Source organism: Capra hircus, chromosome 29, assembly GCF_001704415.2.
Source record: "Capra hircus breed San Clemente chromosome 29, ASM170441v1, whole genome shotgun sequence".
Lineage (NCBI taxonomy): Eukaryota > Metazoa > Chordata > Mammalia > Artiodactyla > Bovidae > Capra > Capra hircus.
The window spans coordinates 43,535,942-43,651,236 of record NC_030836.1 but is presented as its reverse complement, the minus strand read 5'-3'; the positions used below and the strand labels follow the sequence as shown (position 1 = coordinate 43,651,236).

Genomic DNA, 115,295 nt, shown 5'->3' with positions numbered 1-115,295 from the left:
ACCTTTATAATCATAAAGGAAACTTTGTTATTATGGAACAATAACAACAATAATAAAATTTTTTGAAAAGCAACAAGGGAAAAGACTCTACTTGAGTAAAACTGTTGATCATTAAGCGTTAGCACTGAGTAGTATTGTTGTTGTTTAAGACAGACACTAAGACACCAGGACACTAAGTCGTGTCTGACTCTGCGACCCCATGGACCGTAGCCTGCCAGGCTCCTATGTCCATAGGATTTCTCAGGCAAGAATACTGGGGTGGGTTGCCATTTTCTTCTCCAGGGGATCTTCCTGACCCAAGGATCAAAGCCAAATCTCCTGCATTGGCAGGCGGATTCTTTTTTTTTATTTAATTTTATTTTTTCTTGCGCTGGGTTTTTGCTGCTTTTGCCCAGGCTTCTCGCTGTGGTGGCTTCTCTTGTTCCAGAGCACAGGCTGTGGACACTTAGGCCTCAGTAGTGGCGGCACAGGGACTCAGTAGACAAGGTGCACAGGTTTAGTTGCTCTGAGGCATGTGGGATCTTCCCAGATCAGGGGTCGCACCTGTGTCCCCTGCACTGGCAGGTGGATTCTTACCCACTGCACCAGTCTGGAAGTCCGCAGTCGGATTCTTTACTGCCGAGCCGCCAGGGAAGCCCAGCAAGGAGTATATATCAAAGTATATATTTTATTTATTTGTATATATATTTAAGGTTGCCCCAGATCAATTTCCTATTTGATTCTTTTAAACTGTAATGTTCAATGGAGGTTGTTTAAAATGGAGTTACAGGGATTTCCTGGCGGTCCAGTGGTTAGGACTCCATCCTTCCACTGCAGGAAGAGAGAGTTCAGTTCTTCATGGGGGAACTAAGATCCCACATGCCATGGGAGGGGTGGCCCAAAAAAAAAATAGAGTTTAAAAAAAGTAGTGTGAAGAAGCTTACCATCTTATAGATATATCTTTAAAAAGTTACAGTTTTGATCAAAGGAATCCTTCCTGTTTTTCTCTCTGGTGAAACATCTGTGATGCAAGTTTTATTTTGGGGACCACACATGTATGACGAAAGCTCCACCAGCACTTGGCGGCAGCTTTTGTCCTTCTAACGAGTAAACGAAGACCGGGAGGGTTGAATACACGACTTAGTCACCGACAGCTGCCTGTGGACCACGGTCCTACTCTGGCTTGCTCCTGTACCCCCACCCCATTCCTCCCCTGGTGGTGGTTTAGTGGGCCTGAAGTATCCAAGGGCCACTGTGTCCCCAGTGCATGTGTGTGCAACATGCAAGCCACAGCCGAAGGCCTTGAATGGCAAGTCAGAGTGTCCGAGCATCCTTGTTATAGATCTCAGCCCAGATGCCTCTCGTGGGAGCCAGGGGAGGTATCTTCTCCAACTCCCAGATGACAAAATGAGCTGCTACAGTCCAGTCATCCTCCTCAGGGCACACGGCATCCTCAGACCTTTCCAGAATCTTAAGAATGATTGTGTGTGTGTGTGTTACTTGCTCCGTCGTGTCCGACTCTTTGCCGCCCCGTGAACTGCTATGTAGCCCTCCAGGCTTCTCTGTCTATGGGATTCTCCAGGCAAGAACACTGGAGTGGACTGCCATTCCATTCTCCATAAGAATTATTAAGAACCTGAAAATTTGAGCTCTTCCACGTCCATCTGACCCATGCCTTGGCAACCTCTAGAGCAAGGCTGTGCCGGCTGCTTCTTGTTTGTCTCCCCAGGACCTGGCCTGGTGAATGGGGCGGGGTCGGAGGGGTGGGGAAGGGGGCGAGGGAGGCAACCTGAGAGGCAGGTACCATTCTTATCTCCACTAGACAGATGAGCCAGGACTCCGCTCACCGGGATGGCCGCAGCAGTCTCTCCAGCGGTTTCGCTGCTCCTCCTCCCCAAGGTGAAGGGACCTTTATAACCTCTGGTCAGATCATGTCCGTCCTTTGCGCAAAGCCCTGCACGGTCTGCTGGGCGCTCCTGTATCTTTCAGTGTTGGAACCCAAGGGCTTCAGTGGCCTTCCAGCCCCTTGCAAGAGTGCTCCCCATTCTCTATGCCCCCATCGCCTGTTCCGCCCCTGCGTGTCAGTCCTCCGAATGACCTGCACCCCTAATGCATACCTCCTTGTCACCTCTCTCTCTCCAATTTTTTGCTCAAACGTTCAACGTCTCAAAACAATTTTATAGGGGCAGTCCCTGGGGGTCCAGCAGTTAGGACTCCGTGCTTTTCACTGCTGAGGGCATGGGTTCAATCCCTGGTCGGGGAATTAAGATCCCACAAGCCACAGGGTGTGGCGCCCCCAAAAAAAGATTAAAAAAAAAAAAACAAAATTTTGTTGTTGTTGTTCAAATAGCACAACGAGGTCCAGTGTGACCACCCTTGTTAAGTTTGAAACAGCCCAATCCCCTACCCACATTCTCCAAATCCTTTGTTTTGCTCTGTATTCCCTTGTGACACCTAAGTCCTCCTATCAGCCTATGTAATTCCCTTAATTGATCACAATTTATTCTCCCCTACACCTCCATCCCCTCAAGAATGGAAGCACCACGAGGGCACGGACTTGTTTCTTTTAGTTTTGGTTTTTTATTTTGGCTGCGCGGGATCTTCGTTGTGGCTCACGGGCTTAGTAGTTGTGACACACAAGGTTAGTTGCTCTGAGGCATGTGGGATCTGAGTTCCTCAACCAGGGATTGAACCTGGGTCCTCTGCATTAGAAGGCAGGCGGCTTCCGTGCTGGCTCAGTCAGTAAAGAATCAGCCTGCAATGCAGAAGGCTGCCTGCAATACAGGAGACCCAGATTCAATCCCTGGGTCAGAAAGTTCCCCTGGAGAAGGAAATGGCAACCCACTCCAGTATTCTTGCCTGGAGAATCATAGACAGAGGAGCCTGGTGTTCTATAGTCCATAGAGTTGCGGAGTCAGACTGAATGACTGAACCACCATCACCTTTGTGAATTGGGTCAAATCATTAACCGTTTTGAGTTTCTATTGTCTCCTTTGTACAAACAGTATACTAATTATGTTTGCCATGCAAGGTGGATCTGAGAATTAAAGTAACTACCATATATCAGTATAAAAGGAATGTAAAGAAGGCTTCACAGTCCCCTGCATCCTCTGCATTAGAAGGCAGATTCTTAACCACTGGACCACCAGGAAAGTCCCAACAGCAGGATTTGGATTTTTTTTTTTAAGCTGATCACTGTACCTGGAACAGGGCCTACCACATAATAGATGCTCAGTAAATATCTGTTGAGTGAAAGGAACGGGGCAGAGGGTTCACTAACTGCTTTCTAGCTGCTCACGTGGCCCGAAAGCAGCAGAGCCGCATCAGTTTTGCTCCTAACCACCAGGGTTCTCAGCCCAGGCCTGACTCCCACCCTCTCCTCTGAGACCCCATAGGGCTCAACGCCCAGACCAGGCCCCAGCCAAGCAGGGCATCTCACAGGCAGCCTGCCCGCGGGTGTCGAGAGGGAGCTGGGGCCTGCCGTGGAAGGCAGGAAGCGCTGGGTCTCCGGTGGCCGTGCGTCCACTGTCGGTTCGGTGCTCAGCCCCTGTTTCAGTAAAATACTGACTCTTTTCTCTCAAATGGCAGGAACTCCCTCCAGCTTAGAGGTGTCTCCTCCCCATAGGCCTCAGGCTGTTCCCGACCTCCACCCAGATCAAAAGGGCTCTCAGAGGTCAGTGGTCACATTCCTTCGTTTTACATATGAGGAAATCGAGCCCCAGAGAGGGCGCAAGTCTGCTGGAGGCCTCGTCCCTGGCAGTCCCTGAGCTGCAGGTGAACCCAGTTCTCCTGGGACAACTTCCTGGGCTGCTTCTGACTGGGGGCCCCACCTGGCCCAGGACCTGTGGGAGGCCCTGTCTTCAACGGTGCTTCAACGACGAAGGTCAGAGTCCTTCTCCCAAGGACCCATGGCAGGTTTCTGCCACAAGTGAGAGTGCTTCCTGCTCTTCTGAGGGTGCCCTGAGTCCCTGCTATTTCCACAGCAGAGCTGGCAGACGTTAGCTGGATAAGTGAGAAGTCAGAGGGGACAAGAATCCGGGGCTGCAGCAGAACCTGCTTGGCTCTGCTGCCTCCCTGCCCTGGGGCAAGTCCCCTCCCCAACTGTAAAACAAGGAGACTGGATGACAATCTCTAGAATCTTCTGACCATGAAGTACTGCCAGTCTGCCTTGCCAAAGCTCTTGGCACCCTTGGTATGACTCCTGGGCTGGGCTAGCTGTGGCGAGCGCTCTCTGGTTTGTGCTCATGAGTTGCTGGCCGCTCGGGGCTAGGCTTTAGCCCTCATCCCACCGCAGTCCTCCAGCCCTTGCTCATGACCCTGGCTGCCCGCCTCCCAAACTAGCCTCCTAGTGAGAGTTTCCTGCCTCTCAGAGCTCTCGTGGGAACCGACACAGAAGCTCAGGGGGAGAGAACCGTTTGAAGAAGGGAACACTCCCTCCAAGGCCAGGGAGACTGTCTTTGCTCTCCAGTGTCGAGGATCTCAGCACGGTGCCCAGCCTGGGCTTCTCCACCATCCAAAGTGGACAGTCTAAATGTGACATCACCAGGGAGGCCCAGCCAGGGACACAGGGACAAGAAGGAGCTCGCCAGTGACTGCTGTCCAGATGTGGTTTCAGTTATCACCATGGCCCATTATACAGATGAGGAAACTGAGGCCCAGAGAAACTAAGGGCCCTATCCAAGTTCACATGAATGGTAGATGCAGAGCGGGGATTTGAACTCAACCTGTTTGGGACTTGGGCCACCTGGGGAAATCCATGTGCTGTGGTCTCTGTTGCCATACCCGAGAAGCCCTGGGAGGCTCGCCCACTCTTCAGGGTTCGGTTGTTTACTATTTATAGTCCCTGCCCTCTTCCAGAGGTTTAAGTCAGCTTCCCAGAAAGACATGTACATTCAAGAAATAGCGGAGAATCAGAAGCGTAAAGCTCTGGAGGCCCCAGGGGACCCGGCAAGATTGGGAGGTAATGGCATCACAGAGCCCCCGTGAAGTTGCCCTCTCCCTGGGAGGCCCAGCTATTTGCAGATTCCAGCTTTAATGAGAACCCCCACGGTGAAGGTGCCATGATGAAGTGAAAGTCAGTCCTTTTCTCCCTATGCCGTGGGTTGTCCCCATGACGTCACTACCCGTCCTTGCCCAGCATTGTTCATCTTTCCCACTTACAGGTCCCTGTGAGGCAATAAAAGGAGAGAGAGCCAGGCTTGGTGTGAGAGACACGTGGGGATTGAGCCTGTCCCAGCTGGGGACATGACCCGGCCAAGGGATATACTGCGGAAAGGCAGCTTCCTCATATCTGAATCTCAGCCAACGTGGTGATATCAGCCCAGCATCCGGTCCCTCTTCTCCTGCCAACAGTGCCCCGAGCCCTCTGCAAGTTCCCCTCCCTCACCCCTGGCCCCTAGGGGACCCCAGCCGTACCTATCTCACCTTGTCTCCTGGCCACAGTGACTGATGTCAGGAACAGGCACGTGACTCAGGGCAGACCAAGCAGAGCCAGGTCTGATGTCTTTGTTGGAAATAATGGGAAAGTAGCAGGGATGCCCCTCTTGGGGCAGCTAAGCTGGTGTTTCTAGTGGCCATCTTACCACCATGAGCAGGAGCTGCCTGAGAATGAAGCCAGTCAGGGACAGAGCAGGTAGGGTGAAGCACTGACTCCTGATGGCCTTGTGTGGGCATCATGATCAACCCATGCCTGAAGCTGGTATTCTCAAAACTTGTCAGTAACCTAAGCCTAGCCAGATCATTTATAAACTAAGAGTCTAGAGACAGCTCACTTCCCACCTCTTATTGAGACTCCTTTGTAAACATGAGAAATTTTGAGCAGTTTTCATCAAATATGTGCTGCTCTTTACATATGGACGCATTCATTAACCCTCTTTTCACTAAATGTATTTCATTAGAATAAAAAAACTCATGCCTGATCTTGCACTCTGCCATTTTTTCCCTAAAATTAATAATAGTAATAAAAGTAATAATGAAAAAAAACAAAATACAAGCCTGCGGTATGTGAACAAAAAGTCCATCAGTTTTCTATTAAGTGCATCTGTTAAAAGCTTAAAAGATATTTATGGGACTTACTGTGCACCAGGCAGTGTTCTAAGCACTTCATATATATTGCTTCTAGATACTTACGTTATTACCCCCATTTTACAATAAGCCAGAAAGAGGTTAGTTAGGTTTTTTTTTTAATTAAAAATGTTTATTTACTTATTTGGCTGCGTTGGGCCTTAGTGGCGGCATGCAGGGTCTTTGTTGCAGTGCACAGGCTCAGTAGTTGCGGCTTGTGGGCTTCGTTGCCCTGCATTATGTGAGATCTTAGTTCCCCGACCAGGGGTTAAACCCACATGGCCACCATTGCCAGGCAGATTCTTAACCAGTGGACCACCAGGGAAGTCCCGTTAGTTAAGTGACTTGCTTGAGATCAAGTTCCGGGCCCTGGGTCAAGTCCCTCTCCCCGTTCTTCAATGCCCTTCCCAAAGACAACGACCTGCCTTTCTTTCTCTGGAAAGCCTCTGATCTCCCCAACAGGAAGTGCTCTCTGCCTGCCACAGATGCCTTCACAGATGTCACCCTCCTGCCCTGCCCAGCAATATGCTGGGCATGCGTCCTACACCCCATTCGGTTGTGAACCCCTCCCAGCTGAGGCTTAGCTTCCACGAGGGCCCATCCTTGCTCATGGCAGGAAGTCGATAGCCAGCCTCAGCCGCACCAGCTGGCACCTGGCCTCTTTCTCTCCTTGCCGTCGTCTGAAGCTCGCTTGGGGTGCCCTGGAGAGGCCAGGCCTCAACCGAGGGGTGCACATGGACAGGGCCTAGAAAGAGAGGGGGTGACTGAAGACCCTGGGCATCTCTCTCACTCTAGGAGGTCTGGGAGGGAATTGGGACAAGGTAATCAATGCATCCTGGCCTCTCCCAACCAGCTGTGTGACAGTCCCCTCCTGTTACCTCAGTTTCCCCACTGGTAAAATGAAGAAGTTAGTTAGGGAGAGTCCCCCAGGAACCTAGGAATGAGGAAAGCGAAAGTATTTTACTCATCCAGGAAGTTGGTGGGGTTCCCTGCTGGCAAGCTGCCTGCATGCTGGACTTTCACTCGTGTGTTCGTTAATCAAGTACAAATCAGTCAATCCTAAAGGAAATCAGCCCTGAATACTCATTGGAAGGACTGATGCTGAAGTTAAAGCTCCAGTACTTTGGCCACTTAATGCAAAGAGCTGACTCATTGGAAAAGACCCTGATGCTGGGAAAGACTGAGGGCAGGAGAAGAAGAGGGCAACAGAGGATGAGATGGTTGGATGGCATCATCGACTCTATGGACATGAGTTTGAGCAAGCTCCAGGAGATGGTGAAGGACAGGGAAGCCTGGTGTGCTGCAGTCCACAGGGTCACAGAGTCGGACATGACTGAGCGACCGAACAGCAACAACGTTAGGTGGAGGCAGTGTTTGAGGTGCTGGAGATGCTTCAGAGAGTAAGACAGGCAGCGATCTTGCTGCCCAGGAGCTCACTCTGTCAGTCTGGTTGGGGGAGGCCTCCAAGCCTTCACCCATGGAGGTGCTCGAGTCCTGGGACTCATGGACAGGGGCCTTCCATGCGGGGTGTGGAGACAGACGGGGCTTGGAGGAAGGTGGTGTGTCCCCCCTCCAGCTCCGCCCCCTTCCCCCAGATGACCTTGCCTCTCTGGGCATTAGCTCCTCACCTTCTAAGTAAGAAGTTGGACTGGGTGGCCCTGAAGCCTACTCTGCCAGCCTGGCACGGCCATTCACAGTTAAACATTACCCACTCTGTGTCCCTGACTCCCTGCCACTCCTTGGGGACATCAAGCCATAAATGCTACCTTCTGTGATTTTCCTCTGAGGCTGCGGCCTTCTGAGAGGGGTCACAGGAACACTTGCTGTCGCCCTTCTGCCAGAAGCCAAAGTCTTGAGAGGGGAACACTTGGGGTCTACGTCTGGGGCCGGGAACTTGAGGTGGGGATACCTGGGCCCTAGCCCTACTCATCCCTCCCTCCCCACCTCCAGGTGTGTTTTCCTTGGTTACATCATGCCTGTGGCTCCCCCGGATCCTTCCCTGAGGAGCTTATGGCCTAATGAGCCCCTCAGGTGCCCACCTCGGGAAAGAGGCCTCAGCCCTCCTGGTTTCTGGGAAAGAGAAGTAATTCAGAGTAGTTGGGGCAGCCTCACTGCATGGGGTGCCCCCACTTTAGCCTCCTCCCCCAGGCCCTTCACACACAAGGAGGGCAGGCCCCGCCGTCATGCCCAATCCCAACTGTACCCAGGCATTTAAAATTATGAGGCGGCATAATTCTTCCTGTGTCCCCACAAATCTCAGGAATGGGAATGGAGTCTAGCCAGATAGTACTTCACAATATGCAAAGAGCTCTCTTCTCTTGTGTTGTGTGAAAGGAGAGAAGGTTAGCACTCCCCTTGACAAGGATGGAAGAGGCTCTCGGGCCTAACAACACGCATACGGTTAAGGCATTGCCACCTACTTCGTGGCATCTAACCATATTTTTTATGCTGGAGAGGGTGTGGAGAAAAGGGAACCCTCCTACACTGTTGGTGGGAATGCAAACTAGTACAACCACTATGGAAAACAGTGTGGAGATTCCTTAAAAAATTGCAAATAGAACTACCATATGACCCAGCAATCCCACTGCTGGGCATACACACAGAGGAAACCAGAATTGAAAGAGACACATGTACCCCAATGTTCATCGCAGCACTGTTTATAATAGCCAGGACATGGAAACAACCTAGATGTCCATCAGCAGATGAATGGATAAGAAAGCTGTGGTACATATACACAATGGAGTATTACTCAGCCGTTAAAAAGAATACATTTGAATCAGTTCTGATGAGATGGATGAAACTGGAGCCAATTATACAGAGTGAAGTAAGCCAGAAAGAAAAACACCAATACAGTATACTAACACATATATAAGGAATTTAGAAAGATGGCAATGATGACCCTGTATGCAAGACAGCAAAAAGGACACAGATGTGTATAGCGGACTTTTGGACTCAGAGGGAGAGGGAGAGGGTGGGATGATTTGGGAGAATGGCATTGAAACATGTATACTATCATGTAAGAATCGAATCGCCAGTCTATGTCCAAAAAAAAAAAAAAAAAAAAAGAGCTCTCTTCTCATTTCATTCTTTCCCATCTTCAAATCAACTTTGTAAACAGGTATGATTTCCTGGTCATCCACAGCATATATAAGAGGACACTGAGATCCCAGGTGCTAGACCTGGAGAGGAGAGTGCCAGGTGTCAGAGTCCAGTCTGACTCTAAAGCAGAAACAGGTTTCATGCCCACTTGTAGGCATGAAAGTGTTGGTTGCTCAGCCCTGTCTGACTCTTTGCAACCCTGTGGACTGCAGCCCACCAGGCTCCTCTGTCCATGGAATTCTCCAGGCAAGAACACTGGAGTGTAGCCAGTCCCTTCTCCAGGGGATCTTCCCAACCCAGGGATTGAACCTAGGTCTCCTGCATTGCAGGCAGATTCTTTACTGTCTGAGCTACTGGGGAAGCCCACGTCTCTCAGTCGTGTCTGACTGTCTGTGACCCCATGGACTGTAGCCCACCAGGCTCCTCTGTCCCAGAATTCTCCCAGCAAGAATACTGGGGTGGGTAGCAGGGGACTATAGTTGTCAATGCCCTGCTCATGACAGGCATCACTGATCAATTATGGCATGGCAGACATTGTTAATCAATTGCAGTGTTCTTTTCTTTTTCTCTTTTTTGGCTGCTCATGAGTCTTGTAGGGATCTTAGTTCCCCAGCCAGGGATTGAACCCAGGCCACGGCAGTGAAAGTGCTGCATCCAAAGCACTGGACCACCAGGGAATTCCTGACAGTGTTCTTTTCTAATAAGCTCAGAGACAGCTGTGAACTCCTCAACACATTATCTCTCAGGACACCATTATCTGTCAGAAGATGGAATCCACAGTATTTACCCACACCATCAGCCTTGAGCCCCTGAGACTCAGGCACAACCCCCAGATGCTCTGGTCAGCAGACCACAGGACTGACTCTTCACTGTATATCAGTTATGATGCTGTTCTTGGACAGGGATTAATGGCTGTACCATCGCCTGAACTGCTGTCCCTCCCAAGCATGGTCTGTCTTAGAGATACAGCAATCATACAGATTTGCCTGGGGCTTCAGGTTTTTTTTAGATCTTTAACAAAAGTTTTTATTAGATCTTTAACAAAAGTTTTTATTATGAAACATTTCGGGACTACCCCAAAGTGTGGTGGTGGTGGTCTACTCACTAAGTCGTATCTGACTCTTTGTGACCCCACAGACTGTAGCCCACCAGGCTCTCCTATCCATGGGATTTCCCAGGCAAGAATACTGGAATGGGTTGCCCTTTCCCTCTCCAGGACCCCAGAGTGTAGCTAATAATACTATAACAAGACAACTGTGTTCCCACAGCTGAAGCAATGATATGTCACAGACACACTGAAGTCTCTGCGGGTCCCCTTTAGTCCCTCTCCACCTCCACCCCCACCAAGCCACCACTCTCTGAATTTTGTGTTTCTGATTCTCATGCATATTTTTATACTTTTCCTACATAATTACATATCCTTATTATTCAGCATTTCAGAAATGGTGTCATTCAGATCTGGTTGCCACTTGTCATTTTCTTCCAAGTGGAAGGAATGAGCTTTTAGACATGATGATACACGCAGCTTTGACTCTTCCATCGCATCACAATTGTGAATATTTGTTGAGCCCTTGTTCTGCACCAGGCATGCTTTCAGGTGCCTTCACATACATCACCTTCACAACAAAATTATCTTTGTCCCCACTTAACAGATTTGAAAACAGAGGCACGGAAAGGTGAAATGATATACCCGAGTCACGTAGCTTGGGAGCTGTGCTCTTAACTGCTAGACGTCACTCTCTCTACTGCTGCGTGGTCTGTTGTATGAAAACACAGCCATTAGCCATCTGTTCGTCTATTTAAGAGCTGTTGCTTATTTTTGCAGACTTGTCTCAACATTATTAGTCTCACAGGGTTGGGGGAGGTGATTGTATTATCTTGCTTAGTCCCTACATCAAGCCTGTGAGCGGATATCTATATCATCTCCCTTTACAGATGAGGCAACTAAGGCTCAGAGAGGGTAAATCACCTTCTCAAAGCTGCACAGCTCCAACGAGCCAAAAGTGGGCTGTGAACCTGGCTCCTGCAATTGTGGAGCCCAGGGATGCCCCCACATCCCTGGTGAGCCCTCGGTGCCCCACTGGCTTCTCCTCTTGGCTCTGTCTCTGGCGGCCTGCCCGCCCTCTCCTACAACAGCCTCCCCACACCTGGCCTTCAGCCCCCCTCCTCTGGCCACACTCCACCATCCTCATCCCAGAAAAGGGGCCCAACCGGAAGGCCCGTTTGTGTTAGGAAATTCCAGCCACGTGAGCCAAGCCGAGCCTGGGATTCTGAGCAGCCGGTGGCTTTAGGAGAAACTGAAACTTGCCTTGTTGGGGGCGGAGTGGTCACCGGGGATTTAAAGAGCTGCCACTTCCTTGGGCCCCAAGAGGGCACTGGGAGGTCACAGCAGCTGAGGGACGCCCCACCGGTGTGAGCCCGTGTTCTCCTCCCCACCATGCACCTCTGCGGGGGCGATGGGCCTCTGACCAGGACGGTGAGTGCAGGGGAGCAGGTTCAGGGGCTAAGAAGGGGAATATGCCCCAGGGTGCCGGGGCCGGCTCTGTTCGCAGGGGCTGGGGAGTGGAGGCCTCACACACCCGTCTCTGGGCCTCAGTCTCCTTAGGGGTTTGGCTTGAGGGCTTTCCTGCTCTGACATTGCAGATCCAGGCTTCAGTTTAGAACTTGGCCTCTGATTACAGCTCTCTCCTCACCTACCTGTCCTACGCTGCCATTACAGGAGCCTCCTCTTTCCTCCCCGAGCTTTCTGGCCACAGCTCCACTGGAGGCCTTGCCTCTAGTCCAGAACCCAAGTACCAGAGGCTCAGGCCCTTCTCTTATGGCGGGTCTTTCCCCTCCAGGCTCCAGTCTCTCAGTCCCCCAGCACCTGCAAGGGGCCTGCTGTGGCCAGGAACTTAGGAGTTGCAGAGTCCTCAGTGAGGGAGGCCAGGGACCTGCCTGAGGTCCCCACACTCAGAACACACCTCCCAGAGTGACCTGAGGGAGGGGGTTGTGGGGTCTCCAGTGTTCCCTCTTGTCTGATTTTCCAGAGTCCTGGGCGTGTGGGTTAACTATTCATCTAAGCTCATGAACCCCAGTGAAGGGGGAGAGTCACAGCTGTCACCCTCTGCGTCCGCTCTTCTGTCAGAAGAGACTCATTCTCTCATTCTAGGCTGCTGGCCCACTAGAATGCAAGTAGCTTGAGGGCAGGAAGTACTGCCTCTTATGTTTGCTGCTGCGTCCCCTCAGCTCAGTGCATGGCACATAGTAGGTGTGCAAATATTTGTGGGATAAATGAATATCAGCTTTGGGCCTGAGCTGGGCAGGGGAACACAGAGTAGAATCGGAACCACCCCCCCTCTCGTCCTCACAGAAGGAGCTCAGGCTAGAGAAATCAACGCCTTAACGGTGGAAACAGTAGTGATTAGAACAACAGCGACTTTTATTAACCCCTGCCAGCTTTCCAGCCCGTGAGGAAGGCACCAGTGCCTCCATTTGGGGCAGATCAGGCAATGGGGCTCAGGGAAGTGAGTGATCTACCCAGAGCAACACGGTGCATAAGGAGCCTGTAGGTGTGAAGCGGGTTCTGTCTGGGGCATGTGCTGCCCCGTCATGAGCTGTGAGTGGTATGTATGTGAGGCTGGCATTCCACCGAGCTGTGCTGTGTCTTTGATGGGGTGTGTGGAAACCGATGGAGCCAGAGAGGGCTTCTGGCGGAAAGGGGACCCTCGGGGACTTGATTCAAGAAGAATATGGCTGAGACTTCCTTGGTGGTTCAGTGGTTAAGTCTCCAGGCTTCCAATTTAAGGGTCACGGGTTTGAACCCTGGCGGCTCCCTCTGCCTTTAGACAGCATCCCAGCTAGACCCTCACTCCTTGCTGGGTGTTTGGCTCAAATGTCACTGCTTCAGTAGGACAAGGTCTTTCCAAACACCTGAGCTAAGCTAAGATGCCACAGGCCGCATGGCGCTGACCCCTCAAAAGAGAAGGGAATGGCTTTACAGCTAGCCCGCTCCTATCGGGCCCCTACAGGACGCTGAGGAGCATCAGAGGCAGCTGAGGAAGAAAGAGAAGAACCGGGCGGCCGCCCAGAGAAGCCGGCAGAAGCACACGAGCAAGGCGGATGCCCTGCACCAGGTGGGGACGCCTCCCTTCCCATCCCCGATATCACTCACCCGGGCTGGCCACCTCTTCTCTGTCCAACTAATCAGCAGTTCCCCTGCACTGCTGTAGGTGCCAGGGGCCCTGAACCTGGGGAGAGAGAGGGCTCTGCAGCTGAGATTCAGAAATTCCTGAGTGCTGAGCGGAAATTGTGTGCCAGATACATGCTGGGCTCCAGGGGCATGACAGTGCATTCTCAGCCCAGGCCTGCCCTCAAGGCGCCCCCAGTCTAGAGGGAGGAGACAAGAAGTGGAGGGAAACAGGGAGAACCTGGCCCGGTGACCAGGTGAGGCCTTCATCCAAAGGTAGGTCCCTGAGCCCTGCCCACCCAGAACCCACCTCAGAGGTGCTGCACTGCGGTGATCACCCTGCCTGTCAGGGTTCTGATGTGAGTGGCCAAGACCGTCTGCGAGAAACTGGTTCAGGGTTAAGATGGGCTGGCTTTAGAGTCCCAGCTGCTGCATTCCATAGCTGCAGGTCTTTTCCTTCACTGAGCTTCGCTGTCCTCATCCAAAAATCCCTGCCCCGTGGCAGGATCCTTGTGAAGACTAAAGGAGGCCAAGGAGCCTGGTGGGGTGGAGGGTGGGGAGGCTCTACTCACACTTGCCTCTTCACCTTGGATGGTAACCTGACCTCAGATGCTAACCTGACCTTGGGGTTTCCCTTCTTCCTCTGTGCAGAAAGGACACACTTCGGGGGGACCGTTAAGAGCTGGGTTCAGGACCTGGCCTTTGGTTGGGCTGCATATGCGATAGTCCTTACTGCAATGAGTAAACTTCAGAGCCCTCCACACCCAAAGGTCCTACACTCTCTGCGACCCCACCCCCATTGTCCACCTTCCCCTCCCAACATCCTGCACCTCGTTCTCTGTGTTCCTTCCCTGATGGAGCATGTCCAGCCTCACGGGCTCCCCTGGCTGCTCCCTCTATCTTCAAACAGCAGCCCAGCTAGATCTTCACTCCTTGCTGGGTGTTTGGCTCAAATGTCACCGCCTCAAAAGGAGGAGGTCTTTCTAAACATCTGAGCTAAATAGACCTCACCTATTACTCTGCTTTATTTTTCTGGTTAACACTGACCTTGCATCACAAGTCTAGATGTTGACCATTGCTTGTCTTCCTCACCAGACTGTAAGCACCCTGAAGGCAGGGAACTCTTCTGCTGCCTACTGTCTCCCCATCACCTGGACCAGTGCCTGGCAGATAGAAGGAACTCAGTATTTCTCTCTGGAGTGAACAATAGAGTCAAAATAAAGTGGGAACTCATAGGTAGGAACAACATACAGATAGTTGGGTCAAGGTGATACAGAAATGAAGTCTGAGCTGGTTTTGAAGGATGAATAGGAGTTTTCCAAATGAAGGTAAGAAAAAGCATTGCAGGCAAATGAAATAGGGCTGGCATGAGCTTAAGAGAGTAGCACCCTGTACAATGCATGCGAACGAGGACTGATGCCCAGGATGGCATGCCTGGAGGCAGCTGAGACTTCATGAGCTCATTTATTCCTTCCTTCCAGAAATGCCTACTGAGTATCTCTCATGCGGCAAGCACAGTTCTAAGCACTGGAGATACAGCTGTGAACACAGCAGAGAAAAGTCCAGTTCACCCTCCTCAAGGCTCATATTTTCACGGGGGAGCCAGATAGACAAATAAATGACCTATGAGGCATTTGGGATACCAGATAGTGATAAGTGTCCTAGGAAGGATTAAAGCAGGGAACAGGGAAGGGAGTGGGACATGCGGGGTGATGGAAACCTAACTAGGGAAGCCCTCCTGGAGGAGGTGACAGTTGAGCAACCTGAGGGTGGTAAATGAATGAATAAGTGACCCAGTTTCTGGAGGTGTATTGATGCCTTTGGAGAATTTAGGTAAAGAGTGACCTAATGACATGTTTTTAAAGTGTCTTTCCACCTTCCACAGCAGAAACCAGCTTGGGAGGGGGGCTGTGGGTGGCTCTGAGGCCTGTTAGAACTTTGAGTCCATGGCTTAAGCAACATTTTAATATAAAACACCCTTGCAGCTTCTTCTTTTAGAAAATGTCCGTAAAAGGCAGGGCAAGGGGCTCAAAGGAAGTCACTGAGCCTGCTGCTGCTGCTGCTAAGTCGCTTCAGTCATGTCCGACTCTGTGCGACCTCATAGATGGCAGTCCACCAGGCTCCCCCGTCCCTGGGATTCTCCAGGCAAGAACACTGGAGTGGGTTGCCATTTCCTTCTCCAATGCATGAAAGTGAAAAGTGAAAACGAAGTCGCTCAGTTGTGTCTGACTCTTCGCGACCCCATGGACTGCAGCCCACCAGGCTCCTCCGTCCATGGGATTCTCCAGGCAAGAGAACTGGAGTGGGGTGCCACTGCCTTCTCCGAGTCTGATAAGCTGTGGAAATAAAGTTACTTCTGCATTTTCCACCACTGTTGCCATCATACTAATAAATGATTGTTTAGAACTTCACACTGATTACTGTCCCACCGGGTTCCCACCCAGCGCTCAGCAGAACAGAACCTAAATGCTGAAGAGAGCACACCTGTGCTGCCAACCTGTAAACCGTGAGCCTGGACTCTGCCCACAGTGCCTCGGTGGGCAAGTGCTGGATGTCGAGGAGGTCTGGCAATGGCACTGGGCAGCCTAGAAGTGTCCAGGACAGAGGGCATCTAAGTTGTCACAAGAAGGCCATGTCAGGATTAGACCGGGGAAGCGGGGCTGGAATTGTCCAGGCAGAGGAGACTGCAAGTGTGGCGAGGAAGCAGAGTCCATTTGAGGAACAGGAAGTGGGGGCATCAGGAGCAGCTGGAGAAATGAAACTGGGAGTGTGAGCTGAGGCCACCACACGTGGGGAGTCCTGGGAGACGTTAAAGGGCTTTAATGTCCCATTGGCACTGCAGCCAGCGAAGGTCTCCTCTGGGCCAAGAGATCAGGCAGTTTGAGAGGCGCACCACTTAGGAGGCTGGTGGAGCTCCCGGGTGAGCGGAGATCCCAGGCACCTGGCACTGGGGAGAGAGAGCAGACAGGTCTGAGGTGGTGGTCATGAATGTCTGGCCAGAGAGCAGCCAAAAGGGCATTGAGGTGGCAGCGGTATCTTTCCTTCTAAATTGAGGACCCTGGGGCATTGGGAACTAGGGCTCAAGCTGGGCCTCTGATTCTGGCTGACATAACCCTCCCCATCTATATCTGCTTCTCCCCCCAGCAGCATGAGTCACTGGAGAAGCAGAACCACGCCCTGCGGAAGGAGATCCAGGCCCTTCAGGCTGAGCTGGCCTGGTGGACTCAGGCCCTGCACGTGCATGAGCGCCTGTGCCCGCTGGACTGTGCCTCCTGCTTGGCTCCGGGGGCCGCTGGCTGCTGGGGCCAGGCCGAGCGGCCCCCAGGCTCCGTGCCCCACGGACAACGTGGCTGCCAGGAGCAGCTGGGCCTGTTCCGGACCCCAGCCTCTTCTCCCTCGGCTCCGCAACCCTCTCCAGACCCGCAGCCTCGTGGGTCCCTCAGCCTCCTCCTGTCCCCTCTGCCCTCCCTGTCCCTTGGTCCCGCTGCAGTCACTGCATCTCCTGCACGACAGTCACCCAGCCCTGCCCAGTCCGCCTCCCCTGCTGGCTCTGGCCTGCTGAGACCTTCCTCCAAGCTCAACACCCTCCTGCCCAGCCCCACAGCCCAACCTGCCCCTCTAGAGTTCCTCAGGCTGGAGCACCCCACCAGGGGGAAGCCAGGGTCCACACCCCACAGCCCCTCAGCTGCTCCGGGGCTGGGGTCTCTGCAGGGCAGGGAGCATAAGCCAGCTTCCTCAGCAGCAGATTGGCAAGGGCTGGGCGTGGATCCCAGCCCCCACCCCCTCCTGGACTTCCCTCTGCTCTCTTCTGCTCAAGTCCACTTCTAACCTGGCCCCCAGAACTGGGCTAGCCCCTTCCTCGGACCCAGGAAGCAGCCTCGGCGCACAGGCATCTCCTGTTGCTGCTGAGGGCTGCCTTTCTTGGCTGACCAGCTAACTAGGAGTGGAAAGGACACAGAGGCTCAGGGAAGCCAAGTGACTTGTCCAAGGTCACATAGCCTTTCTTGGGACCCGAATCATCACAATCTGCTCCTCCTTCTCCTGGTGGGATCCTGGCCCAGGCACCCTAGGGGCTGGGGTCCTAGAAACCTAGAGCCGGCCTGAGAGGTTTAAGTGCTGGGAGTGGGCAGGGACTCTCCCTTTTGCTCTGTGATTCCCAGGGCCACAAAGCCCTGTAATTTCTGAAAGTTTGCCCTTACTGGGGCTGGTCCAGAGTCCAAACCCTGGTGGGGAAGGGCCAAGCAGGAGCCCAGAAGAGAATCCTTTAGGCTCCTAGTAGTTTTTTCAATGCCAAAGAGCTGAACCTGTGGGTTGGAGTTGTGGACAAGCCTGAAGCAGTCCCCTCTGGGATTTCTACACGCTGAGGGTCCATAGCCACATGGTGACCTTGGATTCTGAAGGGTCAGCTCACCAAGCTATTCCCAAATAGTTCCCTACCTCTCCCTTCCTCCCAGGGCCATGGTGAATGGACTTCTGAGAGCATTCACGTCCTGCACAAAAGGCAGGTAGAAATAATGAGGGAAGGAGCAGGTGCAAACTTAGGTTTGAGCAAGTGCTGGACTTGAACCTTTTGCTTTGTGATTCCCTGCTTCCCAGGTGGTGATAGTGGTAAAGAACTTGCCTGCCAACGCAGGAGACGTAAGAGATGCAGGTTCCATCCCTAGGTTGGGAAGATCCCCTGGAGGAGGGCATGGCAACCCACTCCTGTATTCTTGCCTGGAGAATCCCCATGGACAGAGGAGCCTGCCAGGCTACAGTCCATGGGGTGGCAAAGAGTTGGACATGACTGAACGACTTAGCACTTAGCATGCAGTGAGACCTGTGTCTTCTTCAGTACTGTCCTCATCCCTGTGCAGCTCACAGACTCCCATTACCCTCCAGCCCCTCTGAGCAATGCCCCTGTTGCTCTTTGGCCTGATGGAGCAGGGGCCTGGGACCAGATAGGAGTGCAGTTGCAGCACCTGCTTGGGGATGGGGGTGGAAGTAGGGGATGGTGGGTTCTCATTCAGACTGAAGACAAACACTGTAAGGGGAGAGAGATGAGAAGCTCCAGCTCTTCACCCAGATTTACACACGTAAGCAGACACTAGGCTAGTATGTGACACACTCCAGGAAATGCTGAGCACATGGTACCTATGTTATGGTAAATAAAGTGTTTTCCAATTCTTTCTGCTTTAGTTAGTTGTTTAAAATTCTGACTGTACTTTGTACTATTGAAACCAAAAGACCTTTGAAAGAAAAGAGCATGGTTTAGAATCTTAGGTGGGCAATCCCTCATGGACCTCTTAATCCAACCTCCCTTCCCATTTTGTAGATGAGGAGATTGAGGCCTTAAGATGGGTTGGACTTGCTCAGAGTCATGCAGGAAGAGGAGGTGTCGTGGCCACAGGATTGTGGATGGCTACAGAGCAGGAGTCACCAGCAGGTTCAGGGAGAACAGACTGGTGGGAGGGAAGCCAAGACACTGTTGGTTGGAGGCTGGCTTGAGTCTGGGACAAGAGTCGATATGACGTATGGTGCTCGAGGACTCGTTGGGTGATGAGGACACTGTGGCCTGGCTTGTGTCTGTATAACCTAAAATTTGTCAGGCACTCTCTGTGTAACTTGGGTTAACTCGCTGATGCCTCTAATAACTCTGGAAAGTAGATATAATTATTACCCCATTGTTTGGAAGGGGAAACCAAGGCCCATGGGTGTAAAGGTCACATAGCTAGGAAATGGTATAGGCTTGATGTAACTCAGGAGCACTTAACTACAGGTGATTCTGCCTTCTACCTTCCTGGAACTTTCCCTGTAGGCCCTGAATAAAGGGGCTGAAACATGCCCATAGACATGACCCAAGAAGGTAAAATCCTACCTTAAGCTCAAAATAAGAGAGGGGAGTGACTTAATTAATGTTGGTACACTCATACCCCAGAAGAGATGGTAAGAACAAAGAATGCTTTGAAGAATATTTAATGAGGTGAGAAAATGCTCACAACATATCAAGCAGAAAAAATAGAATGTGCAACTGTCACTATAGTTTTATATTATGTTTGTTTAAAAATATAAACAGAATCAAAGGAGTGGGAGGAGGTGCTGTAGATTCTTGAGGCATATGAGCTAATATCTGTGAATTCCCGAATTGTAAACAGCCACCACTGTGGCAGAAGGCTTTCACATGGTTGAATATATCCTAGAAATCTATATCTGGGTGTGTCTATTGCTGCATAAAAAATTATTCCAAAACCCAGTGGTTGAATCAACAAACATTTATCATCTTAAAATTCCCGTAGAGTGGGAATCTGGGCACAGCTTAGCGGCTCAGGGTTTCTCACAGGCGTCAATCAAAGTGTTGCCCAAGGACTTTTCCAGTGGCCCAGTGGTTAAGACTTCACCTCCCAATGCAGGAGGGTCAAGTTCCATCCCTGTTCAGGGACCTAAGATCCTGCATGCCTTGGGGCCAAAAAGAAAAAAATAAACACGAAACAGAAGCAATATTGTAACAAATTCAATTAAGTCTTTAAAAATGGTCCACACAAACAACAACAAAAACCCAAGCAAATGAAACAAAACAAAACAAAACAAAAAACAGCCCCCAAATCTCAAAGTGTTGGCTGGAGCTGCAATCTTCCGAAGGCTCAACTGGGGGATCTGCTCCCAAGCTCACATGTATGGCTGCCTGTGGGCCCCAGAAGGTCCACTCCCAAGCTTATTCACCAGGTCATTGGCAGAACTGAGTTCCTGGAGGGCTGCTGGACTGAGGACCTCAGGTTCTTACAGGCTGTTGGGTGCAGGTATTATCTCCTTGCCGTGTGGGCCTCTCCATAGGGCTGTTGGACATGGCAGCTGGCTTCGCTCAGAACAAGCAAGCTGGAAAGTGAAAAAGGTGAGCGATCAGAAGCCACAGTCTTTGTGTAATTTCAGAAATGACTTCCTGTCAGTTTTACTATACTCTGTTGAGTAGAGGCAAGTTACTAGATCCAGCCCACACTCAAGAGGAGAGGATGTCACAAAGGCATAAAAACCAGAAGGTGGGGCCTTCCCTGGTGGTTCCGTGGATGAGAATCTGCCTGCCAGTGCAGGGGACACGGGTTCGATCCCTGGCCCAGGAAGATTCCACATGCTGTGGAGCAACTAAGCCCGTGTGCCACAGCCCCTGAGCCTGTACTCTTAGAGCCTGCGCTCTACAAGAGAAGCCACTGCAAGGAGAATTCTGTGCACTTCAGTGAAGAGGAGCCCCCATTTGCCAGAACTAGAGAAAGTCCGCGTGCAGCAACGAAGACCCACTGCAGCCAAAAACAGACAAACAAAAACAAAAACGCAGAAGGCAGGGTCATTGGGAGAATATTCGTTTTAGAGGTTGCTCATCACGCTGGGTGAGAACTAGTACTTTCTTGGATACCTTCTCTTTCCTTTTATCATCAGCACTAACCCACTCCAGTGTTCTTGCCTGGAGAATCCCAGGGACGGCGGAGCCTGGTGGGCTGCCGTCTATGGGGTCGCACAGAGTCAGACACGACGGAAGCGACTTAGCAGCAGCAGCACTAGCAGCTGGCTTTCCTTGGGGAGACTATTTGTTTTTAGGAGGAAACAATTTTGACCCCTTGACGGCAGCGGTAATGCCCCCAGCAGTGGGCAGAGATAATCTGGTAGGCTGGAGGCTGTAGCAAGGCTAGAGATGCTCAGCCTCACGTTAGCCTTACAGCAAACACAATGCAGACACTCACTCCTCGAGAACGACCTTTGAAGTGACGCATAACAGTCAGTGCTGAAATAGCAAGTATGTGCAAGCCAAGAGTCTTCTACGCTTTGAAAAGTAATCACTCACTGGAGGACTGAATGTAAACTCAATAAAAATTCTTCCAGCTGTTTTATTTTTTTCTGATATTCACCTCTATACAGAGTTGAATGGGCTTCCCTAATGGCTCAGCAGGTAAAGAATCTGCCTGCAATGCAGGAGACGCGGGTTAGATCCCCAGATCAGGAAGAACCCCTGGAGGATGGCGTGGCAACCCACTCCAGTATTCTTGCTTGGAGAATCCCATGGACAGAGGAGCCCTGTGGGGTACAGTCCATGGGGTTGCAAAGTCAGACACGACTGAAGTGACCAAGCACAGCACAAAACACAGTGAGCTGAATGGTAGCACTTGAAAAGATAAGTCCACCTAGAACCTGCAAATGTGCCCTTAGGGTTTTGCAGATATAATTGAATTAATAATCTCAAGATGAAATGATCTTAAATTGTCCAGGTGGGCCCTAAATGCAAAGACGAATAAGAGGAGACCACTGTAACAGGAAGAGAAGACAAAGAAGAAGGTCATATGAAGACAGAGGCAGAGATTGGAGTCAGGTAGCCCCCAACCAGGAAACACGTGGAGTCACCAGAAGCTGGAAGAGGCCCAGAAGGCTTCTCCCCGTGGAACTTCAGAAGGAGCTGGGAGAGCTGTGGGGAGGCTGTTGCTGTCTTCCAGGTAAGTGGTGTTGATGACCACAGCCAGGGGGGTAGCAGGGAGGTGGTAAGGTGAGGTCTGATTCAGGGTGTGCTTTACAGGTAGGGATGATGGGACGTGCTCATGGATTGGGCATGGGGAAAGGGAGGACAGAAGGATGACGCTGCAGCTTGAGACCTGAGCTACAGGTGGTTGGTAGTTCCGAAGACCAAGAAAGATTGGGAGAGGAGCAGTTTGGAGTGGATATGTTCGGGAAGGGAGACCAGGAGACCTGTTTTGGCCTTGTCAAGTTTGAGATGCCTACTTGTCTTCTAACTGAATAGAAAACAGTTTGGCAATTAGGGGAAAGGTCAAAACTAGGTGTATAGGGAATTCCCTGGCAGTCCAGTGGTTAGGACTCTGGACTTACACTGCTGAGGGCCTGAGTTTGATCCATGGCTGGGGAACTAAGATCCTACAAGCCACAAAGCACAGCTGAAAAAAAAAAAAAAAGACTGAGCATATAAATTTGGAAGCCAGCAGTATAAAGGTGTGTGGGTGGACATGTTGGGGACCAGATGAAATAATCTATGAAGGCCCTTGCCACTATGCCTCTATGAGGGCCTCCTCTTCTCAGGCCCCAGAGCCCTCTCAGCCTGGCACTCCTTCCCTCCTGCATGCCCAGAATCTGCCCCTAACCTTCCTCATCAAATGCTTCATTCTCCAGGAAGCCTCATATGACCTTCCAAGATAAAAAATGACCCCTCAGGCTCCTTGTCACACTCATGTGCCTTTCACCAGCATCTATCATTTTCCTTCTTGTGTGACTGACTGTGCCTTCCTATCTTTTTAGCTCCCTCAGTGGCAGCAACCAGTCAGGTCCATCATGAGTACATTTAAACAGCAGGAGGTAGTAAAGCATGATGGTTACAGAGTTTGAGCTCCAGGGCCAGACAGGACTGGGTTCACATTCCAGCTCCACAACCGGCTCCACATGTCTTCAAGCCTCAGCTTTCTTATCTGAAAAATGGGAATTGAAAAAAGTACCCGCCCGCAATCCACCCAATGTATATGTGTGTATGTGAATACATATCCACGCGTGCATATACGTGCTGTTGCTCAGCCATGTCTGACTCTTGGTGACCCCACGGACTGTAGCCCGCCAGGCTCCTCGGTCCACGGGATTATCCTGGCAAGAATACTGGAGTGAGTTGCCATTTCCTCCTCCAGGGGATCTTCACGACCCAGGGATGGAGCCTGTGGCTCCTGTGGCTTCTCTGGCTCCTGTGTTAGCAGGTGGATTCTTTACCACTGAGCCATCTGGGAAGCCCATACATATTTATATATACATGTAAATGTAATATACATTATATATACTAGGAAAGCACATGTTTACCAAAAGACATAAATGAGAGATTTTATATCAGCAATATTTATAATGGTAGAAAACTGGAAACAATCAAAAGGCCCCATCAAGAGTATACCCAATAAATTGTGGAATCTTTTATACTAGATAATGCTGCACAGTAACAGGGATGAACAAACAATCAACACAACTATCTGGAATAGTGTGAATAAGCTTCACAAACATAATTCTGGGCCACAGAAGCCAGAGAAAGAAGGGAAGACAATCTGTATGATCCATTTATCTAAAGTTAAAAAGTAGAAGACCATTAATCTATGTTGTTAAAAGTCAGGGTAGTGGTCACAGTTGGAGGACAGCCCCTGGAAGAGGACCGGGGGCCTTCGTGGTGGGGGGCTGACAATGTTCTGTTTCTTGATCTTTGTGGTAGTTACATGAATGTATTCACTGTATGAGACACTGAACGGTGTGTTTTTGATTTGTGCTCTTTCCTGTTATGTCTGATGTGCTTCAACAGAAAGAGGGTGGGGGGCTTCTCTGGTGGCTCAATGGTGAAGAATCCATCTGCCAGTGCAGGAGACATGGGTTGAACCCCTGATCTGGGACAATCCCATATGCCACAGAGCGACTAAGCCTGTGCGCCACGGCTACTGAGTCCGAGCTCTAGAGCCCACGAGCCGCAGCGACTGAAGCCTGAGTGTCCCAGAGCTCGTGCTCTGCAACAGGAGAAGCCACCGCAGTGGGAAGCCTGTGCCCCGCAACTAGAGGGCAGCCCCCAGCTGCCGCAACCAGAGAAAAGCCCGGGCAGCAGCGAAGATCCGGCACAGCCAAAAACAAATGAAATTACATATTCGAAAAAAAGAGGGTGGCTATAAGGAGCACATCACAGGCCCTGGCACACAGTCCATGATAGACAAGTTACCATGAAGTGAAAGTGAAAGTCGTGTCCGACTCTTTGCGACCCCGCGGACTATACAGCCCATGGAATTCTCCAGGCCAGAACACTGGAGTGGGTAGCCTTTCCTTTCTCCAGGGGATCTTCCCAACCCAGGGATCAAACCCAGGTCTCCTGCATGGCAGGTGGATTCTTTACCAGCTGAGCCACAAGGAAAGCCCAAGTTACCACCAAGAAATGAATGAAAGAACCATGCCTTGTCCTCAGGTGAAACCATTAACAATCAGAACCATGGACAGATCAGAGTCTGCATTCAAGGATGGTTGGAGGAAAAGGAAGAGCTCTCTGGTCTGACACTGGGGACTCCAGGCAGAAGAGAAGCTAAGACCTTTCCTCTGAGACAGTAGTTCCATGCCTTCCAAAGGACACTCTTATCATGCAGAAAGGAGAACATTCCTAGGGGACCATGGATATCTGTGTGTGTGTTCATGCAGAATTTTATCCCATTTTGAAAGGTCTTCAGTCTCTTGTTTTTCTAAGCCAGTGAATGCCGAAATCTCCCTAGAGAGGCCAGTCCTGGATCCAGGACATCCCCAGCTTGCTCAGGCTCTTGCAGGCTTTTCTCACTCTCTTGGGCTTGTATTTATCTAGTTAGTGGAGAAAGGGAAGACTCTAGGCAGGATAAAAATAACCCAGGACAGATCTTTCAGTCATGCCCAAGCTCCAGGAAGCAAGGCATATTTTGTATCAATTTAATGAGCTGTTTCATCTGGTAGAGATTTCCCTGTTACTGGGAGTATCCACACAGAGGCTGCACAAAAACCTGCCAGGATACTGCATGGAGGATTCCTACAACACGAAAAACTTGCCCAGGTGACTGCCAAGGGCACGCCAAGTCTAAAATTCTGTTGCTTAATTCAACACAAAATTTCCTTGAATGCATGAATTGCTTCTCTCTGCACTGCCCCTCTTGCAAGTATGTTTCCTTTTCCCTAAGCCTTAAAATATTGCATGCTCCATAGGAAATCTGAAAAGCAAGAGGGGAAATTTTCTATACCATTCACTGAATACTACTCAGCAATAAAAAGAAATGAATTATAGATGCACGAACCAGGGTGGATGGATCTCAAGGGCATTATGCTGAGTGGAAAAAGTTGATCTCAAAAGACCACCTACTGTAAGATTCCACTATATAACATTTTCAAAATGACAAAATTATAGAAGTGGAAAACAGATCAGTGGTAGTAAAGGGTTAGGGATGGTAGATGGAAGGGTTGGGGTGACTATAAAGGGTGGCATCTTTGGGGTATGGAACAATTCTGTATCTTCCATGTGGTGAATACACAAAACTACACATGTGATAAAAAAGATACAGACTTATACACACACTTTATAGCAATGACGATTTTCTGATTTTGATACTGTACTAAGTCATGTAAAGGGCTTCCCTGGTGACTCAGACAGTAAAGAATCCGCCTACAGTGCAGGAGACCTGGGTTCCATCCCTGGGTTGGGAAGGTCCCCTGGAGAAGGTTATGGCAACCCACTCCAGTATTCTTGCCTGGAGAATCCCCATGGACAGAAGAGCCCGATGGGGTACAGTCCATGGGGTCGAAAAGAGTCAGACACAACTGAGTGACTAAGCACATCACATAAGTCTTGTATGGACCTTTCTGGACTGCCTTTGTAATTTCTTGTGACTGTATAACTTTCAAAAAAATTTTTAAGAGCATAGCAATTTCCACCCTTAACATTTTAGCGTATTTCTTCAGTATGCTAAAATTCAAATTCAATTCAAAATATAAATTATTTTCCTCACATAGGATCATATTGTACATAAGTTTTATATCCTGAAATTTTCTCTTGAGAATATCATAGGCATTTTCTATGTCATTAACTACTCCACAAAACAATCACTTTAGTAGCTGTGTAACATGCCAATTTCATGGATATAACGTTCTTTACTTAACCACCCATCCTATGTGGAATGCTTGGGATGTCTCACATTTTTCACCACTATAGATTGCCTTGGGGCTTCCCTATAGCTCAGATGGTTAAGAATGCGCCTGCAGTGTAGGAGACTTAGGTTCGATTCCTGGGTCAGGAAGATCCCCTGGTGAAGGAAATGGCAACCGACTCCAGTATCCTGCCTGGAGAATCCCATGGACAGAGGAGCCTGGAGGCTACAGTCCATGGGGTTGCAGAATTGGACATGGCTAAGCGACTGAAACACAGACACACATAGATTGCCTCATGATGAATATCTTTGTGCAAAAATGGATACCTACACTTTGAGTTCTTTTCTTAGGTCAGGTTTCCAGAAGGGAGTTATTAAGTCAAAGGAAATACTTTAAATGGTCAATTTATCTTTATCATGGAATTCAGTTACCACATTGTGAGATCACTATGGAGAGGTCCAGACAAGGAAGAAATGAGGTCTCCTGCCAAAAGCAAGCAACAACTTGCAAGACCTATAAGTGAGCATTTTGGAAGCAGCATTTCCCGCCCCATTCCAACCTTCAGATGACTGTTGTTAAGTCATTAAGTTGTGTTAAGACTCTTTGTTGACCCCATGGACTGTAGTCTGCCAGGCTTCTCTGTCTATGGGATTTCCCAGGCACGAATACTGCAGTGGGTTGCCATTTCCTTCTCCAGGGGATCTTCCCAACCCAGGGATCGAATCCAGGTCTCCAGCATTGGCAGGCAGATTCTCTACTACTGAGCCCCCTGACTGTGACCCCACCTATACCCTAACTCCAACCTCATGAGAGACCTCAAGCCAAAACTCTCCAGCTAAGCCCCTCTTAGATTTCTGACCCATAGAAACTGTGTGAAATAATGTGTTTATCATTTTACTTATTTATTTATTTTTATTTAAAAACTTTTTGTGGCTGCACCCTGCAACCAGGCAAGGATGGAACCCATGGCCTCTGCAGTGGAAGCACAGAGTCCTAATCACTGGGCCACAGGGAAGTCCCAAGTGTTTATCATTTTAAGCCATTATGTTTTGAGAGAAATTATTATATGGCAACAGATAATTAATACAAGGACTCAGCTAAGTGATGGGGGAATCATATGGCAGGGTGAGAATTCTAGGCAAAGGGAACAAATATCATACAGAAAGGCAAAGAAACAAGAGAAAGGATCTTTGTGGGATGGACTAGACTAGGTCTTGAGAGACCCTAACCCAGCTGCAGAGCTGCCTCCTCCTCCCCTGGGTGCCCCATGGCACAAAGGGGCCTGATCTAGACAGAATATTACTCAGCAATTAAAAGGAGCTGTGGATTTAGGCAACAAAATGGATAAATCTCAAAAGCACTCTTCTGTGTGGAAGAAACTTTACACAAAATAGTATACACTATACACTCATTTATATGAAGTTCTAAAACAAGCGAACAATTTATAATGGAAAACAATTAGGGTGGTGGTAACCTCCAGGGTAAGAGTGGAAGTAGGGGCAGGGATTGACTGGGAAGGGGCATCAGGGAACTTTTTGGTACAGAGGAAACGTTCTGTATCTTGATAGCGTTTTGAGATACACAGGTGTATGCATTTGTCAGAACTCAGCAAATATATATAAAGATGTGGACATTTCATTTTACATAAATTGTACTAAAAAATACAAAGCTGTGGGGCCTCCCTTGTGGTCCAGTGCTTTAAGAATCTGCCTTCCAATACAAAGGACACAGCTTTGATCCCTGGTCAGGAAACTAAGATCCCACATGCCACGGGGCAACTGAGCTCATGCACTGAAATTAGAGAAAGCCCGGGCAGCAACGAAGATACAGCACAGCCTCATTTTTTTTTTTTTTAAAGAAAAAGCTTGTAACTCAGTGTTGATCTCTATTTAATGATACGTGTGATAAAGTGTTTAGGGGGAAATATGCTGAGGTATGCAACTTCTTTGGAATGCCTCAACAAATCATGGAATGATGGATGGACAGATGGATGATATATGATGAAGCAAGTACAATTAAATGGTAGCGATAGAGTCTAGGAGGTGGGTGTACAAGTTTTTTGAAATGTTTTGAAGATTTTCATGATACAATTATTTTTAATCAAGAACCACTTGGGATCCTCAGTACAAATGCAGAGTGCTAGCTGTGTGTAACTCTCTGGGCTGGGCCTGGGACCTAGAGTCTAGAACAAGCTCTTGGCATACTTGAACCTCCGGGGGCTCAGACTCCCAGCTAGGTCCAAACACAAATCCTTTCGAAAGAGCATTCTTCTGAAGAGGTCTCTGCAGCGTCTCTCTCACCTCCTTTCTGGGGTTCTCTGTTTCTGTCCAATGACAGCCACCACCTGCAGGAATCAGCTCTCATTACCAAATGCACAATGCCCTCCAAGATCTAAACTGAGCCCAGAGGTCTTCTGAAGCCTCTTTGAGGAGCCGTAACCCACCCTATCTCTTCCCTGAGCTCTGCAGGGCTCATACCCCGGTGGTCACTGGCTTCACAGCGACCTAACTGAAACACCCAACATGCAAAGAGAAAGCAACAACTGGCCAACCTGATACTAGTCTCCACCCTTAGGAGACCCCCTGCTCCCACCCCCAAGGCTACCTCTCTGAGTAGGGTCATATCTCCCTGTGGCCCTGGCAGGCCAATCTGTGGCCTCAAGCCTCCAAGGCTGAGGGCGGAGGACTGGCATCAGGCAGGTAATTGGCCTGGGAAGCCCAAAGGGAGGTGACAGAGACTCAGGGGAGGAGGGAACCCTAGGTGCTGCAGGAAGTGGAGCTGCTGATGAAGGGGCTCTGTCCCACCCTGGGGGAGGGAGAGGCGGAGCTGCAGAAGCCCAGAGAGCAGCAGCTGTTAAAGGAGACAGGACCCCGTTCTGAGCCTCTCAGGGGGAGCTGCAGGAGGTTGCGGGAACTCCCCTGCTCCTGGCACTCCTTCTCCCTACATCCCCAGTTTCTTCCCAAGTTAAGCTCAAGATTTATCCTGTCTTCTGGGGCTCCCTCACGGAACCACTCAGTGGGAGGGAAGCTAGTTAAGAAACCCATGTGACCAGGGCCTCCTCTGAAAAGTCCTATGGAGTCCCTGGGATAAAAAGACCAGGAAGGGGTACAGGAACCCCTAGCCGCAGCTCAAAGCAGGTGGGACAAGAGTCAGTACCAAAGAAATCCCCTGAAGGGCCAGATAGTCTGTCAGACGGTCGATCAACTGCAGCAGTAATGGCCCTTTGACAATGCCCCAGCACAGGACTTGGATGTGAGAAACACTTGAATTGTAACCGCAGCTACATCGAAGATTCTCTAAGTGTGGTCCCCGAGGCAGCACCAACTGTCTTCTGAGAATTTACTTTACAAGTTCAAGATATACATGCTCAGGCCTTTTCCCACTCCAGGCCTATAAATCAGAAATTGGGGGCTGGGGCTTCCTTGGTAGTCCAGTGGTCAAGAATCTGCCTGGCAATGCAGGGCACACAGTTTCGATCCCTGGTCCGGGAAGATCCCACAGGCCATGCAGCAACGACTGAGGCCACATGCAGCAGGACTGAAACCTAAGAAGCCCACAAAATTCACAACTTCAGAGTAGCTCCCGCTCTCTGCAACTAGAGAAACGCACCCAGCAACAAAGACCAGCACAGCCAGAAACAAATCAATAAGTAAATGTTAAAAAAGAAGAAGTTTGGGATTGGGCCCAGCAATCCTCAAGTACTCTAGGTGATTTCCAATGCAGGTTCAAGTTTGAGAACCTCTGGTATAATCTGATAGGCTCTGCACTGGCCTGTCCAGAAAACTTCCTTCATTCACAAGTCGATTCACATTGATCAAACATTTACTGCTGCTGCTAAGTCACTTCAGTCGTGTCCGACTCTGTGTGACCCCATAGACAGCAGCCCACCAGGCTCCCCCGTCCCTGGGATTCTCCAGGCAAGAACACTGGAGTGGGTTGCCATTTCCTTCTCCAATGCATGAAAGTGAAAAGCGAAAGGGAAGTCGCTCAGTCGTGTCGGACTCTTCGCGACCCCATGGACTGCGGCCTACCAGGCTCCTCTGTCCATGGGATTTTCCAGGCAAGAGTACTGGAGTGGGGTGCCATCGCCTTGTGCTAGACACCAGTCAAGCCTTACAAGGAGCCCAAAGTGGAGTAAACGAAAACTCCCACGTGCCAGGCAGACTGATCAGTATGTACAAGGCAGGAAAGAGAGCCCCAGGAAGGAGTAGATTTTTCTGGCTAAGGGATTAGAAAGGGCTTCACAGAGGAGGTGACCTTTGAGTTGGGCCTTGAAGGATGAGAGAATCAACAAGCAGAAAAGGAAAAGGCACCAGAAATATTCTTCTAAAACCTAAATCTAGCTTTTGTTTTGGGGGAGGGGGGCAAGTAGTTAATTTATTTCTTTACACATAACTGAAGTGATGTTACAGTACATAAGTTATTTACAACTGTGCAGTAATATCTTGCAGAATAAATTATCTAGAAGGCAGCAGAAGTACATCGTGAACTTGTATAAAACTGTACAAAGCTTAAAGGTACACTTTATGATTATTGGCTCTGTAGTGTTTCCAGTTTTGTTCTCAGAAAGAGAAACAAATGCCCAAGATTAAAGGAAAAAATATACAAACCATGTGGATTTGACTCCATTAAAAACACGTGTCCTGTCTCCGTGTCCCTGTGAGGCCACCGGCAGAGCCAGATCCTCGCTAAGCCTGGCATCCTCGTCAGCCCCGGTCTGAGGACCGAGCTTTGTGGTGACTGGACGGCAGGCAGCCTGCTGCTCTCCCTACCCTCTGACCAGAGGCTGCTGTTGCTGAGGGGTGGGCGCCTTAGTTTTACTCTCTCAGTTGATCAGAAATAGAACAGGGAATTTGAAGACTGCTGTCTATGCTGCAGCTCCCGAGATGCCCTCGCAGCTGCTAGAGAAGAGCCTGAGGCCATGGTGCCTGTGCCCGCGTCCCCAGCTCCCCGTCCCCAAATCTAGCTTTTAAAGGCATTTTGTTACTTTGGGGATAAATTTTAGTGCCTGAGCACAAGCTTCTTCATGGTCTCTCCCTTCCCTCCTTCACGGACCCCACCTCCTGCCACTCCACACCTCCACTTATATTTTTGAGTGAAACTGAACTTCTCACAGACAGGTACACGCAGCGTGCTAGTTCTTATTGCCAGGCCTTTGCTCACACTGTCTCTTCTTCCCAGAATGTCCCCTTCGTGGCTCTGAGGTCAATACGTCCCATCTCCAGGACTCATTTCAGGTAGCTCCTCCTCCAGAAAACCCTCCTAACTCCTGGCTTGTTAAGTATCATTCTCTAAGTCCCCCAAGGCCTGGAACACAGGTGCATCAGAGCCCTTACTACAATCTGCTTTATGTTAATCCCCGTTAGAAATGTGAATATTTTGTGAGCAGACGTCTTCAACTTTAGGACCTTGGGGCCCGGTGCACTGCCTGACATGATGTGGGCTTTCAATAAATATTTATATATTTAGTGAAGGAGAGAAAGAAGGGAGGAGAATGTTAAATAGGAGATCTAGGAAAAAAGCAATGGCAGGAGTTATGAAGAGTCTGACAGTGAGTACATGCCAAAGGCAAAGGCAGAGAATGTTCTTCTCCACAGAAAACCTGGAAGAGAGGAGACACAGCTTAGCAGCCAGGAATTTCTTGCCACCTGCTTGCTGGCTTGACAGATCTGGCGTAAGTGCTTTGAATCCAGTTGTCATCTGCTGAGCGTTGCTGTTAAAATGTTCCAGTTTGGCGGGCCAAGTGTGAATCTGCACATGTCTTCTTTAGCACTGTTAAGCTGGTGTCTGAATTAGGGTACAGGTTTATTAATTTCCCAGAAATTAAGGGCACATGAAAAGATGTTCAGTATCATTAGTCATTCAGTTCAGTTCAGCTCAGTTCAGTTGCTCAGTCGTGTCCAACTCTTTGCGACCCCATGAATCGCAGCACGCCAGACCTCCCTGTCCATCACCAACTCCTGGAGTTTACCCAAACTCACGTCCATTGAGTCGGTGATGCCATTCAGCCATCTCATCCGCGGTCGTCCCTTTCTTCAACTGCCCCAACCCCTCCCAGCATCAGGGTCTTTTCCAGTGAGTCAACTCTTCGCATGAGGTGGCTAAAGTACTGGAGTTTCAGCTTCAGCATCAGTCCTTCCAATGAACACCCAGGACTGATCTCCTTTAGGATGGACTGGTTGGATCTCCTTGCAGTCTAAGGGACTCTCAAGAGTCTTCTCCAACACCACATTTCAAAAGCATCAATTCTTCAGCGCTGAGCTTTCTTCACAGTCCAACTCTCACATCCATACATGACCACAGGAAAAACCATAACCTTGACTAGACGGACCTTTGTTGGCAATGTAATGTCTCTGCTTTTTAATATGCTATCTAGGTTGGTCATAACTTTCCTTCCAAGGAGTAAGCGTCTTTTAATTTCATTAGTCATTAGGAAAATGCAAATTAGATCTACAACTAGATACCATCAACATCTGTTCAGTTCAGTTCAGTTCAGTTCAGTTGCTCAGTCGTGTCCGACTCTTTGCGACCCCATGAATCACAGTACACCAGGCCTCCCTGTTCATCACCATCTCCCAGAGTTCACTCAGAGTCACGTCCATCGAGTCCGTGATGCCATCCAGCCATCTCATCCTTGGTCATCCCCTTCTCCTCCTGCCTCCCAATCCCTCCCAGCATCTGTTTTTTCCAATGAGTCAACTCTTCACATGAGGTGGCCAAAGTACTGGAGTTTCAGCTTTAGCATCATTCCTTCCAAAGAAATCCCAGCGCTGATCTCCTTCAGAATGGACTGGTTGGATCTCCTTGCAGTCCAAGGGACTCTCAAGAGTCTTCTCCAACACCACAGTTCAAAGGCATCCATTCTTTGGCACTCAGCCTTCTTCACAGTCCAACCCTCACATCCATACATGACCACAGGAAAAACCATAGCTTTGACTAGACAGACCTTAGTCGGCAAAGTAATGTCTCTGCTTTTGAATACACTATCTAGGTTGGTCATAACTTTTCTTCCAAGGAGTAAGCGTCTTTTAATTTCATGGCTGCAATCACCATCTGCAGTGATTCTGGAGCCCCCCAAAATAAAGTCTGACACTGTTTCCACTGTTTCCCCATCTATTTCCCATGAAGTGATGGGACCGGATGCCATGATCTTCGTTTTCTGAATGTTGAGCTTTAAGCCAACTTTTTCACTCTCCTCTTTCACTTTCATCAAGAGGCTTTTTAGTTCCTCTTCACTTTCTGCCATAAGGGTGGTGTCATCTGCATATCTGAGGTTATTGATATTTCTCCCGGCAATCTTGATTCCAGCTTGTGTTTCTTCCAGTCTAGTGTTTCTCATGATGTACTCTGCATATAAGTTAAATAAGCAGGGTGACAATATACAGCCTTGACGTACTCCTTTTTCTATTTGGAACCAGTCTGTTGTTCCATGTCCAGTTCTAACTGTTGCTTCCTGACCTGCATACAGATTTCTCAAGAGGCAGGTCAGGTGGTCTAGTATTCCCATCTCTTTCAGAATTTTCCACAGTTTGTTGTGATCCACACAGTCAAAGGCTTTGGCATATTCAATAAAGCAGAAATAGATGTTTTTCTGGAACTCTTTTGCTTTTTCCATGATCCAGCGGATGTTGACAATTTGATCTCTGGTTCCTCTGCCTTTTCTAAAACCAGCTTGAACATCAGGAAGTTCACGGTTCACGTACTGCTGAAGCCTGGCTTGGAGAATTTTGAGCATTACTTTACTAGCATGAGATGAGTGCAATTGTGCGGTAGTTTGAGCATTTTTTTGCATTTCCTTTCTTTGGAATTGGAATGAAAACTGACCCTTTCCAGTCCTGTGGCTACTGCTGAGTTTTCCAAATTTGCTGGCATATTGAGTGCAGCACTTTCACAGCATCATCTTTCAGGATTTGAAACAGCTCAACTGGAATTCCATCACCTCCACTAGCTTTGTTCGTAGTGATGCTTTCTAAGGCCCACTTGACTTCACTTTCCAAGATGTCTGGCTCTAGATTAGTGATCACATCATCATGATTATCTGGGTCGTGAAGATCTTTTTTGAACAGTTCTTCCATGTGTTCTTGCCACCTTTTCTTAATATCTTCTGCTTCTGTTAGGTCCATACCATTTCTGTCCTTTATCAAGCCCATCTTTGCATGAAATGTTCCCTTGGTGTCTCTAATTTTCTTGAAGAGATCTCTAGTCTTTCCCATTCTGTTGTTTTCCTCTATTTGTTTGCATTGATTGCTGAAGAAGGCTTTCTTATCTCTTCTTGCTATTCTTTGGAACTTTGCATTCAGATGCTTATATCTTTGCTTTTCTCCTTTGCTTTTCACCTCTCTTCTTTTCACAGCTATTTGTAAGGCCTCCCCAGACAGCCATTTTGCTTTTTTGCATTTCTTTTCCACGGGGATGGTCTTGATCCCTGTCTCCTGTACAATGTCACGAACCTCATTCCATAGTTCATCAGGCACTCTATCTATCAGATCTAGGCCCTTAAATCTATTTCTCACTTCCACTGTATAATCATAAGGGATTTGATTTGGGTCATACCTGAATGATCTAGTGGTTTTCCCTACTTTCTTCAATTTAAGTCTGAATTTGGTAATAAGGAGTTCATGATCTGAGCCACAGTCAGCTCCTGGTCTTGTTTTTGTTGACTGTATAGAGCTTCTCCATCTTTGGCTGCATAGAATATAATCAATCTGATTTCGGTGTTGACCATCTGGTGATGTCCATGTGTAGAGTCTTCTCTTGTGTTGTTGGAAGAGGGTGTTTGCTATGACCAGTGCATTTTCTTGGCAAAACTCTATTAGTCTTTGCCCTGCTTCATTCCGCATTCCAAGGCCAAATTTGCCTGTTACTCCAGGTGTTTCTTGACTTCCTACTTTTGCATTCCAGTCCCCTATAATGAAAAGGACATCTTTTTTGGGTGTTAGTTCTAAAAGGTCTTGTAGGTCTTCATAGAACTGTTCAACTTCAGTTTCTTCAGCATTACTGGTTGGGGCATAGACTTGGATAACTGTGATACTGAATGGTTTGCCTTGGAGACGCACAGAGATCATTCTGTCGTTTTTGAGACTGCATCCAAGTACTGCATTTTGGACTCTTTTGTTGACCATGATGGCTACTCCATTTCTTCTGAGGGATTCCTGCCCACAGTAGTAGAGGTAATGGTCATCTGAGTTAAATTCACCCATTCCAGTCCATTTTAGTTCTCTGATTCCTAGTTCAACATCTATTAGAAAGACAAAAAAAATTTTAACTGAAGATATCAAATGGTGATTAAGATGCAGAGCAGCTGAAACTCTCATATTCTGCTGATGGGAATGCAAAATGGTACAGCCACTCCAGAAACAGTTTGGTAATTCCTTATAAAATTAAACATATACTTACCATGTTGTTGTTGTCATTGTTGTTCAGTCACTAAGTAGTGTCCAATTCTTTCAGACCCCATGGAAGGCAGCACGCCAGGCCTCCCTGTCCTTCTCTGTCTCCAGGAGTTTGCTCAGACTTATGTCCATTGATTTGATGATGCCACCCAACCATCTCATCCTCTGCCACCCTCTTCTCCTTTTGCCTTCAATCTTTTCCAGCATCAGGGTCTTTTCCAATGAGTTGTCTCTCCATCAGGTGGCCAAAGTATTGGAGGTCAGCTGCAGCATCCTCCCTCCAGTGAATATGCAGGGTTGATTTCATAGCCCAGCAATCCTGCTTTGAGGTATTTACTTAATACATATGAAGACTTGGAACTTCCCTGGTGGTCAAGTGGTTGACTCAGCTCTTCCACTGCCTGGGGCACAGGTTTGATCCCTGCTCTGGGAACTAAGATCCTGCATGCTGTGCAGTCCAGCCAAAAAAACAGGAAAAACAATATGAAGGCTTAAATTCACAAAACAACTGGTACATGAATGCTTATAGAAACTATTCACAATAGCACCAAATTGAAAACAACCGAAATATTTATCAATAGGCAAATAAACAGTGGTATAGCCATGCAACAGAATAGTACTCAGCAATGCTTCCCAGGTGGCGCTAGAGGTAAAGAACCTGCCTGTCAATGCAGGAAATGAAAGTGATGCCAGTTCAATCCCTGGGTTGGGAAGATCCCCTGGAATAGGAAATGGCAACTCACTCCCCTGGAGTAGGAAATGGCAAGTTTTCTTGCCTGGAGAATCCCCTGGACAGAAGAGCCTGGCGGGCTACTGTCCATAGCATTGCAAAGAGTTGGACACGACTGAAGTGATTTAGCATAGCACTCAACAATAAAGAGGAGTTAACTTTTTTTTTTTCTGGAGTTAAATATTGATACATGCAACAACATGGATAAATTTAGGGAATTCACTGACAGTCCAGTGGTTAGGACTCTGCTCATGGGATGGCCAGAAAAAAAAAAGAAAAACTAACATGGATAAATCTAAATGCATTTCAATAAGAGAAACAACCTAATTCCTGGTTACACACCATGAGACTTCATTTATATGGCCCTCTGGAAAAGGCAAAACTTTAGGAATGAAGGACAGGTTGCCAGTGGTTGAGGGTGACAGGAAGGTTTAACTGCATCTTGAGGGAATTTTTTAGTGTGATGAAATTGTTCTCTATCCTGATTTATCCTTCAATCTAAGCATATGCTAAAAATCATACACATACATCAGAAATAGTGAATTGTATTATACGTAAATTTTTAAAAGTTGGTTTTTCCACTAGTCATGTATGGATGTGATGCTGCTGCTGCTGCTAAGTCGCTCCAGTCGTGTCTGACTTTGTGCGACCCCATAGACGGCAGCCCGCTAGGCTTGCTCGTCCCTGGGATTCTCCAGGCAAGAACACTGGAGTGGGTTGCCATTTCCTTCTCCAGTGGATGTGATAGTTGGACTATAAAGAAAGCTGAGCGCCGAAGAATTGATGCTTTTGAACTATGGTGTTGGAGAAGACTCTTGAGAGTCCCTTGGACAGCAAAGAGATCAAACCAGTCAACCCTCAAGGAAATCAGTCCTGAATATTCAATGGAAGGACTGATGCTGAAGCTGAAACTCCAATACTTTGGCCACCTGATGTAAAAAACTGACTCATTGGAAAAGACCCTGACGTTGGGAAAAATTGAAGGCAGGAGAAGGGGACAATAGAGGATGGACTGGTTGGATGGCATCACTGACTTGATGGACATGAGTTTGAACAAGATCCGGGAGTTGGTGATAGATAGGGAAGCCTGGTGTGCTGCAGTCCATGGGGTCGCAAAGAGTCGGACACGACTGAGCAACTGAACTGAACTGAAGGAAAAAGAATCCCAGGGAACAAGGCAGTCCTCAGGCCCAGAAGGGGTGCCCTCTCCCACTGTCTCATCTCTGCAGTCAGTATCTCTTCCACTTCTAGTTCCTTAAGCAGGGTCATCAGCCCATACAACTCTCCTGGTGATTCACCAAAGCACACTACAGCCTTCACATCTAGGTGACACACATCCCCATAATGACAGCTGACTTTGGCTTGTTCACCAAGGTATCCCTAAGGGCTCAGAACAGTGCTTGTATAGAAGTTACTCAACAAATGTTTGTTGATTGAGCAAATATTTAGTAGCTCTTTATCTCACTGGCTCCAAATTCCTAAATCCACTCTAAGTTAAATACTCACTTTAGCCTCCCCACCTCGTCCAATAATGTCACTTGCTCTAATTCCACTCCTAGAATTTTTGGCACTTAGCATTCCTGCTCAGGTGTTGGCTCCCACGAAAGGGTCTCCTGTTGTCTCAGGTAAGAATTCCTTCAGTAGCTGTATGCCTACAAAGGAGAAAAGGAAAGATATATCCATCCAAATGCAGAGTCCCAAAGAATAACAAGGAGAGATAAGGAAGACTTCCAAAGTAATCAATGCAAGGAAATAGAGGAAAACAATAGAATGGAAAGACTAGAGATCTCTTCAAGAAAATCAGAGATACCAAGGGAATATTTCATGCAAAGATGGGCACAATAAAGAACCCAAATGTTATGGACCTAACAGAAACAGAAGATATTAAGAAGAGGTGGCAAGAATACACAGAAGAACTATACAAAAAAGATCTTAATAACCCAGATAACCATGATGGTGTGATCACTCACCTAGAGCCAGACATCCTGGAGTGTGAAATCAAGTGGGCCTTAGGAAGCATTACTATGGATAAAGCTAGTGGAGGTGATAGAATTCCAGCTGAGTTATTTCAAATCCTAAAAGATGATGCTGTGAAAGTGCTGCACTCAGTATGCCAACAAATTTGGAAAACTCAGCAGTGGCCACAAGACTGGAAAAGGTCAGTTTTCATCCCAATCCCAAAGAAAGGCAATGCCAAAGAATGTTCAAATTACTGCACAATTGCACTCATTTCACACATTACTGCTCAAAGTAATGCTCAAAGTTCTCCATGCTAGGCTTCAATAGTATGTGAACGAAGAACTCCCAGATGTTCAAGCTGGATTTAGAAAAGACAGAGGAACCAGAGGTCAAATTGCCAACATCCACTGGATCATAGAAAAAGCAAGAGAATTCCCGAAAAACATCTACTTCTGCTTCATTGACTACACTAAAGCCTTTGACTCTGTGGATCACAACAAACTGTGGAAAATTCTTAAAGAGATGGAAATATCAGACCACCTGACTTGCTTCCTGAGAAACCTGTATGCAGGTCAAGAAGCAACAGTTAGAATCAGACATGGAACAATGGACTGGGAAAGGAGTACATTAAGGCTGTATATTGTCACCCTGCTTATTTAACTTCTAGGCAGAGTACATCATACAAAATTCTGGGCTGGATGAAGCACAAGCTGGAATCAAGTTGCCAGGAGAAATATCAATAACCTCAGATACGCAGATGGCACCACCTTTATGGCAGAAGGCAAAGAGCCTCTAGATGAAGGTGAAAGAGGAGAGTGAAAAAGCTGGCTTAAAACTCAACATTCAGAAAACTAAGATCATGGCATCCAGTCCCATCACTTCATGTCAAATAAATGGAAAAACAATGGAAACAGTGACAGATTTTATTTTCTTGGGCTCCAGAATCACTGCAGATGGTGACTGCAGCCATAAAATCAAAAGAGGCTTGCTCCATGGAAGAAAAGCTATGACAAATCTAGACAGCGTATTAAAAAGCAGAGACATGACTTTGCCAACAAAGGTCTGTAATAGTCGAAGTTATGGTTTTTCTAGTAGTCATGTATGGAGGTGAGAGTTGGACCATAAAGGCTGAGCACTGAAGAATTGATGCTTTTGAACTGTGGTGCTGGAGAAGACTCTTGAGAGTCTCTCGGACCGCAAGGAAATCAAACCAGTCAGTCCTAAAGGAAATCAGTCCTGAATATTCATTGGAAAGACTCATGCTGAAGCTGAAGCTCCAATACTTTGGCCACCTGATGCGAAGAGCTGGTTCATTAGAAAAGACCCTGATGCTGGGAAAGACTGAAGACAGGAGGAGAAGGGGACAATAGAGGATGAGATGGTTGGATGGCATCACCAACTCCATGGACATGAGTTTGAACAAGCTCCATGGGATGGTGAAGGACAGGGAAGACTGGCGTGCTGTAGTCCATGTGGTTGCAAACAGTCAGACACAACAATAAGCTGCATGCCACTCTGGGCCCTCAGCGTAAGCCAGTGGAAGCAACCCTGGCCTCATTACTAAGGATAGAGCCCAACATGGAGCTGGCACTCTCCTTGGACAGGGAGAAATGCCAGTGGGCCACATGGGCTGAGAGTTCACCTTGGACCTACCAAATGTTGCTCCCATGCCTCAATAGCAGTGTGTGTATGTGTACATATGTGTCTGCCAGAGAGCACTTTGGTTCAGTCTCATCCCTTCATAGTGTTTATGTGTTCCTTTTGTTTCCCTTGACACTCCATGGTTGTAGATGACTGGTAGTGGGGTGTTTGGTCATTTGGGGTTGTAATAATGCCCCAGGGGTTTCTGGAATCCCCTGGGTTTTTGTCTATTTCTCTCTAAGCTGGTTGAAACTGAGGGCTATTTATGTCCAAACAGTGGTTACTTCCTCTGTCCTTTATCCCTGGCCAGGGGAACTCCTCCACAGGAAATCTTCACACACATTACACAGGTGGTCATGTAAGACTCATGACCTTCCTTACCACAATCTTAGGTACAAACAATGTCCAGGTAAATAGATAGAAAGTAACCAGCACAGGTACACAACAGTTTTCTTCAGGCTCTCAGCAGACTGATTCCTCTTCCCTGCGTTGACCCCACCTCTACCCAAAAAGGTTTTTTTCTGTTGGTTCCCAGGCCTGGAGAGTGCAAGGGATGTGCACCCAATAGTGGCCTGAAGGTGCCCTGTGCTGGGACCCAAGCTGTATCCACTTGGTCAACTTTTACTGTGTCAGTCAAGGTCAGAGCTACATTTAGGTGGCTCAAGAGCTAGGTCTGCTCCCAAAGTGTTCGTCTCAGTCCACACAGTGTATTCAAGTTTTTCAACTGTTGCCAACACTTTATTTAAAAAATAATTTTATTTATTTTTGGCTGCACTGGGTCTTTCATTGCTCTGCACAGGCTGTCTCTAGTTGTGGAGAGCAGGGGCTACTCTCTAGCTGCCGTGAACTGGCTTCTCAGTGTGGTGGCTTCTCTTGACGCCGAGCACAGGCTCTCAGGTGCGCGGCCTTAGTTCCTGGCTCCTGGGCTCCAGCATGCACGCTCAGTAGTTGTGCACAGGCTTAGCAGCTCCAAAGAGCGTGGGATCATCCTGGACCAGGGACCCAACCATTATCCCTGCATTGTAAGATGGACTCTTAACCACTGGACCACTAGGAAAGCCCCGCCAACACTTTGGGAGATTTCTCAAGAAAATCAGATTGGACATTACCAGGCCACACTTCCCTCCTTTCAGTAGGTGACTGGCTGGCAGATGCCCTCTTTGGATGGGGTAGGCATCCTCCTCGGATCTAGTTTCCTCTCTCCCTCCTGCTCCCACTTCTTTCCTCTCTTTCCTGCCTGCTTTCCCAGGCCCTTGTGGAGCACTAGCTGATAGTAGATGCTCAGTGGTCCTGAGTATGAAAAATACACAAGACTCAGCCGTCAGCATATGGAGTAGGCTTTAAAATGGGGTGGCCTTACGGTAGGGGGAGGTATTCCATGCAGAGGGGATAGCATGAACAGCAAAAATGGAGACTGGAGGATGCAGGACTACAGGGATAAGAGTTGTGGCCGAGGGGTGTCTCCCAAGTAGGCAGGTCCATTATCAGGAACTCAGGACACCCACTGGATGTGGGACTGAGGCGTTTAATAATTCACAAGGCAGTCAGAATTTGATCAGCAGGAAGTGGATGGGAAGGTGCTGGGCTTTGGAGTCACAAAACCTCATCTGAGTGTTCAAGTCCTTGCGTGTCCACAAGTCGCTCCTGTTTCCTGGCCTCTTTAGAACTGGGATATTAATAACTGCTGTACTGTACAGGGGTGAGGGTTAAAAGAAGCGCGTGTACGGAAAGCGCCAGCACGATGCTCGACACACAGTAGGAGCTCCGCGGTCCACGGTACCAGACCCACCCACGCCAGGCACAGAAAGACCAACGGGAAGAGGCGCTCAGGAACCAGGGAAAGACACTGGGATCCTGTGCTCCCGCGGGCTGGACGCCGTCCCGGGTTTCGGTCTCACGCGACCCCCGGGCAGCGTCTCAGCGGCGCGCACGCGCAGACCGTGGCCCAGGCCTCGGAGCGCGCCTACCTGGCGACCTGGGTGCGCAGTTGCGCGTGCGCTGAAGGTCTGGTCTGCCCGCGGCGAGAGTTGAGTTGTGGGCGCAAGGGCGAGCAGGTCAGCAAGCCAGGCTTCGTGCGAGGTCGGCGCCCGCTCTTTTTAAAGAGCAGACTTTAGTGGGTACCCTGGCCGAGGCCAATTTGATGAGGCACGAAGAACCCTTGTAAGAAAGAGCCAGGCCGCGCCTGGGAGGTCCTTGGGTCTGAGGTAACAACTGGCAGCGGCCTGTTTCCCTAGTGAGGTTGGCGCCTTTCTCTGAAGGAGATTTCGGGCCCCATTCCGCAGCCGCCTCCTGAGGCAGCCTTAGAAGCCCCGGGCCCCTTTGGACGCCCAACGCTGGGCCTCGTGGTTAGGGCGGCGGCCTGGAGCTCAGGTCCGGGTAACCAAGTGAGCAGGGATGGAAGACAGGCAGGCGCCGAACTATAGATACCCTTCCACAGGCGAGTGAGCAGGGCGGAGGTGAAGGAACCCCAGGGAGAGTTCTTGCAGCCACACCACACCCAGCACGAAGTGCTGCCTCTGGCACAGACTCAGGCTTCTGAGCCCCCCAGCTCCCCCTCACCACAGCCTCTTAAAAAAACAGTTTCACACAAAAGCCATCATTCTGGCTCATAACCATCCTCTAACTCAGGCTTAGGAGTTGGCGTGAAAACATGACTTCTTTCATCGAAATATGTCTTGTCACATCATGTCTTAATGATTTGAATGAATTTCTTGTTTTCAGATGCCTGACTGAATCTAGGAAGTAAGTATCAATATTTGACTCATAGCTCTCAGTGAGATCTCTCTGTTCAGCTACTCAGGTCCTTGAATCTTGGCATCTGGGAAAGGTATACTTGACCCTATGTCCTTGACTTTTCTGAACTTTTAATTCCTTAATCTGCAGATAGTAAACCTACCACAATATCCAACAGCCTACCTAGAATGTCTAGATATCTTGTGGGCACCTTAAGACTGAGCATATCCCAAAATGGACTCAATTATCTTCCCTTCAAAAGCTTACTTTCTAAGGCTCCTTTTTTGGCGGGGTGGGGGGGGGGTATCTTTATTTTTCAATTGTTTGTTCAAGCAGCTCACAATCCTTGTCTGGACTTCTTCCTTACCCTATCAAGTCACCAAATCATGACTAGACGTCTTCTAAACCAGACCGCTTCTCTTCATCTCCACTCTCATCACTATAAACCAGGCTATTATCAGCTTCTGCCAGGAACCACAGGAGTCTCCTAACGGAGCCTCTTTCATCTGTTCTGGTTCTGGGTTATTTCCTACATTACAATCAGAGGGATTGTTTTGATTTTTTGGTTTGTTTGTTTTTTTTTTAAAACCCACAGATATGTGATCATGTCATCTCTTTATTATGCCCTTCAATGCCTTCTGATTGTTCTTTGGATAGACTTCACAGTTCATAGCCTGGCCTATGAGGAAGGCCCTCTTTCCTTCTCTATCTGTATTTTCTCCCTGGATGATCTTACTGTTCAAATAGCTTCCAATACCATCTTCAAATACCATCTAAGCACTGATAACTCAAGTTTATATTTCTATCCTGATTTCCACTCCTTGCATACCAAGAGACCACCCCCTTGACACATCCACTGGGATATCTAACAGGCCTCTCACGCTTACCCAGAACAGAAAGAGAATGGCAAATCTTTTTTTTTTTTTTTTTTGGTGGCACCAAGCAGCTTATGGGATCTTAGTTCCCCTGCCAGAGATTGAACTTGGGCCTTTGGCAGTGAAAGCCCAGATTCCTAACTGCTGGACTGCCAGAGAATTCCCTAGAATGGCAAATCTTTTTCTTCAGAATTCTTCTCCATCTCAGTAAAGTACCATTACCTGTCTGAATAGCATAGGCCAAAATCAAGAGCCATTCTTGATTCTCACATCTAGTCCATCAGTCTAAAATATACCCCCAATATTAGTAGTTACTGACTACTAAGACCTCACAGTCAGAATCTGAAGCATCTTTCTGCTGGACTACTATAACTCTTCAATTCATCTTTCTCTTGGCAGCCAGAGTACTGTTTCTAAAGCATAAGTCAAGTAATTACACTTCTTTTTAGGAGACCTGGGTTCAATCCCTGAGAAGATCCACTGGAGAAGGAAAAGGCTACCCACTCCAGTATTCTGGCCTGGAGAATTCCATGGACTGTATAGTCCATGGTGTCGCAAAGAGTCAGACACGACTGAGCAACTTTTACTTTCACTAGCATAAAATTGCAACTCTACAATGGCTGGCAGCCTTTATATGATCTGGCTCTTGCCTAGCTCTCTGACTTCATTTCTTTCTACTCAAGTCTTCATTCCCTGTGCTCCAGTCATACTGACCTTTCTGTCATTTGACTACCAGTCATCACAGGGCATCTGTGCTTGTTTTTTCCTGCTTGGAATGCTTTTCCCCTTGACTTTGTCGTTTCACTTTCCATTAAACCCATAAATCAGTTTGATCTCTTCTGAAAGACCTTCACTGGCCACACTAAAGCAGTCTCCCAGTCACTCTCTACTACAAAACCCTGTTTTATTTTCTTCATAATACTTACAGTACTTCAAATTACATTGATTTATTTATGTGTTTATTATTGCTCTCCAAACTTCCTGAAATCTAAGCTGTTAAGGACAAAGAATCATGTCTTTCTTATTACCTGCTCTATCATTGCTGAAAGAAATGCCTGGTACATAGTAGGCTCTCAAATGTGTGATGACTCACTGTTTATCTTTGTAGTCTTAGTTTGTCACACTCCTTGCCAACTGTGTTCAGAAGTACTATACTTCTCTCTCTTGAAATGACAGCAGTCTCTCTCAACTGAGGACTGTTGTATCTGCTTTTCTTGTACCTACATCAGACCTCTCACCCACCCACCATTTGTGTCTTCCCCAACTCATACTCATCCTTCAAATATGAGTCACTTACATAAAGTTCCCTGACTTCCGTTCTCGGTTAGGATTCTCTGTCATGTTCCTTTGTCACCCTGTCCTTTTTTGTAGCAGTCATCATCCTTAAAATTATTTGTAAGCTCTTTTCAGGCAGTGACTGAGTTCTTATTATTCCCCACTTTATCTCCAGCAGTTAAGTTTCTGGAACATAGTTGATATGCAGATAACTGTGAACTGAATGAATAAATATTGAATGAATACAAGATCGAGAGGATCAAATCAGATAAAAATTAGGAGAGCATTTAACGTGAAGTATACGTAAGCTGAATCTGCCCTGCCTACTTCAATAGATGTTTTTGAATCTTATAAGGTAGGGATAGATGGGAAACGCGTTGTATAAACTGAAAGTGCTTTTATAAATGTAAGATTTTATTCCTCAGATCCCTATGGTCTGATGATCTTTCAAAGTGCTAAATTTTATGTTTCTTAGCAGTTATGCCTGATTCTGTTATTTTAGAGTTATACTTAGGTGGTAAAATATAAAGATATAACGAATTGAGGCTAATATTGAGTCTAGGATAATTCATAAGGTAACTATATTCTTGACACCCTTAATTCAGTGGGACTACCTTGCTTTAGCAATACATCTGTGTTTTAGTCTTGCTCTTGATGTGTGACCGTGGTCAAATTAGATGATCTCCTCATGTCAGCTTTATCTTTTTGTAAACCTAGTGAATATAATTTTTATCTTCCTAATATCTCACCAGAATTAAAGGCAGTAAAATATTTCAGATTTCCTGTGTGAAATTTGCTCTCTTTGTGTAAAAAGTAATATAGTTTTTTATTAACTTCGTTTCTTCAGAATCTACCATTTTTTCATGCCAAGAACAAAGCTGTATATTTTAGAAGCTTGCTTTTCACACTTTCGTCTGTCTTCTGTCACTAAGACCCTTGAGATATGTATATCAAGGACTCAAAGTTTATAGCTCAAAACTGCAAGAGATGCTTCTTTCTCTTTAGCTAAGGATATTCTTTTCACCATTTGCCCTTCTGAAGGTACTGATGCTTTTTTATCATTTAAAAATCTTTGCAGGTGCTGCTTCAGGGCAATTCACCCAGTCGTGTAACCAAAAATAAAATATCCCTCATTGCCTGCAATTTTACATCCAAATGCTTTTAGGATTTCTGGGATTAGGATTTTTAGAGTTCTGCAGTGAATTCAGTGTGATATGAATGCTAATAGGTTGATCTTCATGTGGTGGTTTAGTCATTAAGTTGTGTCCAACTCTTGTGACCCCTTGAACTGTAGCCTGCCAGGCTCTTCTGTCCATGGGATTCTTGAGGCAAGAATACTGGAGTGGGTTGCCATTTTCTTCTCCAAGGATCTTCATGTAACAAGCAACAACTAATGGGCAGGGTGGTGAGATTAGATACCATTCTATTGCTTTTTCCAAGTAAGGAGCAAAGGCCTAGACCTATTGACCAAAGATAATTCTTTCATTAGCTTTTAGGATGGTTAAAATGAAAGTGGAAGAGCCATTTAGGTGTAAAGAGTAACTTAAGAAGTTGACTTAATCTCCTTTCTGCCCTATTGAGTTGTTCACTAAGGCCTTTTGATTTCATTTCAGGACACCTTCCTATCCCTCTGTTAGAAGATTTAGTTACTTCTCCCCTCCCAAACAAAACAAAACAAAATCTGACACAGTTCCAGTTGCAAATATATTTCTGAATAAATGCCAGTGATGTTTTAAAGACTGTGTCTTACCGGAAAGAGTAGGTAGAAGTCTAATGGGAAAGAATGACATCAGTAGGCATAGAAGAATCTTGGGTAGTCTTAGATCAGCTCTTCTTGTCCTATATCTTAACTCTCGGATTTGTTTTGCTTTTAAAATGGCTATTCCTTATTGAATAACCTATGCATAGAGCACTGCAATAAGCAATTATACATGCAGTATTTCATTAATCATCCTAGTCACCCTGCAAGGTGAGGAAACTGAGAATAGTTCCTCTTGAAAATAGACCTTAAGGACAAACAAATGTGAAAGAAACCCTTTATATCCCAAAATATAATCCTAAGAAGCTTTAATCTGGAAATGCTGCACTTTGGCTTGATGTCTTTGTACCCAAATTGAGGGTGCTATCCAGATTTATGCAATTGACCAGGGTTATAGATCATTATAAAATAATCAGGTGATGTGTTATGGAAAATGTATCAGCCAAAGGATTCAACAATCTTGGGGGCTAATCCTGGTTCCATACTGAGTTATATGACCTATAGCAGTCATTTCCTTCTTTGATGAATTCACTTCTTTTTGTCTCCTCTGAAATGAAGGGCACTTCAGCTATAGGCAAGCATGAATCTCATTGGAAATATAGGTTTTCAGAGAGTTTGGGTCTATTTCAGCAAAGGCAGGCAGACTTTTGAAAGTAGCCAAGGACTTCTGAAGGTAAAAGGAGAAGCCAAGCTTCTGTCCTCAGCCTCAGTTCTAAAGCTTGGATGTTGGATTCATAGCATGAGTGGGATTTCCCTGTTTTTTTTCTTTTGGCCCAAACTCATTAGTGGTCACAGAGCCTGTTATGTTAGACCTGCTCAGTAAGTGTATTTTTAATGAATGCTTATGAAAGCTCTTTTATTAACACTGTGGTGGGTTTTCCCATCAAGTATCACCAGATATATTTAATGCCAGTACTTCTGTATGATCTTCTCCTTCAGCTTCAGTAGTCATATCATTATCTTCATATTGCATTCAGCACTGATTCAAGTTCTGTGTAGTGAACCAAATGTTTCTTTATGTGAGACAAACTAGTAAAACCTTAAAAAATCTTTCCCTTTCTAACATCGGTGCCTATGTGTCGTTTAAATCTATTATTGGGGAATTTCAAGGAAAAAGTCTTAATTGAGATTTGTCAGATTTTGTGCTGATACTAAAGCTAAACACCTCTCTTGAGTTTGCTTTTCTAGTAAAGCATTAAGAGAGAAACTTCAAATATATCAAAAGAGCTAATGTTAATATAATTACCCAGCATTTATGAAGTGCTTTTTACAGCATTATTTCATTTAATCCTCACAGAAATTTCAGGGATAAGTGTATTCCACTTTTAGAGATGTAGAGATTGAGAAATGAAAAGGCTAAGTGACTTGATTAAGGTCGAATGATTGTTAAGAGGCAGAGCTAGGACTCAAGCCTTGGTCCTCCAATTCCAAATCCTGCGTCTTTCCCACTATCCCATATTGCCTGTAACTTCTCTTCTTTTGTTTTAAAGGCATCATGTTTTATGATCACCTAAAATTGGCTGAGAGTCTGACCTTTCATCTGTAAGATCTCATCAACTTAATGATATGTTCCTGGGACATAGTGTCACCATGACTGCAGTACTCATGTTGGAAAATAACCTTGTGAATCTTTGAACCACTGCTACTATGTGGTTGTTTGGGATTATGCTGTCTAATCTTTATTTTCAAATAGAATAATTAGTGTGTGGTGTTTGTTTCTGAAGCAGGCAGGCAGCAATTAACAGGAACAGGCCCCAGCTAGAAGAGGATTGTTTTTACTTCTTTCAGCTAGCCAGCTGTAGCATAGCACATGAAGTTTCCTCTCTGGATTGTCATTTCCAGCAAATGTTCTTCATTTCCTTTGCTCTGATGGCCCCAGTCCTCAGTCTGTGGAGAGAGGTGACTGCATTTTAGAAGAACCCTCTGAATAATTAAGGGCTCAGTTTTTGTGACAGCAACCTAAGTCTCATCAGGTGGTCCCTGCCTACTTGGTAAAGTCATCTAGCACCAAAAACACTATCAAATCTAGCGTGGGTTCTTGCCATGCCTAGGGCATGGAGAATGTGCAAGTTTTTCTCAGGATGTGAACAGTATTTCCCCTCTGGTAACTTTGAAGTTGGCACCAACTATTTCTTTTCACTTTTGAGTGCAGTTCTAGTCTAAATAGTCTCGGGTTTTGGCTCCAGCCTCCTGTCATTCTAATCCCAAGCAGCTAAGATCGGACACTGGGATATCTCTTTACTGGCAGCCCCAGACTTGAACTTTGGAAATTGTGGGAAATGCCATTCTTTGGGCACATAGATCTTCCAACTGTACATATTAGAGTTCTCCCTGCTAAGTAGGCTTGGAATCAGGGTAATATGGAGGAAAGAATAATGAAAATAGTTCTTTATGTGTGTGTAATATGTTAGTACTTGCAAAATGATTTTATAGTCATTATCTTGTTTTGTTTTTTGCTTTCTAATAACCCCAGGAAGCAGCGTGGAAAAGTGGTTAAGACCATCAAGTCTCAATTAACACTGCCTCAGTTTGAATTCCAATTCCAAAATCCATAGCCATAGAAAACTTACTTCATCTCTCAGTACTTCAATTTCCTCATCTATCAAATTTAAACTACTTACTTCATAGGCTTTTTGTGAGAATTAAGTAAGATCTATATATAAGGTACTTAGAATAGGGTATGACAAAAAATTGTTGTTAGTTGTTATATACATAAGTTGTTATTATTGTATAAATAATAAAACGAAGGCCCAGAAAAACTATGTAGGGATAATGAAACTGAGATTAAAACATAAATTATTCTTACTTTGTGCTTGTTCTATCTACCTTAGCTCAGCTGCCTCTGAAATCAATACCTTGCATTGTATATAGGTAGATTTGATCCTAGAAACTCTGGACCTTTTACTCTCATTATTTATTATTTAAACTTCCATATGAAGAGACAGAAAGTACAAGGCTCATTATCTCTACCTTACGAATAAAAAGAGGCATAGAAAAGCCCTCTGAGTGCATACCAATTGCTCTCTTGGAGTAGAAGAGGCATGCCATATTTCGTTTTCCATTTCTTCTGAGTTTCCCACAGAGAGGCCCTTAATTGAGTAGGAATAGGAAAAGTAAAAGAATAGGCGGCACTCTTGGGGCTCAGGGTCCTCTCATAAGTGGTGAAGAAGAATAGTTGAGAGGTAGGGAAAATAAGGCACTCCTTGGCAAGACTTTAAAACATTAGTATACATCCTTATCTGCTGCATTGGCTGTAGCAGGAAGGTGTGCTAATTCCTAAACGTCATAGAAAATTAACAGCAGAGGCGTTCCTAATTGCCTCTTATTGGTGCATCCTTTGAACTGTTTCATTATTTGATTTGAGCCCTCTTCACATTGGCCTAGGTTCCAGAGAAAATGGGGGCAAGGGATGAGAACAGATGCAAGAGATATTTGGGAGACAGATTTAATCCTATCAAAAACCCTGTTATCAACAGATGTTAGTATCATTAGTCTCATGGAAAAGAAGTAATTTGTACAAGATCATAAGGTAAACAGCAAAACTTTAACTTAGGTCTTCTGACTTCAAATATAAAGATTATCTCAGAATATCATGTATCCTCCCCATGCAGGTGGGGAAATGGTCCAGGTAATTAATATTAGAACTGAGCCTGGGACATAGGCAATGATACTGAAAACTGGACATTATACTGATGAAGAGATGCTACAGATGGAGCAGGCTTTATTTCCAGTACATAAGGAACCATATTTAGCTTTTTTGTAATTCTTTAATACTTTTATTTTATTTAGGTTACTGTTTGGAAGCAATGAGTTTAAAACCTTTCACCTACCCATTTCCAGAGACGAGATTTCTTCATGCAGGACCCAATGTGTATAAATTCAAAATTAGATATGGCAACAGCATCAGGTAATTTTAAAACTAGAAGGGCAGCCTTTACAAACACAGGTTAATACATTCCCACAGGTCATTCCTTCTCTGCCTTCACCAAGTCCAAGAGACTGGTTGAAGCAGCACCTTGTTGCTCTCTTTTCCAAGAATGTTATGTGCTATATATTTATTATTCATATAAGTTTTAAAATTAGTAATAGCATACCTTTAGGGCAGTGGTTCTCAAATTATCTCAGGACCCCTTTGCGCTCTTAAAATTGAGGCTTCCAAAGAGTTTTTGATTAAATGAGTCATACTTGTCAATATTTATCATGTAAAATCAAAAGAACAATCTTAAATAATTACTTATTAATTTAAAAATACTATAATATTTTATTTAAAATAGCCATATTTAAAAAAAATTAATAAGAAGATTGGCATTATTTATATTCCTGAGACTACCCCAGGAATGCAAGGATAGTTGGATATACAAAAATCAATCAATATAATACACCACATTAATAGAAAGAAGGGAAAAAAGACCACATGACCCTCTAAATGGATGCAGAAAAGGCATTTGACCAAATCTGGCACCCTTTCATGATAAAAAATACTCAAACTAGGAATAGAAGGGAACTTCCTCAGATGGTAAAGCATCTACCTGCAATGCGGGAGACCCAGGTTCGATTCCTGGTTTGGGAAGATCCCCTAGAGAAGGAAATGGCAATCCACTCCAGCACTCTTGCCTGGAAAATCCCATGGACGGAGGAGCCTGATAGGCTACAGTCCATGGGGTCACAAAGAGTCAGACACGACTGAGCGACTTCACTTTCCTCAATATAAAGTCTATATATGAAAAACCCACAGCTAACAGCATACTCAATGGTGAAAAACTTAAGCTTTTTCCCTTAAGATCAGGAACAAGATAAGGATGCCCACTTTCATCACTTCTGTTCATCATAGTACTAGAGTTCTAGCCAGAGCAATTAGTCAAGAAAAAGAAATAAAATGCATACATATTGGAAAGGAAGAAGTGAAACTATCTCTGTTTGCAGATGACGTGATCTTTCTTTCTTTTTTTTTTTTTTTCTTTTTTGGCTGCACCACATTGCTTGTGAGATCTTAGTTCCACAACTAGGGATTGAACTTGAGCTTTTGGCAGTGAAAGCATGGAGTCCTAACGACTAGACTGCCAGGGAATTCCTGGCATGATCTTATATGTGGAAAAACCTAAAAAACCCACACAAACCAACAAAAAACTGTTAAACCTTATCAATGAATTCAGCAAAGTTATACTAAATCAACATCAGTTGATTTGTATACACTAGCAATAAACTAGCAGTAATTTCTGAAAAGAAAATTAAGAAAACAATTTTTCTTACAATAGTATCAAAAAGAAAAAATTCTTAGCAATAAATTCAACCAATGAGATACAAAACTCACACACTGAAAACTAAAAAATATTTCTGAGAGAAATTAAAGAAGACCTAAATAAAAAGACCTCCGTGGGAATTCCACGGTGATCTAGTGGTTAGGACCCAGCATTTCCACTGTCAGAGCTGGATTTAATCCCTGGTCAGGGAATTTAAGATTCCACAAGCCATGCAGAGAGGCCAAAAAACTTAATTAATTGATTAGAAAAATGTCTGTGTTCATGGATTGGAGGACTTAATATTGTTAAGATGGGAATTCCCTGGTAATCCAGTGATTGGGACTCTGCTTTCACTGACAGAGGCAGAGGTTTGATCCATGGTTAGGGAACTGTTAATAAGATCCTGCATGCCCTGTGGTGCAGCCAAATATATATATTGTTAAGATGAAAATGGTACTCAAGCAATCAGCTGATTCAATGTAATCCCTAGCAAAATCCCAATGGCACCTTTTTTTGCAAATGTACAAACCCAACCTAAAATTCATATCAAATTTCAAGGGATCCCAAATAGCCAAAACAATCTTGGAAAAACAGATTTAAAGTACTCATACTTGCCAATTAAAAAACTTCCTACAAAACTACAAGTAATCAAAAAGTGTGGTACTGCATAAGGACAGACATATAAACCAATAAATAGTATAGAATTGAGAGCCCAGGAATAAAACCTCACTAACATCTATGGTCAATTGATTTTTGACTAGAATGCCAAGAGCATTCAGTGGGAAAGAACAGTTTCTTTAACAAATGTTTCTGGGAAAACTGGATATCCACATGCAGAAGAATAAAGTTAGACCCTTATCTTACACAATATACTATAGTTAACTAAAAATGGATCAAAGACCTAAATAAGAGCTAAAACTAAAACTCTTAGAATAAAACATAGGGGCAAATCTTTATGACTTTGGATTTAGCAGTAGTTTCTTAAATACAACACCAAACATACAGGCCTCAAAAGAAATTAGATAAATTGGACTTAGTTGATTTTATAAAATTTATATGTCTAAGAACCCTACTAACAGAGTGAAAAGGAAAACCACAGATGAGAGAAAATATTTGCAAATCATGTATCTGATAAGAGCTTAATATCCAGAATATATAAAGAACTACAACTCAACAACAAAAGATAAATGATCCAATTGAAAATGGACAAAGGACTTGAATAGTCATTTCTCTAAAGAAGATATACAAATGGCCAGTAAGCACATGAAAAAATGCTCAATATCTTTGGTCACTAGGAAAATGCAAATCAAAATTGCAATGATATACCACTTCACACCTAGTAGGATAGCTATAATTAAATAACAAAACAACAGTTGTTGACAAGGATGTGGAGAAATTGGAACTTTCATACATTGCTGGTGGGAATGTAAAATGATGCAGATACTGTGGAAACTGGTTTAGCAGTTCCTCAAAAAGTTAAAATTACCATGAAGTGAAGTCGCTCAGTCGTGTCCGACTCTTTGCGACCCCATGGACTGTAGCCTACCAGGCTCCATCCATGAGATATTCCAGGCAAGAATACTGGAGTGAGTTGCCATTTCCTTCTCCAGAGGATCTTCCTGATCCAGGGATCAAACCCGGGTCTCCTGCACTGTAGGCAGACGCTTTACCATCTGAGCCACCAGGGAAGCCCTTACCATATGACCATATTACCATATGACCCAGCAATTTCATTCCTATGTATATGCCAGTCACAACAGGGTAAATCTTGTATGATTCTGCTTATATGAAATATTAAAGTAGGAAAACTCATAGAGACAGGCTGGGTAGCGGGAAGAATGAGGAGTTATTGTTTAAAGAGCACAATGTTTCTATTTGTGGAAATAAGTTTTAGAAATAAGGTAGTGCTGACTGCAAGCCATGGTTTTGAATGTAATATCATATGGAAAAACCTCAATGAAATTTTTGGCCAACCCATTAATTAATGCCACTGAATTATATACTTAAAAAAATAGTTAAAATGGAAAAGTTGAGGTTATATGTATTTTACCACAACTTTTAAATGTATAATATTAATTTTAAAATAATGATATACCTATTAAGTTTTAATATATTTTTATTTAAAATAACTATATACTCCAGTATTTTTGCCTGGAGAATCCCATGGACAGAGGAGCCTGGCAAGCTACAGTCCATGGAGTGGCAAAAGAGTCAAACACAACTTTGTGACTAAACCATATTTTCTAAAGCAAAAAATTAATGGGAGGATTGACATCACATTAAATTTCTCCAAATCTCATTAATGTCTGGCTTAATAAAAAACTGCTAGATTATCATATTTGCTTTTACATTTAATCTGTTGTGGATTTTTTCTTTTGGTTGAATTACATGAAAAATTCAGCTTTACGTATATATGTAGCTTTACATATATTTGCTGACAAAGGTCCATATAGTCAAAGGTATGGTTTTTCCAGTAGTCATGTATAGATGTGAGAGCTGGACCATAGAGAAGGCTAAGCACCGAAGAATTGATGCTTTCAAAACATAGTGCTGGAGAAGACTCTTGAGAGTCCCTTGGATAGCAAGGAGATCAAACTAGTCAATCCTAAAGGAAATCGACTCTGAATATTTATTGGAAGGACTGATGCTGAAGCTGAAGCTCTAATCCTTTGGCCACCTGATGTGAAGAGCCAACTCATTGGAAAAGATCCCGACGCTGGGAAAGATTGAGGGCAGGAGGAGAAGGAGCAACAGAGGTGGTTGGACAGCATCATTGACTCAGTGGACATGGGTTTGAGCGAACTCCAGGAGATGGTGAAGGACAGGAAAGCCAGCATGCTGCAGTCCATGGGATTGCAGAGTGGGACACTACTGATCAACTGAACAACAAATAGTTGTAGTAGGGAAAGGTAGGAATATATTAATAATCTTCTCAGATCATTGTGGATATTCTTCCTTGGCCCTGCATCAAAACTTGACAAATATTAGTTGTTTATTTTGTTTCTTTTTAAATTTTTATTATTTTTTAAAATTAAAAAAATTTTTTTTTAAATTTTGGCTGCACAGCACAACTTGTGGGATCTCAGTTCCAGGACCAGGGATTGAACCCCAGCCCACAGTAGTAAAAGTGCCGAGTCCTAACCACTAGACAACCAGAAAACTCAGTTTCATTTTTAAAAAATATAGTAGTTTTTTAAAGGTTAGTTGCAATGTGGAATCTGAAATTATATCACTGTACTTTCTGATCTCTGCAACATTAAAATTCATTGGTCTATCGTGTTCTTTGAAAGCTGATCTATCCTTTACCTAGAATGATTTTGTAACCTGAAATGTTTCTATGGTCGCTTGGAAAATATTGTTTCACATGCAGATTGTTCAAATGTCAACACACTTCATTATACAGTGTCAAAAAACATATTTGCTAATATCACTACCAATCTTATCAGAAAAATGTCCAAGTATTTGGAAGCTGTCAACCCCACAGTGGTGGATAAAAGTTTTCCAAAATTCGAAATTTTACTTGAAATCCAAAAATTTATCCTTAACCACAAATACTGTCAGTTTTATTGATAAGCTCACTGTTCGCCTTTGAGAAAATGTCTGTCACATTCCCAAGTTGTGCAGGTACTTCTCAAGAGAACCATCATCTTCTGGTATGCCGCAGAAACGCTTTATCCATACTTCCTGTTTTATCACAGAGTATATTAAAAATCCATTATTTGGGGGGTGAGATTTACAGAATTATTAAGGCTTTACTTCTTCCTCTAACATATTAAATGGAATTGAAATTTTTTTTCCTGTGTGGTGGCAAAGATGGCTACAATTGCTAGTACAGTTTAGTGCAACTGACTAGATCTGTGCTAAGGCACCAGCATTTTCACCACCACAGATTTTGCACTATGATACAAATGTCAATATAGTGAAAAAGGCAAGTAATATCTTAGTATTATTATGAAACTAACTTTGCCCTTGGAGACTCCTTGAAAGGATCTTGAGGACCCCTGGAGGTCTACAGATTACGCTTAAACTACTGGTCTAATTAATTATTAACTTTAACAGTGGAAATGTCAGGTCTTGGCAGGGTAATGGAGAAGATATTTTGGTACAGCTTGTACCAGTTTTCTGTCTACACCACCTAGTGAGCTCTTCTTCCTTTGAGCACTGGGTCAGCACACACAATTGTTATTTAGTTATGTTCCCTTAGCTCATTGGAAATGTCACTTTTTACTAGAGTCTGTTGTCTCCAGAGCTTTTCTTCTTGGCTTACTTACTTCTCGTCTGTTTACCTTCTAGAGGGGAAGAGGTAGAAAACAAGGAAGTCATCGTCCAGGAGCTGGAGGTAGGGAAAGAAGCAATTTCTGGGAATGTTGTTTTTTAAGCTGAGGATGCATCCCTATTTAGATTTTAGTTGTTTCCTACAAACTTAGTCACAATCTCCACTTGATTATTTGACTTCTCCCTGCCACATTTCTTCTGCAGAGAAAGGTTACTGTTTTTCCAGGGAAATTAAAGCCTATACTCTTTCTCAATTTTCCTAGTTGAAGTGTCAGCACCTTTGAGGCTAAGAGTGATTTTGTTTCCACTAGAGTTCCCAGCCATGGGCAGCTGTCTTTTGTGGTGGCTGGCATAGAGAAAGCATCCGGAGGACTGCTGCCTTCCAGGCCTCTGGGAAACCTCACCATCCCAACCACTGCCTGGTACTTGACGTTCAGGAAACTCAACTGTAAATACACAGACAAGGCTGCTGTGTCTTCATTTTAATTGGAAACATTTGCATCTGCTATATTTCCACTTCATTTTCATTCCTTTCCTACCCAACTCTAATGGCTTTAGCTTCTCCCTCAAGAAGAAGAAAAAGAAGGTGGACAAATTTGTAAACTGGTGAAAGCATTGGACAAGGAATTCAGAGTTCTGGGGCCTGGCCCCTGTTTCTAGTCCTGGCTGAACCACTAAGAAATGTGTGAGCCTTAGCAAATCACTTATCTCTCTGGGTCTTATTTGCCTCATTCATAATATGAGAGTTTTAAACTAGTGTATTCTTTTCTAACTTCATGACTGAGTGATCTATGACTGTTGTGATTTATAAAGACATATGCTGCCACATTTCAAAAGAATTTGAATATAATTGCATACACAAATGCAAAACTGTGAAACCAAAAAGTTGAGTCAAAGCCTTAAAGGTACTCTTTAGCTATGTGTTGAAAAATACATTAGGATCTTTGAGGACCTCAGAGGCATCATTATAAATAGCAATTATTTTAACATAGGACCATGACAGTTTTCTGCTTATTTTAATTATGAGTAGAGCAAAATTTATTTCACTTTGCTTCATTAATATGGGCAGAGTAAAGCTCAGCACAGTAAAATATTGCAAACATAGTCTTTAGAACCAATGAAACCTGGATTTGAACTCGAGTTCTGCCTTCACAGTACAATTTTTGGGAAATTTGTCTTCCTTATCTGAGTCTGTTTCCTTACCTGTCGGTAAGATTGATAAATAATATCAGTTTTCAGGATTGTAGTGAGGATTAGAAATAGACGTATGTGGTTCTTGCTGCACAATAGTTCATCTAATGGTAGCTAGAGAACACTTATATACACTTATAATCATATAAAAATGTTGTGTTTTTTTTAAACATTTATTGATTTATTTGGCTGCACAGGTCTTAGTTGCAGGATCTTCAGTCTTTGTTGTAGCATGCGAACTCTTTGTTGCAGCATGCAGAATCTAGTTCCCTGACCAGGGATCAAAACCAGGCCTCCTGCAATGGGAGTGTAGAGTTTTAGCCACTGGACCACCAGGGAATTCCCTAAAACTTTTTGAAGTGCTTTTTATATGTTCTTTCTTCTTCTTTTTTTTTTTTTTCACTCTCATTAGTTTTGAAGCAGAAGTTATCCTTTGTCATTCACTTAGAAAACATGTATTGATAAGCAGTTTAGTCTAATGGTTAGGAGTGTAAGCTCTGGAGCCCCACTGCCTGGGTTCGTGTCTTAACTCTATCATTACTAGCTGTGTAGCCTTCCGTAAATCACCATACCTCTCTCTGTCTTAGTTTCCTCGTCGATAAAAAGAGGATAATAGAAATCTTTTATCTTAAAGAGTTCTTGAGTACTGATGAGTGCTCGGTCATGTCAGACTCTTTGACCATATACTAATAAGCATAGGTTAATTAGAGACTAAATAATTAAGATTTAAAGACAGTAGAAGAAAAGGTTTGACATAAACAAAAGCAAAATAAGTACATATAAATAAATACCAATATTATTCATTGGGGCTGTCCTGGTGGCTCAGATGGTAAAGAATCTGCCTGTGATGGGGTTCAATCCCTGGCTCGAGGAGATCCCCTGGATAAGGGAATGGCTACCCACTCCAGTATTCTTGCCTGGAGAATTTCATGGACAGAGAAGCCTGGTGGGCTGCAGTCCATAGGGTCATAGAGAGTCCAACAGAACTGAGCAACAAATCCAGCATCTATTTGTTGAGAACCTGTTATGCTTCATCCACTGTGGTAGAGAAGGGATGCTAAGATAAATCAGGTATATATTCTACTTCAAGAAGATTTCTTAGTAAAGAAAATAAAAATATGTACATGGAGGGAATTCTCTGGCAATCCAGTGGTTAGGACTCAGCACTTTCACTGCCGGGCCAGAGTTCAATCTCTGGTCAGGGAATTAAGATTTCACAAGCCTGGAGGCACAGAAGGGGGAAAAAAAAGATGCAAGGAATATAGTAAAGGCCCAGCGCTAACTACTGTGAAATTTGAGACCTGTAGTTAATTTAACTTGGGAAATCAGGGAAAATTTTGTGGAGGAGATGGCTTTTGAGTTGTGCCATAAAAGAATAAGTGGAATTTAGTCATATGATGATGGACTAAAAGGGTATTTCAGGCCAGAGCAGAGGAGTGGAGAAGTGGAAGGTATATTCAGGGAACAGCAAGTAGTTGAACTCTAAAAGAGTATGGGCTATGTGAAGAGCAGTGATAGAGATAAATTGATAGGCTGGCTGAAATTAGTATTAAAGTTATTTCACTTTTTTTTTTTTCAGGATTCTATTCGTGCGGTCTTAGGAAACCTGGATAATTTACAGCCATTTGCTACGGAACACTTCATTGTATTTCCCTGTATCCTTTCTTTCCTGGGGGGAAATGAACTACAATTCACACTGTAGATTTAAGTGGAAGCAGCAAACCCGTGCAGTTTGGAGGGTAGGTCAAGGAAAGGAGATGGAGTCTTTCCTCTAAAACAGTACTCAGGGATTCATACTGGCTACATCCTCACTCCTTAGCACATTTCCCAGATAAAAGCAAATGGGAAAGAGTATCCCATCTGAAATTCAAACATGGGGAAGCTGTCTTGGTCCCTTATCCATTTGTTTTCACTCTGTACGTGGAGATGAAATGGTTTCATGAAAATCTGTCACCAGGTAAGTAGAACGATGTAAGTGTAGGTAGAGGAGAAGGAAAAGGGGGCGGTTGAACATCCACAGGTTAGCAGTGCTGAATGTGGTGAAATAGCCAGATCGAGCCCCCACACTGACACTGCAGAATTCAGGAGCATGTCCTCCAAGCTAGACTGCCTGGTTCAAATCTTGGTGGATTTGCCACTTGAGTGTGTGACCTTAGATAAATTACTCAATCTTTGTATGCCTCCTTTGTGAAATGGTGAAAACTAATAATAGTCATTGAGTTGTTGAAAATATTAAATGTGTATGGGGAAATGGAAAGTACAGTGTGACTTAGGGTAATAACTCAATGAAAAATAACCTATGATATAAATAATTCCTTCCATTTTAGAGTATTTAATGACTTTCATCTTAGTAATATCTTAAACGTATCTCCCAATTTTTAATCTCTGGGGGCTGTTGTTATTTTTACAAATAGAGGGACAAGGAGACATCTACCAGTTTGATTTGGGGAAAAAAAAAAGGTACAAAGGCATTATCTCAAAATATCTCAATTCATTTGTCACTGATGCCATAAGTTCTACCTTTTTTCTTTCATAATAGGGATCATCCCCGTTTAAGTGACTTATTGTTATAATAGTATCTGTGTCAGACTTTTTAGATGACACCGTGGAGTCACCTCTCACCGCATCATCTCCACATGACTTGTAGGTGACAATAAAATAAGGGAGGAAAAAAGTTCGGAGACACAGTATTTCTAGGAAAACTGATACCAGGTGAAAGGGAAAAGGGCGCACACCAAAGTTTTATCTAGAACCAGCTCTAAGAAGTCAATGAAGAAACAGCCTTGCTTCATTATGATATTCAAATTTCCTATTGTAGGAAAATCAATGAATAGCAGTCCTCTTGGGTTGGTAAGTTTGCCTTTTCTTTATGAAATGAAAATTGCCTTTATTGCTTCTTATCTCATGTTTTGCTCTTGACTCTTCTGTTTTGCCCCTTGGTTGTTGCCCAGGTCCAATAAGGATTGTATACTCAAGAATTTTTTATCTTCTTGGCTAGATTTCTGAGACTCTGTCTATCCTTACTTAGAAAGCTGATATTAGAAGCTGCCTTTGGCAATTAATAGATGGGCAGTTCTCTTCACTGTGTCCTCATGTGAGCAACTCTGGAAAAGGAAAAGTCTCAGGAATCTGGTTCCTCTCTGAAGGTCCTGGCAGAGAGGAAAGCAGCAGAAGCCATGCTGAAGAAACGAAAACGCAGAGAAGTGCCCAGCTCCCCAGCCAGGCCAGGGCTGGACAGGTCAGTGGTGTTGGGTGAGGCACTAAACCCTGCATTCTAGTTAGGCCTTGCCCTCTGTTGGGGTGAGTCACTCTGTCTCAGGGCTTTATTCATAGCTGCTTATTCGGGTGGGTAGACTAAGGGAAGGAAGCAAGTTGGTATTTGCAATGTAATTTGCAAATCTACTTCCTCAGCAAAGTAGAATGCTTCTGTTCATTATCCTCAGTGAGGACTGAGGGAATTCCTGGTGGTCCAGTGGTTAGGACTCTGAGCTTCCACTGCAGGGGCCACAGGTTCCATCCCTGGATGGGGAACTAAGATCTTGGTGGCTCAGGGGTAAAGAATCCGCCTGCCAATGCAGGAGACTCAGGTCTGATCCCTAGGTCAGGAAGATCCTCTGAAGAGGGAAATGGCAACCCACTCCAGTGTTCTTGCCTGGGAAATCCCATGGATAGACAAGGCTGGCAGGCTACAGTCCATGGTGTCTCAAAGAGTCGGACAGGACTGAGCAACTAAGCAACAACAAGCCGAGCAGTGCAGCCAAAAAAGAGAAAGAAAAAAGAAGACACTCAGAAGGCATAAGATATGAAGGCCCACAGCATTATACGTGAACATAGAGAAAGCCTCAGAAGAGTGAGAACGAATAAAATATAATCTTAGTTTATGCAGTGAGCAGTATATTTTTGTGCCTGCTCTCACTTTTCCAGCAGGTGTGGGTGGTTGTGTCTGCTGCATGCAGAGCCTGTGCAGCTTTTGGAACTCTACCTTAAGAGGTAGTACAGGCCGAAACATAGATGTCTGTAAGAGGGTATGCCTCAATTACTGGCTAAGGTGCTGCAAATTACGGGGAGTGTTGAGCACAACTCTTAACATGTTGAAGTTACTATTGTAGGGGCTACTTATTTCTTCTTTTGATTCTCTGTCAGGGACAGAATGAGTCAGTAAGACAATTCAGTTTTTCATATTAACACCCACAGAGAGATGCTGGAATAATCCAAGGTGTGGTTTGCTCCCCAACCCAAAGTGCTTTCAACTCAGGTTCACAGAAAGCAAGTGTTCTTTTCCTGGTATTATGTGGGCACCAAGACATGCAAGGGCAGTGAGGACTTATGGGGCTGTGAGGGTAGGCCATACAGGAGCTGACCCCTACACTGTCCAAATGCACGTGTCAGTGAAGAGGCGGGAAATTCCTTCCCCAGACAGGTAGGATGTGAGGGTGCTTGGAGGTATGAAGCTTTGCTTGGTTCTGTTTGACTGAATTTTTCACGGAGAAGGGGCCTCATATCTTCCCTTTCTCTGTGTTTTGATGCCCAACCAAGTATTTCAAAATCCTGCTGTCGATCACATTTTCCCTTTCTCAACCCCTAGATCCCCAAGTGTCTCAAATTGTGATTCTGCTGTGAATTAAAGCAGCACCCAAAGAGAATTTGGCCACAGAATTTCTGCAAGCCAGGAGTGGCATAAAAATAGCCAACCTGCTGAAATATTCATCTGGGATACTTTTGCTTGAATGTGATGATGTTGCCACTGCCAGTAATGTTTCTTGGGCTTTTTTTCCTCCCACTTTAGGGCCGAGATGGGGACTTCCAGTCAAGGGCTCAGCAAAAAGAAGCCCCCTGTGGAAACCAGGAAGGTATGCACCAAAATGGAGACTTCAAGACTCTTGGCTATTTCTGTTTGGTTACGAGTCAGGATTCCTTTCACCGGCACATCTTGGTTCTAAGTACAGACTGAATTCACTGCACTCAATCTGGAAACCTCAGACAGGTTTCCCTGTGTGCAGAGCAACTTTCAGCCATCTACCCTTGCCACAGCCTGTCCTAGATGTAGCTGCATAATACACACATCGATGAATCCTTTTGTTAAAAAGCCTTCTCTTAGCTTAAAGAGCTGCTTTTTTTATACTCTGCAGTTGAAAAAGAAAATAGGTCTGTTGAGTTGAGGTGAGATCCAGTGTAGAATTTTTTTTCGAAAGCTTTTTGCCCTCATCTGCACTGGAGTCTGAGTCTGGGAACATCTAATTTTTACAGACAAAATAGGTTAGTATCAGCACAGGATACTGGTAAAAGAAAACTTCATTCACAGCAGTGATGGGTCGGCCTCAATAATACTTGATTCATTTTGTGAGGTCTGTTCTCCATTTAGATATTCATACATCTGCTACTCCTCCATTTTAGGGCTTCTTTTCCATAATAGTCCCTAAAATAATGCCCTTTTTCCTTGAAATAGCTGTTATTTGTGACTTTTCTTACTTCTCCACCACAGCTACAAAGCAGTATTTCCTAGCTCACCTCCCTCACCTTCCCAGGATCCAAAACATGATCAGTTATTGAGTAAACATTTATATATTCATTCATCAGCAAACATTTATTGAGTGTCTACTGTGTGCCAAGTACTAGCAAGCACACTCTCCCCCAACAGTGCTGAAAATGTAAAGCTGGGCAGACAATTTATGATAAGTGTGCTATGAACAGGAATAAAGGAAGCCCAGGGGACAAAGGGACCACAAAGGAGAGCCTCACTGAGACCAAGTGGATGTGAGAGAGAGTTCCCAGAGTAGCTCAGGGTAGCGCCAAGCACTTAGGCCAAGTGGAAAGAGTATAAGAGTACAGTGCTTTTAGTGGCCTACTGGAGGGGTCAGCTCAGGCTGCATCCTAAAAGGTCTTAAAGCCACCTTCAAGATCACAGGAATTCCCTAAAACATTTTTAAGCAGAAAACTGATTTTCATTTCTAAACAATTCTGTCCTGTTTGCCAGGCATTGTGTTAGGTGCTGGAGTGCACACAAACATATAAAATCTAGTTTTTTTCCCAGGAGTTCACCATTTAGTTGGAGTAGAGTGAACCCTTAAAGATGAAGACCTCTGCCTCTGTAGGCAGGGGCAGGGTACAGAGCCATGTTATTATACCCATGGCCAACTGGCCCACGGAGTGATTTCAGCAGACGGTTTCCCTCTCTATACTCTCATCCTTTCAAGAGGGAAGAAGAAGAATTTATAAAGTACAAGAAGAGTACATGAAGCTCTGGAGAACAAAAACACTTTATACAACCAAGATAATTACTATTAAAGGAACACTTCCCTCACTCTCTGCCCTTTTTACTTTTCTATTCTTAGTCTGACGCATCATCTCCCTCAAGAACCCACAGTTTCTTAACTCAACATAATTACCTTGTCAACCTGATACTGGGTTAGAAAAAAACTCTGAGAAAAAAAGAAAAGGAATATGTTTATTGATTTTGACTCAGAGCCCAAATGATCTCCACTGTAGACCCTGTTCCCAGAGAGCAGACGTCTCCTAAATTAACGTGATCACAGTGACTCTTAGTGCAAGTCATTAAGAGCCGGAAGAATCGAACATGCTCCTTTGGTCCAGTGCTTGATGTCTTCGCTCCCCTTTGAGGGGAGTTAAGGTGTAGAAACACAGTCAGTATGGATTGTGCCCATCTGTACACATAGGGAGCCTGTGCAGGGAAAGCTTAGAAGAATACAACACATACCTGAATAAGGTCTCTGTTTCATCAGAGGTGTTTAGGGAGAATGGATAAGAAGGGCAGACTCATTCCTTTTGTTACTTCAGCTCCCAGATCTAGAGATCCAGACTTTAAAAGGATAAAAAAATGGAAGAGAGCAGATGAATGGTCCAGAAGGGAAATAGACTGCCGTGCACGTAGCTTTCTTTTCCGCCTCTGCTACTTGACCTGCACTTTGAAGCAGAGGTGACCCTGAACGTACAGGGGACAGCTTTGCGTCAGGTTTTCAGGGTATTATGTGTGGCTGGATGTCCTGGATGGTACCCTCAGTTTTATTTCAGGCTATAATGTTTTTCCTCTCTTACAACATTTGCCTGAGGAAACCTCTGTCAAGATTTCAGAAGAGCACAAAGGCTCTCTTACCGTGGAAATTTCCACTGGTTCAGAGATAGGCTGTACCTCTGCCCCAGGGCCTTTGCACTTCTGGTCCCCACTTCCAACCTTAGTCGATGCTTTCCTTAGGGCCAATGCAGCAGGATTTAAATGGCAAACCGTAGTTTCCTTAAGTTCGTGAGAATCATTCCCTCAAGCTAGAAATCATATCTAGGGCCTCTAAATTCCCCTCCACCCTATATAGAAGTGAGAGGTAGTTTTCTTCTGCCCAAGAGTTCTTTTCACTTTTATAGGAGTATGACTTAGGTGGCTGCCCATGTGGTTTGGAATTTAAGGGTTTGTGGAAAAGGTTACCAGCAATATCAGCTCATGCTTAGCATGGAGGACCTGTCCTCCCTTTCCTGGCATTGCTGTGCCTCTGCCCCCTTGATTCACCCTGACAGTCGGCAGCCGCTTGCTACAGAATTCTTCACCGGCAAAATGGCTCAAGAACTCCCCAGCACTGCTGGGTGGTCAAGCCTCAGGTTTTGCCTCAATGAGGGAAGTGACCAGTTGGCAGTGATTCCCAAAAAGAAATATATAAACCGTGTTTCTGACCATCAAGGTGTCTCAGAGAATATTGTAGGCTTGGAACCAGGCTATAGAGGGTCCACTTCAAAGTACGAAGGAAGGTCTACAGGGCAGTAGCACAGAGAGAAACAGCAGGATTGTGTTGTGGGGTGCTGGCTGCTTACGCCAGTCACGCTTCTGCTGGCTCTAGCCACACTAATCATACTTACATGTTAATGGCAGTGTGCCCTTGTACATCGTGTCCTCGTCTGGAATGCCCTGCTCTCTGTGACTCCTTGATGCTGTCCATCGAGGCCTCACTTAAATGTCACTTCCCCTGTGAAGTCTTCCTTGTCTAACCACCACCCACTCTCTTCACAACCTCCTCAGCACTCTATATAGACTGCTAGGGTAGTCTTATCACACTGACTTATAGTACTTAGTTTATATGTCAGTTTTACCATATAGATTATACTTTTCTCCAAGGTAAAATAAAGGTCCTCCTGATTTCTGAAACCTTGAAATTCTGTCCTTGGCAATAGCTGGCACTCAGAAACATGGAATGGTAAGGTACACGCAGCTTGGTTTGTTCTTGTCTGTTAAACATTATGATTTTAGGAGGACAGTGTTTGGGAAGCTGATACGGGAAAAGGACAGAAAAATAGAACCTGTCTGGGCAGTCAGAAGCCAGACCCCAGCACTGATGTGAAATCTCTTCACCAGCAAATAGCATTCAGACCCCCAAGCTGGAAAAGAGTAAAGTTGAAGACTTTTCTTGGTCTTTTCATCAGAACAGAGAAAGAAAAACCCAGCAAGAATGCCAGAAGACCCCAGCGTTTGATGTCACCGATGTCCAGGACCAGGGTAGGTTCTGGGAAATTCATATTTGTTCTCCTCTAATAAGCATTCTGTCCTCTTTAGTCCCCTGATGAGCAAAGCAGCACAGAGCCCTGAGTCTGGGCACACTCAGTGGGCGATGTGCCTTGCTGCCATGGAGGCGCTTGTTAGCCGTTCAGTCTGGGGGCATGCTCTGGGGTAATAGGAGCCCCTGCAGTTCCCAAATGGAGTGAAAGAGGCAATGCATGTTCTTCTTGTGCTTCTGATAGCAAAATTGGTGCTCCCACAGTTTCAGAACATTCCATGTAAGTTTTACAGAAAAGTTGGGAGGGATATGCTTTGCTTTTCTATCCCAGAGAACAACCTCTGGGAAGCTGTCTCTCCTCCTCTTCTCTTTGGGGCATTAGTGTTAATATCGAAGGTGCAGATGGTGCTCGGCAGGGGCTGGGAATGCATGTCAAGGTGTCGCCCTTTTGGCTGGCTGATCTTTCACTCAGCGTGGGAATTCAGTATGGATGCAGTTATCACAGATGCAGGCACATGAGCAAAGTGAGTTCTCCAACAAGTTGTCAGTCCATGTGTAGACACACCAGCAGTGGTAGGTGTCTAGGATTTGAGCAGTGTAAGAAATCTCGACCTGACTTTGAAAATAACTCCAAGGTCAGAATAGCCTCTTACTGAGCTGGGATGAAATTGAGAAGATCAGAGCAAACAGTGCACCTGGCTTCACTTATCCTGGTTTGAGGCTGCCCTTGGCTCATGCTCAGTGTCCTGCCTTTTTCCGCTCACATGCAAGTAGCCCTTTCCCTGCCTGAGTGTTTCCCTTGCAGACTCTAAGTGGGAGGACAGCCTGGTAGGGAAGACTATCCCACCAACGCAGCAAAACAACCCACCTCCAGCTGAGGGACCCGCAGAGCTGGAAACCAGTGGCTTCTTTGGGTTTCTGACGTAAGACGGACTTCTCTCCTGCCATTAAACTTAGCCCCATTGAATCTCTCAGGGAAAGTAGACTAGAAAAGAAAGCAGATTACCCTTATAAATCTCTATTTTGTGCAGAACAAATGATGGAAATGAGATAGAGCTTTAGGGTCTTAACTAACCTACCCCACCTGATGAGCCCAGCATTGAATCTGATATCCCAAATGTTACTTGGACAACAACCATTCTTATTGTGTTTGGGTTATTCAGTTGATTTCATTACTAAAATAGTTCCATTCTTCTCTCTGAACCTAGGCTCTGTCTTCTGAATCCTTTTTGCAGAATACAAAACAAATCCCTTCATCTGTCTAGAGCTCAGCCATCCCATTGCTATTGTTCTTTACTTATACTTCCAGAGCATAATTTAACTTGGGTACCTTTTCAAATGCTGTTTCAGACTTGAATTTCCAGTCAGTGGTCTCAGAGCAAAAATGCCCTAGCTAGTAATAGAGCCCTAATGGGACCTGGGAGACGGGAACCGGACCTCTGGAGTCTCAACCTGCTCCGCTCTCCTTCTGCAGCTCTCTCTTCCCGTTTAGGTATTTCTTCAGAAAGAGCAGCCAGTGAGCCTCCGAAGTGCAGCAGTGAGAGGGGCAGTGACCCTTCCCACTCCACTCTCTGCCTATGACGTTCCCGTCATGGAGAACGAAAGCCCCAGACTCCCTGAGTCCTCCTGTGGGTTTGTCCTTTCATTTGCCTCTTTACAAAGGAGTGTCCTCACCCAATTTAAATCACTAAGAATGTAAGTTTCTAAAATGCTCTAGTCTGAGAATTTTACTGCCCAGTTGGGTCTTTCATCTCTGGCACTTTGATTTCTAATGACAATAAATTATTTATGAAGACTTAATGACTGAATTTTAGTGGGGGTAGAGAGACAGCAAACTCTTTTCTCAGGATATAGGGATCCAGTTGTTGACAGAACACTTTGGGTAGGTGGAGTCTGTACTTGACCTCAACTCTTCAACTCTCCTGGCCGGGTTAGAGAATGGGGTCTCGCAAGACTCCATGTCCTGAGCCCTGCTGCCCCTCAAGAAATCATGTCTTGTCAGTTCACCCCATTTGGCCCCCAAATACAGTCTCTTCGTAGATAAATTCTTCTCATCTAGCTACTCCTTTGGCTTTTGACGGTAATGCAGACCAGTTTACTGGATTAACTTGAAGTCAGTGTAGGTTAGAGGCATTTTTTAGCTGTAGAGATGACCAGTATTAGAATAGGCCACTTTGTAAGGTAATGAGCCCTTGTTACTCCTACTCTTTGAACAGAGCTAATAATCTGTCATGCTGGAAGTGTCTCATGGTAAATGGAAAAGTTAGGGCTGGACTGCTAAAGGGGTCTCTTGGAGACCCCTTGTTCTGATACCTTTCCTTTAGGTGGGGAGGACAGATAAGGTGGGCCACTGAAGGGCCTGGGACCTGAGGGGAGAAGGACTGAAGGGGAAGTCACTCTGCGTGAGGACTGGAGGACTAGGGACAAGTTGTGTTTACAGCCTTTGCCCTCCTGTCCCAAACACAGCCTGCTTTACAAAGCTGTCCAGAGGCTCAGCTCCAGAGTCTGGAGATCTGAGTAGTGCCATTCTGACTTCCAGGCTTACAATGAACCCTTGGCAAAGTCACTTTCCTTTCTGGTTCTTATTTTCTCATCTGGAAAATCAAAGGGTAGGATTTGATGAGCTCTCAAGTGCCTTCCAGCTCTGGCTGTCTGTGTGGTTGGCTCTGCTTCTCTGAGCAGGTCAGTGAGACTATAGCCCTGGGGTGTGCGGGGCCAGAGTTAGCACTGGCTTCCTTCTGATTTCTCCCCTGCCCCAGCCCCTGTGGCTCTCGCTGATGAGGGGTCTTTTTCTAACTTGCCACATTCTCGCCCCAGGTATAATTTAGCACCATGCATGAACAGCAGATTTGGGTTCCAAATGAGCCCTGCCATGAACTAGCTGTGTGACCTTCAGTAAATTTCCTTCTTTGAACCTTAGTTGCCTCCACCTGCAACACCAGAGCCAGGGCTGGACTAAATGATTGGATCTGCTGGGCTTGATGGCTTCAGGCTCTTCCAAGTGTCGGGTCCCTGTTATTCCAGGAACTAGGGGGAACCCCACCCTGTAGCTGACCCCCAGAATGAGAAATCATCCGCTTGACAGTGAAAGTGAAGCTCTGAAACGAACTTAGAACCCCCTGCCCCACTCTCCTCTGGCTCTGCCATGAAGCACCTCTCAGGGTATCCCCACTGATATCATCAGTGAGATGCTATCACCTCCCTTGTCCGTAAGAATCTCCTCTCCACCCTTACCTTTGCAGTGGGTAAAAGAGATAGGCAGGGCTGGGTTTAATCACTTTAAGGTTGGGCTGGCAAAGCCCTAAACAGAAGTGTCCTGCCTGAGGTCACACAGCAAAGAAGAGAATCCAGGTGGCCACAACTCAGCCCAGTCCAGAGCCCTCTCTCTGCAAGCGTACACACACTGCCCCCTCTGCCAGGTCCTGGCCTCTCTACACCTCACTTCCCCAGCACTGGGCCACAGGCAGCCCTAGGACAGCTGGAAAGCAGAAACCACTCTCTGAGGACCACACCTCAGAGAAGAGCAGGATCTCCCAGGTGGTTTTGCTGTGAGGCTTCGGGCAGAAGAGAGGCAGGCCTGAAAGCTGATCTCCAAGAAGGCGTGGCTCCAGGATGATGGCGAATAAATACTCGGAGAGCCAGCACCGTCTGGAGACCAGCAGGAGGCAAGAGGAGCCATTCACCAATCCGTTCAGAAGCGGTGAGCTCACTGAGGCAGCAAGAGCCCCGGGAGGGCCTGGGGGCTGTAGCTAAGGGTCCTGCAGGCCCAGATGGGGCAGGCGGAGGGAGGCAGAGGTTTGTGCTCCAGATGGTGGAGGAGATTCGTGGGGAGAATCACTGCAGTGGGCTGACACGCGAGTCCCTCTGGGACAGCTGCTCACACTCACACCCATCCAGAGAGGATGAGTACACACATACATGCATATACACACACACCCAAAGGCACACACGAGGAAAAGACAGCCCCTAAGGCATGCCTCACCACAGTCAGACAGACCAGCCTAGCCCCGGCTCATTCACCCAGAGGCTGCAGCATGTAAAAAGCTCCTCCCCCACACCTGCACACCCACCTAGAAACATCTATCCACCCTCTGTGTTTCAGATGCCCATGGCGTCCCCCCAAACCCTGCTCCTCTGCCTGCTGCTCCTGGCGGTCACTGAAGGCCAGAGTCAACAGGCCGCCATCCCAGGCTGCTACTTGCACCGTAAGTGACTCTGGGAGCAGAGAGCCGGGTGGAAGCAAAGAGCGGATGGATTGGACCAAGCCGGGGCAAGCAGCACCCTTGAGGGACCCAGTGAGGCTCAGGTGGCAGGTGCTAGGCAAGCCTTCGCCAAGGCACCATTTACCACTCCCCTGTCTCCTAGCCTTCAACGTGACGGTGCGAAGTGACCGCCAAGGCACCTGCCAGGGCTCCCATGTGGCACAGGCCTGTGTGGGCCACTGCGAGTCCAGCGCCTTCCCTTCCCGGTACTCCGTGCTGGTGGCCAGTGGTTATCGACATAACATCACCTCCGTGTCTCAGTGCTGTACCATCAGCGGCCTGAGGAAGGTGAGGGGGCTGAGCTCGTCAGTGGCCCGTTGGGGTTGCGGAGACAGAGGAGGCAGGGATCTAAGATGGCCTAAGAAAGGAGCTTGGAGCAGACGCCCACCTCTCCCACAGGTGAAGGTGCAGCTGCGCTGTGGGGGGAGCCGGAAGGAGGAGCTGGAGGTCTTCACGGCCAGGGCCTGCCAGTGTGACATGTGCCGCCTCTCGCGCTACTAGCCCTTCCTCCCCCCTTCCCCGCCCCCTGGTCACAGGGTTTAGCGTTGGAGTGTAGCCCACGTATCCTGAACCTCAGTAAGGATGACAGGTCCAACCCTCTGAAAAGAGGGGGGTTTCTGCCTCTTCCCCACCTCTGCCTAGCTTCCGAACCAGTCCTTCATCAGTTCACCTCCCCCGTGTCCCTACCCCTAAATAAAGCAAGCAGATCGTGAGTTTCTCTCTTTATTAAATCTACCCCCAGCCAAGGAAAGGGGAACAGACCACAGTTACTGTGACCACCCCCCTTGTCCCAGGACACAGGGAATCTTCTGCCTGTGCCCTTACCCCTCCCCCTGCCCAATAAATAAAAAGGGGACAAGGATGTACAGGGCCAGGGAGGAGAGGGGAGGAGAGTGCCCCGGGCCCAGGATAATGTCTGTGTTGCAGGGGAGCTGGGGGAGAATAAATAGACCATGGATCCCATGGTGGGGTGAGGAAGGACCTTGCGCTGGCACAAGGTGGGGCAGGCGAGGGGCTGCGTCCCCTTGCCCTAGGCTGGGAGCGGGGGGTGGGAACCTGCCTGCAGTCTGGAGCCCAGCTTTGTGTGGCAGGGCAGTCCCTGATGGCCACTTCCTGATCAAGTGCACCCTGGTCCAGTCCTGCCAGGAGGGCCTGAGAATTCTGTTGCCAGGACCACCATCTCTCCTCTCCCCCCAGAGGAAACTGCCCACGCTGGGCCAGGCAGGGAGCCCTCCAAGCCCCCACTGGCAAGGCCAGGAGCAGGTGTGTATCTCTCTAGGCCCCTGGGCAGGAGGGAGGGTGGAGGGACTGATAGCTCTGGGTTTAGCTCCTCCCCTTCTGGGGATCTTTAGCTCTGACCTCCACCGGTGACCTGGGGTGTAAGCCGCTGGAGCGGGGCCTCTTTGGCCCCCTGGGTCCCCTGTAACCGGCGTAGCCGAAGCTCCTCCAGGCCTTGCCACAGCTCCTGACGTTCCCGGGCCTTCTGCTGCTCCCTGGGGAGAGAGGGAGAGGCAGTTCCCTTCCTGGAGCTCCAGCTGCAATCTAACTCCCTCACCACCACCCCACCTGCAAAGAGACTCAGTGGGAATCTTCCACTTGGGGAGAAAACACCGAGGAGAGACAGGTCCCAGCCCATGGTCATGGAGTAGATGGATCAGCCTGGCCCTGAGAGGCCCCGCCTGAAGGGGTGTTATGTTGTTTAGTTGCTAAGTCATGTCCAACTCTTTTGTGACCCCATGGACTATAGCCCACCAGGCTTCCCTATCCATGGGATTTTCCAGGCAAGAATACTGGAATGGGTAGCTGTTTCCTTCTCCAGGGGATCTATCTGACCCAGGGATCAAACCTGCATCTCCTGCATTGGCAGGCAGAGTCTTTACCACTGAGCCACCAGTAACCTCCATACTAGGAGGAAGTACTTGGGAGGATAATTGGAGGATGCAGTGGAAAGCTGGGCACAGATGGCCCAGCACATGACAAAACCATAGGGAGAGACTTTAAACATCTGACCAGATGGGATATGGGTTACCTTTTAGGTTCCCTCCAACCCTTAGGAGCTGGTCCTTTTCCTGCGTTTCTCCCCTCTCCCTCCACGCCCAGCCTCTCAGCACTCACTGCTGCTTTTCCAGCTTGTAGGAGGCCGTGAGCTCATCAAACAGCTTCCCATTCATCTCCATGAAGGTCTTGAGCACATTGTAGATCAGAGACACAATGGTTCTTGGCAGGGACAAGGACGAGGTGAGAGATGAGAGCAATTTCAGTTGGGTCCCACCTCCCACTCCAGCATTCTGCCTATCTCTGTGTCCCAAACACAGCTTGCAGCCCTGAACACCACAAGCACTACCCTTCTCCTTCCCCTTTCACCACCCCTCCACCACCTTCAGATGCCTTCCCTGATCCTCTCCAGCCAGGAGTAATCCCAGTTCTGGACTGGCTGGCCCTGCCCCAGCCTCTGTGGATCAGGTCAAAGCCTGGGCACTCACTGATTCCAGTGCTCCTTGGAGACTTGGTAGAGGGTCCCAAACACAGCAGGCAGCACAGTGTGGCAATTGTCCTCAATGAGGCTCAGGATATACTCATTGTTCCAGAAATACAGAGCCCGCTCTGCAACCTGGGGCAGCGAGATGGCAGAGTAAGCGCCTCAGTGGCTTCCCTGCAGGTGCCTGTCCTGGAATCAGACCCAGCCCCAAACCCAGGGCACGCTGTCCTCCTTACACCCCATCTTCAGGGTTCATCTGACCAACGTGGTGAGGTGCAAAGAACACTGGATTTGGAGTCCAGTGCTCAAGTGAATCCTGGCTCCACTACACACTGGCCACATGGCTTTGAGAAAGGCAATTTACCCCTCAGCCTCAGTTTTCAAATCTGTAAATTGGGGCTAATAATAGCTACCTCCATATGGCTGTTATAAGAATTATATGAGGTATTTAGTAAACTGAAGTGCCAGAGTCACTGTGAGGAAAAATTGACAACCACCAGGTTACGGCTTATAAAAACGAAAGTCTGCATACACATGTAGGAGAACACTGGTTACATCCAGCCTGGATGGAGTGGGGAAGCCTTGCTGGTCTCTGTGAGGCCAGTGAAATTTAAGGCCACTAAGAAAGGGGGAAAGTGAAGACAACCATCCATCCCATTCATGGACATTTGGGAAACATCCATTTCAGGTTACCAGATGTGCTTATGCTACCATCTCTTCAGTTCTCCTCTCCACCCAGGCGGCCCATTCTACAGATAAGGAAGCTTAATCCAACTCAGAGTGGTGAAGTGATTTGCTCAAATCTCCTCAGCCACTGGGAGGTCTCCTGACCCTGAGTCCAGCATCTCCACATTATCAGACCCAGGAAGGTCCAGAGGAGAAACTGAGGGCAGAGGAAGCTGTGTGAGGTCAACCTGCCAACCTTCCAGTCCATACCCTGGCTCTCACCCCACCTGTCCCCACCTGTACCTGGAAGTGGGGGCTGGACACACAGCGGGCCACCTGCTTGAAGAGAGGCTCCTGGATCTTCACGAACTGCGAGGGCTCGATAACATCCAGAATCTCCTCCATCTCCCCCAGAAACATCACCTGGGGTGGGGGCAGGGACACAGGGGCGACGGTTCCCATCTCCCCCGACATACACCCACTGCCTTCGGGAAGCCAAGCCTTCCCAGCCTCCCTGCAGTGGACACCAGAGCCCTCCTTCATACCTCTTTCTGGGTACAGGTTTTTGGCCAGTATTTGAGCAGCCCCCGGATCACCTGTGGGAGTTGAGGCAGAAAGGAGTCAGGCCTGCCAGGACACCAGGTTGCCTCCCCCACCAGAGGTACTTGAGGGCTTCCCTGGTGGCTCAGTGGTAAAGAATCCACCTGCAATGCAGGAGACGCACAAGACGTGGGTTCAATCCCTGGGTTGGGAAGATCCCTTGGAGGAGGGCACGACAACCCACTCCAGTATTCTTGCCTGGAGAATCCCAAGCACAGAGAAGCCTGGCGGGCTACAGTCTATAGGGCCACAAAGAGTCGGACAAGACTGAAGCAATTTAACACACACACCAGAGGTACTCACATGCTCTGTCAGGGTTGCATCCTTCTCCAGGAACTGCACCACGCAGTATGCCAGCTGTAAGGGAGCGGGGGTAGGGTGGTGGAGGGGTAGGCAGAGAGAAGGAGGACAGGGGTCAGGAGAGGACACCAGATATTTGCTCATTTACTCTTCACTCATTCATCAAGCATTTACAGACCACCTAGGAGATACCAGGCACTGTGTTTGATGTGTAGGGACACAATAATGACCCTACAGGGGAAATATTCAGCAAACCAATCCTTATAAATTTTATAAAAGGTTCCATAACCACAATCTGTATCATGATCTACGGGAATATAGAAAGAGGAGAGCCTAAGCCTGCCCAGAGCAAGTTAAGAGGGAGGGGGCTGGGAAGCCTTCAGAGAGCTGATGTCTTAAGACTGGCCTGAAAGGATCGTGGGGATTTTCTAAGGTAGACGGAAGAGAATTAGTCAAGAAAAAGGTGAGAGAGGATCCCATGAGTTCATGTTTTCGAGTGCCTGGAGTCAGAGTGTCAGGCTGACCCTGCCAGTTGGTGGCTGCCCTGACCCTCAGGCCCTCTCCACTATGGCGGGGCCAGGCCTGGGCCTCACCTGGGCATGGAAGACAGACAGCGACTTGACAGAGTGCAGGGGGATCAGGACTCGAACCAGGAACTGCTTGTGCTCTGTCTTCAGGGGCAAGGCAAAGCCATTGATGATGCTGAGGAGGGGACACAAGAGATGCAGAGGGCTGGGGTGACTGGGCCTCCGTCCCTCCTCCCAGAGTCCTCCAGATGCTCCAGCTGAGGCCCAGAGAGAGTCACCTTCCTAAGATCTCCAGCAGCTCAGCAACGCCGTTGAAATGCTCAAATTCATAGATGAACCTTTGAGAGGAAGAGAAGGATGCACAAGGGTTCAAGGCAATTGGAGCAGGCCCAACCCTCCTCTCAACCACTCTGTCTACCCACCCCAGCCCTGCACATTAACCCAGAGGCTGTGCTCGCTTCCCCAAACACCAAACCAGGCCCACTGAGATCCACACCCACTTCTATATCACCCTCTCAGCCCAGCCACCACTGCTACTCTGGGTCCCAGCTCAAACCTCTCTTCTGTGAAGCATTGTCTGCCAGACCTTAACTCTCATTACCTGGTCCCATCCAGTCCACAGGCACTCAGCCTGAGTCCTTCACTCTTCATGCCAATCAGCCGAAAGAATGACAGAGTGTCTATTCTGGGCTACGTATTTCTCAAAACTATCCCAAGAGGTAGAGCTTATTAGATCCATTACACAAATGAAGAAATCAGGGCTCAGCAGCTCAGTCAAACTTGCCCTAAGATTAATAAGCAAGGGGTCTAATACCCTGAGCTCCTGGAGGACAGGGATCATTCCTCACCTATTTCGTAGCTAATAACAATAAGAGCTAAGGTTTCAGAGTTCTAGCCTTTGTGCAGGAGCTATAGTGAGCAAAGGCATTGCCTCATTTCATCTTGACAACTCTCTCTGTGTTTAGTATAGTTATCATTCCCATTCTAGAGACGAGGAAGCTAGGAAAAAGCTTAAATATTTTGCCCAAATTCACCCAAATAGTTGAACCAAACTCAAACACAGGCCATCGAGCTCAAGAGCCAGTCTCAACTAAAAGGCCATATGGGCCCCTGATGCCAAGTAGGCATTGGTGCTCAATACATATTTACAGAAAGAATCCCTTTCTTTGGGTCCTATGGCCTGGAACAACAAAGATCAAAAGATTTAGATCCTAGACCCCCTGAACTGACCTAGTCCCTGAAAACCATTTCATCTCTCAGCCTGTATTTTCTCATCTGTAAAACGGAAATAAATACCTTTCTCTGTTGATCTCACAGGATTTGTATAAGCAGTACTACTGGTAGCAGTACATGCTGCCAAGAAAAAACTCAATAAACCATAGTTCTACAGGGTCCCCTAGCCCAGAAGCCTTTGCCTCTGTCTTCTTCTTCCTACAGCTCTCCCTGCTCCCTCCAGAGGTTTCAGCAGGGCAGGCAGCAGGCACCCACCGGAGGAAGATATGGCTGCACTGTTTGCGGATGTAGGCCCGGAGCCCCAGGAACTTGCCGTAGACCCGGTGCAAGATGGTCTTGAGGTACTCACGCTCCCGGGGGTCCTCACTATCAAACAGCTCCAGGAGCTGTGGGAGCCGGGATCAGGGGTTAGGAAAGAGACCAAGCCAGGCTACTCCCATCCTATCCCCATGCCCCCACAGAGAGCCTGCCCCTGCCCCATGATACCACCCAGCCTGGGTTTCCCACTTCACCATCAAGACAAACTTTTGATCCACATATCTCTTGGCCACAGAGGGCTGGAAGTCTGGGCTCTCCAAGAAACGCAGGAAAAACTCATATACCAGCTGGAGGAGGGGACAGATGACACGGTGAGTTCAGGAACTGCCTCCCCCTTCATCCTGCCCTGTGGCCCTCAGCCAACAGTCCAGGATCTCAGGAGACCCTCTACCCCCTCCTCGGGTCTCTTCTGAAACTCATATCCCTGTCTTCCCCAGCCCTCCTACCTGAAGATGTGGCCATGAAGGCTCAAGATTGGGCTCATCCTCTTCAGGGTCAAATTCAGGGTTCTCACTGGGCGGCAGCGTCCGAAAGATATTCACTGAGATCTGAGGGGCAGGTCAGGGTTCTTTAAGGAAGAACCTTCTGAGGCAGAAGCTAGGACATCCCTCATCCAAAGTCTAATGGGCCTCAGTACCTGCCTCAGCAAGCAGTTCCCTCCTTTGCAATCACTGCCTGAACATCTAGTTCATGGAAGACCTGGGCTTGCAGTTGGGGACTGAGGGGCAGATGAGACACATCCCCACCCTCTAGCAGGTGCAGTCCAGCAGGGAAGACGACATGGAAAATGGTAAGGTCGACGGACCTTCCAAGCAGCGGAAGGGAGATTTCTAGTTTGAATACTGAGAGAGGCTTCATGGAAGAAGCAGCAGATGAGCCAGGCCATGGCACAAGGAAGGCACATCAGGCCTCAGGAGAGCGCAAGCAAAAGGGCAGGGTGGGACAAGTCCAGGAGGCACTGAGGGACCTACACTGGCAGGGTGCTGGGCAGGAGTGGGGCTGGGAGACAGGTCAGGCAGGAGACACGGGCCCTAAGGCCAAGCCAAAGGGCGTGGGTTTATTCTCTGCCCGGGAGCTCCGCGGGCAGGCAGTAGGGTTCCCATGCGCACCAAGGTGCTCACCATGCGGATGATGTCTGGGTAGACAGGCTCAATTAGGACCCCCCGGGTGCTCCCCACGCACTCCACCAGCTCATTGAGTGCCGCCCGCTTCACCTCCTTCCCCTTCAGGTCGGCCACACAGTCCAAGAAGTCAAACATCACCCCACACTGGGCCAGCTTCCGGCTCAGCAGTTCATGCAGCTCAGAGGCTGGCACATCTGGGGAGGGAGGAGGGGTCTGAGCCTGGGCCCCAGCTGCTGCAGCTCTGGGCAGGGGTGAGCCTTCCTAATCCCTAGGGCAGGCTTCTCTGCCCCCATGCCCCATGCTTCTGGGCCATCTCCCACTCCTTGCAGAAAGTAAACCACTTCTGTCCCATCCTCCATTCTTGTGAGGTAAAGGAGCTTCATCTCTTCATCCTAACTGAGGCCCAGAGAACACGACGGCCTGATTGGAAAGCATGGTTACAGACCCTGGACACCTGGGCCTTCCACAGGTGCCCCCAACAGCCATGGCCTCCCTCTCCTAGGTAGCACTCTGTTCTAAGAGCCAGAAGTGGGGAGAAGAGTCAGGACTAGGAGTCTCTCTGGTGCCCTCTGCCTCAGCTAGTGGGGCCCTGTACCCAGAGGTGGGGGGACAACACCACAATCGCAGGGAGCCATGCTGAGCACCTGCTCCAGGACCCTGGCAGCAGCCAGGCTGCTAGTGGCTTCCTGGAACCCAGGCTGTAGGCCCCACCCTTAGCCCTGGTCTGCCCCCCAGGGTGGCACCACCTCCAGATGCCCCACCTCCAAGGATGACAGGCCAGTCAGGCCATGCGTCAGCACAGAGAGCGAGAGGGCTGGGGGGTGGGGGTCAGCTCAGGTGGTGGAGTCCCTTGCTCGGAAGGGGCCATCCAGACTCCGTCAGATCACAGCTGCCAGCTGCTTCTCACTCCCCCACCCCCAAGGCTCGCTGGCCCACTCCAGGACTCAGGTCCCCTCGCGGCCAGCAGCCGGGCTCACCTTTGAGCAGGGGCAGTGGAGTGAGTTCTTGCTGGTTGCTCTGATAGCGGAACTGAGAGGAGCTGTGGGACCGCCGGGGCCGGGCCCTGCGGAGGGAACGGCGGGAGAAGCCGTCCACCTTGTCGGGTGGGGGCACAGGGGACAGCCCCGGGGAAGAGGGGCTGGTGGGGGTACTCGCTGGGGGCAGCTTCGTCTCCATGGCGGCTAGGCAGTGGGTCAAGCCTTCAGAGCCCCTGAGGTTCCCTCTGGGGCTGCAGGATGCTTTATGAGGCTGGGTTGACTAACTTGGGCCCATCCTGTGCGCTGCGGGAGGTGAGGGGGATGGGGTGGGCACAACCACAGTCCTGGGCCCCCCCCAGGACCTTTGGCAACTGCCCAGTCCTGGGGGGCAAGCACAGTAGACAGGAGGATGGCTCAGGTTTCAGGTCCTTCCTGAGGGTCCGAAGAGTCCAGCTAGGGTTCCCAGCCTGGCTCTTTTGAAAAAGAAGTCAGGGCAGAGAGGCCGGCAAGAAAGAGACAGAGAGGCTGTCAGTTCTTTCAGGACAGCCTGTGGGGCTGCCGCTGACAGCCTGTCTTCCTGCCCTCCGACCCTGGCCCAGACCCTAAACGAGGTGCAGGTGCCTCCCTTCTCCCAGACATAAAGGCCCCAGGCTCTAAAACAACCCCCTCAAAATAGGGCCTCTCCCCCAAGCCAGACCCTATCTAGAATGGGGACCTTGGCCCTCATCCCTGGCCCCTAACAGAATGGGGACCCTGTTCCTGCTCCACTTATCAGGGTCACCAGGGACTCTTCCAGGAATGGGGGCCCTATCCCCATGCCACCCCCTCCTACAACCCGGCGCCCTCCCCAAACTCAGTTTCTCCTTCCTCACCCCCAAATCTCATCTGCCTCCCAATGGGGGCACACTCACTTCTCTGACGCTCAGACTTAGGTCACGGGCCCTCCAGGGGCTGCCTGTGGGGAGGGGAGCAGCTGCTCAGGGCTCCTTCGCAGCGGTCCGGTTCGGGGCGCTGGCGCTGGGCGGCGGCGCTCCTGGGTTCTCTCTCCGGCTCCGGGGGGGCCGGAGCATGCCCCCAACTCAGCCCCGAGTCGGGGCGCGGGCGCCCGGCGGGCTCCGGGCTGGCCGGGGCAGCTCGCAGACCTCTCCTCAAGTCGGGGGATCCGACCCGCGCGGCACCGCGGGAGCCCCGGCTCTGTGCGCACCGGCACCCGCCGCCCAGCTTCTCACGATGACATCAAGTCACCTCCCCCAGTCGGCCCGCACATCCCCGCGGGTTTGGGGGGCGGGGGAGGGGGGCTGCGTCAGGAAGTTCCCGCCGGGGGCAGCTGGGAGATGTAGTCCCTGCACCAATTAAAGCGGCTGCCTGACCGAAGGGGTAATCCCTGCGGGCACCAGGGGACAAGACTGAAGCAGAGTGGGACGGGGTCCAACTGGGGCTGGGCTCCTGGGCTCTGGAAGAGAATGTATACGGAGAGAGGAAGACTCAGGAGTCTGCACCAGGAAGCTGGGGGCGATGCCAGGACTCTGGCAGCAAAGAGGCCCAATCCTCTGTCACATCCAAAGATTTGCCCTGCTCCATCTGTGCCCCAGGCATTCAACCCACAAGGGAATGTCACTCTCACTCCAGAATGGCTGGACACTTTTTAAAACCCCAGTAGAAAATGGCACTGGACTGGTTAATAGTCTGCAGTGAGTCAGTGCCTGCTGGGAGGGGTGTGGTACCCCCAAGGCTGCTGGGAAATGAAGTCCTTCCTCAGCCTGCAGTCGCCCTCCCCTCCCTTGCTGTCTAAGGTGACATCATGGTCTGGATTTAAAGGGCCAGCCTACGAGTGGCAAAGCATCAGAGCTGGAGATGCTCCCTGATGCTGCCACACCACCCCAGCAAGCTAGCCTCTCTGGATGGAACTCCCAGCCTCTCTGGGACCTAAGATGTGCTCTTGGGGTCTCTTGTTCAAAACCCTGCTGCAGGGACTCCAAGGCACAGGTGGAATTCCAGCAGTTTGGCATTCCTGCCAAAAGTTCCCGATTTGTAGTCCTGGGCCCCTTTTCTAGCACCCTGGACCCCCAACACCCTTCATTCTCCTGGACTCCATCCCCTACCCTATACTGTGAAATCTCCACCCAGAAGTTCCTCCCAAATGAACAACTAGTCCATGGAGCACCAAGAATGGGCAATGGAACCTGGCAATGAAGTCAGGGAGGGGCTGGGGTCCTTTTCAGAGTCTTCCTCACCCTACCCTAGGCCTTGTTGGCCACTCTGCTGCCTTGGAACCACCCAGCCACCTTGCCTGCTGCAGACGGAGCCTGGGTGCCCAAAGGGTGCCCACCTACCGGAGCAATAAAAAGCAAATGCCGCAGTTTAGCCAGGCTGAGATCCAGGGCAGAATCCTTTGCTCGGTAGGTCTTGTCTGTCTGGCCCTTGTGGCCTCATCTGTCAAATAGAAGCCCATACTTTCCCCTTTGCCCACCTCCCAGGCTCAGGAGATGAAGCTTCTCCAACACCCCTACAGAGAAAGCTGGGGAAGGGGAGGCCCACCAAGCCTTCTACAACCAGATGAGGACCCTGAGGAGTGGAGAGGAGAAGTGCTTTGCCCAAGGTTACATATCCTGCCATCGAAATCCGGGACTCCCACCTCCCAGCCTAAGTCAGGAGCACATGAGCTCCAGACCCCCAGCCGAGGTCCCGGGCCCAGTGCTCTGGACTCTGAGGGTCTCCAGGCCAGAGTGGCCATGGAAGGTTGGTGCTTTGTACAACCCTCAGATTGAGGACTGGGGCACTGAAGAGCAGAAGACACACATAAGATTTCCTGCAAGAAATAGCCTTTGAACTACATTTCAAAATAGACACAATATCACATGGCTATTGGAGAGTTGAAGAAGACTTTAAAAATAATTTTTAAATATTTATTTTCGGTTGTTCTGGGTCTTCATTGCTGTGCAGGCTTTTATTTAGTTGTTGCAAGCAGGGACTACTCTCTATTAACAGTTTAAGTGCAAGAGCTTCTTATTGTGGTGGCTTCTCTTGTTGTGGAGCACAGACTCTAGAGCAAGGGCTTCAGTAGTTGTGGCACACACACGGGCTCAGCGGTTGTGGCTTCCAGGCTCTAGAGCACAGGCTCGATAGTTGTGGCGCACAGGGCTTAGTTGCTCCAAGGCCTGTGGAACCTTCCTGAATCAGGGATTGAACTGATGTCTCCTGCATTGGCAGGGAGTTTCTTTAGCACTGAGCCACCAGGGAAGCCTGAAAATTATTTTTTAAATCATTTTTACTGAGATATCATTGCTGCTGCTGCTGCTGCTGCTAAGTCGCTTCAGTCGTGCCTGACTCTGTGTGACCCCATGGACGGTAGCCCACCAGGCTCCCCCATCCCTGGGATTCTCCAGGCAAGAACACTGGAGTGGGTTGCCATTTCCTTCTCCAATGCATGAAAGTGAAAGTGAAAGTGAAGTTGTGTCCAACTCTTTGTGACGCCATGGACTGCAGCCCACCAGGCTCCTCCGTCCATGGGATTTTCCAGGCAAGAGTACTGGAGTGGGGTGCCATTGCCTTCTCCGAGATATCATTAACACACCACAAAACTCACTCATTTTGGTGTTGCTGTTTAACGAGTATAGAATATCAGTTTTGCAAGATGAAAGGTTCACGATGGTGTGATCACTCACCTAGAGCCAGACATCTTGGAGTGTGAAATCAAATGGGGCTTAGGAAGCGTTACTATGAACAAAGCTAGTGGAGGTGATGGAATTCCAGCTGAGCTGTTTCAAATCCTAAAACATGATGCTGTTAAAGTACTGCACTCAATATGTCAGCAGATTTGGAAAACTCAGCAGTGGCCACAGGACTGGAAAAGGTCAGTTTTCATTCCAATCCCAAAGAAGGGCAATGCAAAAGAATGTTCACACTACCACACAATTGTTCTCATTTCACATCCCAGCAAGGTAACGCTCAAAATCCTTCAAGTTAGGCTTCAACAGTGTGTGAACTGAGACCTTCCAGATGTTCAAGGTGGATTTAGAAAAGGCAGAGGAATCAGAGATCTTCCTGTTTCCAACATCCGTTGGATCATAGAAAAAGCAAGAGAATTCCAGAAAAACATCTGCTTCATTGACTACACTGAAGTCTTTGTGTGGATCACAACAAACTACAGGAAATTCTTAAAGAGATGGAAATACCAGACCACCTTACCTGCCTCTTGAGAAACCTGTATGCAGGTCAAGAAGCAACAGTTAGAACCAGACATGGAACAACAGACTTAGTTCAAAATTGGGGAAAGAGTACGTCAAGGCTGTATGTTGTCACCCTGCTTATTTAACTTACATGCAGAGTACATCAGGCGAAATGCTGGGCTGGAAGAAGCTCAAGCTGGAATCAAAATTGCGAGGAGAGATATCAATAACCTCAGATATTCAAATGCTGCTGCTGCTGCTGCTAAGTTGTATCCAACTCTGTGCGAACCCACAGACAGCAGCCCACCAGGCTCCCCCGTCCCTGGGATTCTCCAGGCAAGAACACTGGAGTGGGTTGCCATTTCCTTCTCCAACGCATGAAAGTGAAAAGTGAAAGTAAAGTCTCTCAGTCATGTCGGACTCTTAGCGACCCCATGGACTGCAGCCCACCAGGTTCCTCCACCCATGGGATTTTACAGGCAATAGTACTGGAGTGGGGTGCTATTGCCTTCTCCGGATATTCAGATGACACCGCCCTAATGGCAGAAAGCAAAGAGGAACTTAAGAGCCTCTTGATAAAGGTGAAAGAGGAGACTGAAAAAGCTGGCTTAAAACTCCACATTCAAAAAACTAAGATCATGGCATCCAGTCCTATCACTTTGTGGAAAATAGATGGAGAAACAATGGAAACACTGAGTGACTGAACTGACCTGAACTGACACACTCCAGTGTTCTTGCCTGGAGAATTTCATGGACAGAGGAGCCTGATGGGCTATAGTTACGGCTGTGCTGGGCTTTAGTTACTGCCCATGGGCTTTCTCTAGTTGTGGCCAGTGGGGGCTACTCTGCACTGTGGTACCCAGGCTTCTTGTTGTGGTGGCTTCTCTTGTTGTGGAGCACGGGTTCTAGATGCCCGGGCTTCAGCAATTGGCAGTGCATGGGCTCAGTAACTGCTGCACCGGCTTAGTTGCTCTGCGGCGTGTGGGATCTTCCCAGACCAGGGATCCAACCTGAGAAATGGAGTATTTCCTGCCATGTCAGTCAGCAAGGATGTAACAGTCATCAGGATTCCCAGTCTCCAAATGTGAATTCCCGAGCCGTTAAGGGCACTCAGTAAAGAGAAAAATACCTGAGACGTAACAGCCATCACATTGCAGCCACTCCCCATGCTGAGCACTGAGGAACTCCCCAGATAGCTGAGGTGCACAGGAAAGGGATGATTTCAGTGAGGCCAGATTCTTGCATCTTCCCATACAGAGAAAAGCACTTAATCCCTTTAACTTGGGAACTCTGGTCTTCTTAATTCGCAGAAATACTTTTGATGTTCAGACCATCTGCCCTTTGTTGCAAACTTCTATTTAACCTGATTCCCCCCCCAACCCACCCCACCCAACCTTCTCAAAACAGCTCTCTCAGGGTCACCTGAAATGCTGTCTCCCAGATAAAACATGGCTCTCAATTTTTGTTGTTGTCCAGTCTCTAAATCATGTCCAACTCTTAGTGACCCCATGGACTGCAGCATGCCAGGCTTCTCTGTCCATCACTATCTCCCTGAGTTTGCTCAAACTCATGTCCATTGAGTCAGTGATGCTATCCAGCCATCTCACCCTCTGTTGATTCCTCCTCCTTTTGCCTTCAATCTTTCCCAACATCAGTGTCTTCCAATGAGTTGGGTCTTCACATCAGGTAGGCAAAGTATTGGCGCTTTAGCTTCAGCACCAGTTCTTCCAATGAATATTCAGGGTTGATGTCCTTTAGGATTTACCGGTTTGATCTCCTTGCTGTCCAGGGGAGGACCTCAATTTTTAGGTTCTGGCTAATTTTCAAGTCAACAAACCCCTGTCCTCTGCATTGGCAGGCAGATTCTTAGCCACTAGACCTCCAGGGAAGCCCTATTATTTTTATTATTAATTTAATAAACACTTGATGAACACAGCTCTGCTCCTGGCCTATCATGGGGGTCAGGCAGACGTCTTGACTCATTCCACAAGCATCCTCTGGGCAGCATCTTATTTATTAGCTGGCCTCCTAGAATGGGGCCTGCCTTATGTTTCTAACAATTCTCTCAGAGGCTGTTCTTCAGTCTCTTCAGGTAAAGAGCTGTCTACCCAGTTGAGCTGTTTCAAATCCTGAAAGATGATGCTGTGAAAGTGCTGCACTCAATATGCCAGCAAATTTGGAAAACTCAGCAGTGGCCACAGGACTGGAAAAGGTCAGTTTTCATTCCAATTCCAAAGAAAGGCAATGCAAAAGAATGCTCAAACTACCGCACAATTGCACTCATCTCACATGCTAGTAAAGTAATGCTCAAAATTCTCCAAGCCAGGCTTCAGCAATACGTGAACCGTGAACTCCCTGATGTTCAAGCTGGTTTTAGAAAAGGCAGAGGAACCAGAGATCAAGTTGCCAACATCCGCTGGATCATGGAAAAAGTAAGAGAGTTCCAGAAAAACATCTATTTCTGCTTTATTGACTATGCCAAAGCCTTTGACTGTGTGGATCACAATAAACTATGGAAAATTCTGAAAGAGACGGGAATACCAGACCACCTGACCTGCCTCTTGAGAAATCTGTATGCAGGTCAGGAAGCAACAGTTAGAACTGGACATGGAACAACAGACTGGTTCCAGATAGGAAAAGGAGTATGTCAAGGCTGTATATTGTCACCCTGCTTATTTAACTTATATGCAGAGTACATCATGAGAAACACTGGACTGGAAGAAACATAAGCTGGAATCAAGATTGCTGGGAGAAATATCAATAACCTCAGATATGCAGATGACACCACCCTTATGGCAGAAAGTGAAGAGGAGCTAAAAAGCCTCTTGATGAAAGTGAAAGAGGAGAGTGAAAAAGTTGGCTTAAAGCTCAACATTCAGAAAACGAAGATCATGGCATCCGGTCCCATCACTTCATGGGAAATAGATGGGGCAACAGTGGAAACAGTGTCAGATTTTATTTTTTTGGGTTCCAAAATCACTGCAGATGGTGACTGAAGCCATGAAATTAAAAGACACTTACTCCTTGAAAGAAAAGTTATGACCAACCTAGATAGTATATTCAAAAGCAGAGACATTACCTTGCCGACTAAGGTCCGTCTAGTCAAGGGTATGGTTTTCCCAGGGGTCATGTATGGATGTGAGAGTTGGACTGTGAAGAAGGCTGAGCACCAAAGAATGGATGCTTTTGAACTGTGGTGTTGGAGAAGACTGTTGAGAGTCCCTTGGACTGCAAGGAGATCCAACCAGTCCATTCTGAAGGAGATCCGCCCTGGGATTTCTTTGGAAGGAATGATGCTAAAGCTGAAGCTCCAGTACTTTGGCCACCTCATGCAAAGAATTGACTCATTGGAAAAGATGTGATGCTGGGAGGGATTGGGGGCAGGAGGAGAAGGGGACGACCGAGGATGAGATGGCTGGATGGCATCACAGACTCGATGGACGTGAGTCTGAGTGGACTCCGGGAGGCCTGGCATGCTGCGATTCATGGGGTCGCAAAGAGTCGGACACGACTGAGCGACTGAACTGAACTGAACTTAACCCAACCCCAGGTTAAAGGGATTAAAACAGGGTCACCAATAGGAACAGTGACTTGCCTGAGGCCACACAGAGCTGGGATTGGAATCCAGATCCCTGAATTTTGGGCTTCAGGCCAACTTTTGGTTTTAGATTTTAGTAGAGTTCATCTCTGGAAAAGGCGATGGCACCCCATTCCAGTACTCTTGCCTGGAAAATCCCTTGGACGGAGGAGCCTGGTAGGCTGCAGTCCATGGGGTCGCGAAGAATCGGACACTACTGAGCAACTACCCTTTCACTTTTCACTTTCATGCACTGGAGAAGGAAATGGCAACACACTCCAGTATTCTTGCCTGGAGAATCCCAGGGACAGGGAGCCTGGTGCGCTGCCGTCTCTGGGTCATACCGAGTCGGACACGACTGAACTGACTTAGCAGCAGCAGAGTTCATCACTCTTGTAAGACTAAAATGGGATTATAATTACCTGTGAGTATCTCTTAAGTCATAATGGTGTAAGGGATCTTGTGTGACCAAACCTGTAAAGCAAGAGTGGGCAAATTTTTCTATAAAGGGCCAGAAAATAAATATTTTAGGCTTTGCAGGGCTCTATCTCAAGTACTCAACTCTGCTGTAGCAAGAAAGCAATCCCAACGAGTTTTCTGCTAGTCCAGTGGTTAAGAATCCGCCTTGCAAGGCAGGGGGCACAGGTTCGATCCCTGGTCAGGGAACTAAGATCCCACATGCTGAGAGCAAATAAGCTTGCACTGCAACTAGAGAATCCATGGGCTGCATGACACAAGGAAGATCCCACGTGCTGCAGCTATGCAGCCAAATTAATTCGTTAAAAATTTTAGAAAGAAAGCAGCCCTAGAGTACTTAATCAAATGAGCATAGATATCTTCCACTAAACTTTATTTGTGGACACATGTGAATTTCATACGCTATTTAGGTCATGAAATCTTATTTTTCTTTTTGTTATTTCCAACTGTTCTAATATGTAAAAAACATTCTTGGTTCAAGGGCTGTACAAAATAATAAACCCCTGCTTGGGGGGGTTAGAATCCATTCTTTACTGGATTTTAGGATTAGAGATATTAAAAGTTATTATTATTATCACAGGGAGAGAGGCTGGAGGCCTGACCAAGTACAAAGAGAAGGGAAGATCCATTAATCTCCTCTCAAGCATTGCAGGTGAGACCTTCTTCATTGTGGGCTCATAGCAACCTTTATAAATGTTTCCTTTTCTATAAAATGGTTACAATAGTCTCTACAGTAGAGACTATTAGAGGGTTGCTGTGAGGGTGGAATGAGATAGAGAAAGGTCAAGCGTTTTGCAAAATGCAAATCACTTCAGTTCAGTCGCTCAGTCGCTCAGTCGTACCCTACTCTCTGCGACCGCATGAACTGCAGCACACCAGGCTTCCCTGTCCATCACCAACTCCCGGAGCTTGTTCAAACGCATGTCCATCAAGCCAGTGATGCCATCCAACCATCTCATCCTCTGTTGTCCCCCTCTCCTCCCGCCTTCAATCTTTCCCAGCATCAGGGTCTTTTCAAATGAGTCAGTTCTTCACATCAGGTGGCCAAAGTATTGGAGCTTCAGCTTCAGAAACAGTCCTTCCAATGAATGTTCAGGACTGATTTCTTTTAGGATGGACTGGTTGGATCTCCTTGCAGTCCAAGGGACTCTAAGGAGTCTTCTTGAACACCACAGCTCAAAAGCATCAATTCTTCGGCGCTCAGCTTTCTTTATAGTCCAATTCTCACATCCATATGTGACTACTGGAAAAACCATAGTTTTGACTAGACAGACCTTTGTTGGCAAAGTAATGTCTCTGCTTTTTAATATGCTGTCAAGTTTGGTCATAACTTTTCTTCCAAGGAGCAAGCGTCTTTTAATTTCATGGCTGCAATCACCATCTACAGTAATTTTGGAGCCCCTCAAAATAAAGTCAGCCACTGTTTCCATTTTTTCCCCATTTATTTAACATGAAGTAATGGGACCAGACGCCATGATCTTAGTTTTCTGAATGTTGAGTTTTAAGCCAACTTTTTCACTCTCCTCTTTCACTTTCATCAAGAGGCGCTTTAGTTCTTCGCTTTTAGTATTCCAATGAATATTCAGGACTGATTTCTTTTAGGACTGACTGGTTTGATCTCCTTGCAGTCCAAAGGACCCTCCAGAGTCTTCTCCAACACCACAGTTCAAAAGCATCTCACACGCTAGCAAAGTAATGCTCAGAATGCAAATGTTTTCAGTTAATTGTTTCTAGAGATGAGTGCTGGGGCTCTGACACTAAGTAGTCCTCTAGAAAGCTTTTACTAAGTTTAATGGGACACTGTCCCTTTAAATCCTCTTCAACCACCTCAAGTACCAATTGGACGTGTTGGCACATGCGCATTCCTTTGAAGGGCTGGCACCTCAGGCTACAGCCTTCCCGGAGCCCGTAGGAGAGGTTAAAGGTCCACCCACACAGAATTTATACGCAAGCGTAAATCAATATCGGGAGCTCTATATCGTACTGGGAGCCCAGTCCCTTTTTTCGCGCCTGAAGGCTCCGCCCCCGCAGCCAATCAGTAGGCCTCGCCCTTTGCAGTGACCAATGGCAGTGAGCGTGGGGGGCGTGGTCGGGCGTCCGGGGGTGCGGCCTGGCCCTAAGAGAAGCGGCGGGGTGAGCCGGGGGCTCTAGTGAACAGCACAACCGGACGGGGAACGCTGGCAGGCGGCGAGTGGAAGCGGCCCAGGCCCGGCGGTCCCCGAGATGTCACGATGGCTGTGGCCGTGGTCGAACTGTGTGAAAGAGCGGGTTTGCCGCTACCTGCTTCACCACTACTTGGGTCACTTCTTCCAGGAGCACCTCAGCCTGGACCAGCTCAGCCTGGATCTGTACAAGGGCAGCGTTGCCCTGCGGGATATACATCTGGAGATCTGGGTGAGGATCCGAACCCGGGAAGGGTCAGACTCGGGGGGCTCAGCGGCCTGAGGCTGCCTGCGAAAGGGTCGACCTAAGGGACCAGGCACCGGAGTGGAGAGGCCTTGGGCGTCCGGCCCTTTCCAGGGGTCAGAGGGGCCCCAGCCAGTCGCGTCCAGAGCCAGAAGCTAGACGGGAAGGGGTCCCTGCCTCTCCTTCGCAGGAAGAGAAACTGAGGCTGGGGAGCCGGATGTCACTTCTCTGGAGAGTGACAGGATAAGCGTATCAAATTGGGGGCCAGAGTTGAGGGTGTTGTCAAGGGGCTAAGGAGAAGGTGAGGAGGGATTGCAGGAACTAGGGGGCTCTGGTGGGACCAGGCCACGGATGTGGCAGAGTTGGGACATACAGCTGGTTGGGGAAGCCTGGAAGGGGTCCAGGACCCTGCTGTGGGCACCTGTGGGAAAGGTGCCCTGACCTCCTGACCCCACGTCCCAGGCTCAGTGGGTGGTGTTCATCTCCGGATACAGATGTCAACAACCGCGTCAGCACCCTTGTTGATCAACACTTTGTGTGACTGCCACTGCTGCCTACTTCCTGCTTTGGGGAGAGTGGGATGGACCAAATGGGTGTTTGGGGAGGGGCTTGGACATCAGCATCTAGCATCACCTAGAGGAAAGCCCTGGAGGAAAGGTGGAGAGGTCTGGCCTGAGGCAGAGAGGAGAGAGATTCTGGGCAAGCAGAGAGGAATAAGGTCTGGGTCAGAGGCCTGAGGCTGGGGGCGGTAAAGAGCTGTGACTCATGGTACAGCTGACCTGGGAAGTTGCAAAGGAGCCTCCTCGTAGAGGCGAAAGACCAGGGCTGGCACTAGGTCAGCCCTCAAGTCCAGAGCAACAGGGGTGGGCAAGGGGACAGGTGGTGGTTGGTGGTTTAGTCGCTAAGTTGTATACTACTGTTTGCGACCCCATGGACCACCCCCTGTAGCCAGCCAGGCTGCTCTGTCCATGGGATTTCCCAGGCAAGAATACTGGAGTGGGTGCCATCGAAGCCGGGTCTCCCGAATTACAGGTGGATTCTTTAACAAATGAGCCACCAGGGAAGCCGCCATGAGGACAGGGGCTTCTCAGTTTTCTGGGGGAGCAGACAGTGTGCCTCACCTCAATATAGTCTGGGCAAGAAGAGTTGGGCTTTACGGTAGACCAGGCCTTCCTGAGCAAATGTGGAGCAGAGGAGACCCCTGGGCCCAGAGTTGGTGACACTTCTTACCTGTGAATCCCCATGCAGAAGACCTTTTCTGACCTCTAACCTCAGCCTCTTAAACTGGCCCAAACCTGTAGTCTTTCTACACTCCCACCTGCCCTGCCCTCTGGCTGGGGAGTGAATTGACTCCTAGCTAAGCTGCTTTCCTTCCTAGCCTCCAGGGAGGAGTTGACCCCTGGTGGAATGCAAATTATTTCCCAATATGCCCACCCTTCTCCAAGCTGCTAGGCCTGCAGCCCCTACCTTGTGGACCCCCAGAGAAGCCTGGTCCCTGGGGACCCTGCGATAGGAGGAAGAGAAAAGCCCAGGTCTCAATCTCAGTTCCTAGAATACACTGGGTGACTAGACGAGTGCCTTCTGTTTAGGCCTCAAGTTTCCCCATCTTGGATCTCTGGGTAAGGAATTTGCACTTGATCTCTGTGGACCTTCTGGTTCTGCCATGTATTTTATTCATGGATCCAACAGAGGTTTACTGAGGCCCTCTCTGGGTGGCACCACACAGTGCCTAGAGTCACACCATGAAGGCAGGTGGGCTCCTGCCGCCAGGGAGCTCCCAGACTGGGTGCAGGGGGCTGCCCGTCTCTTTGTAACGGGAGGCTGTAGCCTTGTGCCTCAGAGAGAGGTGCAGCTATACCAGGTGGAGTTGGGAGTCCTCCTCCAGCTCAGGTCAGCCTCTGCCTGCCTCTCCCGGACACTCCCCTTAAACCCTGTGCTTGTCCAGGTGAACGTGGGCTGCGGCAGTCCACGTGGCCTTTGCACATGCTGTTCCCATGCCTGGAACCCTCCCTTCCATCCCCTCTGCCTGGCTCCCTCCTCTTCCTCCTTCAGCTCCCCCATCCTCAGGTTTGAAAGACTGGGCGTGTTGGACTGTACAGTAATAGGGCAGCCAAGAGTAGGGATCAGTTGAGCAAAGGTAGGATTTGGTAAGTAACACGTAGAGGGATGGGAGAGCAAGAGTGCTCTCCAAAGTGGAACGGCCTGGTGAGTGCAGTAGCCAGGGAGACAGTTGGGTTTGGGAGTTCCCTGAGCTGGCTTTGTCTCCTGTTTGCTCCCAGTCCGTGAATGAGGTACTGGAGTCTATGGAGTCGCCACTGGAGCTGGTGGAAGGCTTCGTGGGCTCCATTGAAGTGGCCGTGCCCTGGGCTGCCCTGCTTACCGACCACTGCACTGTGCACGTGTCAGGCCTCCAGCTCACCTTACAACCCCGCCAGGGCCCAGGTAAGAGCAGGGTAAAGCTCAGGTGGGGGTGGGGGAGGGGAGCAGACAGTGGGAGTGGGCCTGGGCACCCAGGATCTGACTGGGCCCGCCTGCCCTGAGACCCTCTTCCTACCTGCAGGGCCGGGGACCGCCGACTCACAGAGCTGGGCCTCGTGCATGACCACGAGCATGCAGCTGGCTCAGGAATGCCTGCGGGACGGGCTGCCTGAGCCCTCTGAGCCACCGCAGCCCCTGGAAGGACTGGAGATGTTCGCCCAAACCATCGAGACTGGTGAGTAGGCCCCTCCATGACCCTTAGCACAAGGACCTCAGGCAGCACCCTGCTGCCTGACAGGGAAACTGTCCGGCCTTCACTACTCTGCCTGACCTGAGACCCCCCCTCCCCACCCCCTCAGTACTGCGAAGGATCAAGGTGACCTTCTTAGATACTGTTGTGAGGGTGGAGCACTCGCTGGGCACTGGGGAGCGTGGCGTGGCAGTGGAGGCCCATGTGCAGAGGTAAGGGCAGGCCGAACAGGTGGGCTGTGTGAATGGGGAGGGGAGCGAGGGGCTACTGAATGGCCCTGGCCCTGCCTGCCTCCCCATCCCGGGCTCCTCGGAGGTGTCAGGGCAAGTCTGAGTGGGCCTGGGCTGTGGCCGTGGCAGAGGGAGGTGGACCATGCTGGGAGCCTGGAGTGGTGTCCAGGGGCTGGGTGGTGCAGGGCCAGGGTGCTGGGCCCCCAGGATCAGGTCACACGCCGAGGGTCTGTGGAGCAAGAGCTGGCCGTGGAGTTCCAGGATGGCCTGGCTGCGGTGCAGTAGCTCGGCAGGCCGGACGTCACTGACCCCAGACTTCTAGAGTATGGTGCGTGGCAGGGGACCCCAGCTCGCGGTGGCCCGCCAGTCTGATCCTCCACTCCCCAGACTGGAGTACTGCGATGAGGCGGTGCGAGACCCAAGCCAGGCGCCCCCGGTGGATGTGCACCAGCCTCCTGCCTTCCTTCACAAGCTGCTGCAGCTGGCGGGGGTCCGCCTGCACTTCGAGGAGCTCCCCCAGCAGGTGGGCCAACTCTGGTCCTCACAATCTCTTTCTCCTTCGAATCCCTGTCTTTGCTGGCCCTTGACCCACCTGCCTCTCTCCACCCCTTCTAACCATGTGTGTGCTCCATCATGTCTGACTCTTTGAGCGCCCTTAGACTGTAGCCCACCGGGCTCCTCTGTCCATGGAATTTTCCAGGCAAGAATACTGGAGCAGGTTGCCATTTCCTCCTGCAGGGTATCTTCCCAGCCCAGGGAGTGAACCCACATCTCTTGCGTCTCCTGCATCGGCAGGCGGATTCTTTACCACTAGTGCCACTTGACTGCACCTTTTCCATCCCTCCTCTCCTATATCTCGTCTCCCAGGAAGGACCCCCACAGCCGCCCTTGCAGATCGGCAGCTGCTCAGGGTGCCTGGAGCTGACAGTGAAACTGAAGCAGAATGAGGCGTTCCCAGGCCCCAAGGTGGGTCCCCAGACCTCTGGGGACAAGGAATTATACCCCATTTCAGCATCCTTCTGAGCAGAGCTGGTATTCCCTGGGACAGAGCGAGGTCATTGGAAGAGGGGAGCTCACTGCCTTCTAGGCAACTGGGGAAACGGAAACAGAGGCTCAGAGTGGTCAAGTTGGGGCCAGGGTCGCACAGCTAGTTGGTGGCCGAGCTCAGCCTGGCGGCTGGCAGGCTGCCTCCTCGGGTGAGGGCAGGTGGGTGGCCGCAGCGGCTGGCATGAGCTCCATGGTTGCTCGCTCCTCCCCCAGCTGGAGGTGTGTGGACAGCTGGGCTCCCTGCACCTGCTCCTGACCCCACGGCAGCTCCAGCAGCTTCAGGAACTGCTCGGTGCTGTGAGCCTTGCAGGTGAGGCGTCTGGGTAGTCTGGGGGGTGGGGGAGGATGGCTGGGAAGGGGCAGGCAGACAGGACTGACACAAGGCCATGTCCTCCCTGGCAGACCCTGAGAGCCTGGTGGACAAGCTGAACAAGAGCCGCCCGCTTGGCGCTGAAGACCTGTGGCTGATTGAACAAGATCTGAACCAGCAGCTGCAGGCGGGGACTGGGACTGAGCCCCTCAGCCCAGACCCCCTCTCGAACCCCCTTGTCAACCTAGAGGGCACTGGTGGGTGCAGGGCTAGACCTGGCAATTGCCAGGGAGTCCGGTATGGGTGCAGGGGTCAGAGGGCCGAGCCCAGCCGTCTCTGAGACCCCTTCCTCTGGCCCACAGACCTCTTCTTCTCCATGGCGGGCCTCACAAGCAGTGTGGCCTCAGCTGTGTCCGAGCTCTCGCTCTCCGACGTAGACCTGGGCTCCTCTGTGCACAGTACCACAGCCTCCCGCCGGCTCTCTGCCCAAGCCCCCCCAACTGGTGAGTCATCCCAGGTCAGGGAGAGCTGGAGGAAGGCACCGTGTCGGGTCATGTTGCTTATGTGTGTGCAGGAGGCCTGGGGGTCCACCACTGGTGACCTGGTTCTAGGGGAACACTCAGGGGAGGTGGCAAAGTGATGGACAGAGCGTGGATTTCAGAGTCAGTGATACTGGGGGATTCCCCGGGGGCTCCGGTGGTAGAGTCAGTGACATTGGCCCAAGTACTTAAACTCTTGGAGACTCAGTTTCTCCCCTCGTGAGGGATAAGATCTGACCCCACCAGGCTGCATGTTGGAGGGTTTATATGTGTCAGGTACTGGGTAAGCGCTTTATCACCTCCAGTTTGTCCAGTTTCCTTGAGCAGGTTGAATCGAGCCTGGACTCAGTGTCTGACATACGAGGCTTCGTGTCACCCCTGCCTGGCCAAGCTCCCGGTTGGAGTCAGGGTTCACCTTGGCCAAGGCTTCTCCCAGCCCTGAGCCCAAGTGTCTGACTGTCACTTGACCTGGGGTCCCCACGAGCTCTGGGGAGCCTCTGGTGAAGCCTTTATCCTCTCAGGCAGGACAGCCCCAGTGCCCCCCTCAAACACCCTGCGCCCCGACTCGCTGCTGAAGATGACCTTGGCGGGTGTGACCCTGACCTTGCTTCAGACGTCTGCCCCGTCTTCTGGACCACCTGACCTCACCACCCAGTTTTTTGCCGAATTCGATGCCTCCGTGGATGGGTCCTTCGGCTCCCATGACTTGCACCGTCTCCGACCGCGCTTCCAGAGGGCCTGTCCTTGCAGCCATGTCCGGTACAGCCCAAGGCGGGCCTGAGCATGAGGGGACTCCCCGAGCCCCTGAAGTCCCCCCTCTGACGCCCGGCTTCTTCCCCGTAGGCTAACGGGTGCTGCCGTGCAGCTGTCCTGGGGGCTGCAGACGAGCAGGGGCCGGCGGGTCACCAGCACAGAAATGCACTTCGGGCAGCTGGAGGTGCTGGAGTGCCTGTGGCCCGGGGGCGCCTTGGAGCCTGAGTGCGCAGAGGTGAGGGCTGGCAGTCTGTGCGTGCGGTGTGCCTGGGCCTGGCGGCAAGGGTGGGTGCGGGGGCTCAGCCTGACCCCCCCATCTTCCCCGTCCCTGCCCAGATCCTGAGCTTCCCCAACAGCCTGCGACCCCAGGCCTCGGCTCAGCCCTGCGCTCACCTGCGCCACACGCAGACCCTGCGCCGGGTGCCCAAGGTAGCCCCCCGACCTCCAGGCCTGGGGCCCCTGGCTGTTTGCTGTGGGTGTTGCCCCCCACCGGCCTCCCCGGGTGCCTCTGCCCCCACCCGCTACCCCAGTCCCTGTGCTCCATCCAGAGCACACCCCCACCCCAGAGCCCTGAAATACCTCTGGGCCATGTGCATGCCACCCTCTCAGCCCCTCTCCTGGTTCATGGCAAAGCCCTGCCAGCCCGTAGGGCTGAGGGTGGTAGGTTCTGGGCGGCATGGTGGTCTGCTTCGAGCAGGCCGTGACACCCTGCTCCCCTCCTGGGTCCTTCCCCGAGCTCGTCTCCTCACACCTTGGGAGGGCTCTGTGTTCTTCCTGTTTTCGCTCAGGGGACCCCTGCCCATCCTGCCCTCACCTCCCCCGCCACACGGCCCTCGCTGACCTGAGCACCCTCCCCCTCAGAGCCGGCCCCGGCGCCCACCTGCCTGCCGTTGTCACTCAGAACTGGCCCTGGACCTGGCCGACTTCCAGGCGGATGTGGAACTGGGGGCCCTGGACCGGCTCGCTGCCCTGCTGCTCCAGGCCACCACGCCCCCTCCTGAGCTGCCTGCGGGCCTGCTGGTGAGAGGCCCAACCAGGGTGGAGAGCGGGGCACGGATCCTCCCGCTCCTGACCACGGGGGTCGGGGGGTGGCTGCAGCTCTGATTCTCCCCCCGCAGACAGAGCCCCCGCTGGCAGCTGAGCAGCACACGCTGGTGCGGCTCTCAGCACCCCGGGCCACACTGCAGCTGCGCTTCCCTATCGCTGACCTGCGGCCTGAGCGGGACCCCTGGGCGGGGCGGGCCGTGCGGGCGGAGCAGCTGAGACTGGAGCTGACTGAGCCCCAGTTCCGGTCAGAGTTGAGCAGTGGGCCTGGTCCCCCAGCCCCCACCCGCCTGGAACTTACCTGCTCTGACCTGCATGGTAAGACTCCCTCAGGAGACAACCCCTTGGGCAGGGGGCTGAGGCCTCTGGGAGAGGGGGGCTTGGGGCCCTGGGAGGGGCTGGTCATGAGTGGGGTCCATGCCTCATCTGCTTTGTGAGGCGCCCTCCATTCCCCGGGCTCCTCTTTGCAGTGGGCAGAATGGACCATTTATCCCAGGACCATGGCAGAATGTGGGTGCAAGGGAGGGCACAGGTCCGTAAACAATAAAACACAGTTGTCATGGGCAAGGCTCCAGGCCCCCACTGACCCACCTGGTATTGAGGAAGAGATGGGAAAAGGTGGCAGTGATGACCCCCACCCCTCCCCATCCCCTCCAGTCACCTATGAAGATGGAGAGAAGCCGCCCGTCCCCTGCCTGCGGGTCTCCAAAGCTCTGGATCCCAAGAGCCCTGGGCACAAGTACTTCCTGCCCCAGTAAGTCGGGGCTCTGGAAGGAGCAGACAGGAGAGGAGGGCTTTGCTACCGAGGGCAGCGGGAGGCCCTGCAGGCCAGTGACAGGCCTGTGCCCTGGCAGGGTAGTGGTGACCCTCAACCCCCAGCTCAGTGCACAGTGGGAAGTGGCCCCGGAGAAGGGAGAGGATCTGGAGCTGTCGGCTGAGAACCTGTGCGACCTTAGGGAGCCTGAGCCCTCGCCCTTCTCCTCCAAGAGGACCATGTACGAGACGGAAGAGGTGAGGTCCAGGCTTTCTGAGTCTCTCGGGAGCCACTTGGTGGCTGTGGGCCAGGGAGACAAGACCACCTGCAGGGCCAGATAACATGTGACTCAGTGCCAGTGAGAATTCCATGTCTTCCATCATCTGGTCAGTGAAGAGTTAGAAACACCGCAGCTTGTGGGGCCTGAGAGCGAGGGCTGTGGCAAGGGCAGCGCCCTGGGCCACGGGCCTTGGTGGGACGGCTGTGACCCCCGTCCCATCAACCATTTCTCAGCAGTGGACATCTGGGCCCCGGGATCCTCTTCTCTGAAGGTGCTAAGGGTTGAGTGAGAGGCAGTTGAGCGCCTGGCCTCTGGTCCAAACAGCTTAGGTTCGAATCCAGGCTCTGCCACTTGGTGGCTGTCATCTCAGGATTGTCCAACCACCTAGAAAGTGAACAACAGATGAGCTTCTACTTCCGGAGAGTGGGTGTAATGAGCCCTCTCGTGGGGCCTGCCGTGGGGATAGAGGAGGTAACATACATGAGGCCCCTTGGAGCAGGGTTCACATGCAGTCAGTCCTTCAGACCAGCCTGAAGATGGCTGTCATACATCCCAGTAGAGGAGGCTCGTGTGAATGACAGTTGGCATTCAGGAAGCAGATTCTAAGTCCGGCAGCAGGCCCTGACCTCTCTCGCATCCCCTTCCCTGCTCTCCCCGCCCGCGTCCCTCCCCCTGCAAGATGGTGATCCCTGGAGACCCTGAGGAGATGAGGACCTTTCAGAACCGGGCCCTGGCACTGTCCCGCTGTAGCCTGGAAGTGGTCCTGCCCGCCGCCCATGTCTTCCTGCCCAGCAAGGAGGTCTACGAGAGCCTCTACAACAGGTGATGGTGTGGGCGGGGCGGGGGTGGCCAGGGCCTGGGCTGGGCCCCCCTCACTGCCGTGGTCCCACCGTCCTCCCAGGATCAACAACGACCTGCTCATGTGGGAGCCCGCAGACCTGCTCCCCGCCCCCGCCCCTGCTCCCGCCGCCGGCTGCCCAGGTGCCTCGGGCCTCTGGCACGACAGCTTCAAGATGTGCAAGTCTGCCCTCAGGCTGGGTAGGAAGGGTGCTCCAGGGGCCCTGGGGGCCGTGGCAGACCCTCCCCCCACCTCCAGGCCTCCCTGCCACTCAGTTCCTTGACCTCACCCTAGACTCGGACTCGGACGACGAGGACACCCACTTCTCAGTGGGGGCATCAGGTGCCCCCCAGCCCCTTGCCCGTGAGTCCCGGAGCCCTCGCTCCCAGAGCACCTTCTCTGCACTGGTGACGGTGCTGAAGGGCCGGATCACCGCCCACTGTGAGACCAAGGTGAGGCATAGAGGAGGTGACGACAGCCCAGGAGCAGGGACCCCCGACTCCAGAGCCCCCACTGGCAGGAAAACCAGGCCTGTGTGAGCTGCTCCGAGTTGGGAATGTGCGAAACAGAAGCCCCACTGGGGTCCGAGTGTGGCCTGCCCAGCCATTAGCACCCACCTGCCCCTCCGACCCACCCATGCCACCCCACCCATCCCATCACGCCCCGTCAGCCGCTTACTAGCACCTGCCGGGTGTAAGGCACTCAGGGTTAGGGTTAGGTAAGGCTCGGGGTCCGAGCAGGCACCATCCGATGCTTGGAGGTAGACAGGGAGGGTGACCCTTCTCCTCTGGGTGCTGCCCCGGATCTGCAGCAGTCTGGAGAGCGGCCAGAGCCAATCCTAGTCAGACCAGGGCTCTGGAGGCCCCCTGACCCTGAGGGCGTGGGGGCTGCCGAGTAAAGCCTCTGAGGCCAGGCTGCGCGCTCTGTCTGCAGGACGAGTGTGGGAAGCGGCTGGAGGGCGCCCATGGGGAGCTGGTGCTGGACGTGGAACAAGGAACCATCTTCAGTGTCTCTCAGTACAGAGGCCAGCCGGGGCTTGGCTACTTCTGCCTAGAAGCGGAGAAGGCAGCGCTCTACCACCGAGGTGTGAGGGCTGGGGGCCAGTTGCCGTGGGTCCCAGGGGTCCATGGTCAGGGGTGGTCTCTCGGGAGGGATGTGTGCCCTGGGTAGAGTGGGTCGTCCACCAACTGGGCAGGGGAGCTCACCAGATACCTCCCCAGCGGCCATGGATGACTACCCACTGCCCAGTCGCCTGGAGCTGCCCGCCTTTGCTCCCCCGGCCCAGCTGGCCCGGACCATCTACCCATCAGAGGACGGGGTGACTGAGGAAGGAGCCTCGGGCCGCAGAGGCCAGGGCCGGGGCCCCCACATGCTGTCGACCGCGGTGCGCATCCAGCTGGACCCCCACAGGAACGTCAAGGTACAGGCCCGCCTGCTTCCGGCCCACCTGTTTGGTCAGGGCTCTGCCTCCCAGGTCCCTGGGGCTCCCGTGCTGACTCTGCCCTGCCCTCCAGGAGTTCCTGGTGACCCTGCGGCTGCACAGGGCCACCCTGCGCCACCGCATGGCCCTGCCGGAGCAGAGCTGGCACTCCCAGGTGAGCCAAGGGGGTGCAGCGGGCAGGTCTCCAGGCCTGGGTGAGGCAGGCGCGAGGGGAGGGGCTGGGCCAGAGCTGACCCTGGACTGGAGCTGGCTCGTGGGTAGAGCCCCTGGGCCAGGCTGTGGTGGACAGCTGGTGGGCAGCAAGTAGGGGGCTGGGCTGGGGTTGGGGAAGAAAGAAGCTCCCTCACCCTCACGTACCTCTCCTCTGGCCCCCAAAGCTATTGGAGTTCTTAGATGTCCTGGATGACCCAGTGCTGGGCTACCTGCCTCCAACGGTCATCACCATCCTACACGTCCACCTGTTCTCCTGTGCCGTGGACTACAGGTAGCCAGGCTCAGGGGCCTGGGGGCCTGGGGCTGGGGCCAGGCTCTCATGAGCAAGGAAGCTGCCCCAGCCCAAATGTGACCCCTTCCCTCCCAGGCCCCTCTACCTCCCCGTACGTGTCCTTGTCACTGCTGAGACCTTCACCCTCTCCAGCAACATCGTCATGGACACCGCTACCTTCCTGCTCAGGTATGCAGCCCCTCCTCCCCAAGCCCCCCGTCCATCCCACCCAGGTCGGCTGTAGCTGCCCCTTCCCCAGGGTCCCGCGTGCCCGCTCCGTGTCCTCAGGCCAGTCTGAGCCTTTCTGTGCCTCTGAGTGATCCCTCTCTGAGGAAGTCGAGGAGGTTTCCCCTGCCTAGAGGCAGTCAGACCTCTGAGGCAGAGCATTTGAGCTCTTGCCTGATAATCTCGCTTCTGGAGGTCGTCCTCAGGATAAAACCCCATGGACTGTATTCCACCAGGCTCCTCTGTCCATGGGATTCTCCAGGCAAGAATACTGGAGTGGGTTGCCATTTCCTTCTCCAGGGGATCTTCCTGACCCAGGGATTGAACCCAGCTCTCCCTCATTAGAGGCAGACACTTTAACCTCTTAGCTACCAGGGAAGAGCCAAAAAGAAAGGATAAGAAGGGTGAAATATAAAGCCTCCGTAGTATAATTTAAAATAGCCAAACCTTGTAAACACTTTATGTGACCCCAGATTACGACCTCAGTCAGTAAACATGGCCTTGAGCTCAGTCACTTCATTTGTGTACAACTGTTTGCGACCCCATGGACTGTAGCCTGTCCAGCTCCTCTGTCCATGGGATTCTCCAGGCAAAAACACTGGATTGGGTTGCTATGCCCACCTCCAGTGGATTTTCCTGACCCAAACATGGCCTACCCAACCATTAAGTCAAATTTAAGAGTAACATTGAAAAATTCCATCATATAATATTGACTGAAAAAAAACAAGATACAAAGCCATATATATATATATATATATATATATTTTTTTTTTTTTAAGATTTTTGCGGGTGTGTTTGTATACATCTCCGTGTCTTCACAGAAAAGACTGGAAGGAGATGGATAGCTATCAGTATCTGCAGGGGATTGCTTCCAGGACCTCTCGTGACACCAAAATTCAGGGGCCCTGAAGTTACTTATGTAAAAGGGTGCAACATTTGCGTGTATCCCATGCACATCCTCCCATATTCTTTAAGTCATTTCTAGATTACTTTTAACACCCAACACAGTGTAAATGCTACGTAAGTAGTTGCTAGCATGCAACAAATTCAAGTTTTGCTTTTTGGAACTTTCTAGATTTTTGTTTGTTTGTTTGTTTTGGTTCCCTGACCAAGAATGGATTTTTTAAAAAATACTTTTGATCCGCAGTTGGTTGAGTCCTCAGAAGCAGAACCCACAGATTGGGAGGGCCCAGGTTCTGTTCTCAGAATCTGAGATTAGCTTTATTCTTACATATTTAGAAGCAGTAGGGGGAAAGCAGGACATTTCCCTCCCAGGGCCGCTGTGAGTTCCAGGTGAGGTGGACGAGCTGGACAGATATGCAGGAAGAGAAATGCTGCCCAGTGTTCCTGAGTGCCTGCTGGCTGGGCCTGTGGTCTCCCCATTGTACAGATAAGAACACTGAGGCCAGAGAAGGGCCAGCACTAGTTTCTTGTCAGCTTGGGACGCCCTGTCAGGGCCCTTCTGCCTGTCTCTGTGAGCCCCACCTTCTTAGGAGCTGCGGCCCTGCAGCGGCTCCCGGCCCTTCTCAGCCCTGTTCCCCGCCAGGTTCATCCTCGACGACTCCGCCTTGTACCTGTCCGACAAGTGTGAGATGGAGACCCTGGATCTGCGGCGAGGTGGGCAGGGCCTAGGCTGGGCTCCCTCCCCTCCGAGGGACTGTGGCCTGGCTACCCCCAGAGCAGCCAGATGTCCTCCCCCAGCTGCTGGTCAGGCTCTCAGCGCCCACAGACACACTCACGCACACCAGGGTGGTACCCACTCAAACCCTAGACTCTCCCACCAGGGCTGGGGCTGGGTAGGAGGAGGCAACAGGGCCCTCTTCTGCTTTCTGCCTCAGATTATGTCTGCGTCGTGGACGTTGACCTCCTGGAACTTGTGATCAAAACCTGGAAGGGGAACTCTGAGGACAGACTGGTGAGTGTGGCTGTGCCCAGGGTCTACCCAGGTCCCCGGAGCCAGAGCAGGTATCTTGGCGACAGAGCCTCAGGGCATCACTGTCCCCCGCCTGCTCTCTTTTGCTTCTTCCCCGGGGCCTGGGCTCAGGTCACAGTCCCTGGTAGCCCTCCCCTGTGGTTACCCGCTCTCCTGGGAAGGGTCCGGTCCTAGGCAGACATCCCTCCGTAGGAACCCCGCCAGCACAAGGCAGCTGTAGTCCAGAAAGAGCAGGGCCTGAGGAGGCAGCCCTTGGGGGTCCCTGATTTCCCTGTCTGTAAAAGACAGTTACTAGGCCTGGGGGCTCAGTTGGTAAAGAATCTGCCTATAATGCAGGAGAGCCAGGTTCAATCCCCGGGTGGGGACAATCCCCTGGAGAAGGAAATGGCACCCCACTCCAGTATTCTTGCCTGCAAAGGCCCTTCGACAGAGGAGCTTGGTGGACTATAGTCCATAGGATCGCCAAGAGTCGGGCACGACTGAGCAACTAAACCCCCACCACAGGCCCCGGCTCACCGGGCTGAGGTGCAGGACTCGGGAGCCTGGAGGCACAGAAGAGCGCCCGTGCCTCCTCGGACAGCCCTGGGCGAAGCCCCTCTTCCCCTCAGGCTGAGTGTGCCCATGTGTCCAGTGGGTTGTTGACTGACCATCCCAGGGCTGACCCCCGCCCCGCCCTGCAGAGCCAGCCGCTGTTCGAGCTGCGCTGCTCCAACAATGCGATGCACGTGCACAGCTGCGCTGACTCCTGCGCCCTGCTGATCAACCTGCTGCAGTACCTGACGAGCGCGGGGGACCTGCACCCCCCACCCCGGCCGCCCAGCCCCACGGAGATCGCTGGCCAGAAGGTGCAGGTGAGGCCTGGCCCCACGGCTCCCGGAGCTCCGCCCAGGCCCCGCCCCTGCCGCGGCCCCCACCAGGGCCCTGGGGCCTGCCCCTCCCTCCTAACTCGAGCTCACCAGTGCCCCCCTGCCCGGCCCAGCTCTCAGAGAGCCCCGCCTCCCTGCCCTCGTGCCCGCCGGTGGAGACGGCCCTCATCAACCAGCGGGACCTGACGGACGCCCTCCTGGACACTGAGCGCAGCCTGCGGGAGCTGGCGCAGGCCTCAGGTGGGGTCAGGGTGTGGTGGGGTCAGCAGATGCAGTCAGCACCCGCACCAGGCAGCCCCCTCAACCGGCCCCTCTCTCCGCCACAGGCAGCCCCTTCTTCCAGGCCTCTCCAGTGTCAGTCTACCTGTTCCCCGGAGAACGGAGTGGGGCCCAACCCCCCTCGCCCGCTGCTGGGGCCCCCACTGGCAGCTTGGGGTCCCGCTCCAGGGCCAAAGAAGCTGAAAAGGAAGAGGAGGGGGATGTAGACACTCTGGACAGCGATGAGTTCTGCATCCTGGACGCTCCTGGCCTGGGCATCCTGGTGTGTGGTGGGCAGGCTGGGCAGGGCCAGGAAGAGGGTGCTCAGTTTGGGGCCCAACTAGAGCTCCCACTGTGAGAGAGGCAGGAGGTGGTCTCCATCTGCGGGAATGAGGGTTGAAACCACAGGTAGAGCTGAGAAGGGCTCCCTGGGGAGGCAGCCCTCACTGTGGGCTTGGAAGAAGTTGATGGAGGTCCAGAGGAAGTGACAAGGCATGGTGTCCAGGGCAGAGGGGTGGGGACATTGAGGGTCGGGAGGGAGAGGAGCAGGGCAGATAGCAGGAAGGGGAGGAGAACCATTCTCTGTGAGGGTGCTGGCCTCCTGGCCGCCCGGTGCCAGTGGGAATGCCTGAGCTCACTGTCGCACACAAGCTAGACCTTAGTTCAGGGAGGCAGGGCTGGCAGGAGCACGGGGCACTCAGGCCCCTCTGGGTCACGGCCCGTGAGACCCCCTTTTGTGAAATAGGGGAGAGGGGTGTGAGGATGGGGGAAACAAGCGGCCTGGACCAGGGGAGCTGCTGTGCCCACGTGCTCACGTGGTGTCCTCCCTGCAGCCTGCCGACGGGGAGCCCGTGGTGACGCAGCTGCACCCAGGCCCCATTGTAGTGCAGGACGGGCACTTTGCACAGCCGCTGGGCAGCACGGACCTGCTGCGGGCACCTGCCCACTTCCCCGTGCCCAGCAGTCGAGTGGTGCTGCGTGAGATCTCCCTCGTCTGGCACCTCTATGGCGGCCGAGACTTTGGCCCCCACCCTGGCCACAGGTGAGAAGGAGCGGGTGTGGGTGGCAGTGGGGCCCCCAGGAGATGGGGCCCGGGCTGGGGTCCAGTTCTGACCTTTGGCAGCTGGTGACCTTGAACCCAAGCCTCATCTTCTGGCCTTAAGTCTTCCTCTTCCCCATGCCCCGCCAACTTCCCAGGGGGAGGATCTCTGGCCCCAGAGGGAACGTGGGAAGGCTGTTCCCTCTGAGTCAACTTGTTCCTTGTTCCTCTGCCCAGGGCAAGGGTCAGCCTCTCAGGCCCCCGGAGTTCCCCTTCTCGTAGCTCCGGCCCCAACCGGCCACAGAACTCCTGGCGTGCGCAGGGGGGCAGTGGGAGGCAGCACCACGTCCTTATGGAGATCCAGCTTAGCAAGGTGAGCGGGGGGCTCGGGCAGAGGAGGCAGGGATGGGGACCAGGGTCAGCAAGGTGAGTGGGGGGGCTCAGGCAGAGGAGGCAGGGATGGGGACCGGGGTCAGCAAGGTGAGCGGGGGGGAGCTCAGGCAGAGGAGGCAGGGATGGGGACCGGGGTCAGCAAGGTGAGCGGTGGGGGGCTCGGGCAGAGGAGGCAGGGATGGGGACCGGGGTCAGCAAGGTGAGCGGTGGCGGGCTCGGGCAGAGGAGGCAGGGATGGGGACCGGGGTCAGCAAGGTGAGCGGGGGGCTCGGGCAGAGGAGGCAGGGGTGGGGACCGGGGTCAGCAAGGTGAGCGGGGGGCTCGGGGAGAGGAGGCAGGGATGGGGACCGGGGTCAGCAAGGTGAGCGGGGGGGGGGGGCTTGGGGAGAGGAGGCAGGGATGGGGACCGGGGTCAGCAAGGTGAGCGGGGGGCTCGGGGAGAGGAGGCAGGGATGGGGACCGGGGTCAGCAAGGTGAGCGGGGGGGGGGGGGCTTGGGGAGAGGAGGCAGGGATGGGGACCGGGGTCAGCAAGGTGAGCGGGGGGCTCGGGCAGAGGAGGCAGGGGTGGGGACCGGGGTCAACAAGGTGAGCCAGGGGCTCGGGCACAGAAGGCAGACTGGGTGGGGGACCAGAACAGGCCCTCCCTTCCCCGCTGCCCAGCTAGCGCTTCACTCCACGGAACCCGCGGGTCGTGCACTCGGTCAGCTGCGGCTCTGCTGTTCTGAGTGCTGGATGCAGCGATGAGCGAAGCAGATAGAAACTTGCCTTCCTGTCACTGTGTCATAGTAGAGGGAGCCTGATAAGACTACACATGCGCATCTGCCAGGTCACTTCAGTCGTGTCCAACTCTGTGGACAGGCTCCTCTGTCCATGGGATTCTCCAGGCTACAGTACTGGACTGGGTTGCCATGCCTGCCTCCAAAGACTATATATACATGTATTCAAATGTGATAAGTGCTTGGGGAATGTGAACAGAGAGAGGGCTTAGGGAGCACTGGGGAGGGCTGGAAAGTCCTCGTGCAAATGTGCCATTTTGCACAAAGGTGTGAGGAAGTGAGCCAGGAGGTTTTCAGGCAGAGGGCACAGCACGAGGGCTACAAGCCAGGAGCATCCCTTGCATGTTCTGGGACCAGCAAGGAGGCCGGCGGGACTGCCGCTGAGAAGGGAGGGGAGCAGTAGGAGACGAGGCCGGAGATCCGACCCCGGGCAGGCTGCGTAGGCCCTGAAGACCACGGGCTGTTCTGGGTTCTACCAGAGGGACAGCGGAAAGAACCACAGGATGGGCTGCTGCACCGAGTGTCCATGAGGGAGAGAGCAGACCAGGCTGGCCTGAGAAATGGTGTTGGGTCAAGGGCCGCATACTGAGAGCGAGCCTGCACAGACCCACCCCCCAGCTCGCAAGGGCGCTGGTGCTGAGAAGTGCTTCAGAGGGATGGCAAGGGCGCCTCGGACTCCAGACAGGCCAGGGAGCTGATGACAGCGCTGAGTGATGGAGAGAGAAGGCCGGGCCAAGGGCCTGTGGCTGAGGGAGGCTTTGATCTGTCAAGAGCAGAGAGGCCAGGGTGCCGCACATCAAGGGCAAGGGCCGAGGGTGGGCTTGGAGGAAGAGCACGGCCTGGCCAGGCCTCAGGGAGGAGTCTGCAGGCGTGGGGTGGGCGGGCGAACACTTTACGAAGGTCCCTCTGGGTGGAAGGAGAAGGGGCTGGAGGGGGTGAGCGGGGGTGGGTGGGGGGTGTTCAGGGAAGGGGAGCGGCAGCCCAGGGGCCAGGGGCGGCTGCGGAGGTGACACTGCAGAGGGACTGGAGGGATTATAGAGGAGGCAGGACTGACAGCCGTAGCGATGGAGAGGTGCTGGGGAGGACCGCACCGGGGTCTGCCCTCGAGAGTGACGGGGGGTGCCGTTGCCCCTCCAGAGATGGGAGGGCTGTGAGAACGGGGCTGGCAGGACAGCCGTGTGGGGCTGAGACTGGGGGGCAGGGGAGGGCTGAGAGTGTGGGGAGCGCCTGCTCAGGCCGCCGTGCGCCCTGCAGGTGAGCTTCCAGCACGAGGCGTACCCGGCAGAGCCAGGCCCGGTCGTCCCCGGCAGGGAGCTGGAGGAGCAGCCGCTGTCCCGCCAGGTGTTCATCGTGCAGGAGCTGGAGGTGCGCGACCGGCTGGCCTCCTCCCAGATCAACAAGTTCCTGTATCTCCACACGAGCGAGCGCATGCCACGGCGCACCCACTCCAACATGGTACGGGCCCGTGGTCCGCCCGCACGCGCGCATGCATACACGCACCCCAGCCATTTGTGAGTCCCAGAGGGTGGGGGCACAGGCGGCTTTCACTGAGGGAGCAGCTTCTGCAGGACCAGCTGGGTGAGCGGTGGGGGCGTGGGGGCCTGAGGCCCAGCGGGGCCCAGAGCTCACCTCCTGCCTTCAGCTCAAGGTCAAAGCGCTGCACGTGGCCCCCGCGACCAACCTGGGGGGCCCCGAGTGCTGCCTCCGCGTCTCGCTGCTGCCCCTGCGGCTCAACGTGGATCAGGTGAGCGGGCCGCGTGGGGACGGAGCCTGAGCCGAGCCCGCTGCCCCCGCCAGCCTCTGAGTCTGACCCCTTCACTCCCCACAGGACGCCCTGCTCTTCCTCAGGGACTTCTTCACCACCTTGGCGGCCAGCATCAACCCCGTGGTCCCAGCAGAGAACTCTGCCGAAGGTGAGCAACTGGGCCGGTGAGGGGAGGGTCCGGGCCTCCTGCCTCACCGCCATGCCTGGGCCCACCCCCAGTCTGTCCCCGCCTTCTCCCCTCCAGCTCGCCCTGAGACCCCGGTCCCACCCAGCGGCCCCCAGGAAGGGCAGCCCGAGGGTGTGGAGACCACCAGCTCCCAGGAGGCCGCAGGTGGTAGGCATGGCGTCCCCCCCACCGAGCAGCAGCCCATCTACTTCAGGTAGGGCATTGGGCTGGGGACCCCGGGCCAGGCTGCAAGGGGCCAGGCCAGTGACCTCAGGACCCTCTCCTCACTCCCTACCCAGGGAGTTCCGCTTCACGTCTGAGGTGCCCATTTGGCTGGATTACCATGGCAAGCACGTCACCATGGACCAGGTGGTGAGTGGGTTGTCAGGTCCCCGTCCTGCCAAGGCCTTAGGAGGCCAGGGGGCCAGGCAATACCAGCCGCTGTCAGCCTCTAGTGGCTCCGGTGGGGCTGGGCCGGTCCCGGGGTCCCAGGGTGTAAACTCCAGCTCCTCTCCCCTGCCCAGGGCACTTTCGCAGGTCTCCTCATCGGTCTGGCCCAGCTCAACTGCTCCGAGCTGAAGCTAAAGCGGCTCTGCTGCCGGCATGGGTGAGCCTCCAGGCCTTTCACAGGGCCCTCTCTCTGTTCCTGACTCGGGCCTTGGCCAAGACCTCACACTTCTGGCACCTCAGTTTTGTCCTCTGTGAAATGGGCTCAGTCAGTCCCTCCATACAGGGCTGGGTGGAGCTGTGGGGTATGTTGGGTGCCTTGGTTCCCTCTGGCCCTGTGACCCCCTCAGTGAGAGGCCCTGCCCGCCCCGCCCTCCTCTCCCCGCCCCGTCCCAGGCTCCTGGGTGTAGACAAGGTGCTGGGCTACGCGCTCAACGAGTGGCTGCAGGACATCCGCAAGAACCAGCTGCCTGGGCTGCTGGGGGGCGTGGGCCCCATGCACTCGGTCGTCCAGCTCTGTGAGTATCTGACTTTGGAGGCTCTGGAAACTGCCATACTCGGGCAGCCTAGAAGCCACTCTGGGGAGTTAAGTGGACGAGTTCCCGCAGCAGGGTAGGTGGGGGCGGCCTTGGGCATCTCTGTCCACCCTGTGCCCCTAGTCCAGGGGTTCCGGGACCTGCTGTGGCTGCCCATCGAGCAGTACAGGAAGGACGGCCGCCTCATGCGGGGACTGCAGCGCGGTGCCGCCTCCTTTGGCTCGTCCACAGCCTCGGCCGCCTTGGAACTCAGCAACCGGCTGGTGCAAGCTATCCAGGTGAGCGGACCCCCAGTGTCCAGGGCGGGGAGGCTCTGCTCCACGGTGCCCAGTTCCCTCCTTATAGCTCCACCGAGCATGGGCAGTCTGGACGTGTGAGATCTTAGGAGGAATAATCACAGAGACAAGAGGCCAAGTGACCGGCCTGGAGCCCCCGGCTCCTGTGTGGGAGCGTCAGGCCCCCAGCTTTAGAGCCCACTAGGTGTCCATTCATGGCGTTGTCCTGACGAGGGGGAAGGGCTGGTTCTTTTGAGTGAACCAGAGATTGACCCTTGTGCTTCACCAGGCCCGGGGGGAAGCCCGGGGGTTATCCTGTGAGCAGTTGTACATGAGTGCCCTGGGGTCTGGAGTAGAAGCGGGTGGATGGACAGATGTTTGTGTCCATCCTCAGAAGTGAGGGGGGAGCGTGCAGATCCTCGGGGCAGTTGGGGAGGGGCAGGCAGGATCTCTCGAGAGGAGGCTGGAGGGATAAGCAGGTATCTGAGGCCCCCCCAGGGCAGTGAGCTGGGGTGTGGCCCGGCCAGGGAGAGGGGAACCCAGATCTCTGTCAGGGCCGCCCCTGGAGCTCACGAGGAGCAGCTGGGGAGGGCAGGCGCTGGGCTCGGGCTGCGTCTGTGGCGCCCCCAGATGGGCAGGAGGAGGGGTGTGGGTCCAGAGGACGTGCGGGGAGTCCTCTCAGGAGGCATGAGGTCACCCGAAAGCCCCCTGCCCTGGCGGCTGGGAGCTTGGCAGGACCCCAGGAGCAGCACAGTACAGTGTGGCTGTGGGGGAGGCAGGGATTGTCGGGGGGTAGTGGGCTCCCTCCTGGTCCTATCTCCTCATCTGCTGTCCCCCACACCCCCAGGCCACAGCTGAGACGGTGTATGACATCCTATCCCCAGCGGCGCCCGTCTCGCGCTCCCTGCAGGACAAGCGCTCCGTGCGGAGGCTGCGGAAGGGCCAGCAGCCCGCCGACCTCCGGGAGGGCGTGGCCAAGGCCTACGACACGGTTCGAGAGGTAAGGAGGCCCAGTCCCGCTCCCAGTCGTCCCACATCCACACCCACACCCCCGCCACCGACCCCCACACTGACCGCTGGCCTCCACAGGGCATCCTGGACACAGCTCAGACCATCTGTGAGGTGGCGTCTCGGGGCCACGAACAGAAGGGGCTGACCGGCGCCGTGGGGGGCGTCATCCGCCAGCTGCCCCCGACCGTGGTGAAGCCCCTCATCCTGGCCACTGAGGCCACGTCCAGCCTGCTGGGAGGGATGCGCAACCAGATCCTCCCCGACGCGCACAAGGACCATGCTCTGAAGTGGCGTCTGGACGAGGCCCGGGACTGAGCGCAGCCCCCAGGACCCCACCTTGGCCGGCCAGCCCAGGGGCACCTCCAGAGTGCTGTGGCCCCTGCCGGATGGGCCAGGCCTTCAGAAACGGACCAGGAAGGACCCTGACGGGCCCACCCGCTGCCCACCGCTGTGAGAGTGGACCTTCCCTGCCTGGGGCCTCGGCCCTGTCTCTGCACTTTTCCTCCCGGGAGAAGGGACACCGCGCCCCCCCACCACCTGGGCCCACATCGCTGCCTTGTTCCAGAATGGAGGCTCTCGGACCCGGACCCACTCAGCCAAGTGTCTTTCTGTGTCTCGGCGGGAGATGGGGGCACGGACACCGTGTGGCTCAATGTATTTTTAAGCTCCTTGAGCGTGTGGGTCAGTGTCTGCATGACGTGGAATAAACTGCCCACCGCCAGCCCCCCTGTGTACCTGCAGTGCCCCAGCCTCGACCTGCACCGCCCCGTCCCCAGCTCTGTACCCAGCACCGCCCAGCTCACCACCAGGGGTTGCCACAGCCTCTCCACCCACCCGGCAGGTGAACAGCCCCCTGCCCACCACCACCCCACCCACCGCCCCTGGCCTCGAACCCAGCCGCCTGCCCGCCTCTCTGCTCCTCCCCTCCACTGCCCTGTTGCTGCGCTAGGCCCCTCGCCCCTCTCATGGGGGACTGCCACCCTGGCACCACTTGTGACCTGGCGGGCTCTGAGTAGAGAGGAGAGGAGAAATGGTCCTTGGAGCCCACCTCACCCAGACTATGTTTCTTGGCCCCTCCCCCAAAAAAGCCCAATCCAGCCCTCCCTGGGGCACTGGGAGGGCACTGGACCCGAGCAAAGGGTAGGACTGTGCAGGACCCCAGGGGGGCCGAGGCCCCGACCCTGTGACCTGAGGCCTTGCCCTTGGTCTCTGAGCCTCAGGCCCCTCCCAGTCATCTGCCCAGCCGACCCAGGGGCCACGAGGGTCAGTCAAGGCCATTCCTGGAAGGCTGGGCTCTCTGGGGCCACGCCTGCTTTCCTTAGCAGGTTTTCAGGTGACTGGAACCTCTGCCCTGGGGTCCCAGCTCCACCCTGGAGGGGGAGGGGCGCTGGGGACAACACGGGCTGGAAGGGGGCCTGACAGTGACTTTTGCACAGAAACACTTGGGATGGGGAAATGGCTATCGCCCGCCCCTCCCCACACCTCTTGCCTTGTCTCTGTTGAACAAGGAAGAAGGGGCCGCTCTATTGGGCCCCTCCCCACCCAGTTCTCCAGGAGCACTGCGCTGAGATGGGAGGGCCCATGGGGAAACTGAGGCCCAGGCTGAGGCATAGAGAATGCTCACCTTGCTGGGGTGTCAGCAAAGCCCCCCAACCCGCTTTGTGTCCCTGGTGGGCCCTCCTCGGTGAGGACCTGGGCCCTAAGTGAGTTGGGGCAGAAGTTTTGTCCTAGTGGCTCCCAGGGTCCTCAACGTCACGTGGGGCGATAGGCCACGCTGTGACAGGGGAGCGGGGTTTTGATGGCTGGGATCTGATGCCACCAGGAGAGGCAGGTGGGGCCCAGGCTGATGCTTCCTGGAACTGCCCCACCCTGCCCGAGCACAGTCCAGGGTTTGATGCCCTTCGAACTGCACTTGGGATCAGTATTGACAAGCGACAGGGTAATCATTAACTGCAGCCAGGGGCTGGGCCAACGGCTCAAAAGGCGCTGGGCCCAGAGTGGCCCCACTTCCTCCTCGTGCCCCGAGGGCCAGCCCGGCGCCCAGGTAAGAGCCTTCCCTGCGGGGTTAGGTCCCTGCAGCCCCTCTGCCCACTCACCCTGGATGCGCCCGAGCCCAGCCCTTCTAAGAAGAAAGGAAGGGCCCCGAGGCAACTCCTGGGTGACCCAAGCGAGTCGTTTCTGCCCCTGGGCCTCGGTTTCCATCGATGGAAACCTGAGTGGATGACGGGGATCTCTGCCGCTGCTCCTGCCTCTGCTAAACCAGGTACTTGGTCTTGCCTGCAGGTCTTCAAAAGAACCTGCTCTGTGACCTTGGGCAGCCTCCTCTGCCCCCCAGGGCCGGTTTCCACTGCTGGGAAAGGGGTCCATAGCCTAGGTCCACTCTAAAAGCTGAGTCCCAGGTCCGCTTTCTCCCCAGAAGCTTTGGGTTCTCCAAAGAATCCCCTAGGCCTCACAGGACCGCTATTGTAAGGGGCCAGAGCCTGTTTGGTGGGGATGTGAACACACTGCAGGAGAGAGGGCTGTTCCCCTGGGGCCCTGGGCCAGCTCAGGGACCCCAACCAACACTCGCTTCCTCTCCCCACTGGGGGAACGGACCCAAAGCTGGAAGGGGAGGTGGCTCTGCAACAGCGCCGGCCAGGGTGACCTCACACACCCTGGTATGAGAACCAGCAGCGGCTCAGAGAGGTTAAGCCACTTGTTCAAGGTCACCCAGCTCCTAGGACCCTGCTGGCTGTCGGGCCACTGAGGTGCTGAGTGTTCTTCCAGAATGAATCGGCTGATACCCCTGTTCTTAGCATTCTGTGGGGGGTGATGTCTCAAGCACCTTCTCCGGTTCTCTATGCTCCCCGCCCCCCAGCTCTGTCTGCTTCCTGTTCTCTGCCTGCCCCTCTCATCGCCCTCTCTCGGCGCCCCTGCCTCACTCTCCCACTTTCTCTGTCTCCCCTTCTCTGTTCCCCCCACCATTCTCTCCGTCTCATCTCCAGCTTCGTGTCTGGCGCCCTCCTCAGGGTTCTGGGCATTCAGAGGTCCTTGGAGATCGCAGATGCCCAGTGGTCCCTCACTGTGTCTCCGCCCTGTGGCTGCAGCAGGAAGGGTGGGCAAAGGGCAGAGAGTGGAGGCCACAGCGGCAGACCTGAACCTGGGGCCCAGCTCTAGTTGGGAAAGAAACGAGGAAACAAGGAACTTGGGGAGAGGGTGTGGGGTGTCAGTGGGCAAAGGCTGCCCAGGAGCTGTAAACGGGAGCCACTCCCAGCTTTATGAGCAGATCTGGGGTTGAGCCTGGACTTCGCCCAGAAGGAGTCTGGCATCAGACTCCAGGTGTGGGCCCCAGATGATAAGGAGCCTCCATAAAAAGACTGTGGACCGAGGGCCGTGAGGACAGGGCCCAGGCCTCCAACTGGCTCCCACCCCCTGTAACAGCAACTCCATGTGGAAGTACCACTAGTTCCAGTGGGGCTGCTGTTATCTGGGGTGGGGGCCACGCCCACGGAGGAGGCGAAGCTGCGACTGCCCAGCACACACCAGCAGGGACCCCCACCCCCATGGCCACACTCCCGGCACCAGGGTGGCGAAGGGCAGTGGGCTGTCAGCAGGCTGCCAAGAGCGAGTGCACAGGGCTCTGACCTATGAATTGACAGCCAGTGCTCTCGTGTCCCCTCTGGCTGCCAATTCCATAGGTCACAGGTATGTTCGCCTCAATGCCAGCCACCAGGACCTGCGGGGGAAGGGGCGGGCGGGGGTGCCCTGGTGGGCCATGAAACCTGTCTGCCACAGTCTGCCCCTCCCCGCCTCCCCACTTGCCTGCTTGCGTGGGGAAAACGAATGAATTGCTTTAGGGCTCCACCTCCACCGGCTGTGCTGTGTGTGTCTGTGCTCAGTCCGTGAGGTTCCTTCTGCCTGAGCACCCTTCCCAGCCTTTTTGTCGGGCTTACTTACTATCAATAATTGTTCCAAGCTTTGCTGGATCATTTGCTGCCTCCAGGAAGCCTTCTTAAAGCCCACTTGACCGGAAGTGCCCAGCGAGCATCCCCAGCACCCCATGCTTCCCCCAAGCACTGCATTCTCCCCGTGTTTCTGTTCTCCCCACCACCTATGAGCTCAGCTCCCAGCCCAAGCTGAGCCCAGGTGTGTGCTCAATAAATGTCTGGACCGACCCTGGGCCTCCATCTTGCATCCTGAGGAAGCACCGCCAACGGTCCAATGTGACCAAGAGGAGCCAAGGACTCTGGGTTCCAGTTTGTGCTGAAGCCCCCCAGGAGCCAGGCCCCTGCTCCGCACACCCCTTCTGCTCTCTTGACTGCCCAGGTCCCCGCCGTGGACAGAAGCACAGGCCCCACCCCTGCTCCAGCTCCCACGGTAGCCTCACTCCTGCCTGGGTTTTATAACATGGGGTTCTAAGAACATTTTCATTTGAATAAAAAGGTTTCTGCTGCTAAAACATTAGTGTTTAAACATTGGAAACACAGACCTAGGGATAAAGTCCAAATTGCTTAGTAAATGGAATGTTCTTGAGCCCTTTCTGTGTGCTGGGAGCTTGCTTACATCAATCATCTGGAATCACCCCAGCAACCTTGTGAGGTAACTGCTGTGAGGCTGGTCTGGGAGATGAGAACATGGGCTCAGAAAGGGTGAGCATTTCGCTAAAGTCACAGAGCAAGTCGACCTTCTCTCTCTAAGGACTTGGCGCGGCTGGCCAAGGATCGGCCCCTTTCCCTCGCTCATTCCCACACGCAGCTTTGCTCTCCGTGTCCTGTCAGCCCCATCCCCTCTGCTGAGGGCCCTCAGGGGTGACCCTCCTATGACTGAACAATCTGCTCCCCTCCACCTGCACCAGCTCCTTGGGCCTCTCTCTCTGCCTCCTTATCTCATTTTGTGCGGGGCTCAGAGCTCTAAGAGCTTATCTTATCCTTGTGCTGATCCCAGACTCCTTGAGGGCAAAGTCTGGGACTCATTCATCTTCCCTGGCCTGGCAGCCCAACACAGTAGGTGTTCGACATACTCTGGCTGCGTGGAGGATCTGAACTCTGACCCTCTCGGGGCTGTCAGGCCCCAGGCCTAGAGTGCTGGCTTCTGGGGGAAGGGGTGGCAGGCAGCCTCCTTCCCTGGGTTTACTGCTCCACCTGCCTCTACGGAGCCCTCTGATGGCTCTCAGAGACCAGAGGCAGACTCAACTCCCTCCCCCGGCCTCCTCCATCGCCACTGACTTGTGGCCTTTCCCCAGCAAGCCCCAGGCCTGCGCACCTAGCCTGGAGAGCTCCAGGACGCCTCCCAGCTCACCACTAGAGCTGGCTTCGCCCTCTCCCCAACTCACTGGTCCCCAGGGTGCTGTGTGGCCTGTCTTAGAGCTCCCCTTATACCCCATCACCAACACCCAGCTACTCTGCCCGCAGACTGAACCCCTAGGAGCAATGTCCACTGACTTTGTTTCCTGCAGCCTCAGAGAGTGGCACAGAGTAGGTGTTTGAATAAATGCACGCTGAAGGAGTGAGTGAAGATGCTTGGGGGAGGGGCAGCAGAAGCCTGGAGCAGTCAGCACAGTGCCTGCAGGGAGGAGGCCTCAGTAAATTCCAGCCAGCCGCTTCCTCACTATCTGCACTCATCCATGGACCAAAGTGATGCTGACTAGGGTGGCTGAGAGTACACACAAATTAACTGTCCACCCTCAAAGAAAGGACGTCAGGGAAGGACTGGTCAGAGTTGGGTGGCCTTGATCGAGAAAGGTTCCCTGAAGGTGAGTTGAGTTCACCTTTTGCTGAGGTGAAGCCCAGGAAGAGGTGTGAGCACTGGAGGGGTGGAAGGAGTGACGGGGCAACGGTGGGTGCAGAAAGGGGAAGCTGGCATTCACGCGGTCGGCCCGGGAGCCGCTCTTCTGCAAGCCGTACTCCCAGAGGCCACCAGCAGGGGGCGCCCAGGACCGCCTCGCCGCCCAGCCTTGGTCGCAGCGGCCATCCCTCGGCCCCGCCCCGCCCGGACCCCTCCCGGGCCGCGGGACACCGTCCGCGCCCAGCACGCAGCGGCGGGTCCCCGGTGAACGTTCAGCGCGCATCTCACACGTTTCTGGTGGGACGTTTACCGTTACTTGAGTATAAAACAAATGTATATATATATTTCAATGAGTCCATGTGTTACACCATTGAAGATAAGAAAATCTGCCTTGCAGAGCTTCCTTGCAGGTGTCCTTGGAGGTGACCCCTTGAAGCTCCCCAGGTAAGCGCAATGCTGACCTTTACCGTAACCATTTCCTTGCCTTTCTCTGCAGTATACCACCCAGGTACGTAGCCCAGAACAGTGTGTGTTGATTTGGCCTGGGGTCGGTTATTGAGTCAGTGGAAACTTGCGGCTGGGTTGAGTGGACTCCAGGTGGTTCCTGGAGCTGTATTTTGTTCCCATTCATTCACTGCCCACAGTGCTCCATTGCATGAGTAGAATCCAGTTGATTATCCGGTGGACTGTAAAGGTACCTTGGAACTACTAGGTAATGAGGGAGCAGATACTGGACAAGGCCACATGGTGCCTGAAAGAGGGGTGCCTTGTTACAGCGCA

The 115,295-nt window shown here is 50.7% G+C and overlaps 5 protein-coding genes and 1 non-coding gene across 14 annotated transcripts; 5 read left to right on the top strand and 1 right to left on the bottom strand.

The window, feature by feature from the left end:
• BATF2 (basic leucine zipper ATF-like transcription factor 2) lies at positions 11,463 to 18,475 on the top strand. Of its 2 annotated transcripts, none has more exons than XM_013975955.2 (3): positions 11,463 to 11,617; positions 13,152 to 13,256; positions 16,457 to 18,475. In XM_013975955.2, the coding sequence occupies exons 1-3, from the start codon at positions 11,579 to 11,581 to the stop codon at positions 17,135 to 17,137; spliced, it is 825 nt and encodes a 274-aa protein (XP_013831409.1). In that variant the 5' UTR covers positions 11,463 to 11,578; the 3' UTR covers positions 17,138 to 18,475. The 2 variants fall into 2 exon arrangements, with proteins under 2 accessions (XP_013831409.1, XP_005699927.1); XM_005699870.3 differs by having other exon boundaries at positions 16,454 to 18,475.
• MAJIN (membrane anchored junction protein) lies at positions 21,720 to 67,185 on the top strand. 5 transcript variants are annotated; one of them, XM_018043595.1, is made up of 10 exons: positions 50,107 to 50,207; positions 55,834 to 55,879; positions 58,586 to 58,661; positions 58,838 to 58,963; positions 59,825 to 59,856; positions 60,153 to 60,244; positions 61,793 to 61,856; positions 65,428 to 65,500; positions 66,304 to 66,421; positions 66,973 to 67,185. In XM_018043595.1, exons 1-10 carry the CDS (start codon positions 50,107 to 50,109, stop codon positions 67,016 to 67,018), a joined length of 774 nt encoding a protein of 257 aa, XP_017899084.1. In that variant the 3' UTR covers positions 67,019 to 67,185. The 5 variants fall into 5 exon arrangements, 2 of the variants coding, with proteins under 2 accessions (XP_017899084.1, XP_013831414.2); XR_001917524.1 differs by lacking the exons at positions 58,838 to 58,963; positions 65,428 to 65,500; positions 66,304 to 66,421; positions 66,973 to 67,185 and adding an exon at positions 41,667 to 41,712 and having other exon boundaries at positions 50,090 to 50,207; positions 58,586 to 58,745; positions 61,793 to 62,023; XM_013975960.2 differs by lacking the exons at positions 58,586 to 58,661; positions 58,838 to 58,963; positions 59,825 to 59,856.
• GPHA2 (glycoprotein hormone alpha 2) lies at positions 69,172 to 70,430 on the top strand. Its single transcript, XM_005699869.2, has 4 exons — positions 69,172 to 69,198; positions 69,601 to 69,703; positions 69,864 to 70,048; positions 70,160 to 70,430. The coding sequence occupies exons 2-4, from the start codon at positions 69,601 to 69,603 to the stop codon at positions 70,259 to 70,261; spliced, it is 390 nt and encodes a 129-aa protein (XP_005699926.1). The 5' UTR covers positions 69,172 to 69,198; the 3' UTR covers positions 70,262 to 70,430.
• Positions 70,468 to 79,632, bottom strand: PPP2R5B (protein phosphatase 2 regulatory subunit B'beta). Of its 3 annotated transcripts, none has more exons than XM_005699866.3 (14): positions 78,896 to 79,632; positions 77,985 to 78,457; positions 77,005 to 77,201; positions 76,330 to 76,431; positions 76,078 to 76,170; positions 75,821 to 75,951; positions 74,611 to 74,670; positions 74,399 to 74,507; positions 73,809 to 73,862; positions 73,451 to 73,501; positions 73,209 to 73,328; positions 72,244 to 72,371; positions 71,876 to 71,977; positions 70,468 to 71,253 (listed from the first exon to the last, which is right to left on the bottom strand). In XM_005699866.3, exons 2-14 carry the CDS (start codon positions 78,181 to 78,183, stop codon positions 71,109 to 71,111), a joined length of 1,491 nt encoding a protein of 496 aa, XP_005699923.1. In that variant the 5' UTR covers positions 78,184 to 78,457; positions 78,896 to 79,632; the 3' UTR covers positions 70,468 to 71,108. The 3 variants fall into 3 exon arrangements, with proteins under 3 accessions (XP_005699923.1, XP_017898941.1, XP_017898943.1); XM_018043452.1 differs by having other exon boundaries at positions 77,985 to 78,070; XM_018043454.1 differs by lacking the exon at positions 77,985 to 78,457.
• Positions 88,301 to 109,476, top strand: ATG2A (autophagy related 2A). 2 transcript variants are annotated; one of them, XM_018043329.1, is made up of 41 exons: positions 88,301 to 88,601; positions 90,893 to 91,055; positions 91,174 to 91,326; positions 91,451 to 91,553; positions 91,959 to 92,094; positions 92,439 to 92,537; positions 92,832 to 92,928; positions 93,021 to 93,185; positions 93,291 to 93,431; positions 93,989 to 94,226; positions 94,311 to 94,455; positions 94,557 to 94,649; positions 95,082 to 95,240; positions 95,339 to 95,582; positions 95,922 to 96,018; positions 96,119 to 96,275; positions 96,978 to 97,120; positions 97,200 to 97,336; positions 97,431 to 97,588; positions 98,070 to 98,220; positions 98,357 to 98,556; positions 98,651 to 98,731; positions 98,955 to 99,061; positions 99,158 to 99,250; positions 100,833 to 100,903; positions 101,125 to 101,201; positions 101,900 to 102,070; positions 102,199 to 102,325; positions 102,412 to 102,626; positions 103,177 to 103,385; positions 103,620 to 103,755; positions 105,807 to 106,007; positions 106,195 to 106,296; positions 106,381 to 106,465; positions 106,562 to 106,697; positions 106,783 to 106,852; positions 107,008 to 107,090; positions 107,327 to 107,448; positions 107,590 to 107,744; positions 108,589 to 108,741; positions 108,831 to 109,476. In XM_018043329.1, the coding sequence occupies exons 1-41, from the start codon at positions 88,431 to 88,433 to the stop codon at positions 109,065 to 109,067; spliced, it is 5,781 nt and encodes a 1,926-aa protein (XP_017898818.1). In that variant the 5' UTR covers positions 88,301 to 88,430; the 3' UTR covers positions 109,068 to 109,476. The 2 variants fall into 2 exon arrangements, with proteins under 2 accessions (XP_017898818.1, XP_017898817.1); XM_018043328.1 differs by having other exon boundaries at positions 88,302 to 88,601; positions 106,783 to 106,855.
• Positions 112,357 to 112,463, top strand: MIR192 (microRNA 192). The gene has a single exon (NR_129626.1). It is a non-coding gene; the product is annotated as a microRNA 192 (primary transcript).

Excerpts from the sequence above, each read along its gene's own strand:
- GPHA2 (XM_005699869.2), top strand. The coding sequence starts at position 69,601 with ATGCCCATGGCGTCCCCCCAAACCCTGCTCCTCTGCCTGCTGCTCCTG. Across the intron at positions 69,704-69,863 it reads CCCAGGCTGCTACTTGCACC|CCTTCAACGTGACGGTGCGA; the intron begins GTAAGTGACTCT and ends CCTGTCTCCTAG. Across the intron at positions 70,049-70,159 it reads CCATCAGCGGCCTGAGGAAG|GTGAAGGTGCAGCTGCGCTG; the intron begins GTGAGGGGGCTG and ends CCTCTCCCACAG.
- PPP2R5B (XM_005699866.3), bottom strand. The coding sequence starts at position 78,183 with ATGGAGACGAAGCTGCCCCCAGCGAGTACCCCCACCAGCCCCTCTTCC. Across the intron at positions 77,202-77,984 it reads TCCACTGCCCCTGCTCAAAG|ATGTGCCAGCCTCTGAGCTG; the intron begins GTGAGCCCGGCT and ends CTCCCTCCCCAG. Across the intron at positions 74,671-75,820 it reads TGCAGCCATATCTTCCTCCG|GTTCATCTATGAATTTGAGC; the intron begins GTGGGTGCCTGC and ends TTCCTCTCAAAG.
- ATG2A (XM_018043328.1), top strand. The coding sequence starts at position 88,431 with ATGTCACGATGGCTGTGGCCGTGGTCGAACTGTGTGAAAGAGCGGGTT. Across the intron at positions 92,095-92,438 it reads TCGAGGAGCTCCCCCAGCAG|GAAGGACCCCCACAGCCGCC; the intron begins GTGGGCCAACTC and ends CTCGTCTCCCAG. Across the intron at positions 92,538-92,831 it reads AGGCGTTCCCAGGCCCCAAG|CTGGAGGTGTGTGGACAGCT; the intron begins GTGGGTCCCCAG and ends CTCCTCCCCCAG.
- MAJIN (XM_018043595.1), top strand. The coding sequence starts at position 50,107 with ATGAGTTTAAAACCTTTCACCTACCCATTTCCAGAGACGAGATTTCTT. Across the intron at positions 55,880-58,585 it reads TCATCGTCCAGGAGCTGGAG|GATTCTATTCGTGCGGTCTT; the intron begins GTAGGGAAAGAA and ends TTTTTTTTTCAG. Across the intron at positions 59,857-60,152 it reads ATAGCAGTCCTCTTGGGTTG|GTCCTGGCAGAGAGGAAAGC; the intron begins GTAAGTTTGCCT and ends TCCTCTCTGAAG.
- BATF2 (XM_005699870.3), top strand. The coding sequence starts at position 11,579 with ATGCACCTCTGCGGGGGCGATGGGCCTCTGACCAGGACG. Across the intron at positions 11,618-13,151 it reads ATGGGCCTCTGACCAGGACG|GACGCTGAGGAGCATCAGAG; the intron begins GTGAGTGCAGGG and ends GGGCCCCTACAG. Across the intron at positions 13,257-16,453 it reads AGGCGGATGCCCTGCACCAG|CAGCATGAGTCACTGGAGAA; the intron begins GTGGGGACGCCT and ends TTCTCCCCCCAG.